General features: G+C 43.7%; 2 protein-coding genes and 2 non-coding genes across 4 annotated transcripts; 2 read left to right on the top strand and 2 right to left on the bottom strand.

The window, feature by feature from the left end:
* Positions 1 to 26,413: 26,413 nt before the first annotated feature.
* CCNH (cyclin H) lies at positions 26,414 to 45,755 on the top strand. Its single transcript, XM_029073484.1, has 9 exons — positions 26,414 to 26,578; positions 30,546 to 30,668; positions 34,916 to 34,989; positions 35,095 to 35,305; positions 35,986 to 36,149; positions 40,403 to 40,473; positions 42,392 to 42,503; positions 44,114 to 44,174; positions 45,566 to 45,755. The coding sequence occupies exons 1-9, from the start codon at positions 26,462 to 26,464 to the stop codon at positions 45,602 to 45,604; spliced, it is 972 nt and encodes a 323-aa protein (XP_028929317.1). The 5' UTR covers positions 26,414 to 26,461; the 3' UTR covers positions 45,605 to 45,755.
* A 3,227-nt stretch (positions 45,756 to 48,982) lies between these two features.
* Positions 48,983 to 113,214, bottom strand: RASA1 (RAS p21 protein activator 1). The gene is made up of 25 exons (XM_007655646.3): positions 113,192 to 113,214; positions 97,116 to 97,268; positions 95,730 to 95,865; positions 90,296 to 90,366; positions 88,594 to 88,711; positions 87,213 to 87,244; positions 85,462 to 85,514; positions 81,484 to 81,634; positions 77,061 to 77,139; positions 74,974 to 75,094; positions 73,970 to 74,126; positions 71,585 to 71,672; positions 67,525 to 67,602; positions 66,410 to 66,567; positions 65,858 to 65,934; positions 62,563 to 62,735; positions 62,092 to 62,251; positions 61,470 to 61,612; positions 59,043 to 59,158; positions 58,250 to 58,336; positions 56,998 to 57,065; positions 55,389 to 55,477; positions 52,594 to 52,671; positions 51,429 to 51,563; positions 48,983 to 49,856 (listed from the first exon to the last, which is right to left on the bottom strand). Coding segments are annotated over exons 1-25 (2,607 nt in total). The 5' UTR covers positions 113,194 to 113,214; the 3' UTR covers positions 48,983 to 49,772.
* MIR1325 (microRNA mir-1325) lies at positions 57,517 to 57,603 on the bottom strand. Its single transcript, NR_034618.1, has one exon. It is a non-coding gene; the product is annotated as a microRNA mir-1325 (primary transcript).
* LOC114817149 lies at positions 78,127 to 78,264 on the top strand. Its single transcript, XR_003764996.1, has one exon. It is a non-coding gene; the product is annotated as a small nucleolar RNA SNORA7 (small nucleolar RNA).
* Positions 113,215 to 144,179: the final 30,965 nt, after the last annotated feature.

Raw genomic sequence — 144,179 nt, forward strand, 5'->3', positions numbered from 1 at the left:
GGGCTCTTTCCACTGAGCCACGCTGCTTCTCTGATTTTAGAACACACCATGAAGCGGCATGGTGTAGTGGATAGAGCATGGGACTGGGAGTCAGAAGGTCATGGGTTCTAATCCCGGCCCTGCCACTTGTCTGCTGTGTGTCCTTGGGCAAGTCACTTCACTGCTCTGGGCCTCAGTTACCTTACCTGTAAAATGGGGACTGAGGCTGTGAGCCCCACTTGGGACAGGGACTATGCCCAACTTAATTTGCTTGTATCCACCCCAGCACTTAGTATAGTGCCTGGCACATAGTGCTTAACAAAACCATTATTATAAGCACTTAGAACAGTGCTTGGCACATAGTAAGCCCTTAAATACCAGAATTGTTATTATTACTGTTAAACTATGAAATCAGTGATGAAGCAAAGCAAAAGCAGAAAAGAAGCATAGCCTCGTGGTTAGGATATTGGCTCAGGAGTCAGAAGAACCTGGGTTTTAATGCTGCCTCTGCCACTTGTCTGCTGTGTGACCTTGGGCAAGTCATTTAACATCTCTGGGCCTCAGTACCCTCATCTGTAAAATGGGGATTAAAACTGTGAGCCCCATGTGGGACATGGATTGTGACCAACTTGGTTAGCTTATATCTATCCCAGCTCTTAGAAAAGTGCCTGGCATTTAGTAAGCACTAAACAAATGCCATAAAAAAAATTAGCATTAGCAAATAAGATGAAACAAAGGGGAAAACTTTTTAATAATAATAATAATAATGTTGGTATTTGTTAAGCGCTTACTATGTGCAGAGCACTGTTCTAAGCACTGGGGAAGATACAGGGTCGTCAGGTTGTCCCACGGGAGGCTCACAGTCTTAATCCCCATTTTACAGATAGGTAACTGAGGCACAGAGAAGTTAAGTGACTTGCCCACAGTTACACAGCTGACGAGTGGCAGAGCAGGGATTCAAACCCATGACCTCTGACTCCCAACCCCGGGCTCTTTCCACTGAGCCACGCTGCTTCTCTACTTTTACCTCCCTAAAAGTTATAGGGAATGAGATCGTCATCACCTGCCAAGTTTTGTTTGTTTTTTTTTACAGTCGCACTGCTTTTCATGAAAGTTTCAACCTGCAACCTTTAATAATAATAATGTTGGTATTTGTTAAGCACTTACTATGTGCCGAGCACTGTTCTAAGCGCGGGGGTAGACACAGGGGAATCATTTAGGGTGAGTAATGTGAAATAACATGGAATATGTGAAATATAATGACTGTGACCAGTTCACTGTATTGTAGACCTTATCCTTTTACATGATCCACTAGGAAATATAAATCAAATATCAACTAAATATAGTCTTATGAAGTTGCTGATCAGAATTGTGACTTCTCATTCTTTAAAATAGGAACTGAAACTTCTTGTATTTTCTGAAACTGTTTCCTCCTTACTATCAAAAGAGAATTGAATAAAACTCTAATTATCCTTTAATAAATGCCATTAATTCTATTGCTAATTCTTTAATGCTATTCAGCTGCTTAGTACAGGGCACTGCATTAACAGTTCTTGATTCTTTGCTTAAACTAGTGATTTTTCATTTGCTATCTTCAACTTAGGTGGGCGTGGAGAAAGAAAAGGGTTCATAGGCTCCATGTGGTTCTTTATCTTTCTCACCTATCTACTATCTTCACCTGCCACCATGTCATCTGACATTTGTGCTCCGTCCAAGTTAACAATCTGACTGTAATTCATTCATGACTCTCATTTTCCATCTTGCCCCCTGCATGGAACTTTCTTCCCCTTTGAACCCACCAAATCCACCTTCAAAGCCCTTCTTAAAAGCCACTTTCTCCAAAAGGAATCAGCTCCTCACAAGGAACTGTGCTCAGTATTTATCTATGCAGCCTGCTCCCTCTCTTTGATTTCTTGCGCATTTGGTTATCTACCTCTGCTATCTTGCCCCACTAGACTTTAAGCTCCCTGAGGGCCTGAATCATAATATTTTACCTTCTGTAAATTCTCTCGGATGCTGCTGCTATTGATTATCACACTGCTGCTCATGGACCCCAACCACAGCCTGGCTCAGAATCAGGGCTTGTCCGTCACTCTTATGGGAGATCCCATTCAGGGTCAGAGGGTCATTTCTCTTGGAAGTCATGACCTGAATAATAACAGTAATAATAATAATGATGATGATGTTTGTTAAGCACTTCCTGTGTGCCAAGCACTGGGGCAGAGCCAAGCTAATCGAAGTTGGACACAGTCTCTGGCCTACATCCTTCTAGAATGGAAGTTCGTTGTGATCAGGGAACGTATCTACCAGGTCTGTTATATTGTTATATTGCACTTTCCCAAGCGCTTAGTACTGTACTCTGCACACAGTAAGCACTCAATAAATATGATCCAAAAAAAATAATGGGGTTCACAGTCTAAGTAGGAGGCCCAAGTGTCTCCTTCTTGGAAACACTCCTGAGATGACCCTTTCGGGGGATAATAATAATAATGGTATTTGTTTGCTAAGCACTTACTATATGCCAAGCACTGTTCTAAGCCCTGAGGTAGATACAAGGTAATCCGGTTGTCCCATGTGGGGCTCACAGACTTAATCCCCATTTTATAGATGAGATAACTGAGGCACAGAGAAGTTAAGTGACTCGCTCAAAGTCACACAGTGGACAAGTGGTGGGATCGGAATTAGAATCCATGACCTCTGACTCCCAAGCCCGGGCTCTTGCCACTATGCCACGTTGAAATTCATTTAGAAGACTTCAGGTATGTGTCTGTTATATTGTACCCCACCAAGTGCTTAGTACAGTGCTCTGCACATTGTGAGGACTCAATAAATACAGTTGACTGACTGCCTTTGGTTCACCCCTTATCTCATTCCACCACCTTGCCCAGCCATGAGCTCTGTCAACATCAGAAAGGAGGCCTTCCCTGGTTCTAGTTTTCAGAGATAAAGGGCCCTGGAAACTACAGTTGGCAAGAGCTGGTTTTTCAAAGGAGGATTTATTCAGGAGGCTGAAGAACTTAGGTGAATGGAAATCGTTTGGGAAGTGATCTTTTCTGCCATTAGTTGCTGCTCTTGAACACTAGAGCTGTTTGCTGATTGGGATGGTGGCCCAGTATAAATGGATTAACGAATATTGTTGCGCTTCCGTGTGGATGCACAATAATAATAATAATAATAATGTTGGTATTTGTTAAGTGCTTACTATGTGCAGAGCACTGTTCTAAGCGCTGGGGGAGGTACAGGGTAATCAGGTTGTCCCACTTGAGGCTCACAGTCTTAATCCCCATTTTACAGATGAGATAACTGAGGCACAGAGAAGCTAAGTGACTTCTCCACAGCCACACGGCTGACAAGTGGCAGACCAGGGATTCGAACCCATGACCTCCAACTCCCAATCCGGCTCTTTCCACTGAGTCATGGGTGGGCAGGGAATGTGTCTATTGTTATATTGTACTCTCCCAAGCACTTAGTACAGTTACCAAGTACAGTTACCGTTACCAAGACCTGCCGGTTTCACCTTTACAATATCGCCAAGATCCGCCCTTTCCTCTCCACCCAAACGGCTACCTTACTGTTACGGGCTCTCGTTATATCCCGGCTAGACTACTGTGTCAGCCTTCTCTCTGAACTCCCTTCCTCCTCTCTCGCCCCGCTCCGGTCTATTCTTCACTCCGCTGCCCGGCTCATCTTCCCGCAGAAACTATCTGGGCATGTCACTCCCCTTCTTAAACACCTCCAGTGGTTGCCTATCAACCTCCGCTCCAAACAAAAACTCCTCACTCTAGGCTTCGAGGCTCTCCGTCACCTTACCCCTTCCTACCTCTCCTCCCTTCTCTCTTTCTACCGTCCACCCCACACGCTCCGCTCCTCTGCCACCCACCTCCTCACGGTCCCTCGGTCTCGCCTATCCCGCCATCGACCCCCAGGCCACGTCCTCCCGCGGTCCTGGAATGCCCTCCCTCCTCACCTCCGCCAAACTGATTCTCTTCCCCTCTTCAAAACCCTACTTAAAACTCACCTCCTCCAAGAGGCCTTCCCAGACTGAGCTCCCCTTCTCCCTCTACTCCCTCTACCGCCCCCCATTCACCTCTCCGCAGCTTAACCCTCTTTTCCCCTCATTTCCCTCTGCTCCTCCCCCTCTCCCTTCCCATCCCTTCAGCACTGTACTCGTCTGCTCAACTGTATATATTTTCTTTACCCTATTTATTTTGTTAATGAATTGTACATCGCCTTGATTCTATTTAGTTGCCATTGTTTTTACGAGATGCTCTTCCCCTTGACTCTATTTATCGCCATCGTTCTTGTCTGCTGTCTCCCCCGATTAGACTGTAAGCCCGTCAAAGGGCAGGGACTGTCTCTATCTGTTGCCGACTTGTTCATTCCAAGCGCTTAGTACAGTGCTCTGCACATAGTAAGCGCTCAATAAATACTATTGAATGAATGAATGAATACAGTGTTTCGCACACAGTAAGCTCTCAATAAATACTACTGAATGAATGAATACGATGGAAAATCAGACCAACAGAGATAGAGACACCTCCAAAGGCTGGGCTGCCCATCTTTGTCCGCATCGAGCAGAAACACCTGACCATCAAAGGCACTCAATCAACTATCTCCTCCTAATTACGTTCAGTCCTCTCCCACTACAATCCAGTCCCCACACTTTGTTCCTGTAATACGAACCTACTCACAATGCTCACTGTGCCCCACTCTCATCTCTCCCACTATTCACTCCATCTTCAAAGTCCTAGTAAAAATGGCATTTCTTTCAGCCAGCCTTCCATGACTAGTCTCTCATTTCCTCCGTGAAATGTAACTTGCCCAAGGTCACACATTAGTGGTAGAATTAGAACCCAGGTCCTTCTGACTTCCAGGCCTGTGCTTTAGCCATTAGGCATCCTGTCCAGATATTTGCCCCTTGTCAGGAGACCATTCGCTAATTCCCCAACAGCGTTCTTTCTAAAGTACAAAGTGAAAACATACATTTGGGAAGAGCTGAGTGTCCTAGAGTTGTGTTCAACTGTTTGCTACGTCACATACTCATACTATTATATAAAAAGCTGGACCACAAGCTTAATTTATCTCTATTTATCTCTAAGTTCAGGATGATGCTTCTCATATTGTTGTTCTTAATAAGTTGAAAATGGATAATTATAATCAGATTATAATACAGAATGTAGTTTGGGCATAAATCAAGATACTGATACTATGCTAGGTAGGAGCTATAATGTGTTGAGACAAAGAAAAATATCTTTTTATGTTTTGTATAATAAAATCACTTTAAAGCACCATAGAATTAGATGACTAGATTGGAATATTATTCTGCTCTCTCGGGAGCACACTCAGCCTATAGATGTCTCAATTGTCACTCAGATAGAAGGGATGCTTTCAAATGGTGAATTTTTTTAAAGTCATTTTTAATATTTTTCAAACTGCTTTTGGCAAAGACTCTATCTGCTCTGAGCCTCATCCAAAGGGCAAAAGCAATGACATGGTAATAAGAAAAGATACATTTTTGAGAGCCCTTATTAATATATAAAAGTATATTGCACATTCGTCAAATTTCCAAGTGCTTCAGACTATTCTGGTTTCCAACTCCCGCAAAAGATTCAGAATTAGATACTTAGCATTCCATTCCTTTATCTCTGCTATTCAAACCAGAGGTAAAGACACATGAGTAGTGGATAAGTACTTCTGTCTGCCCTCACATGATTATTGTTGCTAGGGAAACCACTTCCTTGGTAATCCTTGTGTGCAGCTTGTCTATCACACTTTTCGGTATCATTGGCTCTCAAGAATGGCAACATCCCAGCGTGGCATCAGAGCAGGAATAGAAAAAGATGTAATTGGAACATTACACTTCCAAACACAAATGCTTTTCTAAATGCTTCAGCAAAGCCCACAAAATATCAAGTTCGAAGAAAGGGAAGGCAGACAACCGAACACAAAATGGCACACGCTTGTGAGTGAAAGTACCGCAGTCGTGTACGATAGCGTGCAGAAATGCCAATTTATATTTGGTTTGGATTTAAGGAATGCATGCCTGGGCTGGGCCATCACTTTCAACCTCTGAAATTTTTGTCTAGGTGAAATTCATCGTCCAGATATTGCAACAGCAGTAAGTCCCTTGACAGCAGGGGACGTGTCTACCAACTCTGTTGTACCGCACTGAACCGAGTGCTTAGCGCAATGCTCTACATGCTGGAATTGCTCAATAAATATGACTGATTGTTATCACCTAATTGGAACTGAAACCACAAAATGGGCAGAGCTCAGAGCATGCCAATAGTCCTCATGGTATATGACTTGCATGATTTCCCCATTTGGGGATGAAGAATCTTGAAACTTGGTGGTAGTCATGAGCAAGTGAACAGAAAAGATGAACTTCAAAACGTACAGGTGGCTAGACAGTTGGGGTATTTTTAAGTGCTTACTATTGGCAAAGGGTTGGAGTAGTCCTTGAAGAGAAAAATAACTCAAACGGCCTACTGGGACTGGGTTGTGAGCTTTGGGTTATTAATCAGTAAATGGATATTGGTAGTCTTTAGCAACTATTCCTTAAAATAATGAAGCAATTAAGAGGGCAAATTAAATATTTGGCTGTGTATCTCTTAAGCACTTTGATGTTCACTCCAGGCCCACAGCACTTATGTACATATCCTTATACTCTACTATTTTCTCCATCTATAATTCATTTTAATTCCACTCTACCCCTATAGTCTGTAAGCTCCTTGTGGGGAGGAATCATGTCTACCATATCATGTCTATCATATCATACTTTCCCAAGTAATAATAATGTTGGTATTTGTTAAGCGCTTACTATGTGCAGAGCACTGTTCTAAGCGCTGGGGGAGATACAGGGTAATCAGGTTGTCCCTCGTGAGGCTCACAGTCTTAATCCCCATTTTACAGATGAGGTAACAGGCACAGAGAAGTCAAGTGTCTTGCCCACAGTCACACAGCTAACAAGTGACAGAGCTGATATTTGAACCCATGACCCCTGACTCCCAAGCCCGGGCTCTTTCCACTGAGCCACGCTGCTTCTAGCACAGTGCTCTGCACAACATACGTGCACGGTAAATACCATTTATTGATGGAAATGTTGGGCATCACCAGGAATAGTATTAAAAACAAAACACAGTGCCTCCTACCTACCTCTACCTCAAACAGAAACTCCTTACTATTGGTTTTAAAGCACTCAATCACCTTGCCCCGTCCTATCTTACCTTGCTGATTTCTTACTGTGACAGAATGCTCGCTTTACTCTCCTTAATGCCAACCTACTAAGTGTACCTTCATCTCATCTATCTTGTCACCAACCCCACCCCCAATCTGCCTCTGCTGGAACTCTCTACCACTACATATTCGACAGTCGTACACTCTCCCCACCTTCAAAATCTTATTAAAATAACTCTCCCCTAAGAGGCCTTTCCTGACTAGCCCCTTATTTCTTCTACTCCCTTGCTCCCTTCTGTGTTGCTCTTGAACTTGGATTTGTACCCTTTATTCATCCTACCCTCAGCCCCAAGGCACTTACGTACATATCCGTAATTTATTTCAATATCTGTCTCTCCAACTACAGTAAGGTTCTTGTGGGCAGGGAACATGCTATCAACTCTGTTACACTGTATTCTCCCAAGTGCTAAGTTCGGTACTCTGCACCCAGTAAGCACTCAATAAATATGACCGACTGACTGTTGTATGCGCTGCTTAAAATCTGTATGGGCCAAACAACCCCAAAGTTACAATATGTAGAACTTTTACAAGAACCACTCAAAAATGTTTGTGCTAACTCCGACTTTAGGGGAAATATGTTATGCTGGAATAATTTCCTGAAGGAATATGACTTTTCTGGATCCAAAAGAAGGGTATTCATGCAATAAAAATGAGTGTCAAAGGCTGTAACACAGTGTTACTAAACATGAAGGATAAATGTAAATATCAGACACCAATAGTGTGGCTAAAATCCAAGCACTACAACTGACATTAGAAGGTTGATAACTTCAATCATTCCTATGTTATAAAGCAGAATTGAAGGTGGTGACACGATATTCCAAGAACTTCATAGTGCCCTCTGTTAAGTGAGATACTGAGGCTCTTTTCCAAATGTAGTTTCTAAACTCAGTAAGGGGGATTTTGTTCTTGAATCATCTTACTTACTTGCCATCTTACTTGTCCCCCTACTCTGTCCTACAGTTTGAAATGGCAATGAATAAAAATGTCAATGCTCTTTTAATCCTGTCGAAACAGAGAGGGTTGGTTGTAACTCAACAGTGAAAGTCTCGTCACAATGAGGCAGCTTAGCAAAGAGTTAAAAAATCTCCAGGCCCACAAAATTTACCATGAGAAAATTTTCAAAGCCTACCCCGAGGTAAGAGGGTCACCCCCTACCCCTTCTCCTTCGTTGACAACTAGGATTGCTACTGAAAGCCCTTGTGGATTCTGGACTTGCAAATGTATGTGACAACATGGAGCATTACACTGGGCTCATAGCATAACTTAATGATGTCATAAACGCCACCCCATTAAAGGCAACCTGAATGAAAGCATTTCTATACGAGTACTCCTATCTGTCCCTCCCCAACCCCAGCTTACTCCGGGGATAGTGTTCCGTTTCCAGGTCCCTATGAATCTGAACACCACTTCTGAGTTGCACAATTTGGTAACAGAAGCCAAGGGGAAGGGAGTCTGGGTGCTGAAATCTTAGTACAGTGCTCTGCACATAGTGAGCGCTCAATAAATACTATTGAATGAATGAATGAAATGAAGAAAAGAAACAGATATAAAGGAATATGGTACCATTCCTCATACCAAGTCAGGGACAGAGCAGATGAAAATCGGACAACTAGTAGTCAAATATAGAGTTTGACCATAACAGTAAAGGTTAGGGATGGGCTAAATTGGTCCATTTGGTCCATGGACTAAATTAGCCAAAGGTGACATATTTTCAGGCACCCTGGTTGTAAAAGAATAATCTGTTTGGTGCTTGGCGGTAAGGGGTTCCAGGTTCAGTCTTGGGGCACTTTTCAGGAGAACAAACAGGAAAACAGGAGGCACTGACTTTTGGCCTAAGTACTGGACAGAAGAAGGCAGAAGCAATTTCTCTGACTGGCCTTCTTGAGGTTCTGCAAGCCATTTTGAGAACCTTCTGAAAATGATTTTGAGTTGGGATGTGTCTGACAAAATTCCTTTTATAGAGATGAAAAGAGGCCTCAAAGAAATATCCACTCTTAGGACCCTGCCATATAGGTTACATTGCCCCAGCATGGACAGTTTTACCTGAGTTTTCAGGACAATGTACTTTCAGGACCAAAAAATCAAAGGGAAGGTCAAATCAAGGGTTTGGTGGATTTTCTGCCCTGGAGGTTCTTGATAATACAGATTATCTCGGCATTGAATAATTGTGAAAAGAAAAGTAACTAGAAAGAACATTCCAATTTCAGTCTAAGACCTATATCCATCTATTGCTGTCTTTTGTAAGGTTTTCATTGGCAACATTGTTTCTACAGATTACTAAATCTGGCCTAGATTTTTTTTTATTTGTTCTTTCAGGGAATCCTGCTGCCTCTAGCTTCAGAGCTGAAGGTGGCATATGAAGACAGCAGGATCCTCTGAAACACTAAAATTGGATATGGCTTAACACCAAGAGAACAGTGATGGTGAATTGACACTGACCTTGAAAATCTCCAAGAATCTATCAAATTCTCATTCCTTCCCCTTTATCTTCATAGCGTACTTGAATCAGACCATCAAATTTTAGTTACTCCCAGGAAGGTCAGATGGTAGGCTCTTTTACCCCTCGATGTTTATTTGCCCCTGCTTCTCTGACATGAGCTGTATCTAACTGATCGATATTCTCTGAGAGGAAGTTAGTCAGTCCTTTGTATAAATCTCATCCACATCACTTGCAGGGTGTTGAAATGCCAAGACTGGAAGCAAAGGCTGCTTCTGTGCAGTCCTGAAACAATAAATTCCTCCTATGTCACAGAGGGCCTGACTTTGACTTCCATGGAAGTAGGAACAGTAATGTCAACCCTCCCTGGCTGCTGGTGGTGACCAGGAAAGTCTATTTTTTTTCAATGGTATTTGTTAAGTGCTTACTATGTGCAGATCACTATACTAAGCACTTGGAAAGTACAATTCAGCAACAGAGACAGTTCCTGCCCACAACGGGCTCACAGTCTAGAATGGGGGAGACAGGCAACAAAACAAGTAAAAAGGCATCAATAGCATCAGTATAAATAGAATTATAGATATATACACATCATTAATATAAAGAGAATTATAAATACATACTTATATACATAAGTGCTTGGTGGGGGGTAGAGCAAAGGGAGTGAGTTGGGGCAATGGGGAGGGGGGCAGAGGAAAAGAGGGGCTTAGCCTCGGAAGGCCTCCTGGAGGAGGTGAGCCTTCAGGCAGTGCCTGGCACTGAACTAAGCCCAGGAGTAGATACAAACTAATCATGTTAGCCACAGTCCATGTCCCATATGGGGCTCACAGTCTTACCCCTTTTACAGATGAGGGAACTGAGGCACAGAGAAGTTAAGTGATTTGCCCAAGATCACCCAGCAGATTGGCAAAACTGGAATTACAATCCAGAGCCTTCTGACTCCCAGGCTTTTCACCCCAGGCCTATGCAGCTCTACTCTTTCCTCCTATAATCAACAGATTACACTTGTTTCTCCCTTTACGCACAATTCTTGTGCTCTTGTTTTTATCCCATGGGCTAAAATCCACCTCCCCTTCCTCAGTCCCCCAGAGGCCAATTCCCTCCAGCTTCTTCCAACCAGAACCACTTTTCATTTTTATAAAAGCCGTGTGTCATGGTCCTGACTGGTCTCTTGCTGGTTGCAGCCCCTAAAACAGCCACAGCTGAGAGACCAGGTGGAGATGAGGGAGGAGGAAGGAGGAAGGAGGTGACAATCTCCCTTAAGGCAGGGTGGAAGTGACAGTCTCCTTCCAAGCCACCTCCTCAGATGCTCCAGCTGCAGATGTCTACAACTGTTGACATCCATCAGTGGTGTTTACTGAGCGCTTGCTATGTGCAGAGCACTGTACTAGGGATTTGGGAAAGTACAAAGAACAGAGTTGGCATATGTAATCTCTGCCCACAAGGAGCTTACAGTTGACATGATTATTTCACTTCTACTGAAGTAAAGGTTGGTTATCCAATTATGAAATATAAATTCCTACAGATACCCTACCCTTTTATCAATCCTTCAGTTAATCAGTGGTGTTTATTAAGCGCTTTGTGAAGAAAACTGTACGAAGCACTCAGAAGAGTATAATAGAGTTGGTAGGCATGATCTCTTTCCTCAGTGGTTTGCAATCTGGTGAGAGAGAAAGACAGTAAAATAAATTATAGGTAAAGGATGCAATTAGAACATAAGAGTATATTGAGAAGCAGGGTGGTCTAGTGAAAAGAGGATGGCCCAGGGAGTCAGAGGACCTGATTCTAATTCTGGGTCTGCAACTTGTCACAGCAGTGTGACCTTAGGCAAGTCACTTAACTTCTTAACTTCTTAACTTAGAACAGTACCTGGCACATAGTAAGCACTTAACAAATACCATTAAAAAAGAGACACACACGTAAATTCTACATCTATTTGGTTTACAGTATTCCCACATGGTGAAAATTTACATCAGGTTCTTGCTAATTTCAGCACTTGCTTGGTAGATCAGCTGTCCGTAATACACTTTCTCAGCCTTTGGAAAAGATTTGGGTCTCCCCTAAGAGCTTCTACCTTCATCCTTTGGCTGCAATACAGGCAAACTCTGCATTAAACCAGATTATATTCCCTGAAAATATGGTAATTTCATGTGGTACCTTTCCCACAGACTTAGGACATTATGAATTAAAGAAACTGCTGAGAAGCACTATCAATTTCATTTATATGCTACATACTGGAATATTAAAAATGTCACTGAACCATTGTTTAATCTTTATTAGAGCAAGCTGAAGCACAACGTCACAGTATCAAGTAAATGAGGAGTGATAATAGGATCATGAGTCTTCGTAGGAGACTGCAAGGTAGAATCATGTTTTGCTGACTGGTAACGATTTTTCAACTTTAGTGAAGAATTGGTCTAATTTAGGTTGAAGAACAGCCTTCTTTTCTGTAAAGAATTCAGCATAGGTCAGTGGAAAGAGCCCAGGCTTGGGAGTCAGAGGTCATGGGTTTGAATCCCAGCTCTGCCACTTGTCAGCTGCGTGACTGTGGGCAAGTCACTTCACTTCTCTGTGCCTCAGTTACCTCATCTGTAAAATGGGGATTAACTGTGAGCCTCACGTGAGACAACCTGATGACCCTGTATCTACCCCAGCGCTTAGAACAGTGCTCTGCACATAATAAGTGCTTAAAAATACCAACATTACTATTATTTATTTAACAATTGTATTTATTGAAGGCTTACTGTGTCCAGAGCACTGTACTAACCGCTTGTACTAACCTGCTCACAACAAGCAGGTTATCTCTTTCTAACTACCTCTGGACACCAATTCATTATTTTCTCCATTAAGGTCTCCTTCTTAAACCATATTTATCAGTTCATCTGTTTTTTTTGAAAATTGATGCAAGATTTTTTAATCCTCAAATTTCTTTTGATGGAAAACCTATAGTTTCTTCTGTTGTTGTTTCAGCATCTTGCTTGGGTTGCTGAAGTTTGATGAAGTCCTTGTTGGACAATGACTCATTTTAATGAGTTGCACTTAATTCATCTTGCTCAAACTTTGGGTCCCTGTGAAATATATCTGGAATTCTACATCAAACGATATCTCTTGTGTCCCTGAGAGGTTATATCTGCTGTAGGAAATGTAACTATGGCCTTGGCTTAGTTAGGTATGGGGACTTAGCAGAGTTTAATTAGATATTCAGAAGCCTGGTAGAACCAACCCTCCTCTCCGATCTTCCATTTCCCCATCAACGGGTCATATAAGAATCAAACCTAGCAGTAAGAGAAGAAGGAGAAACGATACTAGGAGGAAACAGAGGCGGAAAGGTGAAGAAAAAGAAGAGAAAGGTAAGAAGGCTGCATGTCATTCTATTTTACTCTCTCAAGTGCTACATAATATAGGTATCCAGTGACTTAGGAGCCCCACCTTGTTTTGCTTCCCGTTCTCATTCTTCTGCTCCTCCACCATGGGGGTACACCAGTATTAATGAATTAACTCTCTACCTCCTGCTACATTACTCTGTTTTCACCCTTTTGCTCCTCTTCTTCCTCATGAACACAGGCCTATCTTGGTTTACAATTATGTGGTACACAAGACAGTACACAGAACTCGAGATGGGGCAATAAAATGAGTGAATATAGCATGATGCCTCATTACCCCATCTCACTGTCACCCACTCTCCAATAAAAGGTTCCAATTCTAAAAATTGTGAGGGGAAGAAAGGTGGGAAGGGGGAGAGCTAGGGAAGAGGCAGTAATAAGGAATGAGACCTGACAGATTCAGTGAGATCCTGCTCTCATGAAGCCCCCAAATACTCTGAAATTCACAACAAAAAGATGAGTAATAGAAAGAGCCATGTTCTCTGTGTTGACACGTGCATCTGAATGTTTGGCAACAGCATAGTTCTGAATTTACGACTTTCTTGTCAAATACCCAGTAAAGAGATGTATTTAATATATGGATCTGAAAAGTAAGAGTAAATTCACTCGAAGGGGGTAAACATGACATGTTCTCTTCCACTGACATTGCACAATGATCAAGATGCAGAATAAATACCAACTCCATCCTGACAGCATTCCTGGGAAGAAACACTTCCATGGTACCTGCAAAGGACTGAAATTCTACATCCTTCTTCCACAGACCTGCATTTTCACAAGATAACATTTGTATGAGATAGAGAGCAAATGAATAGTCTTCCTTTCAGGACTCTAATACTTAATTGGTACACAAAGAGGGCTTCTCAAGTTCCAGACAATCTGTCTATAGTAGAGATTGCCCAGGCTTCTAGTGGGGTGCCAGAAGTCTGCAGCATTCTCGGGGAAAAATTTGGAGCCCTCAGATTATGGGGTGGGAAAATCAGGCCTTCCTTCATAAGCAGCTCTATTCCTAAGCTTCGGTTTGCACCTGTGGATTTGTCCCATTCCCACACTCCCCTCTTCACAGCGTACTTTATGTGTCACCAGGTTACTGAGTGATAGTGCTCAATCAATAGTATTTACTGAGCACTTACCCTGGGTTATGGGCAACGCCACCACCCCTCTCTTTCTCACAAAACCGCAACTTTCGCATTATTCTCAACTCCTCTTTCTCATTCGACCTGTCACCAAACCTCACCTTTACAACAGCTCCTCTCCATCCAAACTGTCACCGCTCTGTTCCGAGCACATGTCATATCATTCACTCAATAGTATTTATTGAGCACTTACTGTGTGCAGAGCACTGTACTAAGCATTTGGATCCCACCTAGACTACTGCATCAGCCTCCTCTCTGACTCCCGGACTCTAGCCTTTCCCATCTCCAGACCATGTTTAACTCTGCTGCCGAGATCATTTGACAAAAAGATTGTTCTGTGCACATCTCCCTACTCCTCGACAGCCTCCAGTGGTTGCCCATCCACCTCTGCATCAAGAAAAAACCCACCCTCAACATTAAAACATTCAATCAGTTCTCTCCACCCTAACTATCCTCACCCATTTCCCACTACAACCCAATCCTCGTGCTGTGATTCTCTAAAACCAACCTATTTACTGTGTTTCGTTCTCACCCCTCTTTCCTGCGACACTTTCTCATACTCTTCCTCTTCCTTGTGACTGTGGGCAAGTCACTTTTCATTCATTCATTCAATAGTATTTATTGAGCTCTTACTATGTGCAGAGCACTGTACTAAGCGCTTGAAATGAACAAGTCGGCAACAGATAGAGACAGTCCCTGCCGTTTGAGTGGCTTACAGTCTAATCACTTTTCTGTGCCTCAGTTACCTCATCTGTAAAATGGGGATGAAGACTGTGAGCCCCACGTGGGACAACCTGATTCCCCTGTGTCTACCCCAGCGCTTAGAACAGTGCTCTGCACATAGTAAGTGCTTAACAAATATCAACATTATTATTCCTCCTTCCTGGAACTCTATCTCCCTTCACATCTGATCAGACCATTACTCTCTCCATCTTCAAATCTTATTAAAATCATATCTTCTCCAGGAGGCCTTCCCTGACTAAGCTCTGATTGCCCCACCCTATTTTTCCTTGTATCTCCCCAGTGCTCCTTTGGTCATTCCTCTTTGATACATTACTTTCCCCAACATAGCCCTGCAGCACTTATGTACATATTCTTATATTTTGTTGCGTCCCCATATGTAATTTACTTTCCTCTCTGTCTTCTCCACTGGACTGTAAGGTCCTTGAAACAATAATTAATAATTGAATTTTTAAGCCCTTACTGTTTGATAAGCACTTTTACTAGGCCCTGAGGCAGATACGTGTCGATCAGTTCAGACAATCTCTGTCCCACATGGGCATTAGGGGCAGGGAACGTGTCTGCTAATTCTGTTGTATTGTACTCTCTCAAGCGCTTAGTACATTGTCCTGAACACAGTAAGCCCTTAACAAATGCCACTGGTTGCTAGGCTGACGGACCTAGAAACTCTCCTCTAGACAGTATTTCTGGGACTCTCTTTCAGTTATGATGTGATGGAGTTACCAAGCTAGTTCTTATCATTCGGCTCTCCTCTTTCCCTAAGCTAATGTCCTGGGGTCCCACAAAGCAGAGTTATGCTCATATTAGAACAGAGTTCAACAAGTCCAGAGTCCCCTCCAAACTACTCTACGTGAACATTTCTAAGCAATAGATCACTTCTAAGCAATCACTTCTAAGCAATCTCGGTTCACTTAAGATGATTTGTTTTTACTCATTCATTTGTGAAATAAATATTTACTAAGTGCTTACTGTGTGCAAAGCACAATATTAAGCACTGGGACAAAGTACATGGATGAGAATAATCACAGCCCCTAAGCTTCAAGGGGCTCAGAGTCTTAGAATAAGAATAATAATAATGGCATTTGTTAAGCACTTACTATGTGCAAAGCTCTCTTCTAAGTGCTGGGGAGGATACAAGATGATGAGGTTGTCCCATGTGGGCTCACAGTCTTAATCCCCATTTTACAGTTGAGGGAACTGAGTCACAGAGAAGTTAAGTGACTTGCCCAAAGTCACACAGCTGACAGAGCCTGGATTTGAACCCATGACCTCTGAGTCCGCAGCCCGGGCTCTTTCCACTAAACCACGCTGCTAACTCTAATGTTGGTATTTGTTAAGCGATTACTATGTGCCTAGCACTGTTCTAAGCGCTGGGGTAAATGCAGCGTAATCAGGTTGTCTCACGTGGGGCTCACAGTCTTCGTCCCCATTTTACAGATGAGGGAACTGAGGCCCAGAGAAGTGAAGTGACTTGTCCACAGTCGCACAGCCGACGAGTGGCAGAGCGGGGATTCGAACCCATGACCCCTGACTCCCAAGCCCGAGCTCTTTCCTCTGAGCCACGTTGCTTGAGGCTCCCCACCCACAAGAGCAATACCTGTTAATCAATAAATCGTATTTTTTGATTGCTATGTGCACAGCAGGGTACTAAGCGTTTGGGAGAGTGCAATATAAAAGACCCAGGGAAACATGTAGCAATTAAAAAAAGGCAAGAGCAAGAAGACCTTCCTTCCCCTTTTTTTCCTAGAACTTGTCACCGTCTGGCAAGGAGCTCATCGTTGGGCAGAGCCTCTCCTTATACGGTTCTAATGAAATTTGTTGATGCGGAGCGTTTATCAGAGGCTGGTTTTGCAAATCAGCCTGGTGATCACTCGGTTTAGCCACTAGATGGCAGCAACCGCCCTCTCCTTTGAGTAGATCCTCCTTGCTAAAGGTTAGAGGAACTGGGAGTCCGTTAGCTGAAAGAAGGCCAAGAGGTGTTTTTATAATCATCATTTATGTACGAATTTTGGAAGGAGGCCAGCTCTTCTCTTTGCCACCGGAGATGAACTCAAAGGAAACGACCCGGAATTAAAGGAGGTGAGACTTCGCTACGGCATAAAGAAAACTTGCAAAGGCGATAGCAAAATCGGGTCCCATCGAGGTTGGCGTTCAAATGCGGGCCACGTCCTAAATGTCTGGAAATTACAAATACGTGATTTGTAATATCAGCAATCGAACAGAATATGATAATAATAAATAGAACGAAAGGCAGTCAACCTACTAAGCGTGCTTCATTCTCGTGTCTCCCGATGACCTCTTGTTCACAACCTTCACCGTCGCCTGGAACTCCTTCTGTTTTCACTCCGGCAAGCCACTGCTCTCCCCATTTTCAAAGCCCTTCTAAAAATCACATCTTCTCCAGGAGGCCTTCCCTGATCCACTTCTCACGTCTCCATCCTTTCCCTCCCAACTGTCACTTCAGCCCTCCCGACATCATCTAAGCACACGATCCCCAGAAGCAGGGTAGCCTAATAGGCGTGGGAATGAGGAGACCTGGGTTCTAATCCCAGCTCTGCCACTTGCCACCCGTGTGACCTTGGACTGATCACTTAACTTCTCTTTACCTCAGGTTCCTCATCTGTAAAATGGGGATTAAATATGTGTCCTCCCTCCTCTTTAAACTGTGGCCCTGTGGAGGGCATGGACTTTGTCTGACCTGATTATTTTGTATCTACCCCAGTTCTGGGCACATAGTGAACACTTAAACACCACAGTTATTATTAAGCCCCCGGTAGAACTTACGTGCATACCCCTAAACTCTGCTGCTTCCCCCTACCTGCACTTCTGCCCATCTCTTGTCTTACGATGGACAGGCCATAGCTACTCCCGGAGGCTTTCTGCAGTACCCACCATTAAAGACCAGCTTCTAGAGGCCCTGCCTTCCCCCAGATATCCCAAGCGAGGGCAGAAAATTCATCTAGGAGCAGGTGTCGGGCTGCTGACAGACTCTGGGGTGAGAAAGGATAGGGCAAACTCAGCTGCAGCTTGCTTCTCCCTCTTCCCTGCCTTCTGTTTTACTCTGCGGACTGCCGACGTGCTAACAGAAGGCCTCGTGCATGTTTGCCATGACTTTCGGTGAGATGAAACCGTAGTCTAGACTACCAAGAGAAATTGCAGAGACTATCTCTGTAGATATTTTAGAGAGTTCTAATGGGGAGAAATCGTTAGACCTGTTCTGGCTAGCTTAATCATTCATCACCTTCTAGGCTGGAAACTGGCCTGCGTGATCTTTCAAGGTTGCTGCCAGCCCTGTGCTCTGAGGAAATGTTTTTGGGCACGCACAGCGGAACAGGTTTAAGGATGGAGAACCCACAGAAAACGATGAAAAGATACAAATATTTGTTGGACAGCACTCCCAGATTTCAGCAAGTACAAAAATTAATTCAAGTAGTAAATCCATAGCCGAGAGGAAGGGGAACATCCAATTTATTGTCAGCATTTCGCTACTTGCATAATTTTAGTCAAATATTCCAGAACGTGTGATTTTAATGGCAAAATAAAACATCTTCATAGTCTACAAACCTTTACAGTTGATTGGCTATTGCAATTGATTAATAACTCTTACTACAAGTCATGAAAATGAGATCATAATGCTGGTGAAATTAACACTGCATTTCTAATTCTCCTGCCTTAGTACAATTTGCTCAACAAGCAATTTTGCAGTTCATAATTAAGTTGTACTTTTCAGATTTAAACTTGATTCAAGTTTAATTTCTGCTTGAATTTGATTCATCGTATAAAGTACCACTTGCATTTTATTACATTAATACACTCTCTTTTGATTGCTTATTAGAATTTTGAAAGATGTTGTTTTCAGGAGAAAAAAAATATTGCAAACTTACTCTTAAAAAGGAAATTTAAATTTGTTCTGAAAATATGTCAGGGGATAAGAATGATGCTTTACCTACTATAATAATTTTATGCTGTTAGTTAAGTGCTGAGTGGAACACAGAGGCATTAATTGAAAATAAATGTTGAGGATTTATTTCTTTCATTACCACTTGGGGTTTTGGGGGGAGGGTATTCCTTGATTCTTATTATCTCGAATGACAACAAAATTAAGAAAATGAACGAATGGTAAAGACAGTTTCTCATAGAACGATGATTGAAAACTATATCTTGATAAACTTGGACAGAATGGGTGCGTGGGACAGAGGCCTCATCCATTGAGATTCCTGTTTCATTCATTCAACTGTATTTATTGAGCGCTTACTTGTGAGCAGAACACTGTACTAAGCACTCATCCATAAAGCACTGTTTCTCCAAGTTCCTGTTAAATTTTCATCATGGAAACACAGTGCATATATCATTTTTCAGTTAATTTTACACTCTCTTCTTAATGTTGTTTTCTTCATTAGTTCCTGCAGATTTCTGCACTGCAAAGACACTACCTATATATCCCCGATAATTATGCTCTCAAGGACATTTCCATCTAAGCAAGATAAACAGAGAAGCAGCGTGGCGTAGTGGACAGGCCACGGGCCTGGGAGTCAGGAGGACCTGGGTTCTAATTCTCTGCCGCTTGGTGCCTGTGTGACTTTGGACGAGTCTCTTAAACTTCTCTGTGCTTCAGTTACCTAATCTGTAAAATGGAGATTAAGACCGTGAGCCCCATTTAGGACATGGCCTATATCTGATCTGATTAGTTTGTATCTACCCCAGTGCCCCCACATAGGAAGCGCTTAACAAATACCATAAGAAAACCACACATTATCGAAACAGATGTGCACAGACACGTCTAGAAAGCAGAGGGACCAGATTTTCAGGAGTTCAGAGTGGGGCAGAAGGTGGGGCTTCTAGGGGGTGGGGCTTCAAAAGGTCAAGGCCAATACTTAGGTTACAGCTGGGGAAGATGGGGATGGGGAGGGTGCAAAATGAAGGGAACTGTTAAGGCAGCCGCCTGCGAGGTTAGCTCACTACAGCACAACATTGGAATTCAGCCAGGGTCACTTTGGCCACAAAAGGGTCCTGCACTTCACAATATACTGTACCTCCGTGCACTTAACTTTCTTACTGCACCCCTTGCTTAGAAGGAACATGACTGGCAGAGCAGGAAGAGGATTACAACCACTTCTTTCCTCCTGGTTGTCAGGCCTGAAGTTTCAGGAAGGAAGCCTGTCTGCCCTTTTTCCTCCAGAAGATTCCATCAGGGCAGAGAAATGTCACTGTGTCACCCCTGCTGTTCTCCTGGAAAGGTCCATCAATTGCTCCAAGTGATATCCCCCGCCCCTTCCGGAATCAGGACAAGTTGCTGGTGAGATCGAGGAACTTCTTCCTCTGTCCTCTGGCTCTCCACCTCCTCGAGCAGACTAAGCAGGGGCAGTGGCCCTGAGGGGGCGAAGCAGTGGAGGGCCTGGGGGCTGCACTGGTGGCCAGAAAATGATGGCACCATCCACAGATTGGGACAACTCACATTTCTGCCTTTGTAGGTGGCTGGAGGAGCAGGACTGTGGGAGGGTAAAATTAGACTGTGAGCCCATCACTGGGCAGAGATTGTCTCTCTCTGTTGCCAAATTGTACCTTCCAAGCGCTTCGTACAGTGCTCTGCACATAGTAAGCACCCAATAAATACCATTGAATGAATGAATGTATAATAATACAGTGCTCTGCACATAGTAAGTGCTCAATAAATACAATTGAATGAATAATAACACTAATAATTATGGGACTTGGTAAGAGCTTACTATGTTCCATGCACTCTCCTAAGCGCTGGAATAGATACAAGGTAATCAGGTTGGACAAGGTCGCTGTCCCACATGGGGCTCACAGTCTTAATCCCCATTTCACAGATGAGGCAACTGAGGCACAAAAGTCAAGTGACTTGCCAAGATCAGATGGCAGACAAGTGGCAGAGCCAGAATTTGAACCTACATCCTCTGACTTCCAAGCCATCATCTTGTCATCCCACCTGCAGCATTAACGCATATACGTATTCAATGATTCATTTGGTCACTTCACCCCAATAGACAGATGCTACTAACCTTGACATCCTTGTTCTTGCTCCTGCTTTATATACCTAGAAGATTGACCTCTGCTGCTCTGCTACGTCCACAGCCGCTATCATAGTTTTGGCACATGGTTGTGCTGCCCGGAACACTCAACACTAAAATACCCTCGGCTGATTTGACTAACGATCAAACTCAACACAGACCAGTGCAGCCAGAAGGCCCTGCCTGGTTAGAACTTGGATTATGAGTCTAATCTTTAAGAAGTGTGACTTCGATAACACTGTAGCATTACTTAGGGAAGCAGCGTGGCTCAGTGGAAAGAGCCCGGGCTTGGGAGTCAGAGGTCATGGGTTCGAATCCCCGCTCTGCCACTTGTCAGCTGTGTGACTGTGGGCAAGTCACTTCACTTCTCTGTGCCTCAGCTACCTCATCTGTAAAATGGGGATTAAGACTGTGAGCCTCACGTGGGACAAACTGATTACCCTGTATCTGCCCCAGCACTTAGAACAGTGCTCTGCACATAGTAAGCGCTTAACAAATACCAACATTATCATTACTTAGAGCCACAGCCGTTTTTCTCTTGATCAAAGAGGTCACCCCGGCTCTGCCCCTTGCCTGCTGTGTGACCTTGGGCAAGTCACTCATCAGTGCCTCAGCAACCTCATCTGTAAAATGGGGATGGAGATTGTGAGCCCCACATGGGAAAGGGACTGTGTCCAACTCAATTTACTTGTATCCACCCCAGCGCTTAGTACAGTGCTTGGCACACAGTAAGCGCTTGGCAAATACCATAGCACATGGTAACTATTATTACATTTCTTGGCTCCGCATCCACCAGTTTTCTCATCATCTAATAACGTAGCTCAATAAAAGTTTGTAATGAACCCAAGTTCAATACGTCCTTATATTCAAAATAATATCATAGTCATCCACCTGATGAAAACTGGAATCTCACGAGGAGGCCTAGTCCTCATCTCTGTGAAGCCCACTTTGTTCAGCTCTGGGGTTTTATGCAGTTAGTATTATGGAACCTCAGACCTGACCTAAGCTCCAGGTGTCGACTGCAAGAAGCATCTTCTTGCTTTCAAGGACCAAGACACAGACTGTGATGATGGGAGCTTTATTTGATTGCCAGAAACAGCCTTCCAACATGGCTATCCAAATTCCTCCTCCTCATCGGAAACATGATGACCTGCTGAAATAGCACACAGCTGTTTTGAGGGGGTAGATCCCTGACAGATGACAGCAAATCAGCCACTGGGCAACTTTTCTATTTGTTTTGGACCTATCGTCCTTCATTTTGAGGACACCCGGGGAGAGCAAGAAAACCTCTTCTTGCTAGGTTCCAATGAAATGAGGAACATCACTGCCTGGAGCTGGTCCTGTCACTCACTGAGTGACCCACGCTGGTGACCTGATGCAGCCAATTGATGGCACTGGGAAGTTGGCAAGGTTCTACACCTCTCAACATATGGGTTGACAAGAGTGTAAACCCGACCCGAAGTATTTCTCCCAAAGTGCAACTCAGTCTGGCAGCTAATGCTTCTCGATATTGACAAACATCAACAGTCATTAGGACTAGGGTAGGTACCCTTACGCTAACCCAAACAAAAACAAATTACAGCATTGCTATTGACAATTGCAACTTTAACCCAAACAAACCCAAAGGGAGATTGCCCTTATCTCCCAAGTTCAACAGAAAATGTGCTCTTTGACTAAAAGCCTGAGAGGGCAACAGGACACTACACTGTTCTAGACTAAGTTCATTATGGGCAGGGACAGTGTCTTTAATATAAATGCTTAATACAGTGCTCTGCACATTGTTAGTCCTTAATAAACACCATTGACTGATTGATTGTAATAATAATAATAATTCGGGCATTTGTTAAGCACTTACTCTGTGCCCCTACTGTATTAAGCGCTGGGGTAGATAGATGCAAATTGGGTTGGACACAGTCCCTGTCCCACATGGGACTCACAGTCTCAATTCCCATTTTACAGATGAGGTAACTGAAGCACAGAGAAGTGAAGTGACTTTTCCAAGGTCATACGGCAGACAAGCGACAGAGTCAGGATTAGAAAAATAATAATGATAACTATGGTATTTGTTAAGAATTTACTACGCACCAGGCACTAAGTGCTGGAGTAGATTCATTCATTCATTCGATTATTGAGAGCTTACTGTGTGCAGAGCACTAGACTAAGCGCTTGGGAAGTGCAAATCAGCAACAAAGAGAGACAATCCCTGCCCACAACAGGCTCACAGTCTAGAACGGGGGAGACAGACATCGAAACAAGTAAAGAGGCATCAATATAAATAAACAGAATTAGAGACTTAAAAGATAATCGAGTTGGACACAGTCCTGTCATGCATTCATTCATTCAATAGTATTTGAGCACTTTCTATGTGCAGAGCACTGTACTAAGTGCTTGGAATGTACAAATCGGCAACAGATAGAGACAGTCCCTGCCCATTGACGGGCTTACAGTCTAATGGGGGGAGACAGACAAAAACAATAGCAATAAATAGAATCAAGGGGATGTACATCTCATTAACAAAATAAATAGGGTAATGAAAATATATACAATTGAGCAGTCGAGCATAGTGCGGAGGGGAGGGGAAGGGAGAGGGGGAGGAGCAGAGGGAAAGCCGGGGGAAGGGGGCTTAGCTGAGGGGAGGTGAAGGTGGGGTAGAGGGGGAGCAGAGGGAGCAGAGGGAAAAGGGGAAGCTCACAGTCTTAATCCCTATTTTACAGATGAGGGAACTGAAGCCCAGAGAAGTTAAGTGACTTGCCTAAGGTCACCCAGCAGATAAGCAGAGGGTTTAGAACCCATAACCTCCTGACTCCCAGGCCCGAGCTCTATCCACTGGGCAATGCTGCTTTTCCGCACATCGGTGTCAGGGTGTTGGGCCTAACTTTGGCAGAAGGGAGGGAGCCGGCTGCCATGCTGACGCCCTGTAGCGTGGCTTAGTGAAAAAAGCCCGGGCTTGGGAGTCAGAGGTCCCGGGTTCTAATCCCGGCTCTGCCACTTATCAGCTGTGTGACTTTGGGCATCACTTCACTTCTCTGGGTCTCAGCTCCCTCATCTGTAAAATGGGGATGAAGTCTGTGAGCCCCACGTGGGACAACCTGATTACCTTGTAGCTCCCCCAGCGCTTACAACAGTGCTTGGCACATGGTAAGCGCTTAACAAATACCATCATCATTATTATTAAAATATGCTGTGAGCCACAAGTGGCACAACCTGATGACCTTGTATCTGCCCCAGCGCTTAGAACAGTGTTTGGCACATAGTAAATGCTTAACAAATACCATCATTATTATTATTATTATTATTAAAAGAGGGATGAAGACTGTGAGCCCCACGTGGGGCAACCTCATGATCTTGTATCTGCCCCAGTGCTTAGAAGAGTGCTTGGCACATGGTAAGCCCTTAAGAAATATCATCATCATTATTATTATTATTATTATTATTATTAAAAGAGGGATGAAGACTATGAGCCCACGTGGGACAACCTCATGATCTTGTATCCACCCCAGTGCTTAGAACAGTGCTCTGCACATAGTAAGTGCTTAACAAATACCATCATTACTATTATTATTGTTATTAAAAGAGGGATGAAGACTGTGAGCCCCACGTGGGACAACCTGAAGATCTTATATCTGCCCCAGTGTTTAGAAGAGTGCTTGGCTCATGGTAAGCACTTAAGAAATACCATCATTATTGTTATTATTAAAAGAGGAATGAAGACTGTGAGCCCCACGTGGGACAACCTGAAGATCTTATATCTGCCCCAGTGTTTAGAAGAGTGCTTGGCTCATGGTAAGCACTTAAGAAATACCATCATTATTGTTATTATTAAAAGAGGAATGAAGACTGTGAGCCCCACGTGGGGCAACCTGAAGATCTTATATCTGCCCCAGTGTTTAGAAGAGTGCTTGGCTCATGGTAAGCACTTAAGAAATACCATCATTATTGTTATTATTAAAAGAGGAATGAAGACTGTGAGCCCCACGTGGGGCAACCTGATGATCTTGTATCTGCCCCAGTGCTTAGAACAGTGCTCGGCTCATGGTAAGCGCTCAAGAAATACCATCATCATCATTATTATTATTATTATTAAAAGAGGGATGAAGACTGTGAGCCCCACGTGAGGCAACCTCATGATCTTGTATCTGCCCCAGTGCTTAGAAGAGTGCTTGGCACATGGTAAGTGCTTAAGAAATACCATCATCATCATCATTATTATCGTTATTATCATTATTAAAAGAGGGATGAAGACTGTGAGCCCCACGTTGGACAACCTCATGATCTTGTATCAGCCCCAGTGCTTAGAACAGTGCTCGGCACATAGTAAGTGCTTAAGAAATACCATCATTATTATTACTCTTCAAAGAGGGATGAAGACTGTGAGCCCCACGTGGGGCAACCTGATGATCTTGTATCTGCCCCAGAGTTTAGAAGAGTGCTTGGCTCATGGTAAGCGCATAAGAAATACCATCATTATTATTATTATTAAAAGAGGGATGAAAGAGGGATGAAGTACCATCATCATTATTATTATTATTATTAAAAGAGGGATGAAGACTGAGCCCCACGTGGGGCAACCTGATGATCTTGTATCCACCCCAGTGCTTAGAAGAGTGCTTGGCTCATGAGAAGTGCTTAAGAAATACCATCATTATTATTATTATTAAAAGAGGGATGAAGACTGAGCCCCACGTGGGGCAACCTGATGATCTTGTATCTGCCCCAGAGCTTAGAAGAGTGCTTGGCTCATGAGAAGTGCTTAAGAAATACCAGCATGATGATTATTATGATTATTATTTTATTATTAAAAGAGGGATGAAGACTGTGAGCCCCACGTGGGGCAACCTGATGATCTTGTATCTGCCCCAGCGCTCAGACGAGTGCTTGGCACCTGGTAAGCGCTTAACAAATACCATCATCATTCGGAAAGAGCCCGGGCTTGGGGGAGGTCATGGGTTCGAATCCCGGCTCTGCCACTTGTCAGGTGGGTGACCGTGGGCCAGTCGCTTCACTTCTCTGGGCCTCAGTCACCTCATCTGGAAAATGGGCATGAAGACCGGGAGCCTCCCGTGGGACCACCTGATGACCCTGGATCTCCCCCAGCGCTTAGAACAGTGCTCGGCACAGAGTAAGCGCTTAACAAATACCAACATGATTATTATCGATTCTTCTTATTAGCCTCTAGTAGTTACTGGGCTCCCCTCCCGGGGATGGGGGGGGGGGGCCTGGCGGGTCGTGCGCAGGCGCAATGGAGCGGGCTCCGGAGGGCGGGGCCGGGGCGGACGCCGGAGCGCGTGACGCAGGCACGTCGTCGCCTCGTCCCCCTGGTGACGTCAGACGCAGGGACGTCGGCGCGCCGGCTGCCGGAGAGCGCGCGCGTGCGCGGCGGCGGGAAGGGGGGGGGGGGTGGTGCGGGCTGCCTGAGGGGAGCGGGGCGGTTCGGCCTCGGGGAGCGGGGGAGGAGGAGGAGGAAGAGGAGGAAGGAGGAAGGAGGAGGGGGGAGGAGGAGGGAGGAGGAGGAGGAGGAGGATGTATCACAACAGCAGCCAGAAGCGCCACTGGACGTTCTCTAGCGAGGAGCAGCCGGCAAGACTCCGGGCCGACGCCAACCGAAAATTCAAGTGCAAAGTGGTCGCCAACGGGAAGGTAATGGAGGCCCCGCCCCGCCCCGCCCCCCCAACCCTCACTCATTCTCCTTCGGTCGGTCTCATTCATTCATTCATTCTCATTCGGTCAGTCAGTCATTCGTCGTCATTCAGGCAGTCATTCTCGTTCATTCATTCTCATTCAGTCATTCGTTCAGTCCGTCATTCTGCGTCATTCAGTCAGTCGTTCAGTCCGTCATCGTCATTCATTCAGTCATTCTCGTTCATTCATTCTCATTCAGTCAGTCATTCAGTCATTCTCATTCATTCAGTCGTTCTTCATCATTCAGTCATTCTTCGTCATTCAGTCATCCATTCATTCGTCATTCATTCAGTCATTCTGTCATTCATTCATTCATTCTCATTCAGTCAGTCACTCAGTCATTCCATCATTCAGTCATTCCTTCTTCAGTCATTCAGTCCTGGGTTCGAATCCCCACTCTGCCACTCATCAGCTGTGTGACTTTGGGCCAGTCACTTCACTTCTCTGTGCCTCAGTGACCTCAGTTGTAAAATGGGACTGTGAGCCCCACATGGGACAACCCGATGACCCTGTATCTCCCCCAGCGCTTAGAACAGTGCTCTGCACATAGTAAGTGCTTAACAAATACCAACATATTATTAAAATGGGGATGAAGACTGTGAGCCTCATGTGGGACAACCTGATGACCTTGTAGCCTCCTTAGCACTTAGAACGGTGCTTGGCATATAGTAAGCCCTTAACAAATACCAACATTATTTATGATTATTACCCAGCCAGTATTGATGAAGCTCTTACTGTGAGCTAAGCATCGTACCAATTGCTGGGGTAGATGGACGATCTTAGTGGATAGAGCACAGGCCAGGGAGTCCAAAGGTCATGGGTTCTAATCCCGCTCCTGCCGCTGATGATGATATTTGTTAAGGGCTTACTATGTGGCAAGCACCGTTCTAAGCGCTGGGGTAGATACAAAGTCATCAGGTTGTCCCACATGGGGCTCAAAGTCTTCATCCCCCTTTTACAGAGGAGGGAACTGAGGCCAAGTGAAGTGACTTGCCCAAAGGCACATAGCTGACAAGTGGCGGAGTTGAGATTAGAACCCACGACCTCAGACTCCCAAGCCCGGGCTCTTTCATTCATTCATTTATTCAGTCGTATTTATTGAGCGCTTACCGTGTGTAGGGCACTGTACCAAGCACTTGGAATGTAAGATTCAGCAACGCATAGAGACAATCCCTGTCCACTAAGCCACACTACTTCTCCTGATCTGCTGTGTGACCATGGGTAAGTCACTTCCATTTTCCGTGCCTCAGTTCCCTCATCTGTAAAATGACTGAGGCAGAGCCCACTGGGGACATGGGCCGTGTCCAACCTGATTTTTTTGCGTCCACCCCAGTGCTTAGTGCAGTGCCTGGCACGTAGTAAATGCTTAAATACCCTAGTTATTATCATACAGAGTAGAACTCAGTCTAAATACGAGGGAGAGCAGGCTTGTATTTTCCCCAAGCGCTTAGTCCAGTGCTCTGCACCCAGCAAATGCTCAATAATGCGATTGACTGATCAGTCTGTGTGCCTGTAGATTGGAGCCAGGCACGGTTCCTCGTCTCGGTGATGTTTCTCAGTTTAAGGTTTGAGGACTGTCCAGCACCCTGCTCCCCGACCGATGCTCCAACATGTCTGGGGGATTCGTCTTGGGGCAGGGGGGTCTGTAGCACATCAACCTCCGCACGAAACAGAAACTTTTCCCTCTGGGCTTCAAGGCTCTCCATCCCCTTGCCTCCTCCTACTTCTCCTCCCTTCTCTCTTTCTACTGCCCACCCCACACGCTCCGCTCCTCCGCCTATCTCCTCAGCGTCCCCCTTTCACGCCTATCCCACCGTCATCCTCTGGCCCACATCCTATTGCTGTCCTGGAATGCCCTCCCTCCTCACCTCCTCCAAACTAACTCTCTTCCCCTCTTCATAGCCCTACTGAGAGCTCACCTCCAAGAGGCCTTCCCAGACTGAGCTTCCCCTTTTCCCTCTGCTCCTCCCCCCCCCCCCGCCCTCTGCTCCCTCCCCTTTCCCCCCACACCTCCCCTCAGCTAAGCCCCCTTTCCTTCTGCTCCTCCCCCTCCCCTCCCCACCCTCACTGTGCTCATCTGTATATATTTTACTTACCCTATTTATTTTGTTAATGAGGTGTCCATCCCCTTGATTCTATTTATCGTGATTATGTTGTCTTGTTTTTGTCCGTCTGTCTCCCCCGATTAGACTGTGAGCCCGTCATTGGGCAGGGACTGTCTATCTGTTGCCGAATTGTATATTCCAAGCGCTAAGTACAGTGCTGTGCACATAGTAAACGCTCAATAAATATTATTGAATGAATGAATGTAGCAAACAGCATCCTTTGGACAGCCCACACTTGCTCCTGCCTTCCCCTAATTCCCTAGAAATTGAGGTTTGAAAGGTCTAACTCTTCCGAGGTCCGGCCTATTTTATGGTGTCCGTTAAAGAGTCCCTTGTGAGCAGGGATTGCCTCTCTTTATTGCTGTATTATACTTTCCAAGTGCTTCGTACAGTGCTCGGCCCACAGTAAGTGCTCAGTAAATATGATTGAATGAATGAATGAACTACTTACTACAAGCGCTGGGTTAGATGTGAGCAGATCAGTCCCATCTGGGGGGCTCAGTCTACAATCGAAGGGAGAACAGGTATTTAATATCCAGTTTACAGCCCCTCTTTAGATTATAAACTTCCCCTAGACTGTTAGCTCAATTTTGGGCAGGGAAGATGTCCACTGACCGTGTGATACTGTACTCTCTCGAGTGCTTAGTACAGTGCTGTGCACACAGTAAGCGCTCAATAAATACGACTGATTTTACAAATGAGGAGATCAAAGCACAGGGATGTTAAGTGAGGTACCTAAGTCTGCACAACTGATAAATGAGGGAGCCAGGATTAGAACCCAGGAACCCTGAATTTCAGGCCCGGGCTCTTTCCACTAGAAAATGCTATTGTAAAAATTCAAGGCAGGTAATAGAACCTTCTTCCTGGAAAATCAGCTGTTTCCTAGTCTCCCTTTAGCTCATTGCTTCTCGTTACCCCAAAACCTCTCTCTCTTTCCTTAGACCCCACCGATCCTCTCAGTTCTTCGTCCCACATTTAAGGCTGAAGGCTCCTTCCTCAAATATCCTTGCGTCACTGGACCTGATCAAAAACACTTGCTTTCTTCCCTGCTTTAATCAGGGCATAATATTTTGACTGGAAACATACCATAATCAATCAATAGTATTTATTGAGCTCTTACTGTGCGCAGAGACTGTACTGAGTGCTTGGAAAAGTACAATATAAAAGTTGGTAGATGCGATCCCTGCCTGCACCCCATCTAGGCTCTCAGCCACATCATTTTTCTCATATTAGAGACTGTCAGACTTTGATTAAAAAAAAAAGCCTCATATGATAATATTATGCATTTCTCCCTTCTCTGGCTGGACACCTCAGAGTTGTGAGCACCAGAAAATAAAGTTGCATAGACTGTTCCCTGCCTCCAATTTTGATCAGATGGAGCAAGAGGAAGCAAAAATGGCCAATGTCTAGGGTGACTTTATTACCGTGAAAGAATATGGAAAATCGGTTAATCCTAGTTTGTGAGATATGCTTTTGACCCTTCCCACTGTTTATGTACTTACTTAGTAATTTTGTCCAGTTGGCTAGCAGACAGGACCAGTAACCCATGTAAATATGGCTTGAGTTAGGTGTGAGAATAAAGATGGCAAGCACCTTTTATTAAAATGCATTTTTGACAGGTCACAATGTATTGTGCCAACTGGCTTCTAGATATTGTATGCAGTTGTTATTACCCTTCAAAAAGCAAAAATCCAAAGTCATACTTAATTCCCCCATAAATTTAAATATCATTTTGAAAAATTCTAACAGAAATCTTACCTAAATCTTTATTTTTGCACCTAATGGAAAATTTTGATTACTTTGTTTTTTTTTTTTTGAAGGTTCTGCCTAATGATCCAATCTTCCTTGATCCCCAAGAAGAACTTACAATCTGCAAATACTATGAAAAGAGACTGTTGGATTTCTGTTCAGTATTTAAGCCGGCCATGCCAAAGTCTGTTGTGGTAAGTTGTGAACAATGTTTGGAAACAGAATACTTTTCACCCATGTCATTCATTCAGACGTATTTATTGAGCACTTATTGTGTGCAGAGCACTGTATTAAGCGCTTGTCCTCACCTTTCCATCATGCAAATAACTCCTGAAAGTATTCCATCACTTCCAAGAAGCCTGCTGTAACTGGAGGTTGAGACACTTACCCCCTTAAATGATAACCAGGCAATTCCCTCTATTACCTTTTCAGTTCCAACCTTAAATCATGCACGGTTTTAATCTGATTTATTTGTCCAGTGATAGTTGGCTATGTTTTTTAAATGCTTGTCTGTGTCAGTGTTGTCTTAGCTGCTAAATTGGGAAAAGCATGGGCTTGGGAGTCAGAGGTCGTGAGTTCTAATCCCCCCCTCTGCTTGTCAGCTGTGTGACCTTGGGCAAATCACTTAACTTCTCTGTGCCTCAGTGACCTCATCTGTAAAATGGGGATTAAGACTGTGAGCCCCACATGGGACAACCTGATTACCTTGTATCTACCCCAGCGCTTAGAACAGTGCTTGGCACATAGTAAGCACTTAACAAATGCCAACATTATTATTATTCTTAAATTTCTCCAAGGATGATATGTTTGTTTAACTCAATTTGTACAGTTGCCTAGCACCATACCATGCACATATTTTTGGTGATGATGAATTAATTTCCACTTGTACTTTTACAGATAAGTAGGAGGAAGTTCAGTTCCCTAGAGAACAAAGGGATTTGAAGATGGGAAGCGTCAGATAGAAAGGGGTAGGATGAGAACAGTGAGAGAGGCTAGATGGAGGTATAATGACTAGGTTGGGGTTAGGGGAGCGCATTGTGCATGTGGGCCGAGAAGTAGCGGAAGAGCAGTGAGGATAGATAGGATGGAGAACAGCTGAATGAGTGCCTCAAAGTCAGTGCTTGATGCAGAGCTATATGGGCAGCTGTCTGAAGTCTTGACCGTAGTGGATCAAGAAGAGAGTTGTGGAGAGGAAATGAAATAAAGCCAAAGAAAGGCCTCAGACTTTGCTCCAAGAAGCAGAGTTTAAGGGGGTAGCAAGTGGATTTCCTGTCATCAGAACATCCCTGGAGTGTTCCTTAGTTTTTAAACTGTTGCTAGGTGCTCTCCTTTCGTTGCAAAATCTGATGAATTTGATTTTCTTCTAGGCTTCTCTATAGCCCCTTACGGTGACCACAATGAAAATCTTAAAAAAGAGAAGTATATAGTTAAGAAAGGAAGAGCATTTGTGATCGATATTTCTTTCCGGGACCTGTGCAGCTATGCTCCACTAACTCAAAGAATTCTCTGTTTTCACAGTTTGATTTATTTGCTTTAGGTATTTTAAATGAGCACTGTCAAACGGTAAGGCAGGAGTTGTAGTGTCTATGGGGTGGGAGAAGAAAATTAGTTTTGATGCCCAAGTCTATTAAATGTTGGCAGTGAGACTCTTTATGGTGGTTGTCTGCATTTCAAAGAATATATGCTATGTTATCAGGCCTTAGGCCAACTTTTGAAATTGATTATTTTTTGCTGCTTGTCTCTCCGAAAGTGGTGTACAAAGAGTTTGAGATTTTTTTTTTAATTGGTTTAGAGTGAATGTAGTTTTCTCTCTCCCCACCTCCCCCTGCAATCCACCTCCACCATCCCCCTCTAAAAATGATTTTAGTTCTTCAGTTTTGTGTGCTTGGTTTTACCCAATGGATTATCAGGGAATACTTTGATTAGTTTTCCCTTTCGCAGTTAAACATAATAAATTGATTGGGGCTTTGATGCCAAGTGCAATTAGGCTTTTCCTGCGAATAGACAATACAGTACAGGGCCTGCCAATTTCTTTTTGCAGAAGCTCCAAACAAAATGAAACCTTCAAGTGTTCGGGGCACAAAGAGCCATGCAAATTATGTCTCCCTTCATATGTCATGTGACATCATTCTGTCATACGAAGGATGGCACAGTGCGATGACATCATTACACTTTGTGGTTGTTTCAGAGCAAAAGCCGTGGCTGCCAGTGGGGACTGAAAAGGTAGAGGGGAAAATGGAGAGGACAAGAGGGAAGTGTGGGGTGGAAGGAGGTGATAGAAGACAAGAAAAAGAGATGGGAAAGGAGGGAGAGGGGAGAACAGAGGACAGAGAAAGAAATAGGAGAGCAGAGTGGCTTCCAGACAGAGGAGCACTGTCTTGGCTTCCCGGAGAAAAGGGTCCAGATCCCTGACTCTCTGGTCGGGGGAGAGGGTTGGTGGTGCCTATCCATCCACCCATGCACCCAGAGAAGCAGTGTGGCTAGAAAGCAGCGTGGCTTAGTGGCAAGAGCATGGGCTTGGGAGTCAGAGGCTGTGGATTCTAATCCCATCTCCCGCACTTGTCAGCGATGTGACCTTGGGCAAGTTATTTAACTTCTCTGTGCCTCAGTTACCTCATCTGTAAAAATGGGGATTAAAAAAAAAAAGTGAGCCCCACGTGGGACGATCTGATTACCCCGTATCTTCCCCAGTGCTTAGAACAGTGCTCACATAGTGCTTTAATACCATAATTAATATTATTATCCATCCAGCAAAGAGCCCTGAAGGGGCTGCCCGTGATTGTAAGGGACTGCTGGTTGCTGATCTCCCTGGCCTCCTTTCACTCCCCCTTCTTGGGCAGCGATGGGCAGGACAGAGCTCAGTGATTTCTCCGCCTCTCGCTGTGGCTTTTAGGTCAGGGGCAGGTCTGGCGCTGTGTGTTTTGTCTTAAGTAGGGTGCTTAGGGTGACACCGTCCCCCACCGGTCCCAGGCTCTGCATCAGAGCCACATTAAACTCCAAGAAGAGTCAGGTATGGCAGACTCTCCATCATATATACATCCATTTCTGCCCCAAATTTCACTGGGAACCCATGACAGCAGAAATAGGGAATTTTTTCCAACAACTCACTTCTCTCTGGATACAGGATTCAGTATCAACCGAAATAGTCCTATAAGACTGTGAACTTCTTCACCGCAGGGATCAGGACTGCTTACTTTATCGTACTTTCCTCAGGGCTTAGGACAAGTGCTCAATAAGTGGTATCGATTGATGATTGTGCTCTTGTGCACAGCTCTGGACATGGTGAGCTGTCCGAAGTGAACTCTCCCATCCACGGGGTTGTGAAAAACCACAAACCCATGTAATAGAGGAAAGGTCGGTGTATCTGTTCATTGGCCGTTAAGCCTGATTGGTGATTGGGATGCACCTTATCTGGTCGTTTTATCTTGAATATTGCTTGAATTCTCTCTGCCACCAAGCCATTTGATGTAATAATAATGACAGCATTTGTTAATACGCTTACTGTGTGCCAAGTACTGTTTTAAGCGCTGGGGCGGTACAAGGTAATCAGGTTGTCCCACATGTCGCTCACACTTTTAATTCCCATTTTACAGATGAGGTAACAAGCACAGAGAAGTTAAGTGATTTGCCCAGAGTCACACAATTGACAAATGGCAGAGCTGGGATTAGAACCCATGACCTCTGACTCCAAAACCCGGGCTCTTTCCATTGAGCCACGCTGCTTCTCTAATGACATGACAATTTAAAGTCAAGATTCTCTCCCAAACATTCTGTTATAGAATAATATTTTTCAAATGTTTACGATACGTATGACACTCTACCAAATGCCAAGAAGACAACAGATTTCAGTGCAAACTCCCCGGCCCACAAGGGGCTCAGAGTCTAAATCAAGGAGATCAAGGACACAGGGAAAAAACACGAAGCTAATTTACCCAGTTCAGAAATAACAATAGTAAATATTACTGTCTGGAGGATTTTTCTCCTATTCCACTATCCGAGGCAAGAGTGGGCTGAGTGAAAAGTGTCACTCATCCCCATTTTTCAGTGTTTTGCAAGGAGACCCCTGCTCGTTTCTCTATGTGTCAGTCAGTTGTAATGATTGAGTGCTTTCCGTGCGCAGAGCACTGTAGTAAGTGTCTGGGAGAAGAGGATGGTGGCCCCATTCGTTGGCTGGCACTCCGCTCTTGAAGGGGGCAGGCGTGGGCCCATTTTCTCTGCTCTAACTAGTGGGAGAATGGGGCCAACCATGGGCCTAAAGCGCCCACCAGAAATTAAGACATGTCTTACTGTTTGCCCAGTGTCAAAGAGAGAGATTAGTGCTCGGCCTTTCCTCTACAGGCTGGCTTTTGGGTGAAGCAAAGCCATGTTGCTTTAAATGGGGCCATTTGTACAAGCCTTGGTGTGTGTGAGAATGTATTTTAATTTTTTTCTTCTAATTTAGGGTACTGCCTGCATGTACTTCAAGCGTTTCTACCTCAATAACTCTGTGATGGAATATCACCCTCGGATAATAATGTAAGTAATATAGAAAAGTGAAATGGGCTTTAAAGTTCTTACTTTGGTACAGATATATGGATGCCCCTGAGTTAAATGTTTATCGTTATTTCCTTTGTTTTCTAGGTTAACATGTGCATTTTTGGCATGTAAAGTAGATGAGTTCAATGTATCCAGCATTCAGTTTGTTGGAAATGTTCGGGATAGTCCTTTTGGACAAGAGAAGGCCCTTGAACAAATTTTGGAATATGAACTTCTACTTATTCAACAATTGAATTTCCATCTTATTGTACACAACCCTTTTAGACCATTCGAAGGCTTCCTGATAGATTTAAAGGTAATGGCATGGTTACAGTTTATAAGCAGTGTATTCCTCTTTACTTATGGCCCTAAAAAATGTATAAGTTCATTTTTGATTTATCAAATTCCACAATAGCCTTTTTTGTCTCTGGCACGTTGAGGGAGAGGTGCTCTGCACACAGTAAGCGCTCAATAAATATGATTGAATGAATGAAAGCTGGCATTAAGTCAAAATTTCCAGTCATCTAAGAGTAAATGCTACTAAAGCAGGGAGTAGGCAGCCTTGCATAAGCCACCCAGGGGGATAGATCTTACATTATATTATCCTGCTAGTGGAGAAAGAATTGAGGAAGGGAAAGGTGTTGTAACCAGGCTTTAGGATAGCTAGGGATGGAGCCCTGGGAAATTGAGACCCTCCAGCAGGTTGATGATGTTAGATCTGCTTACTTTGTGCAGAACGTTCTTGGGAAAGTACAGTAGACATACATGTCTGTCCTCAAGGAGTTTACACTAGCAAATTTAATGGTGTATACTTAGCCATGTTCTGATTTAACTTAAGGGTAATTAATGGGAAATTAGTCTGTTAAAACTGACCAAGCAGTTAATTACTTTAAGGATTTAAGTGATTATTTGGTACACTTTGAGATTACTATTTCAAAAGTGGTATTAAATTAAATAGCAGCAAAGATAACTTTCTTTTTTTTTCCCCCCCCCCAGACCCGCTATCCACTTTTGGAAAACCCTGAGATCTTGAGGAAAGCAGCTGATGATTTTCTTAATAGAGTTGCCTTGACAGATGCTTACCTTCTATTTACACCTTCACAGATTGCTCTCACAGCCGTATTATCTAGTGCCTCCAGGGCTGGAATTACAATGGAAAGGTCAGCCTTCAATCATTTAATTTACCACTTGATTGAGTTCATGTTTTTGTGTTAAGTGCTGTTTCAAATGCAGCTCCTGAAGTTTCAAACCACCTGGAGTTTGAGAGATTTCATTCCAGAGCTGTGAACTCTGAAATGGAATACTGCTGGAGAGAATGGAATCTCCTAGATTAATAGGATAAGTAACATATGTCCAGTTGGATGTAAACCAGTCTGAAGCAAGAGGATAGAATAAGTCCTAAGATCTCTTCCCACTTTAAATAGAAAACACCTCTTTATTTTCAAAGGCTTAGGGAAGGCATAATGGAGTATTTTAACAGCTTTAACACCTGCTAAAAATTAGTAAAACCAATTTGAATTCTGAGTTTTTTATTTTCAGATTTCTGGCTCACGGTCCACTTTTCCTTTCTTTTTTAATATTATTCTTAGAAGGAATCTGGGGGGAAGAAAGAGGTGGGAAAACTTAGCTTGTTGACTAGCCTTAAAAAGGTGGGATTAGGGAGGTATTGCTTTTCTGAATTTCATTTCTCCAGGCTCTGCATCTCCCAAATGCATCTCACCAGGCCAAGGTTAGATATTAACACTATGGCTACCAGAGTCTTTGGAGAGAAAATTTCCAGTAGTCCATGATACTGGATGCCTACACAGATAGGAAGACTAGAATATTCTACATTTACTATGAAATATTTGAAAGGAAGCTTAAAAAGATATTTCCTTGCTATTTTCCTTGATCCCCTCTACCTAGAACTTTTTTTTCCCCATTTTTATTGCTGTCCTCCAAGATATGTGATCTAGGTTTTGGCCTCTTTCTCCCTGAGCTAGAGCCAGCAGAAGTTGGTTTTAAGTGGGATTCAAAGATAAAAAGATATTTGTCCGTTAAAAAAAGAAAGCACTTCAATTGATGAATAGTATTACCAAGTACTGTTGATTTTACTGTCACAGCATTTCTAGAATCTGCCTCTTCCTCTCCATCCAAACAGCTATTAAGGTGATCCAAGTTGTGAGCATATCTTGCCTTAGCTACCGCATCTCAGCCTTTTTGCTGACCTTTTGGTCTCCTGTCTCTGTTCTATCCAATCCATCCTTCAGTCGGCTTCCCGGATCATTTTTCTAAAGAAAAGTCATTGAGCCCACATCTCCCCGTGCTTCAGATCTTGTAACCGTTACCCATCCCTCTCCACCCATCCTTTTCACATCAAACAGAAACTCCTCACTTCCCTAATTTGCTGTCCTTTCGGCATCTCCTGTGCACTTAGTTGGGTAATGCTTTAGCATTTTGATTTTCACCCCATTCCTGCTCCCATGACATTTGTGAACATATACTTATGTGCAATTTAATGTCTTTCTCCCCATGTGGGTTTATAAGCTCCCTGTGGGCAGGAATTGTCTACCTCCTCTGTTGTACTCTCCAAAGTGCTCAATGCAATGTTGGGTACATTGTAAGCACCCAATCAATAGCATTAATTGGATAAACATTAAACAGATATTCGTGTTCTGCCCTGAAGATTACCAAACTTCAGATTTATTAGAGGGATAGAAAATACCAGAGATGTTAAATGTCTGCTGAAATTTTCTGACCCTATAAATACTTCAAAAGTCAAATTTAGTGATGGTCACTTGACCTACTCTGACTATTGCAGATGCTTGATTGGTTTAAGAGAGGGGAACACCTGAAGGTAATTAGAATAAAAATGACCCGATGATGGAGATGTATTAGTGGGATTTGGATATAGATACATTCCAGATGATAATTCTGAGTTTCTCAGTGACTAAAGATACCATTAGTAGTTGGCTATTTTAAGAGGAGCATTAACTCTTCAGATCAAACTGTAGTTGCTTCTGTTTGTGCACAATATGCACCCTAAAGGCATTTTTTTTTTTTAAAGAGAAAGTGCACTTGCCAGGGTCCCTCCAAGAGTGTTCCTTGAGACTCATTGTTTTGCACCTGTACCTTTTCCACTTTTTAGTAAAATCAATCAGTAGAGGTTCTTAAGCACCTACTGTGTAAGGAGCACAGTAGTAAGCACTTGGCCGTGAACAGTGGAGTTAAGACATGATCCCTACTATCAAGGAGCTTACAGTCTAGGTGGGAGGCAGACACTTTAAATACTTTACAGATAGGAGGAAGAAGGCAAAGGTGATAAGGACTACTTGAAATATGCGTCAGTGATAGGCAAGGGAAAATATAGAAGTTTTATGGGTGAGTACAGAAATTCCTAGTTTGGAGAAGTGCTAAGGAAATAGTTTGGGGGGGTATAACCTGGGAGGATGAAATATTATTAGGGACAGGCCTCCTGGATAAGAGCTTCGGAGATGGGGAAGGTTGTGGTCTTGTGGATTTGGAGGGGGGAGCGAGTTACAAGTAGGAGGGTGGCCATGAGCAAGAGGAGGTAGGATTGATGAGAATAAATCAATAAATAGATGACCTTGGGGGGAACAAGGTATGATCCGTGATGGTGTGGAAACAGAGCGTGAAAAAGTGAGAGGGAAGAGCTTAAGGAGTTCTGCTTCGTGTCGAAAGGAGTGAGTAACCTTCGGAGGTTTCTGAGGATTGCAAATGGAGATACTTGCAGAGCTGTGTTTTAGAAAAAATGAGCCAGGCAGCGGAGTGAAGTAAGAAAAGGAGAAGGGGGAGAGTCTGAGTGGATGAAGTTTTCAAGCAAGGATTTTACACACACCTAAAGCAGTGTGGTGGCCATTTGGATATTAATCCAAGCACTTGTTCATTCAATCATTTATTGAGCACTTGCTGTGTGCCGAGCACTGTACTAAGCACGTGGAAGGGTACAATACAACAAATCGACACATTCCCTACCCACTTATCTTGCTTTGACTACTACAGTCTCCTTTCTGCTTCCTGTCTCACCACACCTCAAGTCCATACTTAACTATTGCCCAGATCATTTTTCTAAAAAAAAAAATTCAGTCTGTTTCCTCACTCTTCAAAAAATCTCCGTGATTGCCCTTCCATCTCCACATCACACAGAAACTCCTTACCATGGACTTTAAGGCACTCAGTCACCTTGTCTCCTCTTACCTACCTCAGTGACTTCCTACTACAACTCAACACGTTCACTTTGCTCCAGTAACACCAACCTACTAACTGTACCTCGAGCTCTTCTCTATTTGCCGCTGACCTCTTGCCCACATCCTGCCTCTGACCTGAAATCCCTCCCCCTCCATATAGATCAGACCATCACTCTCCACACCTTCCAAGCCGTATTAAAATTGCATCTTCTCCTAAAGGCCTTCCCAGACAGCCCTCATTTCCCCTACTCCCTCTCGCATCACCCTTGGACATGGATTTCCACTTTTTATTCACTCCACTGTCACCAGCACCCCTTTCTTACATACCAGTGACACCACTGACCACCAAGGTTGCTGTGGAAATTTTTTTACTTAGTTTTTTCAACATGCAAGGGAGTGACACATACCCACACTCACTCTACCACTAAGGGTCCAGTACCGATTTGCTGGCCAATGCTTCTTTCTACAACCGAGTGCTGCTCACAGTGTGCTTGCTTCTCCACTGCCATCTTCAATGCTGTGTGCCTCCTACCTATTTGAGTGCCTTTTATCTGCCTTAGGCTTCACACCTGGGGCTCTACTTGACAGTCATTGATTGGTCCAGGCCTGGATAGAACAGGGAGAGAAGGCCACACCTCCCTCCATGCTCCACCCTCCAAAGGCGAGCAATCACCTGTCCCAGGTAGAACCCATCAGTGTCTTCATGAGTCTCTTCCTTGTTGTTGATGGGATCAGAAACCATCACTAGTAAGGCAGGTTATTGTGGGCTCACCGTACCCACTGCCCTTATGTACAGATCTGAAATCTATGTTAATGTTTGTCTCCCCCTTTATAGTGTAAACTCCTTGTGGTCAGGCATCACATGTACCACCTGATGTATCGTGCTCTAGTCCTGGAAATATTGTGAGGGGAAAACAGATGGGGTTCAGCAGCAGACTGAATTTGGGGGGTGGTGAAGTGCTGCTGCTTTGATTGGAAAACGGAAGAACCATGAAAAACAGTCCCTATTTGAGAATATGGGAACTGTAGATTAATTGCTAGATTACCGATTTTGTCATTTAACACATTTAAAGTCAGATTAAAATGAAAATAATTTGCCCTTGCCATCTCTGATGGATTACCTAGATGAATTAGTCGTCCATCATTCTATTTCTGTTTCACGTTGTGGGGGGGATAAAATCCATAGAGCACTCTTGGAATTTCACACATTTGTTTTTGTTTTTCAGTTATTTGTCAGAAAGCCTCATGCTCAAGGAAAATAGAACATGTATGTCACAGTTACTGGATGTAGTGAAATGTAAGTAAATCGTACGTGCTGATGTCACTGGTAATGCAGTATATTACATTGTTAATCTCTAGAGTTGCCTAAAATTATGAACATAATCTTTTTCTTGCATACGTGTTTCAGTTTTAGGCAGGAGTCTAGATTGATGCTTCCGTTTTCTTCTCAAGTAGAGAGGGGTCCCCGTTTATGGCTACGGTGCCCTGGATTTAACAGAAATTTCATGTCAGCGTGTCCAGTAATGTGCACTGAAACTCTGACAGATTGTTGGGGCATGGTGAGGGATATCTCAAGAGCCACTGATGTGAGAAATCATGTTGAACACAGATGGAACCCTGCCATAAAGTAGCCATCAGTGTTGCCGAGAGGGCCTCTGCTAGAAATGCCCTGTTCTCTTTAAATTGGAACATCAATTTTGTCTCAGAGACAAGTTTTAAGTATTAATTTGGTCTACTATTAATTGATGGCAAGGCTTTTGTATTTCCCTTCTAATTCAGATGTACAACTTAACTTGTGCCACTAGAGGGATCTCGTTCTAGATTTTCTTTTCTTGAAAGACAAAAGAGACCTCCCCCAACCTGGATAACAATAATATTAATAATAGTAATGACATTTGTTAAGCGCTTACTATGTGCCAAGGACTTGTTCTCATCAAAGGCAACCTTTTTCTTCATCAAAGGCAACCTTTTTCGTATCAAAAAATAAGTAATCAGATTTTTTTTTTCTAGGATAAAAGCAAGCTAACCCAGAACATCATTTCCCTAGCATCCCACAAAGCTTACAGAAATGGTACAACTAGCTAGCCTTCATTTTTGAGAAGCAGCGTGGCTCAGTGGAAAGAGCCTGGGCTTGGGAGTCAGAGGTCATGGGTTCGAATTCTGGCTCTGCCACTTGTCAGCTGTGTGACTGTGGGCAAGTCACATCACTTCTCTGGGCTTCAGTTACCTCATCTGTAAAATGGGGATTAACTGTGAGCCTCACGGGGACAACCTGATTACCCTGTATCTACCCCAGGCTTAGAACAGTGCTCTGCATATAGTAAGCACTTAACAAATACCAACATTATTATTATTGTTATTATTTTTATTAAAGAAATGGGACAATAGCAAAATATAATTCTTTGATAACCTTGATTTTTAAATTCTTGAATAGTGTATATGCTTGTCCTATAGGAACATAAATTCCCTGCTATTTAAAGAACTTAAAGATTGGTATATAATACCCTCAGACAAAGCTTTTCAAACATAGGCTGACGATTGAAGACTACCTTTTTATTTGTTTGGTAATGGGGTCATGATTTTGTTGTAGAAAAACGGATACTGTGCAGAACTGAGTATGATTTCATATCTGGAAAGAGAACGTTTGATGTACTTGATTTGTCGATTTGGCTGCCGTTGCCTTAATGTAGATTACACTTGTACTTTTGGCTGTATTCACATACTTAAAAATCCCTTATTTTAGATAGTTGTAGCAAGTGTCCACAGGTTTTGGTTGGTTGCTGCCTTATGCAAATTTTCTTCAGTCTCATTTATTGAGCGCTGTGCAGAGCACTGTATTAGGAACTTGGAAAGTACAATTCGGCAACAGATAGAGACAATCCCTGCCCACAATGGGGTCACAGTCTAGAAGAATAGATCTCCAGTACACACTTATTAGCATCTGCTAAAATAATATATTCAGTAAATATAAGAAAGGTCATTTGGGTAACAAAAACAAAACCGTGGGTGCTGCTGTCATTTACTCTATTCAGTCATGTTAAATAGGAATACTTGCATTCAATAATATTTGAATTTTAATCTAATACCGTTGATAAATTACTAAGTTTCTTTTAGTAAGATTTCAGTGACTGACCAATTAAGTCAGGGACTGACTTGTTTCTTGTGAAAAAGGGCTTGCCTCTGTCTGACTTGAATGCTTTCACTCACATTTACAGGCATGAAAAACCTAGTGAAGAAATACGAGTCTCCCAAACCAGAAGAAGTTGCTGTTCTAAAACAGAAGTTAGAGAGGTGTCATAGCTCGGAACTTGCTACTAATGTGAATGTGTAAGTAGATATGATTCTATTCTTCTATTTATCTTCCAACCTAGTTTGGAAAGAATTGCCATTTCGAAACATCCAGATAATGTAAGTTGAAACTTCCTATACTGGGATACTTGTAAGGGTTCTTTGATCTTGTCTTAGTGAAGTAGTGCGGCGGATTTCCATACTGGGATGAAGGTTCTTTGTGGCAGGCTGCTAATTGCTTCCGTTCTTAGGAGGACGTTTTTCAGGTGGAAATTCTGGTGGGATTCTTCTTGAATGGGCATCCCTGGTGATAATGGGGACTAGCCACTGTTTTCTTTGACTTCCTCGCATCCTGTTGTGAAGGTGTGTTCCAGGCCTTAGTGGGGCAGCTGCTCCGTCTCTGGCAATGTTCCAGCAGCCGAGGGGAATATGAACCCTCTCTGAGTGTGAAAGAGTAGCCCACGTGGTGGGATGAAGGAAAACATGAAAGGGGTTGGAGATGTTATGAATGTTCTATAGCCCTATTATCCAAGTCACATTTCTGGAAATTATTACAGTTGAGAAGAGTCTGTTGTGAATTTTCAGTGGGGACTAAAACATGGCTTGACATTGTCAAAGTCTTAACTAAGGAAGGGGATTGTCAGCGTGAGATTAATTGCAGTTTGTGGTTAACGTATGAGCCGTGGCTGCTATCGGGTCTAAAGTAGGGCAGTGTTGGATGTCTTATTTCAGATCTAATAATCTTATCTCTGTTCAGCTGCTTTGACTTTTAAAAGTTGCTTTGATAGGGGAGGTAGCTTGGAATCTAGATTCTTGTCCCTGCCGGGTAACCCTGGGCAAATAACCTCTCGGTGCCTCAGTTTCCATTCTGTAAAATGGATGTTACCCGCTCTCTCTGTTGCTAGATTTTGAATTTCTTGTGATTGTTCTATACCTAACCCGGAGCTTAGCAAAGTACAGTGGTACGTAGTAAGTGCTTAAAAAATACCGCAAGTTTAATCAAGCAGTCGTATTTATTGAGCGCTTAACTGGGTGCGGAGTGCCATTAGGTGTTTGTACAGAGTAACAGAGTTGATAGATACATATCCTGCCTACAGCGAACTTGCAAGTATTGTAGAATCTGAGTAGAGTCTGTCCCCAGAGCTTTGGGGATGTAACAGAGGGTCAAGCGGAGATACATTTCCTATTGTATTTGAAGATATTAATTGAATTTTTAAAACTTTCAACTTATTTGGAATTTGTAGATTTTAGTGATAGAGGAAGGAGTGCAAAGAAAGGGTATTAGCAGAAAAGAAATTCACGGTAAAAATTGTACTTGATGCTGTAAATAAATCAAGGGAGAAAGGCACTGAGAAAATTTTTACAGCATGTATAATAGTAATTAAGTGCTATGTGCAAAGTACGCTACTGAGCACTAGGTAGGTATAAGATCATCAGGTTGGAAACAATCCCCGTCCCACATGGGGCTCACAGTTCCATGTGGAACTTTAAGAGGGAGAACAAGTATGAATCCCCATTTTCTGGATAAGGAAACTGAGGCAAATTTTCTGATCTCAAAAAAGGTTCTCTGGTGGGTGGTCCATTTCCTTGTCTTTACAAATGCAGAGGATGTAAAACTGATAAATTTGTGCATTCTTTCTTGGCATTAGGAAGAAAAGAAAAGGCTATGAAGATGATGAGTATGTCTCAAAGAAACCAAAACTGGAGGAGGTGAGACTATTTTACAAACAAATACAGCCACGCTTTTACTTGCTTCTCTGTGAACTCGGTCGTAAAGTGGCTGACGTCAGACATTACCTGTGCTTGTTTTTTTCCTCACTTGGGTTCCCAACATTTTTGTTGGGCCTTGCGGCAGGAGGAGAGGAAGCTCTTGGAGGGGAGGTTGAAAGGCAGTATCTCGGTGAGGTCTGCACAGCTGGGGCCGAGAAGAGATCGATGCTACTTTTTCCATTCCCCTTTGCCAAGTAGGCCCATTTCCCTTGGAGTAGGAGAGCGGCAGTTTGGTTGTCGTGAATAAGCTGCAGGCTCAGCACTTTACCTACCCTTTCCCAACTCCCCTCTTCCTTCTGTTGGGCCAGAGAGCCCCGAACGTCTAAGGGCGGCAGCTCCCGTGATCCTTTTCCCTCCAACCCCGGCATTCTAGGCTGGGATGTAACCACTTCGGGCTGACGTTTAATGGTTCTGTCAGTCATCAAATGTAATTCAAACTGTTCACCCTGATGACTGTCCCACACGGTTTGATAGAGGTAATACATCCCTCAATCCCGGTCGTGCCCCGCCGCCCCCGTCAGATAAGCCCCTGTACCTGTAGCCGGGGAGGCGGTGCCGTCCATTCTTCTGAATTTCCTTAATAACTACCTGTAGCATGCTTAATTGGCTCCACGAAAATGGAATTAAGCAGGAGAGCAGTAAATGAAGTGCTCGTCAAAGAACTTCCCTTAGCTTCCAAGCTCTTAATACAGTGCTCTGCACATAGGAAGCGCTCAATAAATACTATTGAATGAATGAATGAACTTAAAAAGTGCTCTCCAGTTTTAAATACCTATATTTAACTTTATGACCATTGTTTTGGACATTCACCTGAGACTAGCTGGCCCACCGTTGTCTTATATTTGGTATCTCTGAACTGGCAGCAGAAACTTGGCAACCTGCTTTGAGGTCATGATAGGCAAGGGGTAACGTCAATGCAGAACACATTAAATGTATGTGTTGGTGCAGGGAGGGCACAGAGAGGTGGTGTGTGCTGCGTGCTCTAATTGGTGATCCTTCTCGTAAAAGAAATCAGCTGCCGTTATTCGGTTCTTGGCGTGACTCCTTGGTAAACGGTTATGTTTAAGGCTGCCGACCCACCTCACCTAATCCCCAGGACTAAGTGAGGGACAGAGAAAGGGTGGCGAAAGATCACCGTTTGATTTTTCCGTAGCGCTTCCGGAAAATAGCGTAATGGCGGTAAGGGGAAGTACGGTGCTAAGTCCCTGAGAAAACCCTGGCACATCCCTAGTCGTTAAGAAGGATGAGAAAGAGGGCCATTAATAGTGATGTGACCCACTCATGCCATATAGTCTAGCCGTACTTATACCTCTTTTTTTTAATCCTCCTAGGAAGAATGGACAGATGACGATCTGGTGGATTCTCTGTAATCGCTGGTGGATAAAATCTCCTGGCACGGCCCCGACCTTGTTACAGACATCTCTTAGCGATCCAGTCCGCTAGGCGGATGTGAATGGCTCTTTGGCTCTGCTGAAAGTTTACATGGGATGATTTTATTAAATTTTTTTTCCATTAAATCGATTTTGCTTCATCGCACTTTTCCTTCATAGAGGACGGTAAAATTCACCTGTGAATACATGTTCCTGAGAAGGAGCCATTCCTCTCTGGGTGGGTGAGCCACGTCGGCCTGCCCTGAACGGCCTTTGCTTTACCTAAATGCCCTTAGAAAGTTTCCCCTACCCCCTTTGCGTTCGGTGTCCGGATTTCCGTTGTGCGGGCAGCAGTTGTTGCTCATTTTTCTCAGGTGTCCCAGCCTTGGTTTCAAACCTGGGACACTGCGTTCCAGAACTTCATTGCCCAAGGTCTCATCTTGCCACTGGATATTGAGTTTGGCCCCTAAGTGGGATTACCCAACTGCTTGGGGTCCAGGTGTCAGTCTCCCAAAGAATGTGCAGGGCTCCTCTTCACCTTTTTAAACTTTCTATTTTTTTTCTACGATATGCATCAAGCACTTATGTGCCAGGCGTGGTACTGAGCGCTGGCATACATACAAACCCGTCAGTTTGGACGCAACCCGTGTCCCACAGGGGACTCCCGGTCTTAATCCCCATTTTACAGATGACGGAACGGGCCCAGAGAAGCTAAGTGACTTGCCCCAGGTCCCACAGCAGCCAGGCTGTGGAGCCGAGACTACCAGAACCCAGGTCCTTGTGACTCCCGGGCCCGTGCTCTATCCACTAGGCCACGCTGCTTCTCCCCTGCATCCAGATCTCTTGGTGCATCCTTCCACACGGACCCACTCTGCATTCCAACTTCTCTCCACTGGTGATAGGGGGGGAAATCAAGGCACCTTCAGCTCGGACCTGGCCGGCCACGGTGCCGTCAAATAATACCGTAGACGGTTTAAAGTGGACTGAAAACAGGTACGAGGTACATAGATGTGATCCATCCTGGGAAGGGAGAAGTCGCTGCATATTGTATTCCATAGTGGCCACGTCTCAACTTCAATCGATAGGCTTAATTGATAGATTGCTCGCCTCTAAGAAAAATTGTATTTTTCAGGGTGACACATCACATGGAATTAAGGCAACGCAGAGATTTCCACTCTAAAAGCTACAGAGGCATTTTCTATTCCCTCTCATCTGAAATCACAATTGAGATTGAGAATTGAGAAGCAGCGTGGCTTACTGGCACGAGCCCGGGCTTGGGAGTCAGGTTGTGGGTTCTAATCCCACCTCTGCCACTTGTCAGCTGTGTGACCTTGGGCAAGTCACTTCACTTCTCTGGGCCTCAGGGACCTCATCTGTAAAAAAAAAATGAGGATTAAAAAATGTGAGCCCCACGGGGGACAATCTGATTACCCTGTATCTACCTCAGTGCTTAGGACAGTGCTCAGCACATAGTAAGCGCTTAACAAATACCGTAATTATTAAATCATGGGTACTTTTCTCCGTCTTGGGTGACATTATAAAAATGAAGAGATTTACGGCAGAGGTAAATACCTTAAGTCGGAGCCTCAGTGCTAAACTCAGGTGATTATAAAATAGGTTCTCTGCTCCCCAGTTTCCTTCAATTAACGGAGGTGTTTGACGTAAACAACCTCAGTGAGTTTTGGGAATAATAAACACCCTCGAGATTTGGACCCTTAGGGCTAATCTTACTGGTCGAGAGGCTGCTGTAAATCTATCCTACCTTCTCGAGGATGTGACGTTAGCGCCAACGGACTTGACCGGTGGAGAGCGTAGTTTGAGCCGCAAGCCTGCTCGGGCTGAAGCCGCCCTGGAGCGTCAACCTCACGCTCGCTGTCCTCGGGCTGGAGCCTCTCGGCTAGTCGTGGCTGGCGATGGCATTTCAGGATTTTTCCATCCTGGATAGCGTTCATGAGGTCTACCTGGACCTTCCTAGACATAGCAGCAACTCCGCGGTCCCGACAAGACCAAGGAAGCATTGGGCAGGTTGATATCAGGCTCAACTGGGACAAATACTAGTTACTAATCCCCCTTTTGGTTAGGGTGAAAAGGAGCCTGAACGGGAGCCAAGAAGTAACAAATAATGCCCGTGAAGATTTGTTTCAAACTTACCCCATTTGCCGGTGAACATAATTGACATCTAGATCGGTACAGTTCTCGGAGGATTATTTCTATGTCTGATCAGAAACAAGGGTTAACAAGATCAATCTGCTATATTAAATTCCTTCAGTTGTATTTTGAGCACTTAGTGTGTGCAAAGCACCGTACTAAGCACTTGGGCGAGTACACTATAATGAGACAATCTGTACTGAAACTTCAAAATCAAAGTCTAAATAAGTTTTCCTTTCAAATGCTTATTTACTCGTAACATTTTAGGAGAGGGTTCCAACTCACTGGATGAGGGCAACCCTCATTCGGTCCATCAGCTGGCACAGGCTGCTGTCCACGACTTCAGTGTCATCAGCTACAGTAGGATCCGGCGGCACTGTCCCTTTCCAGCTAATGCGCCGCCCGGCAGAGGTGTTACGGTATGTCGATCAGACACGGAAGGGAAGATGAGACTTAAGTACGCATGGGGTCTCCCCCCAGGTGCCTAGCACAATTAAATACTAACTCCGTTCGAAGTTTCCCAAATCTACATTTGATCTCATCCTCTGCCCAACTCTATTTTTTTTTCCCCCTAGAAGACCCCTTTTAATTTGACTACTTCGAATGAGAGAAAAGCTTGTGGTGTGAGGGCAGGGGTCAAACGGTGACAATCAACTGATTTACCTGTTCACAATCTTCCCGCTTGACCGGGGGCGAGGCACAGACCGGGTTCAGACCGCGTCGCTGAGGTTGGGCGGTGCTGCTGGGCCACTGCCCCGGGAACTCGACGTGGGGCCGATTTATGAAATGAGGGTGAAGGCTACAACAGATTGATCCGGATCTGAGTCCTCCCCGTGACGGAGAGAGGGTCAAACGCCTGCAGAAATCATCTGGACCGAGAAGCCTTAGTAACACTTCACCCATCCCCGTGTTCAGAAGGACTAAACGATGCGATGTGGAATGTGGCTGAGGGACTGGCAGATGAAGCGTCTCTCCTTTCTCTGCCATCGTCACGCCAACCTTCGTCGGGATTTTTGGACATTTGAATGCAGAGTCTTTACGGTAAGTAAAGCAGCATAGAGCACGTAAGCGTCGGAAGCTACATAGCTAGGAGTTGAGGGAGGCCGGGGTGGGGTTCACACCGGCCGACCCACGTCACCCCTCACCTCCTGCTCTGGAAAGGTTCGAAGTACAATTTTTATGCAAAGTAAGGCCTGGGGTTGGCTTAATTACATAAGACTAGCCACTTAATACTTTAGAAAATGGTTTAATGAAGGCATGCATGACTGATACAGTAATCAATAAATTTATTGAATTCAAATTATTTACCGTTGTAAACATTTTACAAAAGCATTATATGATTTATCCGAATACGCCGTCCTCGACGGAAGAATATTCCAACGGACAGAATCGGTGGCACGTTTAAAAAATAAAGCTGACGAGACCCATTCTGAATATTCTCTTTCAACACGGCAAGAGAAACAGCACGGTATAAAAAAAGGGTACAGCGAAGGTCGTTCCTATCATGTCAAACTCTGGAAACCGCAAATACAAATAAAGCGGTCGAACAGTCAAACGGTCACACTTCTAACCGGTCAGAAGTTTCAGTGAGAAGACGGTCTGCGATCCAGTTACGCTCAGGTGTCAAGAGACTGCATCTCTTCCTTGTCAGTCGACTACGGAATCGTCCCTTCCCCCCGAGAGACGGGGAAACTTTGGCAATTGGATGTATCGAAAATAAACTTTCCAAGTTCAAGAGAGAGTCACAGCATTTTGCTTTGCGAAAGGTGATCTGTACACCAAGGCTCAGAGGTCGGTGAAGATCTCTTCCACGTGGAAAAGTGCAAATATCCTGCACAGATAGCTTAAAAAGTTGCTGGCATCATTATTTCCCAGCAGAATCTTTGTTTTGCATAGTTCACACATCACTGGGAATGTGAAAAGGTGTGCTATTTTTGGCAAGAGCAAAGAGGAAGAGACACCGCTGTGAATGACCACGTTGGGCAGGCTGAATCCATGCAGAGCACCGGGGCCAAGGCTGCTACCTGATGTTATTAGATACTGAATACTGGTTTTGTTTTTGTTGAAGCAGTTCCGTTATAGCGAGGAGCTTCTTCAGCACGTGCTGCAAGAAAACCAACGGGCAACCTCAGGGCCGAGCGAGCACTCGGGACGGGGGAGGGCTGGCGCTGCGGCCGACTCCCCATTGAAGCCCACGGCTTCGGCTACGTTCGGCCAACCGTTGTGCCGGCGCCACCGGCCCACCCCCGGCTGAGTCTGAGCGGCTTCACCGGCCCCAGCTGGGAGCGAACGGACGCAAATGAGTCAAGCGACCTGTCCCACCTAAACGCGGCCCTCAGTGGTAGGGAGGATAGAGAAGCGGTGTTGCCTAGTGAAAAAGCGTGGGCCTGGGAGACAAGGGACCTGGCTTCGTGGCTTAGTGGCAAGAGCCCGGGCTTGGAAGTCAGAGGTCGTGGGTTCTGATCCCTGCTCCGCCACTTGTCTGCTGCGTGACCTTGGGCAAGGCACGTCACTTCTCTGTGCCTCAGTTACCTCCTCTGCAAAAATGGGGATTAAAAAATGTGAGCCCCACATGGGACCATCTGATTATCCTGTATCTCCCCCAGCGCTTAGAACAGTGCTCTGCACATAGTAAGCGCTTAACAAATGCCATAATTATTATTATTATTCTAACCTTGGCTCCACAACTTTCATTCATTCAGTCGTATTTACCGAGTACTTACGGTGTTCAAAGCACTGTCTAAGCGCTTGGGACAGTACGACATAGCAGACGGACACACTCCCTGCCCACAACGAGCTCACAGCCTGTCGTATAACCATGGGCCAATCGCTTCAATACTCTCTGCCTCAGTTTCCTCATCATCAAAATAGAGATTAAGTACTTCCCACCCGCCCCGGACCCCGCCCCGCCTTAGACGGAGTCCTACGTGTTCAGATGGGACCTGGATTGGATCTAGCACTGTGCTCTGTCAATGCGACTTACATTGTAATAATAATTATTACGGTTTTGTTAAGCGCTGATTGTGTGCCAAGCATTGTTCTAACCGCTGGGGTGGATACGAGGTAATCAGGTTGTCCCCTGGGGGGCTCCCAATCTTAATCCCCATTTTGCAGATGAGGTAGCTGAGGCAAAGAGAAGTGGCTTGCCCAAGGTCACGCAGCAGCGGGGCTCAGTGGAAAGAGCCCGGGCTTGGGAGTCAGAGGTCATGGGTTCGAATCCCAGCGCTGCCACTGTCAGCTGAGTGACTCTGGGCAAGTCACTTCTCTGGGCCTCAGTTCCCTCATCTGTAAAGTGGGGATTAAGACTGTGAGCCTCTCGTGGGACAACCTGATGACCCTGTAGCTACCCCAGCGCTTAGAACAGTGCTCGGCACAGAGGAAGCGCTTAACAAATATCAACGTTATTATTAAGTGGCAGAGCCGGGATCAGAACCCAGGTCCTCTGATTCCCAAGCCCGGGCGCTTCCCACTAAGACACGCTGCTTCTCCATGGTGACCGTATACACTGAGTTCCCCCTGGGTACAAGCTGCCCGGTAATGCTTGCTTATGATGACATTTAGGGGGAGACTGTTTTATCCAAAAATCACATTTGCCCTTGGATTTATCTTGCTTCTCTACTTGATATCCAAACTGCAGGTCTTGCGGACCAAAGACTTGAGCCCCCTAGAAACCCACCTGCTGTACGCCACGCTCGTTGCTGTGTGTCCTTAGTTCATCTGAATGTGCCACACAGATCTCATGCAAAGCTGCCAGATCGCGGGATAAGTCAGTTCTAGAGTGCTCTGTAGTGTCCGGAAGCTCTGGTACATTCTTTAACGAAAACACAGACTTGTTGAGAAAACGTTATGTTCTCAGTTCCCGATACGACTGCAGGATGCCTGGAAGAGCGGACTGAAGATGTCCTCAAGGAGTTTACGACTAATGAGGGAAATGAAAAAGGCCCTCAGCCAATATAAATAAGTAGTCACAATATTTACGAGAAAACGCTGAGGAAATGGAATCGGCCACGCATTACGTTGGCAGGGGCTTGAACTGCGCGGTACGCAAATGTGTATGACTGGGATTTAGAATAAGTCCTATTTTTGACCCCGCGGGGAACCGACAAAACGAGGCAGGAACAATGGATGAGAGGAGATGCAAAAATGCCAAACGTTGAGTTACTCGGATCATTAGCAGAATAAAAAAAATAGTGCAAGGAAGGCTGAAATCCCAAATGCTTACTACGGTCCTCTGCACACAATAAACGCTCCAATACCACTCACTGGTCGGAAGGAGCAGAAGAGAAAAATCTTATTGACAGACCGGAAGTGGGAGTGAACAGTGGCAGTCCCAGGGCCGTAAAGGCCCGGAGTCAGAAGAGAATGAAGCCTGGTTGGAATGTACAGCATGAAGCGGGTGTAGAATAAAACAAGACTTAGCCATGTTCTTGAGAACACTTCCAAGTTTGGTTTTATCAGGTGCCCAGAAATGACAGGAAAGCCCAACTCTGGAAGCTGCGTGATGTCAAGTGGGATGAAGTGACGGCTAAATGCGACCATTTCTTTCAAATGTTGGTATTTTAGTAGGGCTACTCTAATACAATGCCCCGTTGGTGGTCCCTCCCACTACAAAGAGTTGCTATTTTTAGGATGTGTTTCTTACATATATGAACTAGAGGTTCTGGGTAAAAATAAGTATTAAAGAAAGAATGAAAAAAAATTCTCCCAATCATCAGGAATTAATATCGGAGGCTATTTCCAACTTTTTAATTTCATCATACAGATTTTTGGGCATTATTTTTAGTGCAATATAGAATAGAGAATCACATTTCAAAAGCTTTGAGTAATTTACAGATACATACCCCAAGCTCATCTAAAAACATGATCATGCGATGTTTATTACTTTTGATAAATGGGTTTACCCCTTCCATGTAGGGTTCCTAAAAAATATAAAGTGAAAGCTTACACAGTTAAAGACACAGAAAATGGTAGACAAGCAAGCCGGTGCTCAGAACGGTGCCCGGCACATAGTAAGCGCTTAACAAATACCATCATTATTATTATTACTACTATTAACACAGCACCTCTTAGCATACACCGATTTTAATCAGCTAATGGACGGCAAAAGCTCACGGTGCCAAAACTACGTAAAATTCCAGGATCCTGGAATGGCACCAATTTCTATGAAACTGTGTTCCATTTCCTTCCGTTACTAGCTGTAAGCTCCTCGAGGGCAGGAATCGTGCCTACCTTGTTCTCCCAAACATTGGAGTACCGTTCTTTAAGGAACGTGTTTACTTTTCAGACGGTGTCCAACCTAACTCATATCTATACGAATGCTTAAGCACTTAAATGCCATAATTAGTTTTTTAGACACCACCCGTGGCGTGTGCTCTGCACACAGTAGGCAATCAAATACAATTGACTCTGCTGTCCAGATTCCAGGCTAGAAGTGGGAGGAGTTGCTGACGGTTTTGAGACATGAATATATTTAAGCATTTAAATGAAACAAACTTCCACGTTCCGTGATTTTTCAAAATAAAACCACTTCAGAAAGTGTTTAGATTCAGGCACTGGGGTGGAGGAAGGCTAATTCTCGCTAGGTAGTCTAAGTTTAAAATAATTATATACATAGGCTTCTTTCATTCCTTGGCCTTAAAAATACAGTAGCAAAGGTGAGCGGGGCTGAGGATGACGGTCTTTTCTTAATCACGGACTCTAAGGGCTGCATGGGGGAGCTGAAAACGGCATCCTAATTTGTAAGGTCCAAAATAAATTCTACTGTAGGGGAGACCCTACAGCAGGTTAGCATGGGAAGTGCCTATTACTGAAATGGGTGACTACAAAGCTAAAATTAAAGACAAAGGCTATTTAAAATACAACAGTGATAATTCAACTAATTATGAAATGATTCTGACGACACATGATGGAACAGCCTTGCTCTGGAGTCTTCGGGATTGAGAACCTGAGCGGACAGAAGAATGGCTACTAGCGGGGCTAGTGGCTGCTCACTCTCTCCTCCCTGCTGTTCAATAAACCCCATGGTGGGCTAGGAAGTGAGCAAGGGTGCAGCACATTGTGAAGCACATATAAGGTCTTCCCCCATGTTAACCAGCTACCGGCAGAACTGGGACTGGGTCCCAGGTCTCAGCAGACAACCCATAATTTGGGAATAACGGCAAACGTGATTCAAAAATCAAGAGACATCCTCTCATCTGTACCATGGACCCCATTTTTTCTGTCAATCATAATAATAACGGTACTTGGTGCTTAATATGTGCCAAGCACAGTTTTAAGCACTAGGGTAGGTACAGGTTAATCAGGTTGGACACAATCCCTGTCCCACATGGGGCTGTCTTAATCCCCATTTTACAGATGAGGTAACTGAGGCCCAGAGACATGAAGTGATTTGCCTAAGGTCACACAGCAGAGAAGTGGCGGCGCCAGAATTAGAATTCAGGTCCTTCCCAGGCCTGCGCGCTATCCACTAAGCCATGCTGCTTCCAAAGAATGCCCTAGAATTCCACAAACCCTCTCTTGTTCTTTAAACATTTGATCTATATCCTAGAGCTGGAATTTGAAGGGTAAGGAGGGCAACTCAGAGGACTAAGGCGTCACGAAGATACAGCGTCCACCTTAATTCTGGGATTTTAGTTTGAAGTGGAGATGAGTATGACACCTAGCACACTACAGTGGTTTCTAGTTTCTAAAAGGCAACAACAGAACAGCGAACAACACTTCCAAGAGTCGGAACATCTTTCAATTCTACCATGATCTGCAACGACTTGGACCTTGTATTAAAAAAAAAACCAAACCCAACAGAAACAAAACAAAAAAACAATCATTTCACCACCTCAGACCTACATAAACAATACGCTGTGAATACTGTTTAGAAAAGGGGGAAGCAGCCATAGAGAACTTGATGGCGAAGAGAGTGTGCCGAACAGTGTTGTGAAAAGCTAATAAAGAATCCAATCCGCCGAGGGTCTGGGAGAAATTTAGGCACTCGGGATTAATGCCCATATCTGTAACAAACACTAAATGGGCTGTTAGTGGCAAGAAAGAATCAATGCTCCTCCTGAAGTGAGCATTAGAAGCAGTGTGGCTCAGTGGAAAGAGCCCGGGCTTGGGAGTCAGAGGTCATGGTTTTGAATTCCAGCTCCTCTGTGTGTCAGCTGTGTGACTTTGGGCAAGTCACCTAACTTCTCCCTGCCTCAGTTACCTCATCTGTAAAGTGGGGATTAAGACTGTGAGACCCATGTGGGACAACCTGATTACCTTGTATCCCCCCACCCCAGTGCTTAGAACAGTGCTCGGCACCTAGTAAGTGCTTAACAAATACCGTCATCATTATCATCATCCTAAGTGCCTAAGGAGGCATGGCGACAACTGGAGTCAGTGCGCTTGTGGTTGGGATTTTTATTTTGACATTCCACTATATCCCTGAAAATTTTCATTTGGGACTATTAAAGAAAGTGACTCAGAGAAGCAGATGCAGACGTAGAAATTTATGAAATTTTTGAACACTCTCTGAAAACAAATGTTTCCTTGGTATTATATTACTAATTTTAAAACCATCAAAAGATATCCCGAGAGTTGACACTTGGAAAAAATTGCATTATAAACATAAATTGCATATTAAAACATTAATATTCACCTTGGCGCCAAACTCAACTAGATTTGCTAAGTTCTGCACAGACTTAGCAACCAGTGTCAGTGTTCTTGCAGCAGTAGAAGAAGGAGAATCTACAAAAAAAAAAGTCAGATGTTTCTTACGATTTAAATTTCAAAATGGGGTCGAGGAAATCTTGAAAGACCAACACCGTGGTGATACTTTTTTTTAAAGTTTTGATAGCATATTTACAAACAGAAGACTGAAACCTCAACTGAAAAATAGTTACTAGTCTAGGTAAAAATGAAAGCACTGTGATTCAATGAAAAAAGAGATATACATCAGATGCTGTTCAAACAGACCAACTGGGAATATAAACTTGTTTCTCCGTTAAAGAATATTCTAGTACCTCTACGAATTACCCCTCCCTATCACCTTCATTTTCAGGGCCCCCGCACGCTTCTCAGACTGCTCTAACAAGTTCAACCACAAAACATCCAATTTAAGCCATCTGACTGGCCACTTTCCCACGTATGGCTTTACTACATACAAGCGGGTCAGCTCCGTGTCCATAAAAGGTAATCCCTTTTGAAGGCAGCCAAGCCACAGGAAGTGTTTAATCCACTGCGGTGAGCTCTCTGGAGCCCCAGACGCTTCACGGCATCACTCTGCCGACACTGCCACCGGCAGCTTCGAGGCCATCTGCGGCCCCCAGAGAAGGAATTCTACTATTACTGTTACTCAAGTGTCTCCAGACTCCAGCTGGAGCCTCTGACATCTTCAAGTCCTTATTCCCCCAAACTAAAGGCCGGTGGTGGGCCTGGCCGATCGCCTAAGCCAATATTTACCTCCAGAGTGAGGTAACGAGCAATGTTCAAATTGTATGTGGGTGCTGAGGGGGAAGGGGGTTGGTGTGCTTTCTGATAAAACTACAGAGCTTGAAGACTGCCAGGTCTGTTGGAAACGGGAAATTCTGGTCTGACTGTTCGATGTAGAGAACCGGAGTTGGGCTTCATCATAAACGACAGTTTTTATGGCGCCTATCTAAACCCTACCATAATGTCAGGAGAAATGAAAACCATTTCTCGAGGATGGAGGGCGGGAGGGAGAAAGCTGGTGGCTTCAGCAGAGGGGAAAAAAGAGGCAGCATACCCTTTATGTACTACCCTCTTTTCAGGAATCTCCTAGAAGATGAGAGGCAATGCAATCTAGTGGGAAAAAAAATGGGCCCGGCCCACTCTACCAGTAGATTGCTCCGTGACTGTGGGCAAGTCAATCAACAGCCCAGCGCCTCAGTGCCTCAGCTCCCTCGTCTGTGAAAGGGGGATATGATATACGCTCTTCCTCTTAGATTGTGAGCACCACGTGGGACAGGAATTGTCCGATTGGGCTTCCTGTCCCATGCTCTTTCCACCCTTGGCACAGTGTCTGGCACATAATAAACACTTTATAAGCCAATTAAGCTACTTCAGAGGACTATGTCTCCAAACTGGGGGGAGGGGTGTGGAAAGCACATTCTGGAGTTTGGCCATTTACATAAATTATGCAAGAAAAAGCTTTCTAAAAATCCATATATGTGCATATATATACACACACACACACGACAAATATTAAGAAACACTGTACCGGACAGATCTGAATAGAACCGGATTACCTGAGATGATATTAAACATCCGGGGGCTCAGAATGGCAGGACAAATAAGCCGGAGGAAAACAAAGCCACTGAATCGAAAAGAAATATTATTTTAGACAAGTCCTCGGTGTGATGTACAGAGCATCTCTGGGACAGTGCCACCCCCGGACAGGAAGAGACAAGGGCCACCCCTTGTGGGGGCCCCTTCCCTTATCCGAAGGCAGCCCTTGGGTCTGAGGAAACGGTAAGAACTGCACAGAACCAATGACCTTCTGGGAAGGTTGTCGTGTGACCACACACCTGCACCCAAAGTTCACAGCTGCTCAGAACCAGTGCCTGGGAAAGCGGTCATGTGGCCAGACACTCGCATTAGGTGTCACGGATGGTCACGAGCTTTGGCGTTCTCGTCCCACGGCTCAAAAATGCTCCAGCGAGCCTCATCGAGAAACGGGATAGACACAATGGCTGCGGAGGTGCCTTGAAAGAGAGGCTGGCCAACTGCTGCTGATGCCTGCCACCGGCTCCGCTCAGATAGCTGCTGCTTCCCAGATTCCTACCTGGACATTTTGGGCCCGGCTGCTTGAACGTAATTCCAGCCGGGCCAGAAACCTCCAAGGAGGAGGCTGCAGGTGGCTGCACCATATCAGAAGCAGCCCTCCCGTCCCCTGGTTTTGATTGTAGGGATCAATACAGAGATCCTTGAGGCCCAGATAGTGTGGAGAGGTGGGATCTGGACAAAGACAGAGCTGAGAGCCCCAGAGTTGACCCGTGGGGTCGGCTCTGAGGAAACACTGAGGCACGGAGCTTTCCGCTCCAGGGACAAATCAACTCATGGGCAACTCTAAGTCCCTAAAGCCCGAAGCGCTGTTGAATGCATATATTCCAATTCGAAAATTCAATTTTCAATTGACAAAACTGGGCAGTGGGGAAGCAGAGAGCAGAACAAATGTGTTTGGAAGGAGATGTACGGTATACAATATACCTCTACAATGTGATTTCAAATGCCAAGTGATAAATCCAAATTAAGTATTCAGGCATGAATATTGATTTAAGCTCAGAGGCCCCTGCCCAAAGGTTCTAGGCTTAAATTTAATCATAGGAGTACAGCAAATTAAATTCTAGAAAGTGAACTCTTCACTAAGTAGACAGACCCACGGCTTAACCAGCAAAAAAAGTCAGTATTTGTGTTTACCTTTCTAGTAATCTACCCAAGCATTAGCTTCCCAATCACTGAGATTTTATTTCATGGCAAGATAAACATTGATAAGCTTACCTCACAACCCTTGTTCTCATGGTGGTGTTAGTTGGCCACTTGTGCTGTACAGATTTCTGTAAACACCCATAAATATATCTCAATGTCCTGCCAAAACAATACAATTACCTCAATACCCAAGCAGTTTGAAATATACACTCTGATAAAATACAAGTGGAAGGGAGAACACTTCTGCCTGCTTGGATTCAGCATCATGGAATGCACTTCGTTTCGGATATTTTTGTACACGGTGGCATTTCTTTTTCAGAAAATATTGACACATTCGTAGGACTGGAATCTGCCAAGAGTGAGCTTCCCATTTGGTGGCAGGGAGGCAGGATTTAACTGCCACTAAAGTCACCTTTCATCTCTTCTGCATTAGATTCTGTCAGTAGTCTTAACAGTTCTTACATTTATTCTGGAAAATCATTTTTTCACTTCTATTTTAATAATGACAATCTCTTTGGACCGGGATCCAAGGTAACTCATTCTACAAATAGAACAACAGAGGTAGCTTGAGAGTTAACAATTTAAAATTTTGCCCACGGACATTTAACTTTCCTACTCTAAGCAGGTATCTAGTACCAGTGCTTAACCGTAGCATTTGTGAGGGCTCCTGTACATATCTTTCATGACAGTACAACTACTGAACCCCTTTATTTCTATTTCTCTTCCTTCATTTTTATAAAGAGATTTTATTTAAAAGATTAAAAATAAAACTCGAAGAAAAAATCTGGCCATTATAGAAATGCAAAATTTCCAAAGCTATGAACACATCACACAGAAAATTCAATCTAAGCAAACATTGACTTACGGAGGCAGTATCTCTGCAGCCATAAATATTTTTTCCACAAGCTCTGAAAGTATGTTCAACAGGTGTACTAAATTAGTGTTCACATCTTCATTTTTTTCTAACTTTGAAGGATTTAACTAAACAAAAGAAACTTTTGTAAATGTCTTTGAAAAACAGAAATTATAGCAGACTTATGGAAAAACAGTAAAACTTGGATATTTAATTAATCATTTTCCCACACCCTAAATCACTAGAACATATGGGAAGACTTTTCCCTCTACATGTTATTGTTCTATTAATTCATGTAGCAACTGAAGGAAGTTTTTTGATTAGAGATTGCCCTCAGTACTGCTGGTGACTATAGCAGCAATATCGGGTACATTTTTCTCCATTCCTGGAAAGTTAGGACTACAGTCTTAAAGAGAAATAAGCATATGAAACTTGAATTGGCCATCTAAAAATATAGAATAGTAAAGCATTCTTTTCTCTTTCGGGGGGTTTAGGACTCAGAAATGTCAAAACTATTAGTGGCATCAGTCAGTGAGACTTTAAGTCAACTCATTTTACTGGAGTGACCACTGTGTTTACTAAGCTCTGTAGGAAATTGAAATATGATGAATATAGAGTCAACCTCAGAGTTTACAACTTTTGGGGGAAGAAGAGAGTTTTCATTATAGGACAGGTATCTGTCTGTCTCTCTGAGTTAGGGGTGCGAATTTATCCATCAGAACAAAGGGATAACTTAGGGAGGGGTTTCAAAGTACTTGAGGGGGTGGATCTTTAGGGCACGGCTCTGAGGGGACATCGTATTGAAGCCTCCCAAGTTCTCAATACAGTGTCCTGCACCCAATAAGTGCTCAATGAATACCACCAAATGACTGACTGATCAGGGTATCAAAAAGGGAGTTTTGGAAGGATGCAAGGAGGGTTGAGGCGGAGGATAAGGAGCAAAACAGAGTGAGGAAGTGGAAGAGAGAAGGAAAAGGGAAGGATAGGTCAAGGTATTGTCGCTTCCAGGTTCTCCTACCATAAGAGGGCTCTAGAGCTCTATAAAGGGGAAGTCATCTGTCTCCCAACCTATCCAAGCAGCAAGGGAGTTCCCTGGGATAAGGCAATATTTAAAGCTCTGAGCCATGGCATTCTAAGACCCAGAGGGCTAGAGATCCAAGCTACAGCTTCATGCTCCTCAGCCCCATATCCTCGTGAGGATAAGAAAAGTGGTCATCACAGTCGTGTCTTCCTGCGGGTAGGAGGGCAAGAGGTGAGGCCAGAATTTCAGGTCCATCTCTGGCCCCTTTCTGGCTCCAATTTCTGCCCAAAACCTAGATGGGCAAAATTAGAAAAGGAGCGTGGCTCTGTGGAAAGAGCGCGGGCTTGGGAGTCAGAGATCACGGGTTCTAATCCCAGTTCCGCCGCTAGACAGCTGTGTGATCTTGGGTAAGTCGCTTAACTTCTCTGTGCCTCAGTTACCTCATCTGTCCATCTACCTCATCTGGATTAAAACTGTGAGCCCCACATGGGACAACCTGATCACCTTGTATCCCCCAGCGCTGAGAACAGTGCTTTGCACATAGTAAGCGCTTGACAAATACCACAATTTTATTTATTTAATGGTATCACGCTATTGGTGACAATCACCTAGGGGCCCTGGCCCATTTGCAGTCAATATCACCGCACAGGCCCGCACACACACGTACACACACAGAATGACTGGCTTGTCTGATCAAATTATGGTACTGTATTTTTCGAAGTGCTTAGTAAAGCACTCTGCACACAGTAAGCACTCAATCAATACCACTGAATAATTAACTGGTAGATTATATTTTAATATAACCCAGAATTTAGAATGGTGGCTTGGTGATCAGTCCATCAAAAGTATTTACTGAGTGCTTAGTGTATGCAGAGCACTCTACTGAGTACTGTAGTACACAGTAAGCACTTGAAAAGTGTCATAACAATGACACAAAAATCCTTATCCTCAAAGAGGAGCCCAAACCTCAGAGAAACAGAAAGACTTAAAATGCACCACTTTGGGAAAGGAATTCAGTGGGACCTAATATACGTAGGGTGAAATGGCCGAGAAGCAGGACCCACACAAGGAAATGAAAAGCAGACTATAGATCAACAGTTTCGGCTCTCTTAGCACTTCCTTGTGAGGAAGGAGCAAAGGAAGAGGAGTGAAGAGCTTCAACTGCCAAACTATTTGAGTGCAACTACCAAGAATGCTGTTTTGAGGCAAGAATTCATCAAACATCGAAAACAGCTCTGATTTTTGGAAACGTCAACACCTAACAATATTTCAGTTTACGCAGAAAACTTACTGAATGCCAGAACGTGGCTTTTTTTGAAATTCTGGAAAAGTGATTTTTTCCTTATTCCCTTATCTCATCTGGGTTTGTTTTTTTTTGTTTTTTTTTTTTTACAGGGGATTAAATATTAAATTCTCACCTCACAAGACTGTTTGCTTTCCATTATCTTTAGAATAGTGTCTTTCAAAGCATGATGAACAAATCGTGTGGCTGTAGCTTTCATATACTGCTCCATCAAGGTGCTTGCGAGTGTTGTAGCTCGAAATAAGGTAGTAGCTTCCTCTAAATAAATATGAAGATGAAAATCAGGAGCTTTTCTGCACAAAGAACCTTTTTCATTTTCATTGGCGGGGAAGCTAACTGGAGATACGTGGATTTCTTCTCCACTTGGTAAGTGAGCGTGCCGAGTTAAAAAAATACAAGGGACAACTCCACCATAAAATGTATCATTACTTCTGTAAAATCAGAGAAAGTACTTTTACTAGAAACAGCAATGAAACCTAGCTCATCAAAATAAATGAGTCCTTAAAAATCTCCCTCTTTAGGACTAATTTTACGGGTCACTACTTAGAATAACTGATGGTATTACTGAGAATAAATGACGGTAACATCCTTGCAGTTTACTCGATTTGGGTGCCTAGAAGCAGTCACAGTGGAACATCGCATCACAGTCAAGGGTTCACCGCCTTTATCGATGAAGACGTCTGCCTGACTGTAAGGGTCTACGATTCCCTTATATTAAAGCGTTAAACGTTCTGTACCTTCCATGTTTATTTCTCTGTCGTTTAGTGTTCGTAAGAGCAACGATTCAAGCTTTTCATGAAGAAAAATCTTCAATAAGATGCTGGCCAATAGTGTCCGGTCTTGTCCACATACACGTGATAAAGCGTAGACTACATGCAGCTCTTTCTGTAGTATAAGCTAAGAACGGCATCAAAGAACAAGATTAGGTTTCAGAGCTTCAAATGTTCTCTGAAAAAACTAACCAGATGAGCAGGTTGACCGGAAGCCATCACGACAGATACCATCTGGTCGATCACTTATTAGGACCACTGAGGGTGTGCAGCCCATATGTTAGTTTCCAGACCGCACCACTACAAAGGCTTTTAACCTTCGCCCGCCACACTATACAGTTATCAGAATTTGACTCACCGGACCCATTCTGAAACATTTTAACATTACTGCTAAAAAGTGCTTTCAAGAACAATCAGACCGTTAGCGTTGTTTAATACCTCTTTAAATTCACTGTATTCTTCCTCTGGCATTATTTTCTCCATAGAATATCGTGCTCGGACACGTAAGGTGCCTGGTTCAATACCTTTTAACGGTATGTGGGAACTGAGAAGGAACCACTCGTCTGTTGCGTGCCCTTTCTGCAACCGGCTCAACTGGCACCGCATAAATACTTTATTCGAAAAAACAAAACACAAACATCGCTCAAAGTCAAAGAGTGTTACCGAAGCGCTAGACATTTGGTGAATTCATTTTCTTGAACGCTTGATCTGTTTTGTTTTTCTGATGCAGTACAGTGTTCATACAGGTTGAATGATCATTTCCGGGTCCGTCCTACTTAGCAAGCTTACTATGAAAACCTTTATTCTTCAAAGCAGCCGGGCACAAGTGTACATTTTCCCCCGAATCACCAGATGCCAACCTCAAGCAACAAATAATAACGCTATATGCCAACCTCCAGTGCCTTATTTTTTAATATTAGATTAAATTAGCCCTAGCATTTTACACCCTTACACCTTCGTATACGTTTGTGTTCTGACTGCCTGTTTGTTTCACCATGTGAATAATCAAAGCTTGTCTTTAATTTCTGCCATTTCCAGTCAACAAGGCACACTCATTTTCATTTTAAAATCTTATGAGAAAAATGTAGTAAACATTCCCAATTTGGTATTTCACAGAGACAAGTTTACTACAGGGAAAATCTTGCACATAAAGCAGAGTTACGACGCATGCCGACTTCAAAGGCATAGAATCAGAGCATCGAACATGCGTCTTGCCTGTTGCAATTCCGAGTTTGTAGAGTAGGTTTTCTCCTCCCCAGTGGGGATCCCCCAAGGAATTCACTAGTCACCTCATTCCTCTGCCTACAACACCCAGAACACAGCAAATTGAAGGGAATGTCCTTCTAATATGGATCTCTAAGAGCCTTGTGATGACCTGGTCAGGCCCTGGCTCGTTTAAAAAAAAAAAAAAAAGTATTTGCTAAGCATTTATTATGTGCCAGGCACTGTTCTAAGTGCTGGGATAGATACAAAGTCATCAGAATGGACACTATCCCTGTCCCAAATGGGGCTCCCAGTCTTCATCTCCATTTTACAGATAAAGAGAGAAGCTAAGTACCTTGTCCAAGGTCACACGGCTGACAAGTAGAAGCGCCAGGATTTGAACCAAGGTCCTTCCGACCCAGTCCCATGCTCTGACCACCTGGCTATGCTGCTCCTTTGCGCTTCCTGGAGGGAGCGGTTCCAACATTAGGGTTTGTAGAATCTAGAAACCCCCTCCGGGGGACTACTCTAGAATGAGGAACTGACTTCAGCTGACCACTGAGACCTACGCTAATCCCACTTTCTGAATCCCAGAGCCTAAGTAATTCAGCTCCCATCTCAGAGGTGATGTAAGACCAGGAGATACTGAAAATTTTAGAATCTCATCTCCCAAAAAAGTGGGTCCCCGGTGCACTAAATTAGGGCACTTCAGAGAACCGATCACAAACTAGACTACCAGCACACCTCATAATGCGACCAGGTTTACATTCCCGGAAGATCTGGTGGTTCCATCTAGCTTCTATTCCAGCACTCAATACAGTGCTTTGCACACAGTAAGTGCTCAATAAATACAATCGAATGAATCACAGGTTACGTTTTCCAGTAGACTTACATGCAATTAGTCAGATTCTGTTCCAGATCTGGTATCAATTTGACTGCTTTTTCATTCATTCGATAGCATTTATAGAGTGCTTACTCTGTGCAGAGCACTGTACTAAGCGCTTGGAATGTACAATTCGGCAACAGATAGAGACAATCCCTGCCCAATGACGGGCTTCCACGGCTGAGTAAAATTTACAGTGTATATCCTCCTCCCAGTCCCCAATTCCTAGTAGTCTTCCTGCCTGTTCCTAGCCACTTCCCATTTTTCAAGTCTCCTCCTCTTCCCTACATGCACAGATTTTTTTTTCTTTGATTTTACTAACAGCAACAGAGTTTCTGTGGGTATGACTGTCACTGCTTTGTCGGACCTTAGCTTTGTCCCAATTTTTTCCCTTCCTGCTGTGGACCCTCTACCTCCCTGATCCCCATTACCCAAACCTATCTGTTCCTAGGGCTATTGCTAGGACTGAAGTTCAAATAAAGAAAATATTGGAGCATAGGGAGGCACAGGGGAACTTGGGAGATGAGTTACGGAGGGAGGGAGTTGAGTTTGAGGTGCAAAAGTGGGACAGGAAAATTGCTGGAAACAAGGTAGAGAGGGGAAAGGGTGAGGGAAAGATGATGATAAATTAATTGACTTTCGTATAGTGACTGGACGGTATGTCAGGCAGAACTTACATATTCTGAGGTAACTGAGCACGTAGTGTGGGACATACCTCTGGGTTACATCTATTTTTGGGGTGGTTATAACACCCGATATACCTGGTTTTTTCCCCTCAAAGAAATTTTAAAATGCCCTTACAAATACTTATTTTGGGTTCAATATTTTTAGTCCAGCCTGTTCTTGCTCCACCAAAATACATCACTGGTTAATTATTATTTTTTAAAATAAAGATTAAGAAAATTAAAATTTAAAAAATTTAAAAATAAAATTTTAAAATTATTTTTTAATTTCTTTAAAAAAATAATAAATTTTAAGCACTTACTATGTGCCAAGCATTGTGCTAAGAGCTGGAGTAGATACAAGATTATCAGGCTGGACTTAGTTCCTGATCTGTGCACAGCTCACAGTCAATATGCTTTACTAATCATCAGTTGAAAGAATCATGTCACACTTTGGCTACTTTCAAAACTGATTTACAGGAATCTAGAGAAAATTCATATTTGGCTACTACAAAATAAGCAAAGCCCCAAAGCACCAACAAAGTAAATTCAACAAAATCTTTCTTCCAGGGTAGTAACTTCTAAGGTAACAGATTACTGGAAAGGATGGTTTTAGTAAAAGCTTTGCATCTTTTTCCTTTGATCTACTAAGCAAAAGGTATTTAGAATCTTTGAGGGGAGGATGATGTTGTGAGTGTCATAAATGCTAATTAACTTGTGAATATAAACAAAGATTAAAAAGTATGAATCTTTCCCCCTGAAAGCTCATTCCATCTGACCACAGCACCTTTTTTAAAAAAAACACACAAAACTTTGTACTGCTTTCTGAGTAATTGAATTCAATATCGCTAACACAAGTACGCATCTTTATATTTAAAATACTGCAACTTAATAATGGATCGCTTAAAAATTAAACAAAACTCACTACTACGGATAATTATCATAAAGCATATTTCACATCTAAGATTTTTCTATATCGACTTACGTATATCTGGATCTTTGCTTTTCTTTGTTTTATTGCTGAGACTTATTTCAAATCTGTTGATATCAGGTGATAGATCACTAAAGGAACAAGGATAAAAAACCGGTTTACTATACTTTACATGATCTTTTAAACATACAAATACATAAAAATACTACAACACTTTCCTATGCCTATTACTCAGATTTTTACTTCAGACATTAAAACGAGAAGTACATAAAACGGGAGCCTTGCAAATAACTAGTACACCAAGGAAAGTGAGTCATGTAGGGCAGTAGTGAGGAGTGCTCATTTCATTTCCTCCTGAAGGGCTCGTAAAATTATTTTGCTTCTATGCAAGGCTAAATAAGAATATATTATTTTACATAAAATAAGAAATCCATTTGGAAACGTGAATAAGACTGAATAAATCCAACTGAGAATATTTCAGTTATTTTTGTTTTATTCAGTCCAGAGACGTACCCTCGGAATGGGCTCAGGGAAGCAAGGTATAAAGTAAGCTCAAAGTGAATAAATTCAATACGGTTTAATATTAAATTCTCCCTGAAAACTTACTCAAAGACAAATTCTTCTGACCACACAGGGTTCTGTCCTTCCCTCGCGTGAGTTTTTGCTACTTGGACACTATTCAGGTAGATGTTACAATACGGATTGGTAAAATGTTTTACTGGAAGTTTATGAGCTTCTTCAACGTGTAAAACAAGACTGCTGACCTATGGGGAAAAGATTATCTTTTTAATGACACTTAACGTAGCGGTGCTGAAAGTAGGCAGTGTATAAAAACAACAGGAAAATCACAGCTGAGAAAGGAATTCATTAAAATGAACAATATGCTCTATTAATGCCACAAGTTTTTGGACTCCAAAGAAAAGATTAAATGAATTTTCACTTCATTAATTTCAATCAGTTGAATGGCTTCATGCCTTGACATTACAAAACATAAATAGCAGCATATAACTCCCCAAACTGAGCCTTCCCACATAAAATACAACTTTATTTAGCAAATGACTCCTTACTCCATGTCACGATTCTTAGAGCGTATTCTTCCAGAGAAAGCAAGCTAATACTCCATCACAGCGGGAAGGGAATGTGTCTACCAACTCTATTGTATTGCATTCTTTCAAGCCCATAGTATAGTAATGGGCACATAATGAGTTCTTAATAAATAGTACTGATAGAAAACGGAGGGGCACTAAGGACAACTCTCCATTTTTACAATGCGTCTATTCAATTGTTTAACTGAGTTTATGGAAGAGATGGAAACTTCAGGTCACCAAACTACTGAATACAGTATTACTGACAGTCTGTACTTTTAAAACAAGATGGAAATAATGCTAACTGACCATTTTCAAACCAATTTTGATCCTTAACACACCCAACCTTTCAAATGCGGAAGGTGGGTCATGAAGTGACTCTGTCATGGGGGACAGGCTTAGAATCACTCACTCCTTCTCAACCCTGCACCTGGGACAGTCATTACCTAGTTAAGCATTGCCACATGGATCTAAGTGGGCACGAAGGCCTCAAAGGAGGGAAACGTCACCAGGCAAGGGCAAATTCCTCATCAGTCGCTAAGATCCTGCTACAGAAACATTACCTCCTTGAAGTGGAGAAAAGTTTGGAAACTGACAGCTGGACTCCTAGAAACCAGGAGAAACGGTGACACTCACCTGTCGGAGACGTTTATTAGATGTGCCGGGACTAGTTTTCCGTAAATTGCAAAATGTCTGTAGACCTTTCATCCAGTCCTACAAAAACACAACAGCAGTTCAAAGGAAATTCATTTCAAGTATGGCTATATTTCATGCTGCAATTTCAACAGGCTTTATATTCCACACACACAAGAAAACAAAATGTGGATTTTTAAGGGCTGGCATGTATTATTATCAAATAAGATGATTTTGATGGGGTCAAAAATGTATAATTATAGTAACATTACCAAGTAACTTTAGCGAATTAGTGGTCTATTTCCCAAGCATTACTATGGGCATTAATTTTGCACATTACTATTTATATAGTAATAAATTATACTGCTATATTATCTGTGTGAAGCAATCTTTGTTTCTGCTAATAAAACTTTCTAAAATGTTCACCACTGCAGAGTTAAGATTTTAAGCCCTGGAGATCTGCATTTAACAACAGACACCACTAAAAATAAGGGCGGGTCATAAAACTAATTGGGGAAAAAGGAGACTCATTTGCTGACAAGTATTCAAACTTATATTAGACCTCACCACAGGCAGGAATTCATTAACAACATTACCAGGACTACATCCACCGTCCCAAGATGATTTTATTTTTAAATCTGCCCTTTAAAAATCTTGTATGGTGAAGTGAATTTACCATACAATAGGCTGAAACAGCTCTCCTGGTACCAAATTTAAAGTGTAGCGGGATTTCAACAACTCTTAAATATGTAGTGCTCTGGCAGGTGTACAGGTTGGGAGAGGAGGCATTGAGAGAATTTAGGATTTGTTAAAAAAAAAATGCTCAAAATATTTTATATATTGATCCATTTTTTAAGAGATCAGTAACTTGTTTTAAACAACAAACCCCTTTATTTTGCCACTTCTACAGCAGGTCTGAACTCTACAATGTCAGGTTTTCGCTGAAGTAGAAAACACAGAAACCAACTACACAGGTGTTGTAAAGTGAGCAGTGACAGCAGCAATAACAGTAAGTTTGCAGATGATCACTTAGTACTAAACAAATTATACTGCACAGCAGAGGAAGAATTATTAAGGAGTATGGGAGGGGGTGGAATAAAGGTTATTTTAAAGAAGCAGTGTGGCTTAGTGGAAAGAGTCCTAACTTGGAGTCAGAGGTCGAGGGTTCTAATCCCAACTCTGCCACTTGTCAGCTGTGTGACTTTGGGCAAGTTGCTTAACTTCTCGGTGCCTCAGTTACCTCATCTGTCAAATGGGGATGAAGACTGTAAGCCCCAAGTGGGATGGCCTGATTACTTTGTATCTTCCCCAGCGCTCAGAACAGTGCTTGGCATATAGAAAGTGCTTAACATATTATTATCATTAAAGGTTTATTTTAGAGCTAACCCCACGTGTGACATACAGAACTCAAGAAGAAATGTCAAACAGGATGGCTGACCAGATTTCATCCCTATAAAGGGAATGTAGTACAATTATTAGGGCACAGAATCCTAATAAATTGCCCAAATTTTGCCACAATGACTAAGATACAAAAGGTTTCTGTGTCCTAGTTTTCAAATTCCATAAATTAGGGTTTCACACTGTAATACTATGTGGCTTTGCTGTTTGTAGATTTAATACGAGAATGCAAAATGAAGGAATTTGTGCCTATTCAAATTCAAAAGATAATAGGGAAAAGGAAAGGGTGGAAAAGAAATGACAGTCACAAACAAAAAGAGGAAGAGGTGGACCAAAGTTATGAAGGAATGAAGGGAAGAGAAAGAACATACTTAGAGAATGTAATGATATTTATGTATTTTTACAGTACTAATGTAAACATCTTTCTCTTCTATCCGCATACAGTGCAAATTATGCCACCTGTGCCCTGATGTGGATTTTCCAACCAAAAAAAGATGCAAAGCAGCAATATTATTTGATTGGTAAGGCAAATACATTAGTTCTTTGTAATAAGGTCACACTTTACTTCAGCTTCTACTTCTTAAAGCATCAAACGTTTACCAAAAGGTTGTGAATAAACTCATTCTTAAATGTTGAAATTTATGACAATAGTGGACACTTCTTGTAGGTAACATAACTTAGAAGAAAAATATTTTCTTGAACACAGCCTATGAATACATTAGTTGGGGAGAAAACAATTTAGAGATATAGCACATATGTGTCTCAATTAAAGGGTATTTCATCTTACTTTCCCATTAGGACAAGCCCAACTTGGGCCAAAAAACACCCCCCAAAACAAAACAAACATAAAGAATGAATAGGAAACAGTACCTCACCTGAGGTATTGCATTCTGCTGGGTCTATGTTAGAGGCAGGAAATTACAGAACCTTTTTCTCCATTGAATAAAGTTCTTACATTTACAATCCAGACTTCTGCTACATATGGAGTTCTACATGGTTCCCTAGAAAATCCATGTCCCCTCCCCCCCCCCCACCACCACCCATCAATTTCTTTGGCACATCTCCTCCAAGAGGCCTTCCCAGACTAAGCCCCACTTTTCCTCATCTCCCACTCCCTTCTGTGTTGCCCTGACTTGCTCTTCCCCCCCCCAGCCCCACAGCACTTATGTACAGATCTATAATTTTATTTGTATTGATGTCTGTCTTCCCCCACCATCTAGACTGTAAGATCGTTGTGGGCAAGGAATGTAACTCTTTATTGTAGTACTGTACTTTCCCAAGCGGTTAGTACAGTACTCTGCAAACAGTAAGTGCTCACTAAATATGATTGAAAGAATGAATGAATGAATTAATGAATGAGAAGGAACACGGCCTAGTGGACAGCGCACAGGTCTGGGGGTCAGAAGGACCTGCGTTCTAATCATGACTCCATCATTTGTCTGCTGTGTGACTACAGGCAAGTCACAACTTCTCTGTGCCTCAGTTCCCTCATCTGTAAAATGGGGATTTCGGCTGTGAGCCCCATGTGGGACATGGACTGTGTCCAACCTGATTAGTTTGTATCTACCCCAGTGCTTAGTACAGTGTCTGGTATACAGTACATTCTTTAATACCATTAAAAAAAAATACTACATGTTTTAAGTTCGGCAGATATGCTGTATGTAAATTCTGTACATAAATATAGAAGTAGGGAAGGCAAACAGAATATGATGTTTTTATGAAATTCAGGAAGATAAACCAAAAAATTGCACAACCAACTAAGGAAAAGACCACACCACATTTAATGGTTATAAAGAGTGCAAACATATTCTCCACATCTAATGAAGTGGAGCCAAGAAATGTAAAAACACCAGCTCACTTTGGTGGAGTCTACCTTCAGGAAAGCCAGATGAGCCTTGGTCCTGAAACATGAGGACAGAGAACCTGCATGAAGGAACTGAGTCTAGTGCCAGGGCCTTGCAAGGCACCACTTGCCCCCTCGCCTCTCTGCCACTCACATTCCTGCTGGGGCACAGCATGGAACGAGCAAACAAACGGGCAGGGGTGATTCCCACTTCCTTGCAATTTCTAAATAATGCTGGTGTAATGTTACAGTGGACATTACAGAGGAAATGGAATGGATGAATGTGATAACGTTTTTGAATGCAAACGATATTGTCATTTTGGGGGGTTTTTGGGTGCTCCTCCACAACACTTATGTTTTCTGGGTCCTTTGCTCATTGTTTTGGGAACTTGGCATTAAAAGAACTGCTATAATACTTGGAAAAGGTTGATTTCATCTGATTTTTCCTATAAAGCGAAATGGAAACAGGAAGAACTGCTTGGAAAATGAGGTTTTTACATAACATTAAGAATATACAAAAAATTCCTCAAAATGTAGATAAGAACTTGAAAGCACACAGTCTGCTAAAATTTCCTGGTCACCAAAAGAAGACAGTCTTTAAATATGAAGATTTAAAAAATTAAATCATCTAGTTACAGTTCAATGTAACCAATATGGCTTTTCAAACCTCGAAATTCCTCTATCTCGTTCTGCCTACTAGTCTCTTTATGTTCCACTTTGTATGGTGTATCACCTTAGTTTTTTCCCCTTTTTCTAAAGAGGCAACCATATATTATTATCTAAGTGTCAAAAGTAGCGTTTTAAAGAATTAAATTTTCTTACCTGTGCTTGCTCTGGAGTTTCTCCGGCAAAATAAAAGATGTAATGCTCTTCACTAAAGTGCTGAACTACTATCTGAAAACAGTTTGGCCTTTAAAATTCAAAGAAAGTTATGTTTTTTAACCAAGAAGTATTAATATGCCCACACTGGTAATTTAATGGAAACCCTCAAGACTGTTTTACTTTTATGGGAAAAACCGCACGCTTTCCAATTTCTAAGCCAAAAATGGAGGCTAGGTTGTCCAAACATGGTTTTCGTCACTCTCGAAATTTTATATCCTCTTTGAAGTGTAAACGCACGTCACAACCAAATGGCATCGGGCTAAACTAAACTGAAAGCTGAGAGAGAGGCAATGGTGTCCAAGCTTCCACCTGGCCTATCGTAGAGATCATGGGCATCCACGCTACCCACAAATCAACATAAGTCCTATATAAGTCAATTCAAACCACTTTGCTCCCATTATTAAAACAACAACAGCTTTCAATAGTCTAATGGAAGTTTACACAAAATTTTGATCTGAGTACATTTTTGCTGCAGTTGAGCTCTTGTAAAGAAAATGGAATCCACTTAGAATGTCAATTTAATAATAAAATATCATTTGTTTAATATGCCACATTAAAGACAAATGGAAATGTAATTTGTACACATTTCTAGTAACACAGCCCAAATCTCCTACTTTGGAATACAAAAGGTTCAAGAGAATAATCTCAAAAGCAGGGGAAAAAGGAACAAGTCTCAATCCCTCACATCTGCCCGCTTCACAGCGGTACAGGGAAGCAGAGTGGTTTGGTGAAAAGAGCATGGGCTTGGGAGTCAGGGGTCGTGGGTTCTAATCCCGGCTCCGCCACTTATCAGCTGTGTGACTTTGGGCAAGTCGCTTAACTTTTCTGTGCCTCAATTTCCTCATCTGTGAGCCCCACGTGGGACAACCTGTTGACCTTGTATCCACCCCAGCGTTTAGAACAGTGCTTGGCACATAGTGCTTTAAGAGAAGCAGCGTGGCTCAGTGGAAAGAGCATGGGTTTTGGAGTCAGAGGTCATGGGTTCGAATCCCAGCTCTGCCACTTGTCAGCTGTGTGACTGTGGGCAAGTCACTTAACTTCTCTGTGCCTCAGTTACCTCATCTGTAAAATGGGGATTAAGACTGTGAGCCCCACGTGGGACAACCTGATTCCCCTGTGTCTACCCCAGCGCTTAGAACAGTGCTCTGCACATAGTAAGCGCTTAACAAATACCAACAAATACCAACATTATTAGCAAACACCATCATTATTATTGCCGGCTACTCTGATCTTTGCAAACAGCGGGCTTTGAGGAGTTAATAATAATAATGTTGGTATTTGTTAAGTGCTTACTATGTGCCGAGCACTGTTCTAAGCGCTGGGGGAGACACAGGGGAATCAGGATGTCCCACGTGGGGCTCACAGTCTTAATCCCCATTTTGAGTTGGCACAGGAGTTGGCACAGGAGAAGCTGAGCAAGGAGAGCTACTCTGACAGTGGACTCCCTTGGGTATAGGCATTCACAATACACCCGACTCTTCCCAACCGAGTGACAGAACCAAGCTCCGATGCTGAAGGACGTTATAATTAATCACGTTTGATAGGTAGACGTCGACACACAGCAAAGATAAAACTGTTGAGCTATCTGGTCTGCTTCCCTACGGAGACTTTAGGAGGCTTTGTAAGCCTCTGCTTGTAATAATAAATATAACTTGCTTCCAGTGGAAAATACGGGAATGGTCAGAAGTAGATTAGTTTCCTCCATTCCCAAAGGTATTTTGTAGCACCTCAGGAGCTCAACAGAATACAAAGGGTGATTTTTTTTCCCCCTCAGGTCCACTACCGAAACCCTGCTCCTCTCTCTCACTGACGCTACAGGTTTTACTATCTAATACACTCGGTTGGGGTCTAGCAGCATTTCTACAGCGGTTGATCTTTCTTAAACACATATGGGGTTAAATACCACAATATGACTTGCTCAAGGACACACAGATCAAGATGAGAGCTAGCATATTTTCCAGGTCTCTGTGAAGTTTGTGATGTTTTTTCTATAATCAGATCTTATCTTATCCTTGATGCTAATATGAGATACTTGACCAAATCCATATTTTATTTAGCTTCTAAAGATTATCCTGAAGTCACCATTTTAAATTTATGACAAACATTTTAATGATACACCAATCAAATTCTTGTTAGGACTCCAACCTTAATTGAAAACTACTACACTCGGTTTACTTGGCCTAAGTGCTGTATCCCTTGGCAATACCTAGCTGAAATGCAAAAAAATCTCTGAACTTCCTAAGACACTATTTTGGTAGCCATGAAACCGTTAACAAAATGTTTGAAAATTTCACAGTTCTAAAGATAACAAAGCCATTATCTTACCTGCCAAACAGACTGTCATGAACAACATAAACAGAACACACACTAAGATCTATTAATCCTTTGGGCTTTGTTGCTCGCTTCTCACTCTCAAAATAAATAAGCTGCGCATCATTTCCTTCTAAAATAAAGTACAAGTTTTTCCATCTCTTTCCTTTGCCTGCCAAAAAAATTGGGAAAATAGAAGAACTGTTTATATGACATATTTTCTCACTATGAAAATTTTATTTTACGAGGCAAAAGTTACCACACCAAACTATATATGAAGAGGCTGTCAAACAGCTTTTAACCTACTACACTATATAATGTCAAACGTCCTCTCTTCTGAGAGGAAATTTAAGTGCTTCGATTTGCACACAGTAGATTAAGACTGACACCTACTTTATGGAAGAATGGATAACTCATTTTGTACTCTTGCTATGCCTTGATGAGTCATGGGGTGAACAATGAGCTAATCTTTGTTGAAAAATCTCTGATCAAAGGATTTCACGACTCAAGGAGTATAAAAATAGGAAATCTTGAAAAAAATAAATAAACCACAACTCTAAAAGAAACCAAAATAAACTGCAATACTAGATCCCTGACAAATCATCACCTAGAGAGTAACATTTATGCTCAGTCAGCTCCAGGCACTGGTTGTTAGTCATCTCCAGGAAACATAGCTTTCCCTAGTTAGTTTTGACATTTAAACTATTCTTATGGATTTCCTCACAGGACCGACAGTGAATAGAGAAAATTCCTGAAAAGGTATTATATATTAAAAAAAACAAAACAAACTTTGGAAAGCCACACGCTCTCTTCCAATCCTTTCCCCTAAATTTGCTATGGCCAATGGGGAGGAGAATGTGGTTAGCTGCTCCAACCACTCTCCCCCACTAAAAAAAACCAAAAACAACAAAAAAAACCCCTACCAATTAGCACCTTCTCCGACCTCAATGACCTATAGTTTTAACTGGGGAAAAATATGGAAAACTGAATTCTTAAGTGTGATGAAATGATATACTTACTCTTTTTTAGAAGATATCCTTTTTTGACAATATTTTTATAAAAAGCATCCTTTGTTTTCCGACGGATTGTGTTATAGATTTCTTTGCCATCTACTGAATCATTAAGTACTTGTTCGTGATGCTAGGGAGAAAGAAAAAAAGGGAAATAAGTGTTTCAAGAAAGCTTCTTTAACCCCAATTTCACTATGAATAGATTAGAAAGAAGTACTGCCTCAATCTAAATTCAGAGACTCGTTATAAACTCAAGTAAGGATGGCATCAATCAATAATCAAACATTGATCAAGCTAGCAATACATGCCATCAAATATTTTACCATGTAAGATCCTTGGCTAGGTTATAGACTCCTTGAGGGCAGGTATATCTATTGTACTTATCCCCTAGGCACTTTAGAACAATGTTCTGTACACATGGTGCTCTGTACACACTAACACAGGCAAGTTAAGTGACCTGTACTAGGTCATGCAAGTGGAACCCAGGTCCTCTAACTCCCAGGCCCTCACTCTTTCCACTAGGCCAAGTGTCTTTAATATGGGATTTTAGAAAATGGATAAAAAGTGTGAGTTATGCCAATTTTTTTTTTACTTTTGTTCAAACCATGCATTCATCATTTTATTAATACTTGTATTTTAAACCTGCCTCTGAGTTATTTTTCCTACTGTCCTCTCTGATAAACATCAACAGTATCAAATATGGATATTTAAATGTCCAGTGACCGAGATTTACTAACTTAAAAGAAAGTGATAGCTTCAAAAACTGACGTTTGGGCTTCGACAAATCAACTGCATATCAACTAGACTCTGTCCTTTTCTCCCCCTTTCTTCTAAATTAGTTGAGTTAGGGAAATAGTATTGACATCTGAAATCAATCAACCAATTCTTTTTATTGTGTCTCAGTTTCCTCAGCTTTAAAAAGAGGATTAAAAGAATTAAACTGTGAGCCCCATGTGGGGATGGGACTGTGCCTGGCCTGGTTATCTTGTACTTATCCAGTGCTTAGTACAATCCATCATATTTACCAAGCACTTACTGTGGGAGCAGAGCACTGTACTAAGTGCTTGGGAGAGTACAATACAGTATAACAGACACATTCCCTGTCCACTATGAGTTTACAATCTAGAGGGATGAGTTTACAGCCTAGAGTGCTTGGCCCCAGTAAGCGCTTCAATAAGAACAGTGTCTCCTGAATCTGTCATAGTGTACTCTCCCAAGTGCTCAGTAAGCACTCAGTAAACAGCACTGATTGACTGACCATACATTCATTCAATCGGATTTATTGAGTGCTTACTGTGTGCAGAGCACTAACCATAATTCCCCCCTCCCACCACGTATCTAGGGCTAGGGGAATACTGGAAATACCTTGAGTGAAATGAGCACTTTTTTCTACTTGCCCATATAATCTGTTACATGCTCCGATTTACGGTGCCAAGAACAGAAAGGCCTGCAATCAGCATTTTTGACAATGATGATGATCAGGCAAGTTACTACTTCAGCAATAAGATCCGAATGATTTGCACAAGGGGCTATGAAGAGAACACAGTCCAGACCATCATCTCATTTTGCTTCAACTCGGTCTGCTAGTCTAATCATTGTATTCCACCTGAACTGTGACCACAGACCCACGATACTACCTATGAGGAGCTGAGCCGGAGCTGAGGCCTGATCCCCGTCACTCCACGGAGAGCACTGAACACAGTTCTTAAAATTATGTAGGATCAGACGTTTTGTCTGCAGATGAACGTAAATTCATTTGCCTAGTCGCATTTAAAATTTTTGATGCTATTGACGCCTGTCTACTGGTTTTGTTTTGTTGTCTGTCTCCCACTTCTAGACTGTGAGCCCGTTGTTGGGTAGGGACTGTCTCTATCTGTTGCCAAACTGTACTTTCCAAGCGTTTAGTACAGTGTTCTACGTACAGTAAGCGCTCAATAAACACTACTGAATTTAGAACGATTTCTGGAAAATGGGAAAATAGAAAGTACCCACCTAACCATGAGGATTCGATTTCTTAACAGATAAATGCCATTATTACTGTTGAAGAGGATAATTCCTTTAAATAATACACTACCAGATCAAAGGAAAACAGTCACCTGCATTGGAACAGGATCCTTAAGGTAATAGCCTTCAACAATCTGCTCTTTCCTATAGTGTTCAATGATGTCACCAATGCTGTTAAAATAAAAATTATGAAGGTTGACTATTTTTCTGGTATTATGGCAATTCTATCATGCCAAAAGTTTAAAAGGGTTAAATTTTTCAAATGAACTTGATGCCAACACATGCCAATAATGGAGTTATATTATTGTTAGAAAAAATTCCATATCATACAAACACATCGAATCCACGTTCATTACACGGTATCGTATTGTATTCTGCATTGCTGGAAAAAGCTCTCAAAACCATAAAGTATAATCATATCAAGTGTCCTAGTATCAAAAGACCCAAAATACATTCGCAAGGCTATCAGGCTGAAAATGATGTTATTAGCAGTAAGTTTCCAAGTCTCACCGTATCTAGGGAAAGGGATTAGAAGTCTTATTTTTTAAAAAAAACTTCTTCTAGGAGATTGGGAATGGAGAATTGACAGATGCACACCATTTATTTAGCAGCCAATGAGTTATGTTAAATAAAGAACTTCTCATCACCAAAACTCCTGTATTATCTGCCTCTTTTAATTACCAGCTGAAGTTAGGTTGTAAATGCATTCTGAAGGACCTATGACTGGGAGGTGAAAATAGAGGCAAAGAAATATTAGAAGCAGCTTTTAATAAACAAGGCTACATCGCCACAGAGTTCTCTTACTGATGGATTTGATAGCAGTTCAAGAGATAACCCTTAATTCTGGAGAAACATGACCAATAAATCTGGATAAAAATGACTGAAAACATGAAAAAATCCATGACAAAGTTACATGGATATTATCTGATTGAGGTTTTAGCTCTGATAAGTTCAAAATCTAGTAGTTTGTGGCTCTGTAAGAGATCACTTTGTCCTTTCTTGAAGAGCAATTTTTTTTTAACTTTTTCTGCAAACTATGAAAGCGATTAGTTTACCACAAAATATGGGGCACTTTAAGTCATCCCCAAATCAATCCCAAACTTCCCTTACGATACCAGTAAGAGAAAAGAATGTCTTCTAACAGCTAGGGAAACAAACCCCCTCTCAGGGTCGCACCTGGAGAGTTTCCAGTACTCTACCGGTCTTGACTCCTGGAGGGAGAGTAAAGCAGAGGCATAACCATTCCATTCTTAGCCTGGCCAGTGGCTAACGAGTGGAAAGCAATCTGCTACAAGTCAAATCTCACCTGGGCTGGGCGGCAGCAGCAGTATGGGAGAGAATCAAGGGAGGAGACTCAAGTTTACTGCATGGAAGAAGGAAATGGTAAACCACTTCCATATTTTTACCAAGAAAATTCTATGGATACCCTGCCAGAACAATTGCAGGTGGAGGTGGGGCATTCTGGGAGAGATGTGTCCTTGGAGTTGCTAAGGGTTGGAGACAACTGGAAAGTATAAGACAAGGGAAAAAATGCCTAGCGCTCCATATATTCCACCTTCCTTGGGAATTCTGACATCTCCTGACTGATAATAGAAATATTCCAGTGTCATTACCAAATTAGTTAAATGTTAGAATACACTGAAATAACAGACAGGAAGGGGGAAATGAGCATGAATGTGGCACTTAGGTGGAAGAAAATGTAAAAAGGACTGTATTCATACCTAAAAGATCATATTCAAATTGATCACTTACTCTGAGAGTATTAATGTTTAGGGGGCTAACAAAACAAAGTATCTACTAATCTGCTACAATCAGCTTTGAAAACAATGCAATAAAAGATGTCACTGCAAATAAAAAAGTACAAATTGTTGAGGAAAATCCATTAAAGCCCCAAAAGCTACCAAGATCTTAAAGGGCATGAGTTGAAGAGACATGGGCTTCATGGCCCTGCCCCAAGTCAATTCATGCCAAACTGAATTCCCAGACAGAGATATGAGAGTGTCCTAGAGGCGGGCATTTTAACAGACAACTCTGAACCTTGGTAATTTTTTTTCCTAGAGCTGGACCCTTAACGTAAACGGAGGTAAAGTGTTGGTGGGTGGGGGGGGACGGTGCAGGACAGGTAAAACACCTTCTGCATTCTTCAATTCCATAGCAATAAGGAGATGGCTGCTCAGCAAGACTATAGTACGGCTTGCTATCCAAACTGAAGGCGCATGAGTTGAGATTCTAAAATTTTCTACCACAGGCTCGGGGTGGGCCAAAGGATCACGATTTCCCAAATATTCTTTAGTGTTGAAAAGTATTAGAACAATGAAACCTGTATGTCTTATCTTCTCTTTTTGACCATAAACTCAGTGAGAGTGGTGCCTTATTCTCTATTCACTGGGCGTACTAGGCCCACGACAAACATATAACGTTTGTACACTAGTTTAACTATTCCTGCCTGTGTAAACTGCACTCCTTTATTATCCCCAAATTATTAAGAAGCTGTGTCAAATTACTGGGGAACGTAACCACATTCCTTCACTCTGACTTCAAAGTACAAACTAATCTAGGGCCTATTTCCCCTCCATAACTTTTCCCCAAGATATGATTGTGAAAATTACTGAGAACTGCACAAGATTAACATGAAATATGAATCCCAGCTGCATTTTGAATCAGAGTAGTGAATATTTATCCCAACAACTGAAACATAACTACCCAGGATTAAAAAATCTAACAATAATAAAAGGTGAAGACATCAGGGGGGCAAATGACTGCAGACCTTTTTGACCTGGATTTCTAGTTTTGCTTATTCCAGGTCTCTGACAAAACCAGACAGTTTCCAGGTGAGGTGGAAAAGACCTAAACTGGTGGCTTTCTGGATTGTAAACTCTTTGAAGTCTGTCCACTCCACTTCCTGACCTCCCTATCTGCCCCCATACTTAACATGAGAAGTCGGCACTTATGCTGGTAATACTTTAAGTCTTATTAAAAACCTCCAAGTTTATAAGCTTACAATCAAACTTTATGAAATGAAATAACTATTAGTCTATAATGAACTCTGAAAATTAAATTTTCAAAGACTCGACATTCACAGATTTGAGTGTGTTGTGAAGGTATCTAATTAGCACTAATTTTAATAAGCAATCTTAATTCACAGGGTTCCTAACACTCATTAGCACTTAAGGCCAACTGGGTTAAAAAAAAAAAATACGTTTTTTTCCCCCTATTCGTTGATATCCTTGGTTCAAAGATTGACTGTGATACCTAAGAAATTGTGCTTCTATTATATAGTTACTTGCAAGATTTTTATTAAGGTGTTTGGGTTACATCATAAGGGTGATATTGATTCAATGAAAGGACTGCCGAACAAGAAACTGTGTACGTAAATAATTTGATTTTGCTAAACTCAAGGTGACAAAAGGGGCATTTGTCAATTGGTTTCAGATTGCACTGGCATTACCACTATGTCTGTAACTGTTAGCCTCCAGTGTGCCACACCTCTAAAAAAAATTGGACAACGGGCAAAAATCAATTTACCTTCATAAAGGGCTGAAAGTGCAGCTAGCTGGATAGTCAGTGAGGATGTCTGGAACCCAGACTGAAATGTAGAAGGTACTCAAGCAGCTTTTGTGTGAGAAATGCAAAAGGATCCAATTGTTTAGCCTCACACCATCTTCCACTTGAAGTCTTATGACCGTCCACTGAACTTCTTTCAAGCAGCTACAAGGACTTGATACTTTCTCAGATAAACCAGCTGCTGGATGTCTACCCACTCTGAGGCCAAGCTGGAAGCGAGAGAAACTCTAATTGGGATGGAGAAGAATGCCCTTGCAGTGGGTCATCAGGTCTGGCAAATCCCATAATCTCATTATTAAGACCTTATCCCCTTCTGTCAGAAGAAAACATTGGATCGCTAAGACGGGTCATACTGATTTTATTTTCACGTTTTGGGATAAAGAATGCTAACATTTTGTCATTATTATTTTGTTGCCGTCACTTTCCTACCCAACCTAGTGGCTAATTGATTGATTCTGGGTTGAGCCAAAAGAAAAATACAGTTGCGGTATCACTGAAACCAATTTAAGAACATTTCTGAAGGCTCCTCTTTTCCCTTTTTTGCTTTGAACCCAGTTGCTATTTACAAACTTCTTAGTTCTCTGAAAATATTCCTAATAAGCAAAAGGCTACAGTGTGCATGATTTCCTTTTTTCAGAGTACTATTAGAAATCCTTTCACTTCACTGGCAGCTCAAACACTGACTCAGCATCCTATATTTAAAAGAGTTTTAAAATCACTCAAAATGAATAGTCTATTAAATTAATAAGGTGATCATTAAAATAATTTACAAAGCAATCTAAGTATCATGGAAAGACTTTTCCAAAAGGTCTTGTAATGAAGAAACATGGAAGTCAAAGTGATCTTTTACAATAAAATTCAGTTTATTCATCTGCAAGGGTAGTAACTTTAATAATTGTGCATTTAAAGATTGGGGTTTGAAACTAACATAACTGACATCTCAGAACTTACCTGTTATAATATCGGCCTCCCATCATAAATTGATTGTTAGGTGTTGGACATATTTTAAACCGCTGGATATTTTCATTGGTCCGAAAATAAAGCGAATAGTCACCAGGAGTATTATCAGAGGGACGCACGAGAAAACCGCAAACCTGTCCAACTGTAAAAAACAAAAAAATGAATGAATGAATGCATGAATGAATGAATAAATAAATAAATAAATAAATAAATAAATAAATAAATAAATAAATAAATAAATAAATAAATAAATAAATAAATAAATAAATAAATAAGGCTGATAGTGAAAGGCAAATTACGCCTCCATTTTGGCCTCACGTGACCACACAGACAGCATCCACCACACTAATGTGCCGGTCCCAAATAATACGTAAAATCTGACTGGAGCCAAATTTCTCCCACTATAATACACGCTCTGGGTTATGTAATTCCACTCAGTGTAACTCTCTCCCACAAACTGTAACTGCAGGTAAAAATCTATCAAATCTCCCTCAATATTTTGCACCAGTCATCTGTCATCCTTTGGATAAAACACTGAAGAGTCAAAAAAGAATAACGACTGAGAAATCTCAGTGGAAACTATTCAGTTTACTATAAGTGTCATTCTTCTGATTCATCATACCTAATAAAAAAAGATTTTACCTGAATAAAAGGACCCTCAAAATACAACCGCCTTTTACTATTGTCTTTGAAATAAAAAATATTCGTAGTAACCCACAAAATGAGATAATATAGGTGTGGTAGAGGAAGTACCACAGAAAATGAAGAAGGGAAGATGATGAACATTGTGAGCAGTAGAACTTCTGAGGAATAACCTGCACCTCTGTTCCCATCCCTTCACACCTTGTTAAATTATCCTTCTCGCTCCATGTAGGCTTATCAAACTGCTCACGTTCCAAGGGTCCAAGGCTCCCTCCCCTCCACTTTCCAAGACCCTCCCTCGATCCCGCTGCACTTTCCAGCTAGTGCCTCGTCTCCCTATCATTCCTGCCCAAACTTCTTGAATGTATTTACTTCCACTGCATCCTTTCCTCCAACTCCCTTCTCGAGCTCCTGCAGTCTGACTTCTGCCACCTCTACTGCACTGAAGCTACTCTCTCTGAAGACACTGGTAACCTTGTCCTTTGCCTAATCCAGTGGAATCTTCTCCACTCTAATTCTTGTACTCTTGGCCGCCTTTGTCACTGAGGACCCCCTTCTTTGGAAACATTCTCTAGCCCTGGCTTTGCTGTCAAAGTGAGAAGCGGCACGATTTAGTGGTAGGAGCACGGGCTTGGGAGTCAGAGGTCGTGGGTTCTAATCCCGACTCTGCCACTTGTCAGCTGTGTGACTTTGGGCTTGACTTCTCTGTGCCTCAGTTACCTCCTCTGTAAAATGGGGATTAAGACTGTGAGCCCCACATGGGGCAACCTGATCACCTTGTGTCTACCCCAGCACTTAGAACAGTTTTGGGCACTTAGTAAACACTGAACCAATACCATCATCATCATTATTATTATTACTAGTTCTAACTACCTACCTTGCCGCTCCTTCATGGTCTCTTTTGCCAGCTCCTTCTACTTGTGGAGTCCCTCATCATTCAGTTCTGAGTCTCTTCCATTCTCTACCTCTGCTCCCATGGCTTCAACTATGCCGATGCCTCCCGAGTACTTCTACATCCCAGACCTCTCCCATTCTCCTGTCTTCAGGATATCTTTTCCTGGAATGTTCCGCCATTACCTCACACTTAACACATTACACTCAACAACTCATCTTCCCTCCTAAATTCTCTCCTCCACCGGTTTTCCCCTCACTCTTGACAATACGACCATCCTCCCAGTCTCAAAAGCCCATAACCTCAGCATTAACCTTGATTCATCTTTCCTGAAACCCTCATAGACCGCCAGTCACAAAATCTTGCCATCCACACGGCAACCATGCCGGTCCAAGCATTCGCCATGCCCCATCTTGATTACTGCACCAGCCTCACTACTGATCTCCCTGCCTCTAGCGTCTTTTCTCTCTGATAGAAACTATTTGTTAAGCACTTACTGGGTACCACGCACTGTTACTAAGCTTAACGAATGGGGTAGATGTAATATAATCAGTTTTTCCACAGTTTCTATACCTCACAGGATCAGAGCCTAAATAGGAGGGAGAAGATATTAAATCCCCATTTTACAGATGAGGAAACTGAAGTACAGAGAATAACAATAATAATGCTATTTGTTAAGCACTTAGTATGTAGAGACTTTACCTGACGTGACCAAAGTCATACAGCAGACAAGTGGTAGAGCTGGGATTAGAAACTAGATCATCTGACTCACAGGCCCATGCTTTTTCTACTAAGCAACAGTTCTATTCCATAATTTACTCTGCTGCCCAGATCATTATTCTAAAAAAATCTTTTCCCACCTCCCCACACACAACCTCCAATGGCTGCCCACTTATATGTGCAAACACAGAAACTCCTCCCCATCAAATTACTGGCACTCAATCAGCAACTCTCTTCCACTACAAGCCAGTCCATCATTGAACGCCTCTGATACCAGCTACCTACTGACCAGGTTTTACTTGTCTCTCACTGTCTACCCCTAGCTCGCATCCTCCCTCCTTCCTGGAACTCCCTTCCCTTCGTATCCCACAGACCAGAACACTCTACCTACCTACAATGCCCGGCTGACCTCAGATCTCCACTAAGCAGCCTTCTCTAACAAAGCTTCCATTGCCTTCACCCTATTTTCTTTCCCTACTGGCTTACCTATGCACTTAATTCCTTCCCCTAAGCACTTACCTGCTCACTCCCCCCATGATACTCATATATGTAGGTTTATACTTGGTATCTACCCCTACCTGTAATTTATCTGAATGTCTCTCCTCTAGACTGTAGGCTCGAGAGTAAAGACTGCTTATTTTATTACTCCAAAGTGCTTAGGTGCAGTTCTCTGAAGACTGAACACTCAGTAAATATCATTGACTGATTACTTAAAAATGAATTAATAAGGTTTTCATGATCACTGAGAAAATGTTTCAAATTAATGCCCTTGAAAATAAATGAAACAAATATTTCATTATAAATATTTTATATGGTGTTAACTATAACCAATAAATCTGTTTAGGAATGATGTCCAATTTTCAAAAAAGACCTCCCGATTTTGCTCAGAATGGGAAGTAACGTGGTCTGGCGGGAGTTAAGGGACCTGTTCTTTAACCATCATCAATTATGGAACCTGTTAAGCACTTACTATCAATCAGTGGTTTACTGAGCACTTACTATGTGCAAAGCACTGTACTAAATGCTTAGGAGATTAGTGGACATATTTCCTGCCTATAGGGAGTTTACTATGTGCCAATCACTGAACTGAGCGCTGGGGTGGATACAAGATAATCAGGTGACACAATCCCTGTCCCACATGGAGCTCACAGTCTGAGTAGGAGGGAGTAGGACAATGCAGGGTACGGATTAGGGAACCGAGGCACAGATTAGTTAAGTGATATGACAAGGTCACCCAGTGAGGGAGATGGATTTAGAACCCAGGACCGTTGATTTCCAGGATTGTGTGCTTTCCACTATGCCTCCCTCTTAATCCCGGCTCTGCTCTTGCCCGCTGTGTGACCTTGGGCAAGTCACTTAACTTCTTTATGTCTTGATCTCCCCATCTATAAAATGGGGATAAAGTGTCTATTCTCTCTCCCCCTTAGACTGTAAATACTTAGGTCTTACAATAACAATTATGGATGTGGCCTGTGTGTGTACAAGTGCATACAATTTTTATCATCTGCAGAACTAAATTTTGAAGCCTTCTTTATAGAGGCTATCTAAACTTCTAGATGCTGTCTAAATTTCTCCTTATTACCAGCAGCTAAGAAATAGAATATATATTAAATTTTGAAATCAAATTTTCAGATTTAATTCATAACTTTTATCAGGTATACCTCATGGTGTTCTAAACACTTGAAAGCTCACTAGCAATAGAGGCAGACAAGTACCTGTCATCAGCAAAGTGTAAGCTTCTTGTTTGGAAATCTTCCCATGGAACCATCTTAGAAACAAAACAAATGAGGAGACAAAAGCATTTTAATTTTAGTTAGTTACATATCAGGGTACAGTACCAAAGAAGAAGGTTTTATTCGAAGGCAAAGGTGGATAAATATAGCATTTTCTAATATTAAAAAAACAACAACATATAAACAAAACACATCCAAACCATGATACAGGAAGATAGGGACCCTCCCACTTACAAATGTGCTTTCCACTGAGAGGGGAAAAAAGGAATGATTGCAAGCACCAGAAAAACAAAAAACCAGTATTGACTTCCCTCAAAGGTAGGATAGTGGGAGTGAGGGGATGGAAGAGCAATGCCATTTAGAGAGTACCTATGCTTGTAGGATTGTAGTACCTTGTTTTGCTCTCGCCCATATTCAAAGAGGAGGCTTAGAATTTACTTAAAATGCAGAAAAAGCCAGGCATCTTTCAAGTATCCATTGTGAATATGGTTATGGGAATATGACCAGTTCCTGTAATTTATTCTACCCTAATTCAGTTTTCATTATGGAGAATGTCCTTGGAAAGTAAGATGTCATTTTCACCTGAAAACAACATCACATCTACACGAGGGAAACTAAAAAGGCATTTAAATTAATCTTAATTTGAAATTTAAATTTTGAATAAAAATCTCAAGACAAGTGCAAAGTGTTGCATTAACATGACGCTTTATCTTAAAATATTTGCACAATCACAATATTTGATTACATTTTGCTACAAATTGCTCTAGATGAAATTTTTCTCATTTCAACAACTGTACACTATGACAGTTCTACCAAATCCCAACTGAAATTCCTTTAAAAAAAAGTTCACTGGGGAAAACTTGTCCCGGCAAAAATCCTTCCAAGTCTGATTAAATGGCTTGAGTCATTTTAATTTTTACCTTACACTTATAATTATTTTGGAGGGGGGCACTGATAGAATAGTAATTTTACATCTATATTCAATAAAAAAAAGTTTTTTGATCTCTTTTCCTTCTCTCATTGACGCTTCTGCATAGATAAACTACATCCAGAAATGAAGCAGTGTGGCTTAATGGCTAGAGCACGGACCTGGGGATCAGAAGGACCTGGGTTCTAATCACAGCCTCGCCACTTCCCTGCTGTGTGACATTGGGCAAATCACTCAACTTCTCTTTGCCCTAATTACTTCCTCTGTAAAATGGGAATTAAGACTGTGAGCCCCATGTGGCAGGCCCCACAGGCCCAGACTGAGTCCAACCTGATTAGTTTGTCTACCCCAGTGCTTATTACATTTCCTGGCATATAGTAAGTGCTTAAATACCATTTTTAAAAAAGCCAATAAAAAAATGGAAAGGGGGAAGCAAGAAGAAAAATTGGTTACAAGTGTCAATTACATTTAATTCTTTATTTTAATTAGTAGCTTATTTCAGTTGTGTCATTTTTCACTTCACTTGTGGCACCTCTGACTAAAAACAACTTTTTCTAGGCCTGTGAAACAAATACAGTCCATTCAATGGCCCTCTTCCATGTTCTTTAAAAAAAAATGCGAATGGTGGTTAAAAACATTCTACTGTTCAAGGAAGCAGGACTTCATAAAATAAAAATCCACTCCCTTGCACAAGGTATTTAAAATGAGACAGTAATTGTTCTTTGAAAACAAGATTAGCTTCTTATGGCAAATAAACTGAAATTCACTGTCTTTTATTCTAGAAGGTAACTGGAAACCAACTTACAGTTTTCCTTCATGTGGATCTTCTTCCCGTACCTATTTAAAAGTTGAGATAAAGAAATTATGATAATCCTTTAAAGACATTTCTTCAACAGTTTGGAAATTTACCTCTCAATCTTTGCTTAAGAGGGAGAGCGAGAAAGTGAAAGTGAGAGAGAGTTGTGCGTGTGTGTGCGCGCCAGACATAAAGGGCGAAAGGAAGACCAAATAAGCAAAAGATAATGAAATATTGTGTGTGTGTATGTGTGTGTGTGCTTTCAGGTTTTTGACTATTGTTGCTGTAGGGATAAAAAGAGAGACATAATTACGGTTTTCAGTAGAAAGCACCCAAGTACTTATTAACACCTGGAAGCAACCAGACCACCCAGATGGGCAGCCCAAGGGCTACAGAAAGAGGGTTAGGGCCTTGAAGCTATTATCTGTGAGTTATCAAGAAACACAATAGAGATCTGCTGGGTCAAACATCATTCGGAAATGCCTGCTGAAAAGACTGACACCACTTTTGGAAGGTTTTCCTCTCCAATTATACCCCTGGGATGATTATCCCACAAAGAGGGAACTGGATACTGATGGAGGCCCCCTTCCTCTTTACCTCCCTCCCTCCACTTGCCCAGAATTCTTGTCCCCTGGAAAAATGGGGCAGGGGGAAGAGGAAATGGAAACATGTTTGATATTGCTGAGAAAATGAGAACCTCCCTCTGGGAGGATGGTAGCCTGAGATGCAGAGTCAAAACCAATGAAAGGAAGATATCTCTAAGAACTTGACACCGTTTGGTCGAGTCAGTATGCAAGCTCAGAAGCTACGGGGGCCACTCTGCACGAAGCTTGTAGATCCATGGATGTTACCAATAGATAACACCCTGAATTTAACTCTCTCTTTGAGCTGCTGAATTACAGCTGGTCAGATATTCTCTAACAGGCACCGGAGTAGAGGAGGCGTGTGCCTGTTTGAATCTCAGGAGCAAGGGAAACGGCAGAGCCATCTTAATTGAGTTCGATTACTTTTATGAATTAGTGTAAGGTGATTCTTAAAGAAATTTTAAATATATTGCAGCAGGAGCGAGAGAGGAAAAACATGAGTTTTTAATCTCATCTAACAAAACTAGAGCACCTTACCTGAACACAAATTAACTCAAATTTCTATAGCGCAGATAAAAAACAACTCCGGAATCCCAGCAGGATTATTTCATTTTGTAACAAAAAATTCATAAGCATTTATAAGAGAGAGTATTACCAATCTTTCGATTGATGTGTAATAATGCTTTGGATTTCAGCATTTTATATAAACATTAGGCAGTAAAACCTGATTTCCATTTTCTCCTACATTTTGAGATTTTATTGAATTGATGCATCCTTGGAAATAAAAAGGAGTTATTAATACTTACCACCTCTTCAACCAGGTCTTCTACAATAAGGCCTTGCTCGTCCGTCCTTAGATTCGTCACCCACATCCAACCATCTTCTAATTCATTATGGACGATGAACATATCTCCTTTAAGGAAACTAAACCCAAACACAGGGAGGTTATTAAAACGAAACCAAGGCCAGTAAATGTACGGAAGACATTCACTCGAATTAACTGATCTCCGTAACAGAATCCACCCATTTATCTGATGGACTGATCCAAGCTTATGGCAGCACGGACAAATCAGTTGGATAACGGAGTGTTGGGAGATTCTAGGGGAAAGGCAGAGAGCACAGTCAAGCCAATATCTCTCCAATCTTTACTGCGTAGCTCTCGCCACAGAGGCCCAAAATGTCTCTGCTCACACCCACCGCCACATCCGCCCTCCGGCAGCAGGGATCCTCCTTCCCAGATGGCTGTGCATCCACCACAGGAAGTCACTGGAGGAGGTGCGGGGAGTTGTGGAAGCTGGGTGCGCAGTCCAAACAGGAGGAAGGACTTCGGCTGCACAAGCAGTAGGCGTAGCCTCGCAATGGTTGCCTTTACATCAGCCTCCGACTCACATGCCCAAGGAGGCACTGCAAGCAAGGAGCTGCGGCCCCGACAGAGCAGCTGGTGGCAAGCAGAGGCTGAGAGGGGGAGCCCGAGGGAAGTCAGCTCTGCGACTTGTAGCAAAATAGATCATCTTATGGGTTACAATAATTTCCACCATTATGAAGCAATTTAAAAGACAATGGCAACCGGAGTATCTTCAGTGGAAATACTAAAATTTCAAGGGACCGACCGAGGGACTGGCCCATTTCGGCAACACTCGTGTCTAGCTTTTATTGCACCCTCAAAAGTCGGTCCATCTGTGAAGCAAATGTTACATTTATCGGTTTATAAATTGCTTCCAAAGAGTGGCCCCAAATTTCCCACACTACTGCACCTCGGTTTAAACTATTACCAGATTAGCCCTGGGGATGACAACCGCTATGCGGGCTGTAACACGAAGCCATTTGAGGTGGTCTAGCAGCAAGGCTGAGGTCAGAGAGCAACCTCCTGTACGCTAAGAGGAGCGAGAGTCAATAGTCTGTGTGAAAACCCCACAGCTCCAGGACTTCCAGGCCAGGAGCCATGGTGCCCCACCACACAATCTGCGGAATGACTGCTACAGTCATCTTAGGGTAGAAGGAAAGGGCAACTGGGAAGGACGGGGTCTGAGACCTTCTTTCTCCAATACCAGTCAGTCCAGGAATATTAGGGTTAGGGTCAGCTCTAAGTCTTCGCTACTGGGGGAATGGGATCCACCTAAATGACAAATGTTAAGGAGGAATGACAAAGGTTAAGGAGAAGGGATCCACCTAAATCCATCATGGATCCAGAAGGTTCTGGAGCGAGAACTCCGGAGCATCAGCAGGTCCAGACTACTGTACTAGGGTTGGTTCTTCAAGGGCCATTAGAGACCCCCAATCATTATACCCCTAACAACAAGGACTGAAGTTATTTGGCCTCTGGTCCTTCCCGCTTCTGTCGGGAACTTGTAAAAGGTGATGACTACAAACCCAGAATGCTGAGGAGAGTATTTTAGGAAGAAGTTCTCAAATTTAGATGCACCCAATAATTCATCCAGAATATTAACAAATTTGAGAGATGACCTGCTGAAAATACTTTAATTTTCCTTAATCAAAAATAAAACATACCTTATTTCATCAGTGTCTGGGACTTTAGTATACGGCAGTATGGCTCGTACACGCCTTCTATCTTCCACTGGCTGAAACAAGAGTAGTGACTTTTTCAGTACTCACAATTTTCTAGTTTCAAAATATTAAAAAAGCCCCTTCCTTACAATAGAATGTAGGCAAGTGGATCTAGCCATTCAAACGTCACAACTCTTAATTTCATTTTTAAATTTAAAACTAAAGATGTATTCAGGTAAGAGTATTGAATACTTCAATTTAAAATATCTCTTTGTAGAACTTGTCAAGAAAAAATATCTTCAGTGTGTAAAAACAGCACAATTCTAAACGAGCAACATTTAAGAGTTTAAATTTCTCTCTCATAAGATTAGATGTTCAAATAATCAGTAAGCTATGAACACTGAATAAAATAGTCCAGGTCATGGATCACTACAAAAGTATGAACAATCAGAAGATTAAGATCTATTTTGCAGCTTCATCCTCTTTTAATGGAATCAAGCTTTCTTCCCTTAAGATTCAAAAAGCAAAAATAAAATTTGCCTCCCAAAAGTCCACTGGCATGTATGTTTCACAATGGCTTTATGGCCTCGAAATCTTGAGCAGCTAAAGAAAATCTACATCACAGGCAGATTCTAATTGTGAAAAAGGCTAGAATATTGAAAACAGGGACTGAAAAGACATTTCCGACAGCAGCAGTCAGATGGGCATTGGGCTCTTGCCAAATGCTTCTTCCGGTCTTAGGAGACCAAATTTCATGATAGAGTTAAAGCAAAAGGTTGATTCTGTTAAGAGAACCATGTTCTGTAGAAAACAGGAAGTACCCCCATTTTAAAAAGTTCAGGCAAAACAAATCTTTACTGTGCAAGGAGTTCTAAGGTCACAATTTTTTAAGAAGTAGAAATGCAATTTCTCTCTCCCAGGGATAAAGGTAGTCCCATCTGTGTAGCTGGTCCTCCTAAACCCAAAAGGTATTTGGACTTTCCAGGGGTTTGCATCCTTTCCCAGAGGTTTTGCTGTAGCCTTATATTTTGAGGACGAGGAAAACTTCCTGCTCCTAACGGGAGTAAAACATAATGAAGCCACGCAGTGCTTCTCCGGCACTTCTCCTCGTCAAAAGTATTTACGGAATGCCTACTGTGTGCACAAAAGTGTGCTCAGTGCTGGAGGACATACGATACAAATAAAAGATGTAGTCTCTGCCTCTGAGTAACTCTCAACTCTCCCAATACACACGTTTACTCTAGGACTCTGCTGAGGAATTAGGGGACATTTTTCCAACAACATGTGTATGTCTAGAAAGAACACAACGCTATATTGGAAAAAAAACAATTGTTTGCACATGGCCAACACAAGTCAAACCATTTGTACTACAATGGACATTTTTCCCCCCAAGAACTTAATGCCTGTATAATAGGGAATATGCACTTGGTTCTCGCAGCACTCCTGTATATCCCTCGTACATCTACATTCAATTAAATTGCATTTATTGACTGCTTACTGGGTTTAAAGCACTGTACTAAGCGCTTGGGAGAATGCAATATAGTGAACAGACACATTTCCTATCGACAATGAGCTTGCCTTCATGCTTTCTTTCAAGAAAGAGCATCAAACTAAAGAACTCTAAAAAAAAACAAAAAACTGCTTGTGATATCTAAAAGAAACCTGTCTGGTATCTGTATTTTTGAGGCTCATACATTTCAAGCTTTACTGGCATTTTTAGACATCAAAATCATTAAAGGCTCTACACTTTAGAAATTAGGTATTATTAAAGATTAGTTAGTTACCTTGCGTCCTCAACTACTTTAGCTGTGAAATTATGTCTAGGAAGGAAGGCTAGAGGACAGAGGAATGCATTGGGCTTCTCTACCCACTCTGCTGTACTGTACTCTTCTAACCACTCAGTGTACTCTGCACACAGTAAGCTCTCAATAAATACCTATTTCTTTTGTGCTATTTTCCCCTCACCATTCTACTTCCTCCATGAAAAGTAGCTCTGGAAAAGAGGGGAACACAACTAAGCCCAGGTGGAAAGATTTGAAGTCAGAGTTTCTAGTTTCACCAAACATGAGATTCAAAAGAAAATGAAACAAACAAAAAATCTAGCATGGTTTGTTTCTTGCCTGTATTCCTCTTGAGAACTCAATGTCTCAAGGAAAAATTCACATACTTGAGCTCATTCTCTCTACTATAAAAATTTCTAACCTACCAACTTTGAAATTCCACTCTCCGATTACAACCTCCTTCACCCACCTTTCTCTCCCACATGTCCTTTCTCTCTGCAAAACTGCCCCATCCTTCCACAGCTACCTGATCTTTATCGCCTCCAATAAACCCAAATTATCATACCCTACTTGGTCTTCCTAACACACCTACCTATTCTTGATGTACGAAACCAAACACAGTCCAGAAGGTGAAGGAATAAGTGAACCTTCGACTCTGCCCTCTCCACTGAATTTAACTCCCTCACTTCCCTGTCCCCTGATCTCACACTATCAAACCAGGTACTCAAACCAGGAAGCACTGTTGGCAGAAATCCAGACATCAAGCTGACCTCATCCATTTCAAATAGGCTCACCTACTTTAATTCACCCTTTCCTTCCCCTAACAATTCTTCTCCATCCTTGAGTCTCACGCCCATTCCCTGTGCCAGCTGTTTCTCACTTGTAAGTTTCTCCTCAAAGCCTCACATGCTTCCGTATTCCTCATGTCTTGCCCCTCATGACCTGGCCACCTATTTCATCAATAAAATGAAAAGCAAACATGAACTCCTTCAAATTTCCCCGTACCTCTTCTGTTCCATCTTACTCCTCATCGACTCTCCCATCCTTTCAAGAAGTAACTCAAGAGCTCTCCTGTCTCCTCTCAAAATCTATCCCCTCCACCTATGCCTCCTGCCCCATCCCTTCACACGTTAGTAACATTTGCCTCCTCCCTGTCATCTTCAACTGCTCACTCTGCAATGGCTCCTTCCACTTGGCTTTCAAACAGGCCAATACATTCCCCATCCTAGAAAAAGCCCTCCATTGACTTCACTACACCCTCACTACATTTCCCTCCTACGATATTTTTCAAACTCCTCACGTGAATGGTCTGAACTTGCCTCCACTTCCTCTCCTCCGAGTATCTCTTTGGCTCCCTGCGATCTGGCTTCCGTCCCCTCCACTCCAAGGAAACTGCACTAAGGTCAGCAATGACTTCCTTCTTGCCTAATCCAAAAGCCTCTATTCCATCCTAATCCTCTACTTCAGTGCTTTCAATACCATGGATCACCTCTGCCCCTGGGAAAGTCTAATCTTGGCTTCACTGACACTGTCTTCCTCTCCAAATCTACCTCTCATTCATTCATTCATATTTATTAAGCGCTTACTGTATGCAGAGCACAATACTAAGGGCTAAGAAAAGTACAGCACAACAATAAACAGTGACAATCCCTGCCCACAACAACCTCACAGTTTTGGGGGCGGGGGGAGAGACAGACATCAATACAAATAAAAATAAAGATATATACATAAGTGCTGTGGGACTGGAATGGGTGGGGGGGGGGGTGTAGAAGCAAAGGGAGCAAGTCAGAGTGACACAGAAGGGAGTAGATGAGTAAAAGTGGGGCTTAGTCTAGGAAAGCTTCTTGGAGAAGATGCGCCTTCAATAAGGCTTTGAAATGGGGGAGAGTAATTGTCTATCAGTTTTGAGGACGGAGGGTGTTCCAAGCCAGAGGCAGGATGTAGGCCAGGGGCCGGCAGGGAGACAGGTGATAGCAAGGCACAGTGAGAAGGTTGGCACTAGAGGAGCAAAATATGAGGGCTGGGTTGTAGGAGAGAAGCAAGGTGAGGTAGGAAGGGGCAAGGTGATGGAGTTCTTTAAAGCCAGCGGTGAGGAGTTTTTTTGTTTGATATGGAGGTGGACAGGCAACCACTGGAGATTTTTGAGGAGGGGGGTGACATGGCCTGAACGTTTTTGTAGAAAGGTGATCCGGGCAGCGGAGTGAAGTATGGACTGGAGTGGGGAGAGACAGGAGGTTGGGAGGTCGGCAAGAAGGCTGATGCAGTCATCTATCCGGCATAGGATGGGTGACTGTATTAACGTGGTACCGGTTTGGATGGAGAGAAAAGGGCAGATTTTAGCGATGTTGTGAAGGTGGGACTGACAGGATCTGGTGACCAAATGAGTATATGGGTTGAATGAGAGAGAGGAGTCAAGGACAACACCCCAGCCCCAACTTTTCTCCTCTGAAGTCTCATATTTCTTCCTGCTTTGAAGACATCACGACTTGGATGTCCTGCCAATACCTCAAACTTAAGTTCAAAACAGAACTCATTTTCCCACCCAATCCCTCTCCCTTCCCCTCAACTCTCTAATTACTTTAGGCAATATTACCTCCCTCTGGCACAAGCCCACAATTTTGGCATTTTCCTTGACTCATCTCTCTCATTCAACCTGCATAATCTGCCTGCCACCAAATTCTGTTGGTCCTGCCTTTATACATAGCTCAAGAATAATAATTATGGCATGTGTTAAGCGCTTACTATATGCCAGGCACTGTTCTAAGCACTGGGATGGATACAAGCAAATTGGGTTGCACACAGTCCCTGTCCCACTCACAGTCTCGATCCCCATTACAGATGAGGTAACTGAGGCACAGAGAAGTGAAGAGACTTGCCCGAGGTCACAGAGCATATAAGAACCTGACCCTTCCCCATCCAAATTACCACCACGCTGGTCCAGGCACTTGTCAAACCTACTTCAAGGACTGCATCAGCCTTCTCACTGACCTACCTCCTTCCAGGCTCTCCCCCAACCAGTCCATATTTCATTATGGCGCCCAGGTGATTCTTAAAACACGTTCTGCAAACTTCTCCCCATGCCTCAAAAACCTCCACCCATTTCCACAGACGGAAACCTTTTATCACTGTTTTTACCAATTCTCTCCTACCTATCTCCTCTCCCACTATAACCCAAACAGCTCACTTTGCTCCTCTAACACCAACCAACTTACTGTACTTCAATTTCATCTTTCACTCTCAACCCCTCGCTTGTGTCCTTCCTCCAGTCTGGAACTCCCTCCCCACTTCACGTCTGACTGACCACCAACCTTCCCACCTTCAAAGCCCTACTAAAATCCTATCTCCTCCAAGGAGCCCTCCCAGACTAGTCACTCTTCTCTGTCACCTCTGGACTTGGACCTGTACTCCCTAAGCATTTACCCCACCCCAACAGCACTTATGTATTTATCACTATACTCTGCTGCTCCGAGGGCAGGGATCGTGTCTACCACCTCTATTATATTGTCCTCCCAAACGTTTAGTATAGAACACTGTACAATAAAAAAATACCATCGACCGACTGATTGATTCACAATGACGGCAAAGAAACTTAATTTTCACAGATGTTAAAACGCTCAGCAAAGTTGACAGTAAAATAATTTGAAGAATTTACTTGCCTCTGGAGGTGCCACGGGGTACAGCAATTTTTCTCCTTTCAGTAAACAAGACACATGACTGTAATAACCTATCAAATCTGAGAGCGAAGAAAAACGCCTTCCACCAATGTAGTAATCACCACACATAGCAATAATTCTAGAACGAGAAAACAAAAATTGAAATGTAAATGTGATAATTACAAAGATGAAATTTATAAAATGGACTTCACTTTCATTTTAAATTAGATTTGACAACCTAAACTTCAGAGTCTATGCTTAGAGAAAGATTAAACAATGCTCTTGGAGTTTTTGCTAAGCTTCAAATGCATTCTCTAAATAGCTTTCATTAATTATGAAAAATTCTATGTCCTTCAGAGGGATTGTCTTAATAACAAAATGTGTGACCTTACTTTGAGTAAGAAAAAATTGGGGGGGGGGGAGAAAGAGTAATGATTTTATCAACTTTTCATTTTAAACATCTTAATATAGACACTCAATTTAAAAGGTTTTATTTCCTTTGCCAATACATAATTGAGGATAGAAATATTTACATACACATTTGTAGAATTGATAGCAATGGTCAATTTCAGCTATCCATATTACAAATTTAATTATTTTCTTTACTTGCCAAAGAACCACCTTAGCCAAATGAATACAGCTGACAATGTTATTATTAGAAGTAATCTGCTTTTAAAAAGGACATTATAATTCTGGTATTTGTTAAACACTACGTGCCAAACACTGTACTAAGAGTTATGGTAGATACAAGATAAGAAGGTCCCACATGGAGCTCACAGCCTAAGTAGGAGAGGATACTAGTACTGAATCCCCATTCTGCAGTGAGGAAACAGAGGCAAACAGAAATTAAGAGACTCGCCTAAAGTCACGCAGCAGATAGGTGGTGGAGTCAGGATTAGCACCCAGATCCTCGGACTCCCAGGCCCATGCTCTTTTCATTAAGGCATGCAAAGGATGCATCCAGACCTCACTTAAATCTAGACTCTTAAAAAGAGGTGCCAAAATCGTTATGAGTACTCAGTTTTAAGACATTGAATTGCCCCTACGGGAACCTGTTAGGTTATTTGTAAACCTGCCCCTGGTTATTTACAATTTCAACTTTCCACCCAACTACTGTTTCTTTACAGTTCTTTCCTTTTTTATTGTTGCTAGAAGTGTTCATTGTCAATGTAAGTTTATATTTTTTTAGGCCAAAATTCTCTATGGAAACAATTTCCAGCAGCATATTTTATGCCTGTAAATAACTGATTAAATCATTTAATTAATAGTTTCTTCCAAATAGTTACAGAAAACTGTATGACCTATCATGCAGCCGAACACAGCTTTATTTGATATGTTGAATGGAAACACATTTACACCTCAACATCTCAAACAATATTCAATACTTACCTAAAATGATTGACAACACTTGTTTTGCTAAGGAATGAAAGTACAAATGACCCTGGCCTCCGATCACTCTCCCGTATAAGGTAACTGCCAGGTTTTCCTGCTTGCCGGAGACGTTCTTCTGCGATCGTTCTATCCAGTTTTCCATGATACCACCTGGAGAACAAAATTTCCAAACTAAGAGATGAACAGATAGAGAGACCACCCACATAAATGCAAATGTATTTAAGATATCCAAATTATTTGATAAAATTAGAGTTGTTTTTTCACAGCATCCTGAACCCGAAGCTTTAATAAATTTTCTTTGCTTTTCCAGTGACTCACGTTACTCTTAAAGTATATTCATTTTTCTGGACTGGAACTGTCTTCAATTTTTCTCTCTCCATTTCTTTAACGCTAATTCCTTCCATCAGTGATATCTACAGTGGATACAATCTGTTCCACATCACTGAAAAGTGAAAACTTGACCTTTGGTTTACCATTAGAGACTTTTTTTTTTTTATAAAGGGGCTGCCTCAATTCTCTGTAGAATTTTATTGGCCATAGCATTATCTGCCCTTCAACCTTGGTTTATCACTGTCCTGGATAACATATATCCTTACTCGACTGTAAATTCCTAAAGTGTCGACAAATTCTACCATACTCCCCTAAGCGCTTAGTACAGTGTCCTGCATCCAGAAAACACTCAATAAACACCATATCAATATATGGAATTTACTGAGTGCTTACTATGTGCAGAGCACTGTTCTAAGCGCTTGGGCGAGTACAATAAAATTAGCCAACACGTTCCCTGCCCATAATGCTTACATTCTAAGCTATATTGTGGCCTAAATGTTCACAACTACTCTTTAAGCCCTCCTCTTCCTGTGACCTTTGGAACCCTCTCAAAGCCCTTTCAATTTCCTTTTGTCTAAATATGTTCTACTACATAAAACATTAGTTAGTTGTAGTATCCATTAAGCGCTTATGTGTCAAATACTGCACTAAGTCCTGGGGTGGATATAAGATAGTCAAATTAGATAGTTCTTGTCCCACATGGGGTTCAAACCTAAGAAACAGGAAGAGTAGGTATTTTATTCCCATTTTACCTTATTCTGACTACAAGTTTCTCTTGCCCGAGGTGCCCCTTTCTATAAAAGTGTCATAGATGTACCTAGGATAAATAAAAATGCCTCTTGGCACTGCCTTGGGTGGGAAATTATAGTACCTTCACGATTGAGGCTGTGGACGGAGGGGCAGGGTGGCATGTGGTGGTGGAAGGAATGAGCATCAGCCATTGTGGCCACTATGTCAACATCCTCACAGCACTGAATGCTCTACTGTCCCCGTGAGCAACACAGAACGAAAACAGCAGAGGAGTTAGGTGTAAAAATAGGACTGTTTTAACTGGGGGAGGGAGAAACTGGCAACAGTAATGACAGTTGTAGCATTTGTTATGTGCTTACTACGTGCCAAGCATTTTTATGGTATTTGTTAAGCACTTACTATGTGCCAGGCACTGTACTAAGTTCTGGGGTTAGTTAGTAGAGTTAGTAGAAGCTAATCAGGTTGGACCCAATCTATGGCCCACAGTCTTAATCCCCATTTTACAGATGAGGTGGCTGAGGCACAGAGAAGTTAACAGATCTACCCAAAGTCCCACAGCAGACAAGTAGCAGAGCCAGCATTAGAACCCAGGTCCTTCTGACTCGCAGGCCCATGCTAAGCCCTGGAGAAAGGACCAAAGAATCCAGGCAGACATGATCCCCGCCTCACAGAGGGCTCACCGTCTCGGAGAAGGAAGAATAGATGTTTAATCCCCACTTTACAGATGAGAAAACTGAGGTTCAGAGAAGTTAAGTGACTAGGCTGCAAGCTCCTTGTGGGCAGGGATACTGCCTACCAACTCTATTGTACTGTACAGCGCTCTGCACACAATAAGAACTCAATAAATACCGCTGGTTGATTGACTGATTGCCCGATTGCCCCAAGTCACATAACAGACAAGTGGCCAAGAAAGGATTAGAACACAGGTCCTCTGACTCCCTGGCCACTAGGCCACACCACTTCTCTGACTACACCAAAATGATTTCTGTGACACTGAAGTCCTGGTCTAACAAAGTGTGTGTTATATTTGGAAGCAATGAGAATCCCTCAAAACAATTCACCTCACATCAACCAAGTATCATTTGTCTTAAGGAAATTTCTACTTCCCAATTTGCAAAGAATATGAAGACTTTGCTCTACTGAGTTTTAGCCTTAAGGGAGCAAAAAGCCCAAATGGCAGTGCTTCTAAGCCACCTCCTCATTAAAATGGATAAATTGGTACATGGAAAAGTGGTAAGTCTTTACAAATGCCCTCTTCTTTACAATGGATAGAACACAACTAACCTGTGGGACTGTTCTGAGGAATGACTTATAAAATGCTAAAGCAAAATGCAAAAAGGGCAGTGGGCTCTTGAATCCTGTAGCTATCTGTTAAAAAACACCAGCACTTAGAACAGTGTGTGGCACGTAGCAAGCACTTAAATAGCATAATTATTATTACTACTGGTTAAAATATGGGCTCAACTGCATAGAAGTAAATTTGGAAGTACGAAATGGGGTGCGGAACTGGGGCTTGGGTATCCAGTGGGAAATGCAATCATCTTAATTGCAAATCTTTATGACATCAAGTGTACAGGATACCTGTTTTTAAAAGTTTTAGAAATGCTGACACACACACATTTCTCCTGAATTATATGTTCACTGTTTTGGGTTCTTGATTGATTTTGGATAAGATTAGAATCACGAGACATTTAAGCAAAAAAAAAAATAGTCCTATCTTTAATTCATCTTAAAGGTCTTAGGCAACTGAACTGTTTGCTGTCTGGAAGCTGCTTCAGAACCCCTCATAAAACAAAGAAAATAATAGTTCAAATGGAATGTTGACGGGAAAACACTTCTTATAATAATAATAATGTTGCTATTTGTTAAGCGCTTACTATGTGCAGAGCACTGTTCTAAGCGCTGGGGTAGACACAGGGGAATCAGGTTGTCCCATGTGGGGCTCACAGTCAATCCCCATTTTACAGATGAGGTAACTGAGGCACAGAGAAGTGAAGTGACTTGCCCACAGTCACCCAGCTGACAAGTGGCAGCGCCGGGATACGAACCCATGACCTCTGACTCCAAAGCCTGTGCTCTTTCCACTGTTATAAAATATTAAGATAAAAGTTTCAGCTTCATGATTTCTAAAATAATCAATTTTACAGATACCTTAAGGTAAGGGAAACCCTTGAAGTGAAATGTATTACTTTGTACCCGTATATTTAACATTAAACAAATCAAAGTCAGTAGTACCAAATGAATGAAAATTTAAACAAAGAAATTCTCAAGGTTAAGTTGTGATAATACATATCTGGCGAGACCAAAAAATTGGTTATCCTACCCAAGTTGAAGAGCTCACTAACACTTAGAGGAGGTAAAGAATTCTCCCTCCAGCACTACTTTAGGTAGGCATCCATTACCTGACCATTAACCATTATTTTAGAATGCACACACAATTCATTCAGGCCCAAGACTCTGTTTTCAAGTCATCTTATTTGTAGATTTAAAAAATCTGCCCACTTCTGGATGCTCAGTTCACCATTAAGATTTTAATCTGCTGAAATTTTATTTCCTAAACATACTAGCTTCTTTTCATACCAAAAGCTCAGAAGCTTTAAAGACAAAGTGAAACTTGTCAACACTTGAACAAGAAAATTAACCGCTGTTAAATTATTCACTCTGCTATGTAAAGTTTTAGTGTCCTTAAAAAGTAATGTTAAAGCCCTTTCAATAGGAAATAGCTTTTATGGTTTTAACAACTTTTAAACTGAGGTGCCAAATCATTTTTTACAACTTGAAAATTCTTTTCTGCCTCTTTTTAAGGATTTATTACCTAGGACGTGGATAAAGAACCCTAAAACTTACTCCTCTGTCTTGGATGAGTCTAACCCAAACAAATAACTGAACATTACTAAAATTAATCTTCTAAAAATATTTACTGAAGTTTATGCTCATGTGCAGAGTATTCACACTTACTTCCAGACCATTTATTAACAGATGTGAACGCAATAATCATTGAGCTCAGTTCCATATTTTGAAGAAAATGTAAAGGAAGCTTTGCAAAACTGCCCCACACCAAAAGCACTGTATATTAACCCAATTCTCCCAGGACACAAGCTGTATTCTTGCAAGACCACCACATTAAGATAAATTCACACTGTAACACTCACTGTAGCTGATGAATGCACCTGAGCTCTCTCTTCCCTAGACTGTGAGCCCAACATGGGATAAGGACTCCCCAACCTGATTTTCTTGTAATACTTAGTACAGCACAAGTACCATATTTATAATTATTATTATTGGCACCATGACAATCTTTATTTAAAAAGCTGAAGTTGTGCGGCCAACATTCCCTAACCACATTTTAGTGAGAAAAAGTAAAAACGCACGTTGAGAGGATTGCGCATGTTCAAATTACCATGATCTTTTAAGTTTTAAGCAGCAATGTACCCAACCCCTAGAACTATTTTCTCCTAATGGGTTGGGCATTATTCTTTCAAACCACTGGGCAGTTGCTTAATTCATATGCTGCTCCAGAGAAATGTTAAGGAAAAGAAAAATCCCAAAGAAAACAGAATCTCAAAAAACTTAATGAAAATATACATGGAGAAAACCCCAAATTGTCCAACAGTTCACACTTGGTATCACGTGGTTCAGAGTCTCAGTCTGCATAACCCAGTTAAGAGGGGAATAAAGCTGATTTAGCTTATTTACCTCATGTAGACAGATACCAGAAAATTCATGCGTCTTAATTTGGATCCAAAAAAAAAAAAATCAACTGTCAGGAACTTGTTGTCCCCATGAAGCAAATTAAGCAGCTGAACTGTGGAGGCCTGCTCCTCTACCTCATTTGGACTAGGTAAACAGTAGGCGCTTAACAAATACCAACATTATTATTATTATTATTAAACACAACCTATATATTTTTTTAGACTTATTTTCATCTTCGTGTTAGGCCTGAAGCTATACATTATATCCATCTCTCTTTCTAAAGTTAGGAAGTGAATACAAATGAAAACATTTTAGCAGAGATTTCCATTTCTCAGTTTCTTCTAGCTTCAACTTTCAATAACTGGTCCTTGCTTATAACCTTAGTGTTGCACTAAGCAATTATAACAAATATTAAAATGTGTAATCATCTTTCAATAACAAGAAGATACATGCTAAATTAGTTTAACCATGATGTTGCTATTTAGTAAAATGGCAATTTTACGCATGAAATTTGAATGAAGAGAAGCAGCTCGAGATAGTTTGCAAGAGGAGAAGGGGAAGTCAGTGTCTGATTTGAGGATCCTCTTTCTGCTAACTTTTCCCTGAAGTTTACTCAACCCTCTAGCCACTTCCTTGGTAGCAGAGCCTTACTGTAAAGAACAAGGGATTGAGTGTCAAGACGACCATGTTCTCCTCCAAGCTCTGTCTGCTGTGGGTCCTTGAATAGTCACTTAACTTCTCTTGGCCTCGGTTTCCTCATCTGTAAAAATACGGATTGGGAGTCCCATATGGACCAGGGATAGTGTACAATCAGATTAAATCCCTTGATCACCTGTCCCTCCTACCTTACCTCGCTGGGAGACATGGGAACATATCTACCAGTTCTGTTATATTGTACTCTCCCAAGCACGTAGTACAGTGCTCTGCATACAGTAGGCATTCAGTAAATAGGATTGATTAGTTGATTATTTAATATCTATCCCACTGCTCAGCCCAGAATAGGGACTTCATATCATCATTACTATAATCCCAGGAAATCTGAAAAGCTAATAGAATGAGGAAAATACTACATTAGCAAACTATTTATTGATTCCCAAAACATCTCCTTTTTAACTATATGTATGCAGTGATACATAAATCTACCATAAACACTTCAAGGTAGGAGAGCAATAGGGAAAAACAAGGGGAGAATGAATGGGAGTGAGAAACCAGAAAAAAGGAAAAGAGAATCTCTTATGCAGAGGCTTCATCAATTCCAACGGGACAACAGGGTGAGGGCCAGGATTCTAGAACCGCTGCATCAGAGAGTACCCCCAGTCTCTGGGGGATCAATCCTTAGTCGGCTGCCTGTGTGCTTCGGGCAAACAACTTCTTTTCAAAGGGCTTTGAGACTGGTAGGGGAAGTGGGCATGGGAAGCTCATACCCGGCCCGTTCCCACTGAAAACCAGAAGAATGGCAGCAGAGGAGGAAGAAAAACAGCAACTTTTTTGTCCCCCCCACCCATCCTTTCCTTCTCTCTCTTCTCCTTCCTGTCTCCCACTATCCACTATCCACTCTGAGCCCCAACCCTCAAAGCCGCTACGCTGCAAGTGAAAAATTGGCAACCTGGCGCTATTGGTAGAGGGTGACTGATCCACCCCAAGCCCACAGAGCTGGTTTAGGCAGCTCTGGCAGTCAGGACGTCAATGCTTCCTGCAGTTTACGCCGCACAGCCTCCAGTCGTTTCACGTAACGAAGCAGTCTGATTCAATCCTGCCTGTGTGTTTCAGACTAGACCCACAGAAAGGCACGAAGTTCGGAAAAATGGTATTCGTGAAGTTCTATGAATGAGCACTGAGGTAAATATGAGGTCACCAGATTGGACACGGTCCCCGCCCTTAAACGGGTTCCCAGCCTAAGAGGTGGGTAGGGCAAGTATTTTCTCTCCATTTCAAAGGTGGGGAAACTGAGGCACAGAGACGACTTGTCCAAGGTTACAGAGCAGGCAGTTGGTAGCACCAGGACTAGAACCTGAGTCTAAAAATCTCCTGATTCCCAGTCCCATGTTCCTTCCACTTCCACTCAAAACCACAGCACAGTGGGGACTTCCCAGTGCTTAGAACAGTGCTTAGCACACAGAAAGTGTTTAACAAATACCATCATTATTTCTCCAAATGGTTTAAAAAGTTAAGAAGGTAGATTTTACATTTTTTCTTTCTTCCAAGGCTGAGATGTCACCTGCCCCAGAAGTCAAAATTAGAAGCAGGATCAGTCCTTGAGTGATAAGTCCCAACACCACTAGCCCCAGCAATTCCGAGGAGGGAAGGTAGCAGAGCAGAACTAAATCTGACTGCAACTGCTTTCACTGTCATCAGGACTGATTTCAAACTCTTCCTAATCTCTCCTATTTTATAGCTCATGGGGAAAGTGACCTTGGGTTATGGGGAGAGATTCAGGACTCAGCTGCACTTCAAAGATAGGAAAATAATTGGGCTTAGTTACTTCCACCTGGGATGTCTAAATTTTAACATCTGCTCAGATGGACTGTATTTCGCTTAAATCGTCATGAACCTGTGGTTTATCATCTTCTTGTTTGGAAGAAGAAATGATGCTTCAACAGTCAGTTTCAGAAGCTGTGAAACCTTGTGGTTTCACTGAATGACTTTAGGAAGCAACTTCCTATTCCAATGGTAACTTTTGCTTGTAAAGTTGTTCTCCCCCTAATCTACCTAATACATTCTCAAATAGGGCTCTCTTTGCAAACAATGGGTGTTTCTTTTTCTGCCTTTCCCTCAAACTCGAAATTGCTACCTCAAGACTTCTGGAACTATAGCAATTCTGTTGAAAACGTGTATATACACCTGGAAGTCAAGAGGACTCACTGCAGCCTGTGGGCAATGAGGTTCTGGTTCTCCGCGGTTCTCTATGGTATCTTGGGCAAATCACTTAACTTCTCTGGGCCTCCGTTTCCTCAACTGTAAAATGGAGATTAAATTCTATTCCTTTCTACTTGGACTGGGAGCTCCAAATGGGACAGGGACTGTATCCAACCTGATAAAACTTATAACTACCGGAGCACTTAGATCAGGGCTTGACATGGTAAGCTCTTAACAAATGCCATAAAAAAAAGGGCTTTGGGTTTGAGAGACAGGGAAGGTGGCGGTGTTGTCTACAGTGATGACAGCCATTTGCAAGGAGCTTCTGAAGGTGCTAGACACTAGCGTGGCTCAGTGGCAAGAGTCCGGGCTTGGGAGTCAGATTCCCAGTTCTCCCACTTGGCAGCAGTGTGACTTTGGGCAAGTCGCTTAACTTCCCTGTGCCTCAGTTACCTCATCTGTAAAATGGGGAACAAGACTGTGAGCCCCATGTGGGACAACCTGATCGCCCTGTATCCCCCCAGCGCTTAGGACAGTGCTTGGCATATAATAAGCACTTCACAAATGCCACCATTTTTAGTAGGATTACTACTGCTACATTCTGAAAAGAATTACAAATCAAGCTGGGTCTTCCAGGTGGGTCCGTAGCCACTGTGGTCCTCCTTCCTCAAACTTTCACCTCCAGGAAGGGAAGTCTTTCCTGGCCTCCTCCCCCCGGCCCCTCCCATCCGTAACATTCCCCCTGAAAGGACCTTCCGAGGCAGTCAATGAGCACTGCCATTCTAAAATGGCACACTCAGGAAATCCATTGGGAACCCGAGGAAGGAACAATCCTTATCTATCTTAAATGGAAGTGAAAGTCTCCAGGAGTGGAAGGAAACTGAAAAATGTGAAGACCATTGTTTAACTGGACAAATTGGAGGGGAAAAGGGAGGGGAGACGAGAGCAGTTCGACCACCGTGTTCAACGGTCCGCTACGTTCTGCCTCAACGGATTTGAGAAGCCCCTCATCCACTAACTGCCCCTTCCCCGCAAAGGTGCAACACCCGATTAAAGCATGCCGACTGCCGTGGCTCTCCGGCTTTTACGCCTGAAAAATGATTACTGCTTAGTAGATCGCTCAAAAAATTCAGGTGGTACAGAGCTCGAGTTGTTTCCTACCCTAAGCAGGAACCTGGTTGGTACACGCTGTCGCTCCAAGCTATTACAAAAGACAGCCCTGCAGGAGTTAGCAAGCAAAGGGATAAAACTGTAAGCTCGTTAAGGGCAGGAAACATCTGCTAATTCTGTTGTACTAACGCCAAGCGCTTAGGACAGTGCTCTGCACATAGTAAGTGCTCAATAAATACCACCGGTTGACTGACTGAAAACACAGAAAAACTGTTATGGCCTTAGATTTAAGGAAATTGAGGAGTACTCCAGACAAGGATGGGAGAGAGGGGTAAAGCCCACACCCTACAAATTCCTTGTGAATTTTTATCTATACATCCTGCTACTTGAGAAATGCTAAAATAAAAATACAATCCCTACCTATTTAGTACCTGTTTCTGATCAATATTGCTCTGCAGCAGTTTCGCCAAATGCTGAATTGTAAAAAAGTCATTTTCCACAATTTACCTAGGAAATCTTTTGCTTTGGAAAAATCCAATTTTATGCAGGAAATGATTGCCTTTTTAAACATAATAGACGCTAACTTCCTCTGACTTAGAAAATGGAAAAAAAAAAGAACCTGGCTTCTTGACTGCAGATTGTTTTACTGTATTTCTACATTATTTGCTATTACCCTAATAGAAAACAAGGCTAGAAAAATAATTTTATTGATTATAGACAAAACACGAAGTCTTAGCTTTCGCTGCAAAAGTATCAGAACTGATTGGAAGCAGTAGAGCCTCGTGGAAAGAGCCCGAGCCTGGTAGTCAGAGGACCTGAATTCTAATCCCAGCTCCATCACTTGTCGGCTGTGTGACCTTGGGCCAGTCATTTAACTTCTGTGCCTCGACTTTCTCATCTGCAAAATGGGACTTCGGTGGGGATTAGACTGTGAGCGCCATAGGGGATAGGGAATATGTCCAACCTGATTTAGACTGTACGCTCGCCGAAGACAGGGAATGTATGTGCCAGATCTTATGTCATCCTCTCCCAACTGCCCTGTACAGTACTCTGCCACAGTAAGCACTCAGTAAATGCCTGACTGATCAACCACCACAGCGTATAAAACAGTGCTTGACACATAGTAAGCACTTAGCCAATACCACAATAATATTAATACACTCCCGCTAGTAATGATAATAATGATGGTACTTGTTAAAGGCTTACTGTGTGACAAGCACTGTGCTAAGCGCTGGGGTAGACAGCTTAAAATCAAGAGATGTTCAGATGGGAGACACAGTCCCTGTCCCACATGGGGCTCAAAGTCTCTATCCCGTTTTAGAGATGAGGTGACTGAGGCGCAGAGAAGTGAAGTGACTTGCCTCTACTGATAGCCCCAAGTGGGACAAGGACTGAGTCCAACCTGAATATCCTTTATCTACTCCAGCATTTAGTACAGTGCTTGGCACATAGTGAGCATTTAAGAGATACCATAATTATTTGTTGTTATTAGCTGACGCCCAATGCATGTTTTAAAATACCTAGTGAAAAGCATTACTTTTTCATTTCTTATTCCTTCCTAAAAAACAAAGATCTTGCCGAAGCATCTCCCATCCACACCAAACAAAAATAGCTAACACAAGGTAACTTCAGAAATACCTCAAAACGTGCTTCACATACAACAGAGCTACATTTCCTTAAGGAATCACCACCTCAGTCTACATTTTCACAAGTGACAGAGGCTCTAAATTAAAATTAAATTAAATTTAAATCAAAAGCCATAGCAAAGAAGAGGAAATGCAGTCCTCTTACCCTAATATCTGCAAATGCTGGACAATTGAGAAATGCAGAACAATCATTTTTTTTGAAATGGGGTAGGGGAAAGAGGAAATAATTACATCTAGCATAAAACAATGCCAAGGAATTTAAGTCTTTACTGCTGGCAAAATTAGTATTCTTAAACACCAAAAGCATTCTAAGCAAGAGAAAGTACTTCACTCCCCACAAGAAGCATATAAAGAGAGACTCATAAGTGACCATCTTAATGTGGGGGGGGAACACTGATGCAAATCTAAAGGTTATGACAAAGGGATCAGCTCCTGAATAAACTTCTCTTGGGATATTAGTTGTGACATTCATTAGTTCTTACTGTGCGCAGGTCACTGTACCAAGCGCTGGGAAAGAATACACACTCGGAACTGGGCGGAGGCCCTGGCCTTGCAGTTGCGGGCGGGGGGGAGGGGTGATTCAGCTAATAGACACTGTGTTTGCTAAATCTATTATTTTTATCACTTCAAAGAAGTACTAATTACTATGTTTCTCTTACACTGCTAAAATGTGATTCTCAGGCCTTCCAAGTAAATAATAAAAAAAAATTAAAATCAAACCAAAAAAATGTTGGCTTATGTGGGGAATTTTGGCTGATCCCAAGTCATTCCTACCATCCACTATCATTCCTATAACTACCCACGTGGCCAGAACTGCCAAAATCAGATAGCTTCTTCTATGTGCACCAGCTCTCTGTTCACTGCTTGGCAGAGAGTTAGCGCTTGTGTGAAAAATCTTTGAGACCAGTTCCATAAAGCAGGAGCATAACGGAATAGCAAAGCAGAGCTCCACATGTGGACTGGACTTGACTGCCTTGTGGTTTGGATGTCGCATGCCAATATGCTCGTCTGAAGTACGGTGACACACTCAAATATTACTTATCCTTTAAGTCATCAATGTATATACTGAACACTTACACTGTGTGCAGAGCACTGCACTAAACGCTTGGGAGACTACAATAAATCAGTGGTGATAGACAAGTTCCCTGCCCATAAAGAGCTCACAGTCAGAGGGAGAGACAGACATTAATATAAATAAATCGGTAATACAGAGTTTATACATATGTACACAGTGGTGTGGGGCTGGGGCAAATACCAAATGCCCCAAGGTGACAGATCCACATGTACCGACCACGCACAAGGGAGAGGGAGCCGGCGAAAAGAGGGCTTAACAAGGAAGGCCTTTTGGAGGAGACGTGACCTTAATAAGGCTTTGAAGGTGGGGGGGGGGGGGGTCTGACATATATGGAAGGGTGAGGAAGTTCCAGACAAGAGGGAAAACGTGGGAAAGGGGTCAAGCGGTGAGAGAGACAATCAGGGTAGAGCGAGCAAGCCAGTGTGAGAGGAGCGGAGTGTGCAGGCCAGCATGCAGTAGGAGATCAGTAAGGTGAGGTAGGAGGGGACAAGTTGACTGAATGACAGCTTGTAACAAAAGCAATTAAATCAATCGACTAATAAAAGAAGTCAGTATTCAAGACTGCCCTCAGTGGGCACATAGGAAGCTTAACAATACCATAATTATTATTATTATTAAAAGGGGACCGGCAACAGACACAAGGGAAAAAGAAAAAGTCAGAATAAAAATGAGAGGATAAGGATGAATGTAAAATGAAAGTTGGGGCTGGAAGAGCAGAGTTTTGGGTTTCTTGGGGCTCAAGGTCCAACACGCTCTTCCCATATAGGTCCCATCACCGCCTCTCCTAACTATGTTTCCCTGCACGCAGTGTCCTCTCTCCTTAACTTTGATTAATAGGTCCAGTAGATTCATAAATGGAGAATAATAACGACAATCATCATAATAATGGTACTTGTTAAGTGATTACTACGTATCAAGCACTCTTCCAAGTGCTGCGGTGGATACAAGATCATCGGTCCCTGTCCCACATAGGGTTCATAGCCTAAGTAGGAGGGAGAAGGACTTCATCCCATTTTACAGATGGAAAAACTGAGGCAGAGAGAAGTTAAGTGACTGATCCAAGGTGTAGGAGCCAAAATTCAAACCCAGGTCCCCCGATTCCCAGGTCTGTGCACTTTCCACCAGGCCACACTGCTTCCCTTGGAGGGTGAAACCTGTTCACCATCCTACAGCTTTCTTTAAGATTCCAGACAACTGTTGTCTGTAAACATGGAAACCAAAAGTTAATAATACAAAGACAAAACGTCTTGTTTTTGCAGGATAACTCATGTGACATTTTGGATCCTGCCTTAGTTTCCCACCTCTTCTGCAATATTTTTATCCCTCACCACCTCATATCAATATCTGGCCAAAAAAAAAAAGTAATCTATAGTTTACTCCCTCTAATGTTTTCTCAGAAGGTTTTATTATTCCTATAATCATCCTAGGGTTGGGGTGTTTTGTTTCGTTGATGGTTTCTTCACATTTTAGAGTGCTGCCTTCCAAACTGGGGGCGAAAACTCAAGAGTTTGAGGAATTTCAAGTAGATGGGGGAAACTGCTGCCTTCTTCACTCCAAACCGCTAAAGAAAGGGAGATGAGTAACTGGCAGAGTAGACTCATATTATACATAAAATAGGGGATTTCAGTTTCCAATATTCGTAGCACCACAAAGAGGGGCATTATGAGTATTCCTTTTCTTTACAGACACATCATCAATGGTATTTATTGAGCACTTGATACAGAGCACTGAACTAAGCGTTTGGGAGACTACAGACAAATGGACGATGAAGTATTACTGAAGGCGAATGTGGCTTGGTTACATTAAAGCTCCATTTCATTTTTTTCCAAGGATTTTACGTATGTCCGTTTGGTTAAAATAGGATAAAGATTTAGACCCGTTTGGGGTTTACATTAATAAGAATTTGGGTAAGAATACATCGATTCCTACCTTAAAAAAAAACACCAGAGGGAGCTCAAGGGCACAAAGTAAAAAATATAAACAGGATGGCTACTGTAGCTGCTCAATTGTCTAGGTGTGCGAAAATAAATAATGCATTTCAGACCTCTTTCCAGGGTTTGCTTTGACCTCAGCGGACACTCGTGCATTACGCCCTCCCCCCCCCAATTCCATTTTTAAAATGGATTGATAGCCATATACATAGGCAGTGAGTCAACCTTACTTACTGGCTGCTTACTATGTACCAAACAGGGTACTAAGGGCTTGGAAGAGTACAGTGACAGAGTCCGTAGACAAGTTCCCTGCCCACAAGGAGCTTACAGCCCGAAAGTTAGGAAAGCTTTAAAAAAGTGTTTACAACCTTTTAAATCAATCGGGGTTAATAAATATCTACAGATTACCTGCCAGGCTGCTCTCTCTTTTAAGTTTTTATACTCAAATGATCTTGTTTCCATTGTTTCCTAGCCGTTAATTTTCCAACTTCCTTTCCCTTCCCTTTCCAAAATATTAAATTTTAAGCTATTTCCTGCATGAATGAGAAATTCTGAGGTTTAATACCAAAGGATGAAAATAAACTATTACCAATAAACTAAGGAAAAGCTCAGGCACTATGCCAGCAGGGGGAAAAAATGGAGCACTAGAATTTTACTCATAAACCTTATTTTGACAGGGTACTAATCTAATGACTTAGTGTGAAATAAGATTTAAAGTTGATAAATTGGAGAAAATATTTTACAACAACAGTAATTAAATTCATTACATTGTACTGCAAAGTAGCATACTAAGGGGGGAAAAAAAACAGGTGACAAAAAGGCAAAAGCTCAGTAGCAAGAGACTGGGGAGTCAGTCGAATCACACGAATCCCTCTTCATTATCCTAGCTCTTCTCCCTCCCCACCCCTGATTATGTTTTTTGTTAATTTTCAGATGTTCATCTTCTAAACGCCCCTCATTTTAGACTCAACCACCTCCGACCACTGATCAAGCAGGAGCTCCTGCTTCTGCGGCTTGAAATGCCCGTCCCCTAAATTTCATATCTCATTTCTCACAGCCCCTCCCTAAAAAGTCCCCACCTCCGAGAGGTATTCCCCAATGAATCCCCTTGCCTTCCTGTTTGGGGAGTGTGCCTTTCACCAAAACAATCAATGGTATTTACTCAGTGCTTCCTCTGTGCTGAGCACTGTCCTAAGTGCTTGAGCACTTGCATTTCTTCAGTATGATCCCCAAGCAGCTAAGTAGTGGTCTGCAGTGAGTAGGCACTCATACACTGTCTGTAGTGAGTAAATATTGTTAGTGCAAGCTGAAAATGAGCTGGGAACGTAGGTCAAAATCAAGAACGCTAAGTGGCACTGCATTCGACCGGAGGATGACGCAGAAGGCTCAGGGGGGAATTCTTCTCCTGCACTCTCTACTGGTCAGCACCTTGCGACAGTAGATCATGCACCATGTGACAGTAGATCGTTCACCTTGTAAAGTTTGCAAAGGAACTAGTGAGCTTCAAAGAAGAGCTACAACATAATAAAGATGTGTAAAATAGGTCCTGTGAAAGATTAAATGAAACGATGGCTAAGCACTGGCCAAGCTACTGGATGGCGGGGACCACATCTTCTATTCTGTGTTGCCAAATATCTAGTAGTCCTCTGCACAGAGTAGGTACTCAACTGATGAAGATGAGGACAGTGAAGAACAAAATCAATGGCTTAACTAGCTTCACCTACACTAGAAGTATTGGTATGAGAATGCAGACAGTTCTCCAAAACACTGAACAAGTTGAAATGGGCTTAACAAAACAGGAGAGATCTGGTTGAACCCAAAAAAGAACCTGGCTGGCAGGGTGATTTAAGAGCAAAATGGGCTACATACTAACCCGTACCATCCTAGGGCCACAATTCCCACTTGCCTTACTCCACACTTCGGCAGAAAAACCGAAGCAACGGCAGCATGTCACCTCCTCAAAATGCAGAATGTTGGGAATTTCACAACTATGGCCGTCACCGTGGCTGTAACTGTTGGACCTTGAGCCGCAAGAAACCCGAAACTCTGCTCTTCCAGCCCCAACTTTCATTTTATATTCATCCTTATCCTCTCATTTTTATTCGGACTTTGTTTTCTTTTTCCCTGGCGTCTGTTGCCGGTCCCCTTTTAATAATAACAATAATAATTATGGTATTGTTAAGCACTTACTATGTGCCAAACACTCTTCTAAGGGCTGGGGTAGATACAAGGTGATCAGGATGTCCCACGTGGGGCTCACAGTCTTATTCCCCATTTTATAGATGAGGTAACTGAGGCACAGAGAAGTTAAGTGGCTTGCCCAAGGCCACAGGGCAGATGAGCGGCGCAGCCGGGATTAGAACACACATCCTCTGACTCCCAAGCCCGAGCTCCTTCCTCAAGGCCACACTTTATTCTTAGACAGTGGCCCTTTCGAGGGCCAGGAATCTTATCTCATTCTCACCTGTGCATACTGCTTTAAGAGTTTAGAGCAGTGCTTGGCCCATAGTAAGTGCTTAAGAAATGCTATTACTACAACTACTAAAAGAGGAGTCTCCATCCTTAGCGCTCTTGAAAAAAAAAATAGGCACCCAACTCTTTCGCTTTGCTCGGAAGGAACAGACCAGCTCTCTCAGTGTTCCCTTTCGGCTTTAGCATTCTGTGATTCCAACTTACACTCACATGAAATCTTCATTGGAATATGCTGGAATTATTCATTCTTTGCCTGAGTTAAGAAGATGATCTTTATCACATGTGATTTCAGTGTCATCATCAGGAGTATTTTTGAGCCCCTAACTTGACAGCTGGGGAACATCTGGAAGTACATGACATGGTCTCCGCTCTCGGGGGGCTTAAAACCTAAAAGACGAGGTACCAGTATTAAGGTGAGGTCAACGTATCAGACATATCATTCATCTTCTGATGACAAATTAAGTTGAGGTATCTGCAACTGCCAGCCAAATTCTGTCGGTACACCTGTCACACTTTTAAAATGTCAACAATTCACCCTCCCTTCTGTGTCACCTATGCACTTGGGTCTTGATTCTATTTACTGTGTTCATGTTGTCTTGTTTTTGTCTGTCTCCCCCAGTTAGACTGTAAGCCTGTCACTGGGCAGGGATTGTCTCTATCTGTTGCTGAATTGTATATTCCAAGCGCTTAGTACAGTGCTCTGCACATAGTAAGCGCTCAATAAATACTATTAAATGAATGAATGACTGTGACCCTTAAACACTTTTGATTCTCTTTCCCCACAACGGCCCCACAGTATTTCTGTGCACAGTCTCTTACACTCTGCCATTTCCTCTATCTTCCATTGATTTTAATGTCAGTCACCCCCCACACTAGACTGCAAGCTCCTTAAGGGCAGGAATGGGGTCTACCAACGCTACTGTACTGTATAGTACAGCGTTCTGCACTCCGCAAGCCCTCAAATACAACTGATGGATTCTGGAAGCCCATTTCTTCCTCTCCATGCAAACGACTGTCACGGTGGTCCAGGCCCTTGCTTACCTTCTTCCAGCTGGCTGACCAGCATCGGCCTGCTCCTGGGTTTCCCCTGCCTCTGGCCTGATCTGGCCACTGCCTCTTCTCCCGACCACCAAGCTGGCACTCTTTGCTCCCCTCCTGCGAACCTACTCACTGTGCCTAATTCTTGTCACTCCCAATGCCAACTTCTTGTCCACTCCCTTCTTCCAAGTCAACAGACCACAGTTCTCCCTGATTTCAAAAACCTTCTGAAAATGCAACTCCTCTAGGAGGCCTTCCACAATTTCCAACCTCTTCTCCTTATATCCTGTTTACTGCAGCTCCAGCACGTCCGTGCCGCTTAAGCACCTCTAGGAGCACTTTCGTACATATCTGTCATATTCTGTTACTTAACCGTTGACTCATGTATGCAATCCCTTTGCTTTCTTCCTCTTTTCTGAGATTCACTTTAATGAACCTACCTCTCTATATTGCAAGCTCCTTGAAGGGTCCATACCTAATTATAATTGCATTTTCTCAAGCACTTAGTACGATGCTCTGCATTACAGCAGGCATTCTTGATTGGGGGGGCAGGGGGGGTGTAGCTCCTAAATTACCTGAACACCATTAACATGGACAGAGGGGCAAGCAAACTTTTGGGGGAGCAAAATTAAAAGAGAATAAAGCCAAGAATGGCATTGGGCAAGGTAACTGTAAACCTTCCCAAAGCCTCAATTTTCTTTCCAATCCTGGACACCTGAGGTTTTCCCACACCTACATACGCACACCTTTCCTGAAAGTTTTATTTTTCCTGTTTCTTCTACTGCTTCTCTTCTTGGACTACTTCCCTATTGCTGATTCTGCCTTGCTCTGTCTCCTCCTTCCCTAGGGCGGACCAACACTGGCTGTAAGTCATAATCGATCTGAAACCAGACAACAGATACAAATATTTTAGAAGCTTTTCTTTCATCGCTTCTCCCCACCATTTCCTAATATTTTGACAACTAATTTCATCCTTATGCTGCTGACTTATCTTTCTCAAGTTGAATCATAATGGAATCTTTTGAAAATAGTCCCTCAGCAAGTTTCTATTTCATAGAAAAAGAGCCCCTTATTTTTTCTGGGGGGGGGGGGGGGGGGAGGGGAGGAACAGGCAAGACTGCGGCATGGTGAGCAATAACGTTTTTATCATTTCGACAATTATTTTGGAATGCCAGCACCTGAATTTCAATGCTCTGTCATATGGTCACAAAATGCTCTTGCAGTCAAAACAATGTAAATATTTGTATCAACATTTCCTACTCTTATCTGGGAAAGATAAAGTGTCTTCACTTATTAAAGTGCAAGAGAACCAGCGAACTCTCGATAAAATGAGAAAGATGAATGGTAGAGAGAATTTAAGTGACTTGCCCAGAGTTACACAACAGGCTGCGAGTTCTCTGTGGGCAGGGAATGTGTCTGGTCTTATACTGCACTCTCCCAAGCGCTTCGTACAGTGCTTTGCACACGGTATGTGCTCAAGAAATACAACTGAATAATGCCCTCTACGTGATATACCACAACTTATTTTTTTTATTTTTTACTCTGTGAATATGTTCCTTTAAATGGAATAGAGTCAGTCAGCCTAGTTTTCAAAAGTTTATGTATGCAACTAAGCGCATAAGACTCTAGCAAGTCCCATTTCAGAAAGTACTTGACAGTATGAGGCCGACCGAGCATATTCTGGCATTTTAACCCCTCGGATAAATGAGAGCTAACTGCAATTTTCCGAGTGCAACAGCAGTAGCGATGGCTTTTATTAAACGCTTCCTGGGTACAGTGCAGTACTGCAAGTGTTTGGGCAAATGCACGAGCAGCGAGATGCACGCTCCCTGCCCACAAAGAGCTCACTCTTCTACCACAAAGAGCTTACTCTTCTAGCTTGACAGATCTGCAAATCGAGAAATAAGGTTCCATACTGAAAGATAGAAATATACACACAAACGTACCCAAGTGCTGAGGATGGATATAAAGTGCTGGAGGTGGCGGCTAGGTTGAAGCCAGGCAGGATGACAGGAGTTAAGTGGATAAGGCTTGCTGAAGGAGGTGCAATTTGGGGAGGATTTGAAGATAGATGGGGAGAGCTGAATCTGTCAATTGGTGGGAAGGGAGTTCCACATCAAGTTGAACAGCACTATTAAATCTGGGCAGTAAATGGGGGAGGACTGGAGAGTACTTTTTTTAAAAAAAAAAAAAAGTTAAAACTACTTCTCAAGGATTTACCCAGTAGTCCCAAGGGGAAATCCCCATAAAGCGACTTTCACTTTGCAAAAATAAACAAATGGAAAGTCATGCAATCTAGTGCTCCGCCCAGGCTTGCTACTTCCCAAGGATGGAGTGGGACAATCACTGGGCACGTAGCCATTGAGAAGACTACCATTTTCCCCATTTTAAAAGCCCACTTAAAATCCTTCCCTGACTAATCTCATCTCCCCAGCCTATTTTCTTTCCCTCCCTTCTGCATCAGTTGCACCCAGACCTGCTATTCATCCCTCTAGACCACTGTCAGCCCACTGTGGGTAGGGAACAAGTCTACCGGACTGGTAGATCGTACTCTTCCAAGCGCTTGGTACGGTGTTCTATAAATATGATCATTTGATCCCATCATCTCTTCCCACAGCATTTACGTACATATCCTTATACTTTTTCTTCCTCTACCTGTAGTTTATTCAAAAGGTGTGTCTCACCCGCTATACCCTAAGCTTCTTAAGAAGAGAGACCAGGTCTACCAGCTCTCTCCTACTCTTCCAAGTGCTTAGTTCAGGGCTTGCATGCAGGAAGCTCATTGTGGGCAGGGAAGGTGTCAGTTTTATTGTTGTATTATACTCTCCCACATGCTTCGTACAGTGCTCTGCACACCATAAGCGCTAAATAAATCGATTGACAGGAAGCACTCAAATACCATTGGTTCATCACTCTCAGAGGTCAGATGAGATAAAATCAGATTTAAGATATAATTATTCTCTGAATCCTTACCCTACATATTAAGTGTTGCACTACTAATCTTTGGGTTCCGAGTCAGACTGAAGCACCCAGGATTTGAAATATAGCGTTCCCGGTCTATACTACATGTTCATTAGCATCGGTGAGGTCGGAGACATTTAAAATAGCACTGACCTCGAAGACCGGTTTGTGGATATCTGTAAGGCTTAGCCTTCCTAACGCCTCCGTTTTTTTGTGGCCCAGAGAGGTTAAATTATTTGCCTTACCCACACGAACCAAGTTACTGGTGGTGCCAGAATTAGAATCCAGACAGCCTTACTTCAGTCACATTTCTGTCCCCTACTGTCTCAAGTGAAATAATGTCACGTGAAATAAATACTATTTAAAATAATGATGTCGCTTTTAAAAGTTCTGGCTATATGTTCAGAATTGAGGAATTCAATTCTCAGTCCAATTATCACACCTAAGGGGTTAGTTTTATTTTCCCTTTCTTTTGATTAAATATGTACAGGTTTGACTTTAAAAAAAAAAAAACCGACTCTGCCACAGGTCTTACAATGCTTATTAGTCAAGATATTATTTGGTAATAAAATTAAACCTACATTTAAAAATAAATTATAAGGGCTATCCCAGAACCGACAGACTCCACGGTGGACTTCAAAGCCATTTAAAATACGAATTAAGCCCATAAATTCACAATGCTGGTATTTTGGTAGTGTCAAGAGTTCACTTCCCCCTGCACACTGCAATTTATTGGTTTTTACTCTAACCTTTCCTCACCTCCCTACCCAAAAGTAAAAGGGAAGGATGTGCACACGGGAGATTTTACTCCAAAGGGGTTGGTTAGGTCACCTGTTGTTATCCTCTGGAAATGGAAATTACATCCACTTCCAGTGGTTTAATGATGTCACAAGTCCTGCTGTAACCTTGGCATAGTGACTTAAATTGAGAAAGAAGAGCCAGTCCATTTAACTTTCAATGCAAACTAAGTGCAAGTATAACTGTTCTCAGCTATATACTAACGGTCTTGATCTCTTCCTGCAGTCAATCAAATCAGCTCTAGAGAAATAAAGACAGATTTCATTTTGATGTCACATCCTCAAAACTCCCTCTCTGGGCGGAGGTACCCGCATTTACTTCTGGTCCTTTAACAAATACGGCTCTTTTTTAAACGTGGTGCTGACGTGTTATCTTGATATCGACGAAAGGTTGAAATAGGTGGCTTGGGGAGGAGACGGGAGCTGACGGTACGGCTAGTGCAGGAGTAAGGCGGAGGAGTAAGAGCTGACGGTATGGCTACTGCAGGAGTAAGGAGGAGGAGTAAGCATGAGAGGCAGGGATGGTCCAAGGACAGTGGTAAAGTTAAAAATAGAGCTGGAAGTTTCACTTTTTGGCTGCAACTGCATACTGATCGATATTGGGAATTCTGTTCAACTGCACGTATGTAAAATACACCAGATCATGCAAGTAATGCACAATATGACAACCAGAACCTTAAGCAGGAAGCTATAGGCTCCGCCACTTAGCTGCGTGACTTTGGGCAAGTCACTTCACTTCTCTGTGCCTCACTTACCTCCTCTGTAAAAGGGGGTTTAAGACTGTGAGCCCCACGTGGGACAACCTGATTACCTTGTATTTACCCCAGCGCTTAGAACAGTGCTTGGCACATAGTTATGCTCTTAAATACCATCATCATTATTATTAAAGTGTATTTCATTATGTTCATCAATACTTTGGGTTGAGATGGAACAAGCATACCATCTAATGCTGTATTATTTAAACACAGCATGCCTTTCCAATTACTCCGACGACATCCCATTTTCTCATGGGCCATCAAGGTCAAGGCGTACAATTCAACTCATGGTGTACTAAAATACCAGACCAGGTGCAGAAATTGTGTGGGTGGACTAAGGACCCAGGAAGAGAGAGAGGAGCGTTCATGCCAGAGAGCAAGGAGAGACTGGGATCTTCCCTTCCAGAGTTACACGGAGCTTCTGGAATGGGGGCTAGTGAGGCAACATGAGAGCTCAGTAAACAGTCATAGTCTTTAGCTCTTTTATAAAAGGTGATGGCTGCTGCTGAAAATAAACTTTTTTTGTTACCTACAAAAATTCAGCCTGGTATAGGCTATGTTTGCACGGGGGGGGGGGGGGGGGGAGGATTGTTGAGGTATATTAGTGTGATGTGTTACATTCTTCTTCCTGCAAGACTTACTTTAAAATTCACCCTATACCACGGGCAGAATGTGAACTCTTCTAAGAAATACAGTAGAAAGGTTTAATCCAATGCATTCGAGTTATCTTTATTAAGCAATGGCTTGGCTATAGATTACTGATTTTTTTTTAATTGCAAGAGCTAAGAGGGATTGAGAGAATTCCCGTGACAACTCACTGTTGTGGTTTAAAAAAAAAAAAAACACAACACACACTTCAGGCAATTGATCACTCCCATCTAAGAGAGGGTCAATACAGGTGGTTGTCTCATTTGGAAGACAAAAGAAAAGTCTTCCCTTTCTCAAGGTTGTGGGGGATCCCCGAAGGCTTTTCTTCTCAACTCTTAGAAGGACAGAAGTGGAAACAGAAATTCTCCATAGTCCTCTGCAAGGTTATTTATTCTTGCTCACTTTATTGCAACAAACCCACTCCTTCCTCCAGGTGACCAGCTTGGTGCACCAGACCTTCTCTGTCACCAACAAGTTCCTTTCAGTAACCACAGATAGCAGTCCACAGCTATTTCTCCCGATAAACTAGTTAATAATAATGTTGGTATTTGTTAAGCGCTTACTATGAGCAGAGCACTGTTCTAAGCTCTGGGGGAGATACAGGGTCATCAGGTTGTCCCACTTGAGGCTGTCTTAATCGCCATTTCACAGATGAGAGAACTGAGGCACAGAGAAGTGAAGTGACTTGCCCAAAGTCACACAGCTGACAAGGGCAGAACCGGGATTCAAATCCATGACCTCTGACTCCCAAGCCTGGGCTCTTTCCACTGAGCCACGCTGCTTCCCCAAGTTGTGCGCTTTACCTAACTGGGCTGGCATCGCTAGATAACTGCTCCCCAACAATACTCTAGCCCAACGGCTTTCTGAAAACTAGCATCGATAGCAGAATGGACCCAGCAGCAATCAGTAGGCAGGCCAACTTAGGACAGTCCAAATTCTGAGGGGTTGATTTTCCTAGACAAATTTCCCACAAAAACCTAGTCTAACGAACCAGAAATCTAAAGTTAGGTAATATGAGCTGAAGGAACTTAAAGGAGACCTCCAGGCATCAGGCTGCCCTAGGGGGTCTAAGGCTTTGGGGATCCCACCCCCCCCCAACCCCTTTAGCTCCACGGACAACTTCAGCGGATGAAGAAGCTGGGGTGATTTTTCTGTCACTGCACTGAGAAGAGAGAAAGGGGGAAATGACTGCAGTACATGGGGCCACTTTGCCATGCCGCACTATGATAGATTTTGACATTATCTTTCAGGTCTAATTTGCAACTTTTTTATGATACTTAAACACTTACTCTGTGTCATGCACTGTTCTAAACCCTGGGGTAGATTCGAGTTAATCATGCGTGTTTTCTTCCTCAGATAGGAACTCCTTGTGGGTAGGGACTTGATTTTTCTTTTTCTATCGAGCAGGGTGCACTGACTATAAGCGCTCAAATATTCTGATGATGTTGAGGACTATCAACAAATTTTTCAAGGAAAGAAAATGGAGACAAAATAATTAGATCTCTACTCTCGAGATGCTTATGCTATCGCCCTACACTTTTGAAACCTAATTCTCAAGTTAAGAATTGATTTAATTTTTGGGGGGGGCGGGGGGGGGTAGGCTGCAAGCGGTTTCACGAATTCTTGGCCTTTGTTGCCTAACCTTTCAATTAATTCCTTCATCAACTTTCAAATCTGCAGTATTGGAATGTACAGATCTGACCCAAGCTCTCCTGCCTAGAAGCTGACCATCGACACCAGCAAACTCTCAAAGGAATAATGTAAGACTTTCATCCAGTTAAATGTGTCCTTAAACTGGAGAGTAATGAAATCAGCTGTTAAAAGAGAATGATCTACTCATCAGGATAAAGAGTCAGAAAAGCCTACTCAGCCCTTACAAGTCAACCTAAAAGAATATAAGAGTAAATTCAATTTGTTGCTAACAAACCAGCATACCTTAGTGGAAAGAGCACCGGCCTGGGAGTCAGAGGACCTAAATTCTAATCCCAGTTCAGCCACTTGTCTGCTGAATGACCCTGGGCAGATGGTTTGACTTCTCTGGGTCTCAGTTATTGCACCTGGAAAATGGGGGTGGCGACTGTGAGCCCCAATGTGGGATATGGACTGTGGATAGAGCATGGGCTTGGGAGCCAGAAAGTCATGGGTTCTAATCCTGCCTCCGCCACTTGCCTGCTGTATTATAATAATAATAATAATAACGATGGTATTTGTTAAGCACTATGTGCCCAGCACCGTTCTAAGCACTGGGGGAGATACAAGGTCATCAGGTTGTCCCACGTGGGGCTCACAGGCTTCATCTCCGTTTTACAGATGAGGTAGCTGAGGCACAGAAAAGTTAAATGACTTGCCCAAAGTCACCCAGCTGACCAGCGGAGAAGCCAGGATTAGAACCCATGACCTCTGACCCCTAAGCCCGGGCTCTTTCCACTAGGCCACGCTGCTTCTCACGCAGCATGCGTCTGTATGTCCTGGGGTGAGTCACTTCACTTCCCTGGGCCACAGTTACCTCATCTGTAAAATGGGGATCGAGACTGTGAGCGCCACGTGGGACAAGGGACTGTATCCACCCCGATTTGCTGGTATCCATCCCAGCGCTTAGTACAGTGCTTGGCACATAAGCGCTTAACAAGCACCACAATTATGATTATTCAACTTGATTATACTGCACCTACCCCCAGCGCTTATTTACAGTGACTGGCACGTACTACATGCTTAACAAATACCATTACACAACAGGAACAAAAATATAAACCAAAAAAACAGTTCTTCCAGTTTCCCAGGTCTCTTCCAAAGGCCCATGTCAATTGATGGACAGTTTACTGAGCAGTGGTCAGATGCAGAGAACTGTTCATGACACGAACTGGAAAGTGACACTGGAACTGGAAAGTGGAACAGTCTAATCTCCCCCGATTAGACTGTTCTCCCCCGATTAGACTGTAAGCCCGTCAAACGGCAGGGACTGTCTCTATCTGTTGCCGACTTGTTCATCCCAAGCGCTTAGTACAGTGCTCTGCACATAGTAAGCGCTCAATAAATACGAATGAATGAATGAATGAATGAATGAATGAATGAAAAGTGATATTTTATTCCAACCGTTTGAAGTTTGAAAGTATTTTTCCGGCACTGGAAATGGCCAATCGTTTTTTCTATGAACGGAATACTAAATTTAGTCTTAAACCTTCTTTTATACTATTCTTCACAATTTAAAATGGAAGAGTTTTAAGGAAAAGCTACTAGGGACTACCTCGTTGTTGGTTTTTTTTTTTTTATTCCAAATGAAAGCAAACTAAATGCTAGCACCTTATTTTTGTGCCCTAAAAGTCAATTGATTCTCTTTCAAGTGTCTTTACAAAAGTCCACATGGACTTGGCTGTTACATTGTTTTTGTTTTTTTTTTTTTACACCAAACTCTAGATTGCATTTCAATCCAGTACTTTACGGATCTAGAATTACGTTTGCAAGATGACAACCCTTACTGCCCCCATGAAAAAATCCTGCCCATTCTGACGATCTAATTATCCCATGAGGAAAAAAAAAAAAGAGCCACCTAACAAATGACTGCAAGCCTAAAACGCTGCCTATGACTAAAGGATCAAGGTATTAGACTTCAGTTACATTTCTTCTTACACGAGGGGTGATTTTATTGGAAAAGAACCCATGTGAGTTAGCAGAGTGTTTTTCTAGGTTGGAAAAATCAGAATAGAGCCTAAAAATAAAGTTCACTTCTGAGGACGGCCTTCAACTACACAAATCAACGGCACTGTAAAAGTATGACTAGTAAGTAACAAAATTGGAAACTATATCGAATCGAGTATTGGCATAACATACCTGCCGAAGGGCATCAAGCACATACTGAAGCTGAATTTGATGCAAGGGAACTCCGAGCACACGGATAAAGCCACCTTGCTCTACGTTACCAGTACCGCTCTGAACGCGCGAGATCCCGCATCGAGCTCATCGCCCCTCAGATCGTAACCCTGGCTCCAAGACCGCTGAACATTAGGGACTTGCTTAAATATACAATTTCCAATTATTTTTTTAGAACGACCGGTTCAACTAGTTTAGGGTAAGGTTAGTGTTTTGGATTTTTGTTTTTCAAACTCTGTTCTCCCAGACGCTCATAGGGTGCCTTGCTGGGTTGACAATTCAAAATCACGATGACCCGATGCGATTTAAGAAGCCTATCTGGAAAACACTGAGTCATCAGCATTTATCGAGGTCGGGCAATCACCGTCTACTAAAAAAACTAAAGATATGAACTTGTGAATTACATCGCTTCACAAATCCAGCGCCCACTCGATTCGCCTCATACACTGCACTGGGCATGGAAAATATCACCAAGCACCAAACGGAGTTCCTGTCCCGGGGATCTTACCGTCTAATACAGAAAAGCAAACAGGCAAGGAACGTGCACATAAACTAACGGAGATACTCATATGTGTCGGATGGTGCTCTTAGGATAGAAGAATTTAACCGAGAAAGGCATCAACAAGTGGATTTTAAACTTGCCGTGGGTCGGGAACCTGTCTCACCAACTCTGCTGTACTGTCCTCTCCCAGATGACCTAATAGAGTGCTCCGCACACACTCAGCCCTCAAATAAATACCACAGATTGATCTTCAAGTGACCAAAGCCCTCGGGACTGGGGAAACGGACCATCCGGCGGCTTACGGGCCAACAGAGTTAAACGTGAGCAGCGGCGAGGCGTTTTTTTTTTTAGTTTGGAGCAGAAAGCCCAAATCCGGAGCAGGGTGGAGAGCTAGTGGGTGTGGGCGGCTGGTTGGTAGTGATCTTCCAACCTAATGGCCCATAAAGAAAAGATGCCTGGTTCAGTGGAAAGAGCGCGGGCTGGGGAATCAGAGGTCATGGGTTTGAATCCCAGCTCTGCCACTTGTCAGCTGTGTGACTGTGGGCCAATCACTTGACTTCTCTGGGCCTCAGTGACCTCATCTTCAAAATGGGGATGAAGACCGTGAGCCTCATGTGGGACAACCTGATGACCCCATATCTCCCCCAGCGCTTGGAACAGTGCTCTGCACATAGTAAGCGCTTCGAGATACCAACATTATTATTAGGTATTCCAGGATGGTACTTTCTAGCATATTTTTGTGTTTACAGACACACACACCCCCCACCCCCGAGTTCCCCTACGGCAGAAGGACCTAGAGAGCGGTAGGCTATCCCTACACCCCGGCCACCGGCTTTAAAGCACCCGCTTAAGCGGCTTTATTTAGATGATAAAGTGAAGATGCCGCCTCGACGGCCGGTTTCCCCCCTAACCAAAGAAAGCGAGGTGGAAGGAAGCTGTTCCCCGGTGAAGAGGCAGGGGTGGTCGGCAGGAAAGGGAGAGGGTGGGGAGGGCCGGGCCGGGATGGACCGATGGAGTTGGGACTAAATTTCAGACCTTTGTCCGCCGTCTCCTCGGAATCGGTCCCCTCAGGCCTTAGTAATGGGTCTCCTCCCCCCCCCCCCCGCCCCCGGTTCATTTGGGGCGCTCGTTGTAAATGGGATTTCCAGGCGACTTGGGATGCGGCCCCCGTCAAAGTTGTTCCGGGAATTCTTCCTTTTCGGGCGGCCGCGCCGGGGGCAGGTTCCGGCTCGGCCCTTTTCCCCGTCGCCCGAGGACCGGGCGGGGAAGGACCCGGACCCCCGCAGGACCCCGCAGGACCCCCCAGGCCCCCCGCATCCCGGCCGCGGCCTCCGGGGCGCCCTCCGGGGATCAGGGTGTGGGGTCGCCCTCGCCGGGGCCCCCGGGGTCAGAACCGCTGGCTTGGCCGGGGACCGGTCTTGGGGGTCAGGCGGGAGCGGGGGGCCGTTTTGGGGGTCGGTCCTGGGGGTCGTTCGGGGGCAGGAGATCGGTCCTGGGGTCGGTCGGGTGCCGGGGGTCGGTCCTGGGAGTCGTTCGGGTGCGGGGGGTCGGTCCTGGGGGTCGCTCGGGGGGCAGGAGGTCGGTCCTGGGGGTCGTTCGGGGGGCAGGAGGTCGGTCCTGGGGGTCGTTCGGGTGCGGGGGGTCGGTCGGGTAGAAGGGTCGGTCCTGGGGGTCGGTGGGGCGCGGGGGTCCGGCGATCCGGTCCCGGGGTCGTTCGGGTGCGGGGGTCCGGTCTCGGGGTGCACTCACTGGTTGGTGGGGGGCGCGTTGAGCGGGATGGCCACCTCCTCCTCCTCGTACTCCGGCCCGTCCACGGAGTCGCCCTCGTCCACCGGGCCCGAGGGGGCGGCGGGGGGCGGCGGCGGGGGCGGCGGCGGGGGCGGCGGCGGGTCGGGCAGCGGGGGGAAGCCTCCGCCCGGTGCTGCGGGTGCTGCGGGTGCCCCGGCTCCCCCGGGGCTGTGGGCGGGCGGCGGCGCGGCCCGGTCGGGGCCGGAGTCGGCGGGTCCCCCGGAGGGTCCGAGCGGCGGAGGGGCCTTTCCCCGGCCCGAGGCCGCCGAGGGGACGGGGCCGGGGCCGGGGCCGCCCCCTGCCCCCGCCGGTCCTGCCCCCGCCGGTCCTGCCCCCGCCGGTCCTGCCCCCGAGCCGCCGTCCTGGCTCCCGGCCTCCGCCGCCATCATGGCGAGGCGAGGCCCGGCCCGGCCCGGCCCGGCCCCGCACCCCGCTCAGCTCCTCGCCGGGCAGCGCCGGGGGGCCAAAGGACAACAAAAGCCGGGCCGGGCCGGGCCCAGGACGACGACGACGACGACGACGACGAGGAGAAGGAGGAGAATGAGGAGGAGGAGGAGGACTGGCCGGGCAGGGGGACAGCGCGGGGAAACGCAGGGGGCGGGACCAGGACCGGCACACCGGCCTCGGGAAACTTCCCCGCTCTGCCGCCGCCGCCGCCGCCGCCGGGGAAAAGACCGGACAGGATCGGACCGGACGGGGGGCGGGCAGGGGGAGGGGGGGAGGAGGAGGAGGAGGAGGAGGAGGAGGAGGCCGCCGCCGCCGCCGCCGCTTCACCGCCCCAACTCCGGCCACCCCCGCCAATCCGCCCGCTCGTCCTGCCGCCGCCGCGGCCGCCGCTGCATCCTGCCCGGGGCGGGGCGGGGGCGGGGGCGGGGCAGGGGGCGGGGCGGGGCGGGGCCGGGCCTCGGAAGGAAGGAAGGAAGCGGCCCCGCCGGGCGCAGCTCCCGCAGCCGCGGCCCCGCACGGGGGACACCCACCCGCCGCGGGGGAGGGGCCCACGGGGGACGGGCAGAGGCTTCTGCGCAGGCGCCTGCCCGGCGCGGGCGGGGGGGCCCGGGAGGAGAGGACGCTTCTGCGCAGGCGCCTTCCCAGCGCGGGCGGGGGGCCCGGGAGGAGAAGAGGCTTCTGCGCAGGCGCCTTCCCAGCGCGGGCGGGGGCCGGGGGAGGGGGGGGAGAGGAGGCTTCTGCGCAGGCGCCTTCCCAGCGCGGGCGGGGGCCGGGGGAGGGGGGGAGAGGAGGCTTCTGCGCAGGCGCCTTCCCGGCGCGGGCGGCGCGCGCCTTCCTCGCCCTCGAGGCCGGGGAGGAGAAGGAAGCGGGCGGGGAGCGGGAGCGAGCGCCGCGGCGGGCGCGCGCCTGTCTGCCCCCCCCCCCCCCCCCCCCCCCCCGCCGCCCGCGCCTGCGCCCTGCGGCCCCGCGGAAAGCGGGCTCAGGTGGCTGCAAGGGGCGGGGAGGCCTAGCGCTGGGCGCAGGGGCAGAGCCTCCCCCTTGCCCCCTTGCCCCCTTGCCCCCTTGCCCCCTTGCCCCCTTGCCCCCTTGCCCCCTTGCCCCCTTGCCCCCTTGCCCCCTTGCCCCGTGCCCCCTTGCCCCCGTGCCGAAGAAGGGGGAGGGGGGGAAAAAGACGAGGAGGCACCGGGACAGAAGCAGCGAGGCTCGGTGGAAAGAGCCCGGGGCCCAGGCCCTTCACCTCGCTGGGCCTCCTCTGCAAAATGGGGGTTCATTCATTCAGTCCATAGTATTTATTGAGCGCTTCCTCTGTGCAGAGCACTGCGCTGAGCGCTGGGAATGAGCAAGTCGGCAACAGATAGAGACGGTCCCTTTAGAGAAGCAGCGTGGCTCAGTGGAAAGAGCATGGGCTTTGGAGGCAGAGGTCATGGGTTCGAATCCCCGCTCAGCCCCTTGTCAGCTGTGTGACTCTTTGGGCAAGTCACTTCACTTCTCGGGGCCTCAGTGACCTCCTCTGGAAAATGGGGATTAAGGCTGTGAGCCCCACGTGGGACAACCATTCCCCCTGTATCTACCCCAGCGCTTAGAACAGTGCTCGGCACATAGTAAGTGCTTAACCAATACCAACATTATTATTATCATTTCATTCAATAGTATTTAATTGTGCCGAGCACTGGACTAGCGCTTGGAACGAACAATATAATAATAATGTTGGTACTTGTTAAGCGCTTACTATGTGCCGAGCACTGTTCTGAGCGCTGGGGTAGACACACGGGAATCAGGTTGTCCCACGTGGGGCTCCCAGTCTTAATCCCCATTTTACAGATGAGGGAACTGAGGCACAGAGAAGTGAGGTGACTTGCCCACAGTCACACAGCTGACAAGTGGCAGAGCCGGGATTTGAACCCATAACCTCTGACTCCAAAGCCTCTGACTCTTTCCACTGAGCCACAAACAAGTCGGCAACAGTTAGAGACGGTCCCAGCCCTTTGACGGGTTTACAGTCTAATCGGTATTTGTTAAGCGCTTACTATGTGCAGAGCACTGTTCTAAACGCTGGGGGGGATACAGGGGCATCAGGTTGTCCCACGTGAGGCTCACAGTCTTCATCCCCATTTTACAGATGAGGGGACTGAAGGCACAGAAAAGGGAAGTGACTTGCCCACAGTCACACAGCTGACAAGTGGCTGCCCTTTGAGGGGCTTACAGTCTAATCGGGGGAGAAGGACAGACAAGAACAATGGCAATAAATAGAATCGAGGGGAAGAACATCTCATGAAAACAATAGCAAATAAATAGAATCAAAGGGATGAACACCTCATTGAAACAGTAGCAAATAAATAGAATCAAGGGGCTGTACATCTCATTAACAAAATAAATAGGGTGATGAAAATATAGAGAGTTGAGCGGACGAGTACAGTAATGAGGGGAGGGGAAGGGAGAGGGGGAGGAGCAGAGGGAAAGGGGGGAGAAGAGGATTTAGCTGGGATGAGGCCTACGAGCCCCAGGGGGGACAACCTCATCACCTTGTATCCCCCCCAGCGCTTAGAACAGTGCTTGGCACATAGTAAACGCTTAACAAATACCATCATCATTATTATTCTTTGGGCCTCAGTGATCTCATCTGGAAAAGGGGGATGAAGACTGAACCCCACGTGGGACAACCTCATCGCCTCGCATCCTCCCCAGCGCTTAGGACAGTGCTGGGCACATTGCAAACGCTTAACAAACGCCATCATCATCATCATCATTATTATTATTTCAGACGCTCCCTGGAGGGAATGAGCCGGGCCTCCTTCACTCTGCTCCCAAACTAGAGGATTGTATATATTTTCATTACCCTATTATTTTGTTAATGAAATGTACATCGCCTTGATTCTATTTATTTGCTATTGTTTCACTGAGATGTTCATCCCCTCGATTCTATTTATTGCTATTAATTCTTGTCTGTCCGTCTCCCCCGATTAGACTGTAAGCCCGTCAAAGGGCAGGGACTGTCTCTATCTGTTACTGATTTGTACATTCCAAGAGCTTAGTACAGTGCTGTGCACATAGTAAGCGCTCAATAAATACTATTGAATGAATGAATGATTGAAAAGCTGTAGGTTGCTGGAGAAGGGGTGGTGGAAGGAGGCAGGGGCCTCTGGATTGAATCTTTAACAAGGAGAATAATCATCATTTGGGGTGCTTCTTAAGCACTTACTACATGCCGAGCACTGTATTGAGCGCGGGGGTGGATACACGGAAATTGGGTTGGACCCAGCCCTTACTTAATAATAATAATAATAATGTTAGTATTCGTTAAGCCGCTTACTATGTGCCGAACACTGTTCTAAACCCTGGGGTAGATACAGGGTAATCAGGTTGCCCCAAGTGAGGCTCATAGTTAATCCCCATTTTACAGATGAGGTAACTGAGGCACAGAGAGGTGAAGTGACTTGCCAACAGTTACACGGCTGACAAGTGGCAGAGCCTGGATTTGAACCCATGACCCATGACCATGTCCTTCCACTGAGCCACACTGCTTATCCCACAGAGGGTTCACAGGCTCGATCCCCATTTGACGGACGAGGGAACTGAGGCACAGAGAAGCGACTTGCCCAAGGTCACACGGAGGACAAGGGGCCGAGCCGGGATTAGAAACCAGATCCTTCTGGGTCCCAGGCCCGTGGTCTATACGGGAGGCCAAGCTGCCTCCTGCTCTAAAGAGCCTCAAGCCGCCCAGGATAGATATCGGAACTTGTGAACAAATCGAACTCTTAGAAGCCGCCCGGGATAGGGGATGGAGAGAGCGCGGTCCTGGGAGTCAGAAGGTCGTGAGTTCTAATCCCGGCTCCACCTCTTGTCTGCTGTGTGATCTCAGACAAGTCGCTTCACTTCTCTGGGCCTCAGTTCCCTCGTCTATAAAATGGGGATGGAGTCCGTGAGCTCCAGAGTGTTGCATCGTACCGTGCTGTGCACACGGTGAGCGCTCAACAAATGCCCCAATTATTATGATCCTCATCACAAACGTTAGAACCCACAGGGAAGAGAATAGAGGGAGCAAAGCGCTTAACAAATGGCATAATTATTATGATTCTCATCACAAATGTTAGAACCCAAAGGGAGGAGAACAGAGGGAGCATACAAACTTAAAGAGAAAAGAACAGGCACAGAGGAAGGAATTTCTTTACCGCAGGCAAGGTCTTCACCTAGAGCAGCCCCAACACTGGCTTCTCAAGGAGGGGAGGAATATTGGCGGCGAGACAGCGTGCCATCGCGGACATGGATGGTTACATGTTTCCTCCCAATCAATCAATCAATCAATCGTATTTACTGAACGCTTACTGAGTGTGGAGCCCTGTACTAAGCACTTGGGAGAGTGCGATATTTCAGCACTTGATCCACCACAACCGGGCCAAGGATAAAATTCGTTAAAAAATAATGCTAGTTTTACCGTTGGGGTTGATGTTAAGGCATCCTCTTGCAGGGGAGGGAGCAATAATCAATCAATAAATCAATACTCTTTTCTGACTGCCTCTGATGGGCCAAGACCTTGGTTTGGGGGGCGTGGAAGAGAAGGGGTGAGTACAATAGTGAGCCCCATGTGGGACTGGGATTTTGATGGGATTATATTGGACTTACTCCAGTACATAATGCTTATCGGTTACCAGTTAAAATCACCGCTTCTACATTCTAATGAAATCATTTACCGAAAGAGAAAAAGGGAATGGGAGCATAATCTGTTATACAAGTCATTCATTCGATAGTATTTATTGAGCGCTTACTATGTGCAGAGCACTGTACTAAGCGCTTGGAATTCGGCAACAGATAGAATCAATCCCTGCCCAGTGACGGGCTCACAGTCTAAACGGGGGAGACGGACAGCAAAGCCAAACAGAACAAAACAAAAACAAGACAACGTCATCGAGATATATAGGATCAAGGAGATATGCACGTTATTAACATATAGGGTAATAAATAATATACAGAAATGAGCACAGTGCTGAGGGGAGGGGAAGGGGGAAGAGCAGCGGGGGTGGGGAGGAGAGGGAGCTGAGGGAAAGGAGGGGAAAGTCACAGGATATTTAAGATAGGAATATAAGTGCTAAGAAAGGCGGGGGAAGGCGTAGGCCTGTTTGAAGTCAGAGGGCAAGGAGCCATCTGAGGGTGAGCAGTTGAAGATGGCAGGGAGAAAAGGAGAGTGGGGGAAATAGGGAAGGCTACAAGTTGCCTCTAACACCGATTCCGGTGCCCACCCCCTGAGAAGCAGTGTGGCCTAGTGGATAGATCGTGGGCCCGGGATTCAGAAGGACTTGAGTTCTAATTCCAGCTCTGCCACTTGTCTGCTGAAGGGAAAATTACTTACATTCTCTGCACCTCAGTTACCTCATCTGTAAAATGGGGATTAAGATTGTTTTCAACACGATTATCTTATATCTACCCCAGTGCCTGGAACATTAATAAGCACTTAGCAAATGCCGTGAAAAAATAAAATGGATGGTCAGGTTGGCAACCACAGTAATGCCAGCAAAATAAAACCCTTCAGACTTTTCTGCTGAAGCTCCTAAAATACTTCTAATGGATTATAATGAATTACAAACTCAGCATACTGTGCAGCCCAAAATGTTTTAGAATGGTCTCATTCCCCAGAGGCTATCCTGATCCCCTCTAGGGATTGGAACAGGACCACATATAAGTAGTCGCAAAATTGTGACCGTGTCTGATCCAAAGGCCAACTCTACACTAACACCAGTGGGTATTAACGGGGAAAAGATCTGGTTGCCGGGAAACCATCACGGAGACGTGGCGTGCAACTTGGAGCCAGCGTGATGGCCAGTGCAATCGTATATGCAGGGGGAAAGATTACAGCAAATCCACCAGCCACACTGAGAAAGAAGGAAATCTGTGCCATTTTTCTGCTTTGCCAAGCGTTCCTTTTCCCTTTCCTTAAATCGTCTACTGCTTCAGTTAGCCCATCGCCACTATTTATTGAGCTCCCACGGGGTGCGCTCTTTCTGCGGCAGGAGCTTGGGATATCAATCGATCAATCATATTTATTGAGTACTTACTGTGTGCAGAGAGCCCTGAACTAAGCGTTTGGGAGAGTACAATAGAGCTGATTCGGTAGACGCGACCCCGGGCCACAACGGGCTTAGAGTCTGGAGGATGACTTTAAAGTCTACATTCCTGTCTTCAATTTATAGTGGGACTTTCTGAACTTGCCTAGTAAGTCCTCCTCAGATCACATAATAAGAATCATAATGTTGGTATTTGTTAAGCGCTTACTATGTGCAGAGCACTGTTCAAAGCGCTGGGGTAGATACAGGGTCATCAGGTTGTCCCACGTGAGGCTCACAGTTAATCCCCATTTTACAGATGAGATCACTGAGGCCCAGAGAAGTGAAGTGACTTGACCACAGTCAGCTGACAAGTGGCAGAGCAGGGATTCTGAACCCATGACCTCTGACTCCCAAGCCCGGGATCTTTCCACTGAGCCACGTTGCTTCTCTAATGTGTGAGGCCTTTAATTATAGGCTGGATGTGTGTTCAATGAGTGGAAAGTGTTCCCTCCCCCACTAGATTAAATTTGAGGGATTCAAATTTTTGAAGAAAGGGAGTCCCCTACCCCCACAATATATATATATATACACACACACACACACACACACACACACACACACGGGAAAGAAGGGAGGAGGTTAGTAGCAGCTTATGTATATCAATCATCAGAGGTATTTATTGAATGCCTCCTGAGTACTAGGCAGTGTACTAAGCCCATAGGAGAATACAACAGTAGCAAGACAGATACGTTTCCTGTGCTCTGGGAGTGGATGTGAAAAATGGGAAGAAGCATGGCCTAGTAGATAAAGCACAGGCCTGGGAAGCAGAGGAGCTGGGTTCCAATCCCGCCTGAGTCAATCAGTCTAAATCTCAATCAATTTACTGAGCGCTTACTGAGCGCACCGTACTAAGTGTCTGAGAGAGACCCATTCCCTGCCCACAAGGAGCTTACATTCTAGAGGGGGAGATGTATATTAACCTAAATAAATAAATAAATTACCCACCTGGACAGAAGTGCTGTGGGGCTGGGAGGGGATGAATGAAGGGAGGAAGTCAGGGTGATGCAGAAAGGAGAGGAAGAAAAGGAAAAGAGGGCCTGCTATGTCACTCTGGAGGAGTCACAACTTCTCTGTGCCTTATTCTCCTCAGTTGCAGAATGGGCATTCAATTCCTGTTCCCCCCTCTTACTTAAGTTATGAGCCCAGTGTGGGATGGGGACTGTATCCAGCCTGATGAACTTGTAGCTACCCCAGCGCTTAGAACAGTGCTTGACATATACTAAGCGCTTAATACCATAAATGTGATGGAGGAAGAATCGGCAGGTTTTAGCATCTCGGACAGAAGGGCAGAAGTCAAAGATAAAACCAACGACGCAGGCTTTGGGGACAGAGAGGATGACTTTGTCCTCTCATTTCCCCCACTCCCTCTGTCTTTATTCAGTAGTATTTATTGAGTGCTTACTATGTGCAGAGCACTGTACTAAGCGCTTGAAATGTACAAATTGGCAACAGAGATAATAATAATAATAATAATGATAATGTTGGTATTTGTTAAGCGCTTACTATGTGCAGAGCACCGTTCTAAGCACTGGGGTAGATACAGGGTAATCGGGTTGTCCCACGTGAGGCTCACAGTCTTAATCCCCATTTTACAGATGAGGTATCTGAGGCACAGAGAAATTAAGTGACTTACCCACGGTCACACAGCTGACAAGTGGCAAAGCCGGGATTCGAACCCATGACCTCTGACTCCCAAGCCCGGGCTCTTTCCACTGAGCCACGCTGCTTCTCTAACGGGCTCACAGTCTAAACGGGGGAGACAAACAGCAAAGCTAAACAGAACAAAACAAAACAAGACAGCATCATCAAGATCAATAGAATCATGGAGATATGCACCTTATTAACAAAATAAATAGGGTAATACATAATATATACAAATGAGCACAGTGCTGAGGGGAGGGGAAGGGGGAAGAGCAGAGGGCAGGAGGGGGAGAAGGGGAGGCGGAGCAGAGGGAAAGGGGGGACTCAGTCTGGGAAGGCATCCTGGAGGAGGTGAGCTCTCAGTAGGGTTTTGAAGTGGGGAAGAGAGTTAGTTTGGTGAAGGTGAGGAGGGAGGGCATTCCGGGACAGCGGTAGGATGTGGGCCAGGGGTCGACGGTGGGATAGGCCTGAACGGGGGACGGTGAGGAGGTGAGAGGCAGAGGAGCGGAGCGTGCAGAGTGGGCAGTAGAAAGAGAGAAGGGAGGAGAGGTAGGAGGGGGCAAGGGGATGGAGAACCTTGAAGCCTAGCGTGAGAATTTTTTGTTTCATGTGGAGGTTGATAGGCAACCACTGGAGGTTTTTGAGGAGGGGAGTGACATGCCCAGAGCGTTTCTGTAGGAAGATGATCCGGGCAGCGGAATGAAGAATAGATTGGAGTGGGGAGAGACGGGAGGAAGGGAGATCCGAAAGGAGGCTGACACAATAATCCAGTCGGGATGTTATGAGAGCTTGTACCAGCACGGTAGCAGTTTAGATGGAGAGGAAAGGGCGGATCTTAGCGATATTGTGAAGGTGAGACCCGCAGGCGTTGGTGACGGATGGGCTGTGTGGGGCGAATGAGAGAGCCGAGTCAAGGATGACACCGAGGTTGCGGGCCTGTGAGATGAGAAGGATGGTCGTGCCATCCACAGTGACGGGGAAGTCAGGGAGAGGACAGGGTTTGGGAGGGAAGATAGAGAGCTCTCTTCAGCTTCACCAATGCACTTGGTTCTGTATCCTTTAAGCACTTGACATTCAACCCACCCTCAGCCCCACAGCACTTACCTACATATCCCTAATTTATTTTAATGACCGTCTCCACCTCTAGACTGTAAGCTCCTTGTGGGCTCCCAACTCCGTTGTATCGTACGCTCCCAAGCGCTTAGTACTTACATACGGTAAGTATAAGCTCGATAAGTACCACTGATCGATTGATTTCCCCTTTTCCCTAGAAGGTGGGGCAGTGGGACAGACTAGAAAGAGGTGGAAATCTGTAATTTCAATAAAGACATCTGTAAAATGGGGATTAAATACCTCTTCACCCTCCCACTTAGACTGTGAGCCCTACGTGGGACGCCATCCAATCCGATCAACTTGGATCCTCCCCAGCACTTAGAACCGTGCTTTGACACATAGATATAGTCGGTGGCATTGTTATTATTGTTATTGATTTGGTTTGGATTTTAATTTTCTCAAATGATCTGAAAACTTTCCAGAGGACGGTAAACGAGGTATAGTTTAAACAACCTCGTGAATGGAGAGAGAGGTATTCTGTGAGCTGCCACAGAGGGAGGCTCTTATGTTCCAACTTTTCGCGAGAGGAAGAAAATAATCCATTAATGAAATTCGCAGATCATATCAAATGGGCAGGAGCAGAAAAAGAGATAGGATTAAAAAAAGAACTACACAATGGCAACAAGAAATAGAGCCAAGAATCGAGATGGAATTTGTAAAACTCCCTGTAATATCTCTGATATTAAAAGAGCATACGCCCGTACGACTAATGTAATGAGATGTATGATTTTTAATGGCAGAGGTATTGCGGGAACGTTTTACAAATTCAGTCTCTGAATTTCCATTTCGGAAATAATGAGAGCCGAATCTGAAAATCTCTGCGCGAGGGATGAGTGGAAATTGAATATGAATTAACAATATGTCAGACCGTTTATCCCGGCCTGCCAAATCAGTGACATCGTGAAATAATCGAAGAGATAAGACCGTCTGCCGCTCGGAGCCATATATCGCGAGTGTAGCAGAACATCCCATGGAGTACCATGGGGCACAGCGTCAGAGGGCATGTTGCAGGAGAGAGGTTCCAGGGGTAAGAGGATATAACCTTCAAAAATAAATGGTATTTGTTAAGCACTTACTATGTGCAAAGCACTATTCTAAGCGCTGGGGGATACAAGGTGATCAGGTTGTCCCACGTGGGGCTCACAGTTTTAATCCCCGTTTTACAGATGAGGTATCTGAGGCACAGAGAAGTTAAGTGACTTGCCCAAAGTCACACAGCTGGCAAGCGCCGGAGCCGGGATTAGAACCCAGGACCTTCTGACTCCCAGGCCCGTGCTCTATCCGCTGAGCCATGCTGCTTCTCTAGTAGCAGGGCTCAGGTAGTGTAGGTAGTGTAGTGTTTTTTACAGGCTAGGTAGTTGAGGCACAGAGAAATTAAAGTGGTTGGTCCAAAGTCACACAGCAGACAGTAGGAGGGTTGGGATTTGAACCCAGGTCCCTTGATTCCCAAGGCTATGCTCTTTGCATTAGGTCTTTTAAATTCAAACAATAACGACTGAACATAGGCTCAGGTGCAGGCACGAACAGCGATGTGCCAATGCGTAAAGAAAAAGGACAAAATGGAATTATCTACAATCTGAACTATAATCGGACCAAGTTGTAGTGAAACAGTCTTTTGAACCGGGGACTAGCCTTTCAAGAAAGAGTGAAGGTGACTCCTGATACAGTGAAATCTCAACGGCATGGAAAAAACGGGGTCTCAGAGTGGTGTCCCAAAGCATTACACTCTGGAACAATGGTTAATCGATAGCCCAGCTTTTTGTGTCTCTTAAATTCAATAGGCTTCCTGTCCCAGGACCTTTCTTGGTGTCTCCAGTTGTCTTTCTGAACAGTTTCATTCATTAATTCGTTCATTCAGTAGTATTTCTTGAATGCTTACTACGTGCAGAGCACTGTACTAAGCACTCAGAATGTACAATTCGGCAACAGATAGAGACAATCCGTGCCCAGTGACGGGCTCACAGTCTAAATGGGGGAGACAGACAGCAGAGCAAAAGAGAACAAAACGAAACAAGACAAAATCAAGATAAATCGAATCAAGAAGATATACACCTCATTAACAAAATAAATAGGGTAATAAATAATATATGCAAATGAGCACAGTCCTGAAGGGAGGGGAACAGGGAAGAGCAGAGGGTGGGATGGGAGAAGGGAAAGGGGGGAGCAGAGGGAAAGGGCGGCTCAGTCTGGGAAGGCCTCTTGGAGGAGATGAGCTCTCAGTAGGGCTTTGAAGACGGGAAGAGAGTTAGTTTGGCGGAGGTGAGGAGGGAGGGCATTCCAGGACAGCGGGAGGACATGGGCCAGGGGTCGACGGCGGGACAGGCGCTAACGGGGGACGGTGAGGAGGTGGGCGGCAGAGGAGCGGAGTGTACGGGGTGGGCAGTAGAAAGAGAGAAGGGAGGTGAGTTAGGGAAGGGAGAAGGAGGGGGCAAGGTGATGGAGGGCTTTGAAGCCAAGAGTGAGGAGTTTTTGTTGCATGCGAAAGTTCACAGGCAACCCCTGGAGGTTTTGGAGGAGGGGAGTGACGTGCCCAGAGCATTTCTGTAGGAAGATGATCCGGGCAGCCATATGAAGAATAGACTGGAGTGGGGAGAGAGGGCAGAAAGGGAGATCAGAGAGGAGGCTGACACACTAATCCAGTTGGGATATTATGAGAGCCTGTACCAGCACGATAGTCACTTGGATGGAGAGGAAAGGGCGGATCTTGGCGATATTGTGAAGGTGAGACCGGCAGGTGTTGGTGACGGATTGGATGTGTTAAGTGAATGAGGGAGCCGAGTCAAGGACGACACCGAGGTTGCAGGCCTGTGAGACGGGAATGATGGTCGTGCCGTCCACAGCGACGGGGAAGTCAGGGAGGGGACAGGGTTTGGGAGGGAAGATAAAGAGCTCAGTTTTAGACATGTAAAGTTTCCACTTTCAGGGGTCAGAAATGGGCTTGTTCTGGATGAATCCAATCTTCTTAGGCAGGGATTGGGCCTACTGACTCTATTGTACTCTCCCAAGTGCTTAGTACAGTGTTGTGCACACAGGAAGTGCTCAATAAATCCCACTGATTGATTGGCCCAGAATGCTCTTCAGAGTTTCAACCCCGGACAGTCAAACCCAGAGACCGAGATCAGTCTGGGTCGGCCCAGTCCTTAGTAGTAGTAGGAGTTATATTTATTAAACACCTACTCTGTGCCGAGCAATGCAGTAAGTACTGTTGAAAAAAAAAATACATGGATGGAATTTTAGAACGAGTCGCTGGCCCCTAAGGAGCTTCCAATCTAACAATAAGGGCCTGGAAAGGAAAACGATGCAGAAGGAACAATGAAATAATAAAATGCAAAAACAAGGAAAGGGCGATGATAAATAGTTGTGGGCAGGGAACAAGTCTCCCTACTCTGTTGTATTGTACTCTTTCAAGTGATTAGTACAGTGCTCTGCCAACAGTAAGTGCTCAATGAATACCACCGAGAGATGGATAAAGATAGATTATTACGGCTAGAGGTGCAGCGTCCATAGTCAATCATACTTATTGAGTACTTCCTATATGCAGAACACTCTACTAAGCGCTGGGTGAGTGCTATATAGCAATATAGCAAACACAGTTCCTGCCCACAAGGAGCTTGCAGTCCAGAGCGGGAGACACACATTAATATAAATAAATGAATAAATCACAGGTATGTACTTAAGTGCCGTGGGGCTGGGAGCAGGGATGAATAAAGGGAGCGAGCCAGGGTGACACAGAAGAGAGTGGGAGAAGAGGAAAGGAGGGCTTAAGTCAGGGAAGGCCTGTTGGAGGCGAGGTGCCTTCAGTAAGGCTATGAAGGCGGGGAGAGTCATTGTCTGTCAGATATGAGGAGATAGGGCATCTCAGGCCAGAGGCAGGATGTGGGCAAGAGGTCAGCGGTAAGATAGATGAGATTGAGATAGAGTGAGAAGGTTAACACTGGAGGAACAAAGTGTGCGGGCTGGGTTGCCGTAGCAGAGTAGCGAGGTGAGGTAGAAGGAGGCAAGGTGATTGAGTGCTTTAAAGGCCACAGTCACGCCCACAGTTCCTCCTCCTCCTCCTCCCTTCACAGCCTTCCCAACTTTCAGAAAGCTGAGAAGGTCTCAAGCTACTGCAGCTTCCTCATCTCCCCGGCTGGAGAAGCGGAGACTGAGGGGAGTGCGTTGGGGTGGGCAGCCAGTCTCCCGGGCGGCAGGCCCCGGTGGTCCGCTGGGAAGAGAGCTGGCTGTGGGATGAGTTTGCTGCTGCTTCCTGAACTCAAAGGGATGTCAGGATACTATGGGTAGTCAGCTGGGGTCCGAGATGCTAGAGTCTGCAAGGCCATGAGTTGAGTTTCCAGAGAATCCCACAACGACCGACAACCATCCTCCCCTTCGTCTCCGGCCAGACTGCTACCGCATTAATGCAAGCATTTATCATATCCTGCCTTGATTATTATATCAGCCTTCTTGCTGATCTCTCTGCCTCTTGCCTCTCCCCACTCCAATCCACATTTCACTCTGCTGCCTGGATCATTTTTCTTCAAAAATGCTCAGCCCATATTTCCTACTCCTTAAGAAACTCCAGGGGTTGCCCAAGCACCTCCATAGCAAACCAAACCCCCCTACCATGGGCTTTAAAGCACTTAATCACTTTGCCCCCTCCTACCTCACCTTGCTACTCTCCTACTACAACGCAGCCCGCACGCTTCGTTCCTCTAGTGCTAACCTTATCACCGTACCTCGATCTCGTCTGTCTCACCCTACCTCGATCTCGTCTGTCTCACCGTCGATCTCTCGCCCACATCCTACCACTGGCCTGGAACTCCCTCCCTCCTCATATCAGACAGATAATTGCTCTCCCCCCACACTTCAAAACCTTATCGAAGGCACAACTCCTCCAAGAACCTTTCCCTGACAAATACGATTGACTGATGATTGATTTTCAGTATCCTATTAATCATTTAGTCACATTCATGTATTTATGTGTGTGTTTGAGCAGCATGGGGTGGCATGGGGAGTAAGAATCAGTGATATTTTTAGAATATCTACTGAGGGCAAAGTATTGTACTAAGAGCCAATGAAAATGCAACAGAAGCAAGACTCAGGCTCCCTGCCCTCAAGAAGCTTACAATCCAGTAGGGTAGGTGACAGACGAAACTTATTTTCAGATAATTTAGCAAGGAAGAAAGAAGGGAGTAGAAAGGGGAACCAGCCAAGATAGAGTCAGAGGTTGAGGGGTGGGGCGAGCAATAGGATAAGAGAGTAGGAAGTGCCAGAGGACCAAAAGAAGAAACCGAGAGCGGGAACCAGCATAGGTGAAGAACTTGGAACAGGAAACTGAGAGAGGAGGATGTTGGTGATAAAGAAACTGGCGCCCAGGGAGGTTAAGCGGTTTGCTCAGAGTCAAGCAGGGACCAGTGGTAGGGCTGGGGGTAGAACACCCGTATCCTAACTGGAAGACCCAACTTCTTCCCCTTTGACTTTACTGCCTCCTCAGGGAACCTGATGATGTGAAAAGGAGAAGCATTTTTCTAGATAATTCTTGAAGAGGAAAACACACACACACACTCACAGACACACACATGCAGAGCATATAACTTCCTCCCTTCTCAACTTCCCCTCCCCTTGAATTATCCAGATTTATTTCCTATATTATTGAGTGTAACCAGAAAATTGCTCATCTTTTTCTCAATGTCTAAACCGGGCATGGGGGATGCCTGGCCACCACTAATTGCTTCTAACCATAAATTATTTTCAGGAATTACAATCCAAATCACAATTTTGGTCACGGAGTCTCAGGGAGTGTTTTGGACCTAGCATATAAATCTGAAAGTTATTCATGCAGCTTATTTTCTTTTTAATGGAATTATATTCTCAGTGCCTACAAATAAAAATTAATCTCACTCTTTTTCAGTATGTCTGTAGCATTTGCATTGTTCGGGAAAACAATATGTCAAGGATTTTTTTTTGATGGAAAATTCAAGGCAATTCAAGTTGATAAAAGCTTTGATGCCATTTTGCTCTCCAGATTCTTTAAGAGGATAGAATTTGAATACATCCTTACTTGTTTACAGATTCACTTCCCTTAAGTGGTTTGCAGAATACATGGGGAAAAAAAAATCAGGCTTTCAAAGCCTGGCAATGCCCTCTGAGTGACTTAGCTCTGAGGTTGCTATAATGCATTATCTATTGATACGGTGGCTTCCAGCCTTTTGGCTGACCCCAGAATCCATTTTTTTAAGTCCTTTCCGATATGCTGCTTACCCAATTCTCATTTGAAAAAGTACTAGCTGTACTAGCTGATGCTCATGGAAATATTTGCTGCTTTTGTGTGTCCTCTCGTCTCGGTCTCCTTTCACCTCAAGTCTCTGGCCCAAGTCCACTGGATCTGACTTTTCTTCCACTCGCCCATCCTCTGTTGCAGCTGCTGGACTCCTGCTTATTTATCTGCCTACCTGAGTTGGCACCCCAAGACCGAGTGTCCCTCCCCTGCAAAAAAAGGCCACAGAGTCTGAGATCACATCCCAAACTCATCCATTTCCTCTAGATCGGAAACGCCTTGTGGATAGCGAACGCCTTGATCGACTCAGTTGAACTGTACTCTCCCAAGCACTTAGTATAGCACTCTGCAAACGGTAAACACTTGATAAATAGGATTATGAGCTATTTCAGATTATTTCAGAGCTATCTTTTCCTTCCCTTTCTACTGCCTGCTCAAGCAAGCTCAGCTGTGGTGTTTTGTTGCCTTCCAACTACTACTACTAAAAATTGGCTTATTTACAGGTTGATTATCTGTCTGGATTTATTCAGTCTATGTTTCCACACTCCTCAAGAACCTCCAGTGGTTGCCCATTTGTCTCCGCATCAAGCAGAAACTCCTTACCACTGGCTCACTGGCTTTAAAGCGCTCAGTCCGTGCCACCAACTATTTTACCTCGCTGATGAACCCACCCCGCATATTTTGCTCCTCTAATGCCAACCTCCTCACTGCACCTTGATATTGTCCGTCTCGCTGCCGACCCCTCACCCACGCCACGTCCTGCTTCTGGCCTGTAACTCCCTCCCTCCCTCTTCATAACTGACACACCTTCACTCTCCCCGCCCACAAAGCCTTATTAAAAATACATCTCCTCCAAGAGGACTTCTCTGACTAAGGCCTCATTTCCTCTTCTCCCACTCCTTTCTGTGTCCTCCTTGAACTAGGATATGCCCCCTTTATTTGTCCCTTCCTCAGCCCCACAGCACTTACATACCATAATTTATTTATTTATTTTAATGTCGGTCTCCCCTTCTAGACTGTGAGCTCATTGTGGGCAGGGAACGTGCCTTCCAATTCTGTTATATTGTACTCTCCCAAGTGCTTAGTAAAATCCTCTGCATACAGTAATCTCTGAATAAATATGATTGACGAATTGATCGGATTCACGTTCTTATCCATAAACATGAGAATGGATGATAAAGAGGATGAACATTACATTACTCCTTCAAGTATGTTTTGTTGACACTGTCAGACACCGAGTTCTGGGATGGAAGGGCCATTAGTTGCGTCCAGAAATGGCACTGCTTATATTCTTTGTGTTTAAAAATGCAACTTGAGTAGTTTTTTTGGTCTTGCCAGGCTGATTTTTCATAATGCCCAAGCCATAATTTAGCTAATCGTATAATTATTGGCTGTGCTTATGCTTCTACTGTTAATTGTCTTCCATAAACTTTCAGATGAAATAGCTTGCAATGATATTATTGCCTGATGGGAATAACAGTCTAAAGTATAGTAAGGACTTAACAAGTACCATAATTATTTATTATTATTATTATTATTATTAATAATAAGATCATTGTGTTTACTTTTCTCTCTCTTTAGATTGGAAGCTCCTTGAGAGCAGGAACTGTGCTTCATGCTATATCTCCTAACTACTTAGGATAGTGTTCTCCATAAAGTATTATTGACTGCTGTCTCACAAAGTAGTGCGTTGGGCAGTGATCGCTTACATGCCACACGTAGTACTAAGTACCAGAACAGGATTGCTTATTAAATGTTCTGGATTATATTCAGTCACCCGTCAATGGTGAGACGTTCATTACCACCCAGTTTCTCTGGTTGGGTCAAGAGAGGTGAATGAGTGCCTCTCATTAGGATTATCTGAAGTGAAGCGAGGAGATTAGAAGTAAAGCGAACAAAAGAAATTATTTCGAGCTTCAGTGATGCACAATTTAAAACGATGAGGCAGAGTGGTAGGAGGCAACAGGGGCAAACAGGCCACTCTGACAAGTCACAGTGAGGAAGAGATAACTCTTTTGAGCAGACGCTTTGGGAAGGCTTTGAGTCTAAGAGGGAGGGTCGAAACTAGTGCCAAGAAGAACTGCCACGCCACACCAAAAAAGATATTCTTTCTGAGTACATTGTGTGGAAATTACCGATGATAATGAAACATCATTCTTTTCACCCACACCAACGATTACCGATCCCTGAATGGACACGAAGCCCAACTATATAATACATACTTTAGGTCTCATTTTTTGTGGCACTTCTGAAGCCTAATGGAAAAATAAACAGGATACTGATGCCCTCTTTCTTAATCACTTCATCCTCAAACTGAATTCTCTCCTGTGAAGAGAAGCAGGGTATATGGATCAATCAATCAATCAATCAATAGCATTTATTCAGCATTTACTAGGTGCTGAGCCCCCTATTAAGTGTTTGAGAGAGTATAATAGAGTTGTTAGGCATGATCCCTGCCCTCAAGGAGCCTTCAGTGGAGAGTAGGAACTTAAAGTCTAAGCTAAATGTATAATTTAGGAGCGAGGTCAGGCACCTTAGGAAGAGGAAAGAGGAGGAGTAGCAGTATTGTAGAGTTTAGGAAGAGGCGGGCCTAGGCCATAGCTTCCTGTGTCTCGTCACCGGCTGAAGGAGGAAGTCCTACCCGGTCTCAGCAGGAAATCTCATGACTAAGCAGTAATCAGGAAAATGAGAAATTAGAAAGGTCAGGGGCTAGTTGCTCTGATTATTGTTTCGGTTCTGACTCCGCTGACGGTCTCTGGGGGGCTGGGAGTCGGAAGGATCTGGGTTCTGATCCCGGCTCTGCCACTTGTCTGCTGGGTGACCTTGACTTAACTCACTAAACTTCTCTGTGCCTCGGTCTCTACATCTGTTAAAAGGGGATTCAGACTGTGAGCCCCATTTGGGACCTGGGCTGTGTCCAACCTGATTAAATTCGATCTACCCTGGCGTTTAGGACTGTGCCTGGCATGGAGTAGCGCTTAACAAATACCATAAAACAGCCCTGCCCCAGCTCTGCCCATTGACTTTTAAGGCACTCAGTCAGCTCTCTCTCTATTTGAGAAGCAGCGTGACTTAGTGGATAGAACAAGGGCCTGGGAGTCAGAAGGACATGGGTTCTAATTCCAGCCCCACAACAGGTCTGTTTTGTCACCTTGAGCAAGTCATTTAATTGGGCAGGGATTGTCTCTATCTGCTGCCGAACTACCCCAGTGCTTTGAATAGTGCTTGGCACAGAGTAAACTCTGAGCAAGTACCGTAATTTCAAAAAAAAATTAATTCCTTATACG

The sequence above is a fragment of the Ornithorhynchus anatinus genome, chromosome 1 (genome assembly GCF_004115215.2).
Source record: "Ornithorhynchus anatinus isolate Pmale09 chromosome 1, mOrnAna1.pri.v4, whole genome shotgun sequence".
NCBI classification, from domain to species: Eukaryota; Metazoa; Chordata; class Mammalia; order Monotremata; family Ornithorhynchidae; genus Ornithorhynchus; species Ornithorhynchus anatinus.

Coding starts and splice junctions, on each gene's coding strand:
- CCNH (XM_029073484.1), top strand. CDS start 26,462: ATGTATCACAACAGCAGCCAGAAGCGCCACTGGACGTTCTCTAGCGAG. Junction 26,579..30,545: donor AAGTGGTCGCCAACGGGAAG/GTAATGGAGGCC, acceptor TTTTTTTTGAAG/GTTCTGCCTAATGATCCAAT. Junction 40,474..42,391: donor GTTACTGGATGTAGTGAAAT/GTAAGTAAATCG, acceptor TCACATTTACAG/GCATGAAAAACCTAGTGAAG.
- RASA1 (XM_007655646.3), bottom strand. Junction 74,127..74,973: donor AGGATATCTTCTAAAAAAGA/GTAAGTATATCA, acceptor TTTTTTTGGCAG/GCAAAGGAAAGAGATGGAAA. Junction 61,613..62,091: donor CAGAGAAATAAACATGGAAG/GTACAGAACGTT, acceptor ATATTTATTTAG/AGGAAGCTACTACCTTATTT.